Source organism: Castanea sativa, chromosome 4, assembly GCF_040712315.1.
Source record: "Castanea sativa cultivar Marrone di Chiusa Pesio chromosome 4, ASM4071231v1".
Lineage (NCBI taxonomy): Eukaryota > Viridiplantae > Streptophyta > Magnoliopsida > Fagales > Fagaceae > Castanea > Castanea sativa.
This window is the reverse complement of record NC_134016.1, coordinates 37945554-38089732: the sequence shown is the minus strand read 5'-3', so window position 1 is coordinate 38089732 and position 144179 is coordinate 37945554. Positions and strand designations below refer to the sequence as shown.

At 34.8% G+C, this 144179-nt stretch overlaps 11 protein-coding genes and 1 pseudogene across 12 annotated transcripts; 5 read left to right on the top strand and 7 right to left on the bottom strand.

Moving 5' to 3' along the window:
• Positions 1-1525: 1525 nt before the first annotated feature.
• LOC142632230 (ABC transporter A family member 2-like) lies at positions 1526-9287 on the bottom strand. The gene is made up of 16 exons (XM_075806655.1): positions 8824-9287; positions 6735-6966; positions 6469-6638; positions 6184-6369; positions 5975-6070; positions 5695-5895; positions 5380-5539; positions 5061-5290; positions 4231-4348; positions 4047-4123; positions 3811-3900; positions 3495-3638; positions 3098-3421; positions 2935-3015; positions 2073-2249; positions 1526-1964 (listed from the first exon to the last, which is right to left on the bottom strand). Exons 1-16 carry the CDS (start codon positions 9190-9192, stop codon positions 1722-1724), a joined length of 2898 nt encoding a protein of 965 aa, XP_075662770.1. The 5' UTR covers positions 9193-9287; the 3' UTR covers positions 1526-1721.
• Positions 9288-22691: 13404 nt separating this feature from the next.
• LOC142632051 (pentatricopeptide repeat-containing protein At1g08070, chloroplastic-like) lies at positions 22692-25729 on the top strand. Its single transcript, XM_075806474.1, has one exon. It carries the CDS (start codon positions 22908-22910, stop codon positions 24774-24776), a length of 1869 nt encoding a protein of 622 aa, XP_075662589.1. The 5' UTR covers positions 22692-22907; the 3' UTR covers positions 24777-25729.
• Positions 25730-29542: 3813 nt separating this feature from the next.
• LOC142631634 (ABC transporter A family member 7-like) lies at positions 29543-42237 on the top strand. The gene is made up of 18 exons (XM_075805849.1): positions 29543-29843; positions 30523-30904; positions 31009-31088; positions 31228-31372; positions 33830-33949; positions 34040-34164; positions 35838-35996; positions 36898-37060; positions 37149-37274; positions 37377-37460; positions 38696-39054; positions 39504-39704; positions 40082-40191; positions 40300-40384; positions 40798-40926; positions 41032-41137; positions 41406-41494; positions 41718-42237. Exons 1-18 carry the CDS (start codon positions 29766-29768, stop codon positions 42015-42017), a joined length of 2841 nt encoding a protein of 946 aa, XP_075661964.1. The 5' UTR covers positions 29543-29765; the 3' UTR covers positions 42018-42237.
• A 3816-nt stretch (positions 42238-46053) lies between these two features.
• Positions 46054-52262, bottom strand: LOC142630966 (germin-like protein subfamily 1 member 16; annotated as a pseudogene).
• Positions 52263-55057: 2795 nt separating this feature from the next.
• LOC142632835 (ABC transporter A family member 2-like) lies at positions 55058-62120 on the bottom strand. Its single transcript, XM_075807163.1, has 16 exons — positions 61745-62120; positions 60561-60783; positions 60287-60456; positions 59967-60152; positions 59416-59511; positions 59140-59340; positions 58817-58976; positions 58503-58729; positions 57869-57986; positions 57700-57776; positions 57462-57551; positions 57124-57267; positions 56745-57047; positions 56581-56661; positions 55416-55592; positions 55058-55312 (listed from the first exon to the last, which is right to left on the bottom strand). The coding sequence occupies exons 1-16, from the start codon at positions 62096-62098 to the stop codon at positions 55058-55060; spliced, it is 2862 nt and encodes a 953-aa protein (XP_075663278.1). The 5' UTR covers positions 62099-62120.
• A 2074-nt stretch (positions 62121-64194) lies between these two features.
• On the top strand, positions 64195-76223 carry LOC142631679 (ABC transporter A family member 10-like). Its single transcript, XM_075805910.1, has 18 exons — positions 64195-64272; positions 64962-65301; positions 65419-65510; positions 65663-65783; positions 66667-66780; positions 66915-67030; positions 69679-69837; positions 70709-70871; positions 70953-71078; positions 71175-71258; positions 72302-72645; positions 73115-73315; positions 73666-73775; positions 73905-73989; positions 74470-74598; positions 74696-74801; positions 75014-75102; positions 75871-76223. The coding sequence occupies exons 1-18, from the start codon at positions 64195-64197 to the stop codon at positions 76168-76170; spliced, it is 2757 nt and encodes a 918-aa protein (XP_075662025.1). The 3' UTR covers positions 76171-76223.
• Positions 76224-77225: 1002 nt separating this feature from the next.
• LOC142630338 (ABC transporter A family member 2-like) lies at positions 77226-86268 on the bottom strand. The gene is made up of 16 exons (XM_075804329.1): positions 85837-86268; positions 83506-83728; positions 83242-83411; positions 82912-83097; positions 82353-82448; positions 82039-82260; positions 81723-81882; positions 81379-81605; positions 80362-80479; positions 80187-80263; positions 79946-80035; positions 79612-79755; positions 79230-79535; positions 79066-79146; positions 77696-77872; positions 77226-77594 (listed from the first exon to the last, which is right to left on the bottom strand). The coding sequence occupies exons 1-16, from the start codon at positions 86185-86187 to the stop codon at positions 77340-77342; spliced, it is 2883 nt and encodes a 960-aa protein (XP_075660444.1). The 5' UTR covers positions 86188-86268; the 3' UTR covers positions 77226-77339.
• A 2490-nt stretch (positions 86269-88758) lies between these two features.
• LOC142630523 (ABC transporter A family member 10-like) lies at positions 88759-102445 on the top strand. The gene is made up of 18 exons (XM_075804513.1): positions 88759-89052; positions 90735-91053; positions 91270-91367; positions 91490-91601; positions 92737-92853; positions 92987-93096; positions 95318-95479; positions 96381-96543; positions 96638-96763; positions 96859-96942; positions 97734-98077; positions 99122-99322; positions 99712-99821; positions 99968-100052; positions 100588-100716; positions 100814-100919; positions 101177-101265; positions 102014-102445. The coding sequence occupies exons 1-18, from the start codon at positions 88975-88977 to the stop codon at positions 102311-102313; spliced, it is 2733 nt and encodes a 910-aa protein (XP_075660628.1). The 5' UTR covers positions 88759-88974; the 3' UTR covers positions 102314-102445.
• A 3320-nt stretch (positions 102446-105765) lies between these two features.
• On the bottom strand, positions 105766-108321 carry LOC142630230 (serine/threonine-protein kinase ZRK1-like). Of its 2 annotated transcripts, none has more exons than XM_075804209.1 (2): positions 108206-108321; positions 105766-106953 (listed from the first exon to the last, which is right to left on the bottom strand). In XM_075804209.1, exon 2 carries the CDS (start codon positions 106936-106938, stop codon positions 105910-105912), a length of 1029 nt encoding a protein of 342 aa, XP_075660324.1. In that variant the 5' UTR covers positions 106939-106953; positions 108206-108321; the 3' UTR covers positions 105766-105909. The 2 variants fall into 2 exon arrangements, with proteins under 2 accessions (XP_075660324.1, XP_075660322.1); XM_075804207.1 differs by lacking the exon at positions 108206-108321 and adding an exon at positions 108008-108101.
• Positions 108322-130568: 22247 nt separating this feature from the next.
• LOC142632016 (uncharacterized) lies at positions 130569-133006 on the top strand. Its single transcript, XM_075806440.1, has 5 exons — positions 130569-130828; positions 130954-131003; positions 131497-131620; positions 131719-131817; positions 132214-133006. The coding sequence occupies exons 1-5, from the start codon at positions 130663-130665 to the stop codon at positions 132831-132833; spliced, it is 1059 nt and encodes a 352-aa protein (XP_075662555.1). The 5' UTR covers positions 130569-130662; the 3' UTR covers positions 132834-133006.
• A 1611-nt stretch (positions 133007-134617) lies between these two features.
• LOC142632834 (uncharacterized) lies at positions 134618-135286 on the bottom strand. The gene has a single exon (XM_075807162.1). It carries the CDS (start codon positions 135284-135286, stop codon positions 134618-134620), a length of 669 nt encoding a protein of 222 aa, XP_075663277.1.
• Positions 135287-138134: 2848 nt separating this feature from the next.
• LOC142631707 (vacuolar protein sorting-associated protein 29) lies at positions 138135-143011 on the bottom strand. Its single transcript, XM_075805991.1, has 4 exons — positions 142849-143011; positions 142512-142683; positions 139704-139841; positions 138135-138610 (listed from the first exon to the last, which is right to left on the bottom strand). The coding sequence occupies exons 2-4, from the start codon at positions 142641-142643 to the stop codon at positions 138314-138316; spliced, it is 567 nt and encodes a 188-aa protein (XP_075662106.1). The 5' UTR covers positions 142644-142683; positions 142849-143011; the 3' UTR covers positions 138135-138313.
• Between the last annotated feature and the right edge of the window lie 1168 nt (positions 143012-144179).

The following is a 144179-nucleotide window of genomic DNA, read 5'->3' as shown; positions in this document are numbered from 1 at the left end:
TTCAATTTGAGTATTTTCCACATTTCTTTCATGATAGAAGATTAAAATTAAAATATAGTTAACAATTATTGAATATGAAGGTTTTTATTGTACTAAATCAACGCATTAGGATTATTGTAAAAAAAAATTTTGATTAGAGTAAATCAACAATCAAAGAGAACCAAAAATAAACATCTTAAAATATAAAATTTAATCGCATCAACCAAAAGTAGAGTTCTAAATAATACAAAAATTTATCAACTTAAAGTAGAGATGCAAGAAAAATAAAAATAAAAATAAAAAACCAAAAAATTGAGAGAGAGAGAGAGAGAAATAACCTTTTTTATGAGGAAAACTATGCAAAGAAATGAAAGAATGGAAGAAAGTATGACAAATTTATAGTAAAAGATGTGAATAAGAAGATACAAAATAAGGGAAGATGAAGAGAAATATGAAGAGTAAGATTAAAGTAGAGGGTAGTGGGGAGGGAGGGAGAAATGTTGGAAAAAATGTAAATATTTTAAAAAATGAGTAAATGTTAAAAACAATTATAGAAGAATTGGAAACAAATTGGATAATGATGTGGACGCCGACGTGGCTCAACTAGAGCGTAACAACAATAAATGCTATGCTTCAGTTTTTAGATGTATATAAATTCATCCATTTAAATGGCTAGGAAATGGTTAATTTAATCTTCATTCTCCCATATGTTGGTCCAAATTCTCCATGCGTTGGTAGGGTTTTAATTAAGAGGGAAAGTGGAGATTGGATTTAAATTCAAAACAACCTGATTTAAATCTATAATAAATTATCGCTTGTCTATGCACTGTTATACTTGGAGCTATAACGTGGGGAGAATGTTAAGCAACTGGATTTCATGGGTGTATTATGCAAGACTGAAGTGAACTATACAAGATTGGTGGTTTCAGCCTGTAACCACTATCTAATTGGTTATGGGCTATGCAATTTTTATTTTGCTGGTTTGATTGTTCATATTTACCTTGGTTTCAAGCTATCGATTGGGTGGCTCTTGAGTTTAAATCCATCCTTCCAATTAAACAGGTATATCATTCTTCCTGTAAGGAAAATTCTACAAAAATTACATATCTATATCTCTATGAGGTTAAATGTCAGGGAGAGCACTTTAGGGAGACTCCAATTGAGTAGTTAATATAACATAGAGATATCCCTTAACCCAAAAGTTTAAGCTTATAAGTTTATGTCCAGCTATATTATATTAATCATTCACTCTTATCATTATTATTTAATGTGAGATTTTACTCACGTGTATATACCCAACACTAAAGAAACTATGAATTGTACTAATTCTAAGCCTGTAAGAAAAATACAACAACTTGGGAGCACACAGGAAGGAAACTTACAGATGCTGATGCTTCCAAAGCCATACCTCCCACTGTCCCTACACCCTATTTGGAAAATGAACAATGAGGATTGGACCAACAGCAATAAATTATGCGTTGGAATTGGACTGGTTTGATCTCCAAATTTTAACAGAAAGTAACCACTAATAACTCAAGGGAAAAAATGAATAAACAATGTAATAATAATATATGAATTATTTCAACATATAGCAAAATCCTGTAAGGTTTTTCAATATCCTAGTATACATGATACAAATGGCTAAAATGCTTTCGAACTGTGGCGCTCTTAAATGTACAGAATGCACAAAAACATACGTATACAACTCAGGAGTAAATGAACCAATGATAATTCGTATTTTACTAAATTTGATTGGGTTCAATCACAATTCCATGAACCGGTCCTGACCGGCCTAAGAAATTTCTTCCAGAACCTGTTACTGGCATTGTTTGAACATTTGGAGGCACTGGAATTTCGTTCGAGTGGCCAGAAATGCAGAGGGCACCAGAATCATCTTGCTCCCAATACACTTCTACCATAATTCCTCTAGGTCTCTCTAGAGATTCTGTTCCTGGAATCCCCACAAACCTAGCTCCTACAGGTACCTGCAAGATCATTGAAAAAAGGATAAGATGGGAGTGGGCATAGTGGCTCTAAAACTTTTCTTTAGCTTATCTTGCTATACATCTAAGTAAAAAAAAAAATCCACTTGCCTGAACTGAGGCTCCAGATGTTAAAGTCAGAGTTTCCATCCTCCCTTCAGCTGCTGCACTCTCTAGCTCTGCTTGCTTTGCAATATTCAAGAAAACTTCTTCAAGGGTTGTAAGACCAAGTTGAATGTCAGATATACCAAATTCCCCTTGTCTATCTTGAAGCTCCTCAAAAAATTTCTGTTCAGGATTATTAGTAAACCCCAAATTTGATTAGTTTAAATTTTTTTTTCATAATCTTTACATTTTTCTAATAGATAAACCCTATCATATAAGAAGGTAATCCAATGAATCTAATAATATAAGAAATTGTTATTTCTTGAGCTCTACATGTTGCTTTATGGCAGCTCAAAACATTTCATTAGACTCTACTGTAGTGGAAACCAATGAAGTTACCAAATCATGTGAAAATGACAAATCGACAATTACCAGATACAATAAGGAAAAAAAAAAACTATAACAAAAATCATTTATATTTCACCACAATAAAGTACTATTCTATTTGGGCAACAAAATTGGCAATCTGAGCATTTTAGAATTATTTCATGGATCTATGTCATGCCCATTGCAAACACAGCTGATGCAATCTCTCTCCAATTGACTGTGTATCATTTCAAAGAATGCAATATATAGGATTATGCACTTGACTTGATATCATTATTCTATGACGCATTGACATGCATCATTTCAAAGAATGCAATATATGAAGGTTAAAAATTTTGCTGATGCATCAGTGGAAATGCAATTCAGTTCACATATGAATCCATATCCATACTGTTGAGTGTGAGCCAATCTAGGATTTATAAACTTGTAAAGGACAGCTTCAAAAGAAATGAAAACAAAATACAATGTTAAATATCCTTACCTTCAAAAGACGCTCTCTATCATGAGGAATCACAAAAGTCAAAAAAGCTTTATTCTCCTCTTTTGGTTCTACATCCAAATGCTGTCCAAACATTCCCCGAGTCAGAAATCAACCTCTTTGTAAGTTAAAGAAAAAATTTGATAAATTTATTTATTTAACATACATCTTTAAAGAACTGCTTCACAGCCTCATGGTCAGGAGTTGCAGAAACTGCAGCCCCATTGGGAGGAGAACGATTCTGAGGAGTTTGTCCATTGTTCATTCCAGAGAAGCTAACATTAGCAATGAAACCAGTGCCAAACTTTGACTTCAACCTGATTGAGGTTCCAATGCAGCGAAGCCTACCCTTGGCCATGATTCCTATGCGGTCACTTAAAATGTCTGCTTCTTCCATTGAGTGTGTTGTTAGGACAATGGCACGCCCTTTCTTTGCATCCATTATAATGTCCCATACATGCCTCCTTGTTATTGGATCCATACCAGTTGTCTGCCAATTGGAGGGATTAGATAAAACTTCTTTAAGTAAAAAAATTAGAGCAAATATATTCCTAGCTACATACCGGTTCATCTAAAATGACTAACTTTGGATCACCAATAAGGGCTATTGCAACACTGAGGCGACGTTTCATTCCTCCACTGAAACTCCCAGCTCTCATTTTGGCAGCCTCAGTGAGTCTCACTTCTGCCAACGACTTCTCACCAATCTGCATGGAGCATAATCGTTTATCTTAAGAAGAACGAAAATAAAAACCTACATCAAGGTCATTTATTACTGCTGTTGGATGCCATGTCTGGGACCAAAAAGTGTGTTTTGAATCTTCAAACCATGATTAGGAAGAAAGCGGCTGAATCATCCTTCTATGCTTACATACATACCGATTTGATAGAAGCACGGGGTAGGCCTTTAATAGTAGCAAAGAGGTGGAGGTGCTCTTGACCAGACAATGCATCCCAAAGGATATCAAACTTCAAAAAATACAAAATTCAAGAAAAGGTCAGGCACTTCTTTTCTGAGCCATTTCTATTCGAAACTATGTCAATTCATATATTACTGAAAACATGCAGCAAACTTAAAATGCACAGGCACAAAGAGAGAGAGAGAGAGAGGTCACCTGGGGACAGACTCCAATAGTTTTTCGAATGTTTGACATGCCAACTGAGCTTCGGATTGAATGTCCATAAATCAATGCTGTTAACAAGGCAGACTCAAATGTTATATTCTTCTTGACTTAATTTCAATAGGATAAACACAGAGAGAGAGAGAGACACACACAGAGAGAGAGAGAGAGAGTTCACCATCTCCACCAGTCACTGGGGTAATGCCTGTCAAACAATTAATTGCTGTAGTTTTTCCAGCTCCATTAGGTCCAAGAAGACAAAATAACTGATCCTTTTCAAAATTCACCATTAACCCCTGAAGGTAAGTTGCAAATAAGCAAGTTAAAATTTCACCCAAATATAAATACAACCACTGTCAATTAGGCCCAAGAAGACAAAATAACTGATCCTTTTCAAAATTCACCATTAACCCCTGAAGGTAAGTTGCAAATAAGCAAGTTAAAATTTCACCCAAATATAAATACGACCACTGTGAGCATCATTATTGTAATCTTATGCCTTATGGTGATACATTACGACAGTTAAGAAACTGATAAAAAAACAAACTCTGATGATAGTGATGCAAAAAAATCATGAATATGGACAAGAACAAATCCCCCTCAAGGCACCTAATGTATAACTACCATAGTGACAAATAGCTGGACCACCACTAGATTGATTCTGCCAGACAAACAATAGCCCAAAATGAAGCAAATTCAATGATACTAATAACCTAGATATGTAGTTGGTGACTCTATGCTGCTTACCTGTGCCTACCAATCCTTTTCCTAAAAGAACAACTAAAAGCAAAGAAAGAGAGAGGTAATGGGGAAAAAAAATGAAAGAATGTGCATTGAACAAATAAGATATTTGATTAGATTGATTTCATAACAGCATCCTCCTTAAGAACCAAGAAACACTAGGACCCTACAGCAACTCATAACAATTACATAATCAGGTACAAGTGAATAAAAGTTCATTTTACTCCCTGAAACTCTACAGAGCTAAAGTTAGAAAGAGGTCCTTACCCTAAGAGCATGATAAGGTGGAGTCTTCTTGCATCTACAGCAACAATTACAATCCCTAGTTCCAGGATATGTCTTTACAAGACCGCGTATCTGAACTGCAACATTTGAATCAACCATGCCTTCCTTTGTTTGATTTTTTACTATGTTTTCCTCTTCAAGGACATCTTCATCATCTGGGGTTATATGCTCATGATGTGGGACAGAACCTATGCAATTACAAATTCCACCCTCTATGATGAGAGAGGGAAAAAGGCATTAGTCATACTACCAGGCAATGAGGAGAACTTGTGAGCACAAACTGAAGATCAAACTGAATTACCTTTCACCTTGCTTCCACCTTTCCCGGTCCAGTACCCAGGGTGTAGGAAGTAAAATACTGATTTTCTCACACCAGATGCATTTGGGATAATATTATCGAAGTAGATAGCCAATACAAACCACACCAAGAATGTGGCAATGAGCCATATGTATATCTTATTCTGTTGAGAACACAAGAAATACAAAATGGCTATAATGTGAGTGATTCAACTTAGATTGAAGTAAACAAAGGAAAAAGAATAGAGAACAGAAAAAGGATACATAGTGATCTATTTAATGTCAATATTGGGATTTTTAGCTTGAATTGTTCACATACAATGGTCATTACACACTCTGTATCATTTGGTGAACACTGGTTCCGTCTACTCCAGCTAATCCCAGGATCTTGAGGAGTTGAGGTTGCACCGGCAAGCAGAGTAAGAGCTTCAGCAAGAAGATTAGGTGGGAATATGGACCATATAGATCTCAAGGTATTATTGAAGCTCTGACTGTAGGGGAATCCAAATACTGTAACAAGCTGCAAGGACAAAGTGGAAACAGATTATTTCAAGTGAACTGATTAATAGTTTCTAAGAGATTTAGGAAGGGAATCTTGCCTGGGTCAAAAATCCAACAATAAATATGGAGAAACCCACTGTTGTGGATGCAGCTGACTTGCTAATGAAGGCCGACAACATGAATGCAAATCCAATCTAGCATCAAAAGTTAAGACAGGCAGATAAAGGGTTACTATATTTAAAAAGGGCTGGTTTAATTAAGCATAAAGTAAAACAATGACCTATAGGACTTGCAGGAAATATCTTACCATATTGAGTTGGAAAAGAAAGAACACAAGGTACACAACTAGAAAACTGTTGTGCAAGAAAAAATCAAACTGAAACATCATCCCAAAGAGAACTATGAAAAGTGATGAGAGAAGTGTAAGAGTTCCCTCCCAAGTGAGCCATGAGAGCCAGTAAGCAGTATCATAAAGACCCATCATAGACATTGCCTGTGTAGATAAAAACCAAAAATGAAAATTTGAATAATCCTGCAAAAGTACAGCAATGTCAAATTCCTATTTTAGCTTCTGACTGCAGAAAGTCAATACCTGGCGAAGTTTAAGTTCTTTCTCTGTGATCAAAGAACTGATTTGAAACACAAAAGCAAACATGGCTGTTGCAAGGAAAAAAGTTGGTCCTGCTGAACCCACTGCAGAGAAACTTTCAATTGCAGGGTGTGCAAATTCCTTAAATCCAACAATCCAGCTGAAGTTTGGATCTGAACATGCACAGAGTGATTAAATTAGTGGTACATTTACTCAAATGCAGAAATGGGTGTCACAGCATTAAGCCATGTGAGTAGAAAATTGGATACCTCCAATTAGATATCTCGCAATCTCGCGCTCTGCAGCAATTTGAAGTGGTATTTGAAATTTAAAAGTGGGATCTTCATAATTGCCTCGCATTGCGACGGCAGTTGAATTAGTCTGTATGCTGTAGCTAATCACAGTAGAATTTCTTTGAGCAAAATGCAAAGCTCCTGGACACCTCATTGGATCACTCATTAGCCATGCATCTACATCACTTGGTGTTGTAAATGACATAACCTGCATAAACAAAAAGGCACAGTGAGTGAATATAGATTGCCCGTTTGGATCCAGCGTTTTGCTGGCTGCGCTTTCCCTTCTTTTTTTTTTTTTTTCTTCGTTTCTTGCTGCGGGGGGACAAATGGGTCAGTGCGCGTACTGTGCACACTGTTCACGCACTGTGTGCGCATTGTTCACGTACTTTTTCAGCAATTTTTTATTAAAAATGGGTCCTGCAATACTATTCACATATTTAAAAATTATTTTGCTACAGTATTTTCAATTTCCAGCCATAAGTTCTATCCAAACAGACTCAGAATACACCAAAGTCCAAATGCTTAGATACAAGAAATACCAATACAAACAAGAAGTTATAATAAAAGTCAAACTCTCAATAAATTCTAAATTTTCTCTCTATATCCATCCAGCTAGTCAACTGGCTAAGTTTTCTGTTCAATAATTTCCCTAAAAAATGTACTCAAAATTCTTTATTTCCTCATTTAAAAAATAATATGAAATTTTAATTGAATAAAAATAATAGCACTAGAAATTAAGATTCTCACTTTATTTGCATCCAAAAACAGATAAATTATGGATTCTTGAACTGTTAAAAAACAATGAATATAATCATTTAACCATTATTTTAACAATGACTCGAAATTCTTCATTTCCACTTAAAAAATAATATGAAATTCTGAGTAAAAATAACAGCAGTAAAAATTCAAAATTCTCATTTTGCACACCACCTTTGCATCCAAAAACTGATACATTACTAATCTCCATAAATAACAACACTAGATATTCAATTCTCCAAATACAAATTAATTATTTTTACAATTGTCTTTTATTTTCTCAGGAACCAAACAATAAGATTAAAGTACACTTCTGACCCTTAAAAATTTGTAATTATTTTTATTTTGGCCATTTATGTATCAAATTTTCATTTTCATTTCCATAAAGTGTCAAAATGTAAACTTTCAAACACAAAAGACCAATATGAAAACGAAGCCAAACATAAAAGCTAAAACGGAAAACAACTCCGAACTTTAAGGCTCAAAAGTGTAATTTACTTGAACAATAAGCAAATGAAGCTATATCTACCTTTGAGTAAAGATAATAGCACTAGAAATTCAAAATTCTCATATTGCTCATTGTCTTTGCATCCAAAAATTGATATATTACTACTTGTCTTAAATTGTTAGAAAATAGACGAAATTAATCATTAAACCATTATTCTAACGAACATTGCAGTCAAATATAAAAATAAAACCGTCAATTCAATTCTCTAAATACAAATTCATCTTCTGTACGAACTTTATCTATTTTTCTTAGGAACCAAAAAATAAGACTAGAGGGTCAAAATGTAAATTTTGAAACATAAAGACCAATATAAAAATGAAGTCAAATAGAAAAAACAGAAAACAACTCCAAGGGTCAAAAGTGTAATTTACTTCGAACAATAACCAGATTTCATCTATATCTAATATCTAACCAATCTTCGTAATCATTTAACATTATTCAATTAAAGACTCAAAATTCTTCATTTCCATTTCAAAAATAATATGAAATTCTAAATGGGTAAAAATAACAGCACTAGAAATTCCAATTCTCCAAAAATACAAATTCATCTTTTGTACAATCTTCTATTATTTTCTTAACAACCAAACGTTAAGATGATCTTAAAGTACACTTTTAACCCATCTTATAAATCAAATTTTATATTTTTACTTTCATTTTCATAAAGGGTCAAAATGTAAATTTAGAAATCGTAAAAGACAGACATATAAAGGTATATACGAAAACACCTCCGAACTTTAAGGACTAAAAGAGTAATTTACTCTGAACAAAAAAAAAGAAGAAGACAAACGAAGTATCTACCTTTGTCTGAGGAATGGGTCTGCCAGGATTGTTAGCCATGATCTTAGCAGCAATCCCCCGAGCCACGGCGCTGTCATTTCCACTCCACACGAAGTCGTAGCAAGGAAGCTTGACGTAAAACTTGTCCTCGCAAGGCGGGATCGGCGGCGAGACGACGGCGGCGGGGTCGGTGACGCTTTTGAAAGACGTGGAGGAAGCGAAGCGAGCCTGGATGGCTTCCTGGATGCAGAAGATGAGGAAGATGAAGAAGAAGGAGGAGAAGAGCTGGAGGAACGTCGACCGCTTGTTCCGCCATGACAGCAGCAGGTTCTTCTTCAATAGCGCGGTGTATTGCTGCCATAGCAGCGGAAAACCGCGCTGTAAATTCATGGCTTTTTTTTTTGAGTGATATTTGTTGTTGTTGTTGTTGTTGTTGTTTTATACTTGTAAATTCGTTGCTTTGAGTTTGGTTTAGTTTGTTTTTTGTTTTTGAGAGTCTGTTTTTTTTTTTTTTTTTTTTTGGAGGGGAATTAAGTTAGGGAGTGAAAAGTGGGATGTTTGTGAATGGGGAAAGTTTTTAACGTTTAAAAGGAGCGGTTTTGTGCGTTATGTGAGGTTGGCAATTTGGGTTTGGTTTTGAGAAAATTAACAAGTGTGCCATTTTGACTTGCTTGTTTGGACAGTATAATACACTACTTCTTCTTCTTCTTCTTCTTCTTCTTCTTCTTTTTTCTTTTTTTTTTAAAATTATAATAACACACTTGCCAGACCATAGTAATGGTGTATATGTATATTTTAATAATTCTTTTTACTTATTTTGATTTGACTATTAAAAAATAGGAAGATATGATTTGGAATAATAATAAAAAATTGAAAATAATATTATATTTTAAGAAAATGAAATAATATTTTAATAATGGTCGATTACGTCATTTGTTTATCATTCTACTACAAGATTCTCATCTATTTAAAATTGCTGAGTCAGTTTATGATAGAAAAAAAAAAGTTAAACAAAGACTAACAGCAAAATAAAAAAGTAAATTTTTATATTAAAATAGACAAAATTTTTTGCGCGAGGATATTTTAAAAAGTGAGTATACAATATAGAAAAAAAAATTTATCCTAAAATAAACAGAAATTTTTATAGGATATGATGCGAATGCTCTTGTGCTATAATTTTTTTTTTAAAGAAATAAACTAACTGTTAAACATACTCACTTAATTATACTCTCTCACTAAACTCAAACTAAAAGTATGTTTTGTAACTATTTTTTCTCCTTATTTTCTGTTTTAAAAACAATTTTCTAATTTTGAGACTAAAGAACTTATTTGGCAACCTAAAATGGACAAAAAATAAAAACTGTTCTTAAAACTCAATTTGTGATGGAAACTGAAAACATGCAAAAAGTTGTTTTTTGTTTCTAGTTTTCAAAAGTTAATGAAAATACGCATTTGATTTAATGAATCTGTCCTGTGGGGAGTAAAAAGACCCTGATGGGGATGTGGGCCTTTGGGCCATGCTAAGGAAGGCCGACCTGCTCTTGGGTTTAGAACTTGTTAGTACTACGGGTTGGCCCATACGCCGAGGATCCAGCCGAGGGTGAATTTCCCTTCGGACGGACACCGGAGAACTCGGAACTTCATGGTAAAGGTTAGGGAATGACACGGTCAAGACCAATGGTTAAAAGGGGGTGAACCCTTGAATGTCCTAGAAGTACCGATGTTAGAGAAATACCAAAGATAAAGGCTGCCACCTCCACATTAAAGACCCTGCACCTACCACCCTGACCGCATTAATGGGGAAGTGACACCTGAACAGTGGAAGGGAAACTTCTGGTTACTATTCAAAGGCACTGATAAAAGAAATATCTAGGCTAAGGGGGAGTTGGGGCAACACGTGTACAAAGTATCAAAAAGAGGAGTATTTAAGGAGCAACCTAGAACAGGAATGAGGGGCTCCCTTTCTTGTAATCAAAAAGAAAAAAGAGAAAGAGATAATATAAGAACAGCTCTCGGCTTACGTCCGAGCAGGTTGATTTACAATATTCCTTGTTGTTTTCAAGTGATTGCAATCTTTGGCTTGTCATTTAATCCTCAGACATTTCTAACCTGGGTTTTGGCCGCCTCTACAAATTCATATTGTTTAAGGCTCGTAGGCTGGGGTTATTCTTGGGGCCAAAAATTGTGCACTTACATGTCCCATTTAATAAGTTAGTATTAGAATTCAAATCCTAGTAAGAACATATTTTAATATTTTCTTCTTTTTTTTCTTCAAAAAAAATAGTTTTTTTAGTTTCAACTAACCAAACATGTTTTTTATTTTAAAAATATAAGAAAATTGTTTTTTTCTTTATATTTTCAAAAACAAAATTTTCAAAATACAAAACAAAAACGGTTACTAAAAATAACCTAACTCTTGTAGCGGTACTTCAAAAAGAGTCGTGCTATAATACCTAATCAAACAAAAATAAAATACTCAAATTAATACTACATTGTATATACGGAGGCTTCTACGAAGTAGAGGTGGTTGAATTGGGGTATGAAAAGTAATACTATATTGTATATTATACGGAGTGTTCTACGAAGGAGGAGAGGGTTGAATTTGAAATCTGAATTGATGAGAAATCTCTGATTTTTGTCTATAACTTGGATTGCTTGTCAGTCCCACCTCCCTTTCGTTGTCACCTTGAATTTATTTGGGGTATGAAAAGTAATATTATATTGTATATTGTAAGGAGTGTTCTACGAAGGAGGAGAGGGTTGAATCTGAAATCTGAATTGATGGGAAATCTCTGATTTTGTCTAACTTGGATTCCTTGTCAGTCCCACCTCTCTTTCGTTGTCACCTTGAATTTATTTCTCCATTTGCATCGTCATTATTATGTGGAATAGAGAGATTGTGGGTATATCGCCAATGGCCTTGTAGCCAATTGGCACCCGGGTTCCTTTATAACCTCTTACTCGGAGGGTTTTATCCCCCTCACTAACCAAGCAAAAAAAGAAGAAGAGGGATTGTGGGTATATCTAATCATTTAAATCAACCAAGTCTTGAGATTTCATAATTTTAAGATTACACGTGTACTTAATGAATAAGATAAGAAAATTTGTTAAACTTTTGAATACTTTAAAAAAAAATTATTTAATATGTTTCTTATTACTTCTTGTTCTTTGATGATGAAATTTATAGTCTTTTTTCTTTTTATAAAAGGTAAAAACTCAATATATCAAGATGATTAATAAAAATGTGGTTATATTATAACTTATAAATGAGAAAAAATTTAAGAGTTTAACGAGCTCTCAAGTTCATATATATGATATTCTAAAAAGTTTAAAAATACAATTTTTTTATTATATATTTTAAAGTAGTTAATTGTGAGTGATGGAGAAAAAATAATAGGTTTATATAAAAGTGATTATCCACTGCTCACAATCAACCTAACCAATCTTTCATATTGTAGCAAATATTGTGATCATAGAATAGATTATATATATATATATATATATATATATATAAACTAGAGCTAATATAATGGATGAGAATAATTTCTATTGTGAATCCAAACAAGTTTCAATTATCTTGCATTTCGCAAATGATAATGTGGTCATTATCTTACTATTGCTTTGCCGAAACTAGTTATCAAATTTTCACCAATATCATCTTAAGTAGGATCATAGTATATACTAGATTTAGAAGCGCACATGTTGATGTTGTTGTTGGTTTTTATTTTTAGGATCTAATTATCAATCCTTGTCTTCCTAGTAATATTGTTATTGATACGTGAATCAATAAGATTGGATGACTTTTCATGGACAAAGGAGTTAAATTTTTTTTCCCACAGCTATGACGACCACATGATTGGCAGTAGGCCTCTCAAAATGCAAAGTAGTGTTTAGTTGGGTGATCTTAGATCAATACATAGAGGTATGTTTTACCAATTTTAATGGATGTTCCCAAGAGATAGATAAGGTGTGCTGGTTGATTTATAATTTCTGACAAATTTTAAATTGATTGAAAACATTTATGTATGTTAGTAATTATCATTTATTTTAGATTAAATTTGTTTATAAATATGCCAAAGTAGTTTTTAGGTATTTCTGGACTAGGAGAATGGTGTTTTCTCCTCTCATATTCATAATGAGGTCCACTTATTAAATTTATTGTGAGGTCCATCGAATGTGAGAGGAGAGAACATATCATTTTTCCGTACTCCGAAAGTACCTAAAAATTTTCCCTTAATTATATTATTAAGTCTCTATATGGAAAATTTCAAATCAAGTTCCCCACTCTACTTGTAAGGGGAAAAAGAAAGAAAGAAACAAGTCACCATTCTAACAAACTAAAACCGTGTATGATTTCTATGTTAAATTAAACCATCACCTACCGTACACCCTTAGTGCGGTGGTCACTCCACAAGTATAAATGATTGTGGGGTGTGGGGGGTTTGAGCTTGGGTTTAAGTCTCCAGGAGGGATCTTCACACACATATATACTTAGATTAGACTAGAGTATAATTCTATCTTGTATATAAATTAAAAAAAAAAAAAAAAAAACCCATCACCTAACATTACAAGTAACACTCAATGCTTAAGCATTGGAAATTTGGAAGGAGTTTACAGACAAAATAAACTAAGCACTTTTTAATTAATTAATTATTAGTGTCAAAAAACTCAAAATCTTATCTCTAGATTCAAATAATTTTGAATAAAATAAACATAATTCCTATTTTCATTTCTTTTTCATTTTGACTAAAGCTTCTCCATGCAACCATAAAAGAACATTGTGGGGGTCATGCTACTTTCATAAGTGCAAAGGGGTACTTTGGTCAAATAGACTACAAAGGGAAAAGGGCAAATTAGTCATTCAAAATTGCAGTTTTATTTATTTAATTTTTTTTGTAAAAATATTAGCTTAAATTGTATGCAGACAAGGTTGTAATGACACTGAATGATCCACGCGGCCAGTCAAAAACATTTAAAAGAAACAACGTGACACGATCTATAATATTGCTGTAACTTATTCTATCTGATCCTCTTTGTTCAGTCCTCAGCTTAATTTTCTTCATCATTTAAAAAATAAAAATTGGTTAGTCCTACAGGTATTAGACCATTGAAATTCTGAGTTTGTGAGCTATGCTTCCCTGCTGCTGAGGGCAATGAATCTCAATACTCTGTGCTCTGTACAACCCACTTGATTTATTCACCCAAGCATTACCGTTCACTAATTACTACTATGAAAAGTCCGAATTTAGAAAGAATGGGGTGTAACATGTTTTAGATAATTCAATAAGAAATTATCACATCAGTTTTTTGCTTAAAACTCAATATATCTTACCACACTTAATAACACTATACCGGTCTTTTACTTAAAATTTGAAGTCTTTATAGAATTTAATATCTTCTTTGGATTGTATAGTTCTAATCAAAATATGTTACTAATATGTAGTCTAACTATCCAAGTTTTTTGTCGTCAAATAAAAAATTTGAGGTTTGAACTTCAAATCCTATTTATATTAAAAATTAATTAGTATCTTGATCAATAATAAAAAATAATTATAAAGATGTTATATATTGAAATTCGCTAAAAGAAAGGTTGAGGTGAGTCAAGTAAAGTGGCTTTTTGTGGTATTAAAAAGTTTAAAATTTAGCTCCTTTAATGTGAATGCTCTATAAGAAAGAGGGTCGGTGCACTGTGTGATTGCCATTGTATTGGAACAGATAATTTAACAACACAACGCAAAGAATGGTCCAAGATTGTACCAGTACCACTCATTTGTCAACTAGTTCTTCAGCTAGTTGACAAATGAGTATGTGAACAAGATCGAAAAATATTTTTAGCCAGAAAGAATAGTTTTCTTTGACCAAATGCTGGAGTATTCGTTTGGTTCAGGTTCCTACATTTTCGTGGAAATTAGCCGCCTAGGTACTTGTAGTGTGTGCTACTACTATTATACCACACGTTTTCTGCATTATAATATTATATCACGCTACCTCAGGTCCTCAGTCTGAAAACCTTGATTAAATACGTGTCTATTGATCAACTCTATGAATTGCACGCTTGGGATTCTGACGCTCTCTTTTTTTTTTTTGTGATCTGCAAAAGAAAAATGCTAGAATCGCAACAAATGATATAACTTTAGTCATAATTCACTCATATGATAAGTTGTGACTTGTGAGTAATGGAGTTATGAGCACATACATGCATATCACATTTTTTCCGCTATTTATAATTTGACACCCGAACAAGTTACCGCAAAAATTGTATCATTTGGACACAGCATTTTTGTTTGTGGAGATTGGATCATTGGACTCAAAAGTGCAAGTCCCACTAATAAGATGTGAGATTAGGTCCTTATGGTCAAGCTTGGTGCCAAGTGCTAAGTACTTTCCTACGATTCTTTGACACGATCTATTTCAGCAGCATTCAAGTTAAAGACAATATTGCTGTAACTTATTCTATTTGGTATATTCATTGTTCAGTCCTCAGTTTAATTTTCTTCATCATTTAAAAATTGGTTAGTCCTACAGGTATTAGACCATTGAAATTCAGAGTTTGTGGGCTATGCTTCCCTGCTGCTGAGGATTATGAATCTCAATACTCTGTGCTCTGTACAACCCACTTGATTTATTCACCCAAGCATTACCGTTCACTAATCACTACTTTTGAAGAGTCCAAATTATAATAAAAATAATTATAAAGACGTTATATATTGAAATTCATTAGGTAAGAAATTTGCCAAAAGAATGGTTGAGGTGAGCCAGGCAAGGGGAAGAAGGTTGGTGCACTGTATGGACCATGTTTGCAACTGTATTGGAACACATATAATTTAAAAACACAACACAAAGAACGGTCCAGGGTTGTACCAGTACTACTATAAGTCTATAACAGTATAACTATATTGTCTATTTCGGCATTAGATTTAATGACTCAATAAGCGGGTTAAGTCACAGTTGACAAATGAGTATGAAGTATGAACAAGATTGAATAATATTTTTAGCCAAAAAGAATAGTTTTCTTTGACCAAATGCTGGAGCATTCGTTTGGTTCAGGTTCCTACATTTTCGTGGAAATTAGCCGCCTAGGTACTTGTAGTGCGTGGTACTACTATTATACTACTCGTTTTCTGCATTATATCATGCCACCTCAGTGTGAAAATCTTGATTAAACGCGCGTTTATTGGTCAGCTCTATGAATTGCACACTTTGGGGTCCGTTTAGATACAGCTTATTGCTGAAAATTGAAAACTGAAAACTGAAAACACTGTACCAAAATAATTTTTAAATGTGTGAATAGTACCGTGGGTTCCATTTTTAATTTAAAAAAATCTGAAAAGTGAAGTTTGTGGGTTCCGTGAACAGTACACGGAACCCACAAATTTGCTGAAAGTGAACAAAATCGGCTACTGTTCATGCACAGTAGCATGAACAGTAGCCTTGTCCCCTATGAAACGCATGAAAAAAAAAAAAAAAAAAAAAAAAAAGGCTGAACGCAGACACCCCTTTTTTCATCCGTATCCAAACTCAGCCTTGGGATTCTGACGCTATCTTATCTTATTTTTTTTTTTTTTTTTCTTTTTTTCTCTCTCTGCCAAAGAAAAATACTAAAACCATAATAAATGAAATAACTTTTACCACAGTTATAAGTAATGAAATTATGAGCCTATATACCCATCACATTTTCTCCGCTGCTCATAATTTAACACCTAAACGAATTGTGGCAAAAATAGTGTTATTTTGACACACCATTTTTGTTTGCGGAGATTAGACTCAAAGTGCAAGTCCCACAAATAAGATGAAAAAATTATTGAATACTCCTGTATCTAAAAATCACTAAAGATGAGAGATCAGGTCAGGACTGCAGGACTATGGTCAGGCTTGGTGAAGTGCTAAGTGCTTTCCTACGACTCTTTAGACCAAAGTGGTATGTACTTTCGTGTACCAGTTTCCAAACGGCTGAAAACACTAGTGTAACTTCTTTTTTTTTTGGTAAACGAACTTTTTTTTTTTTTGGAGAAAAGTAAACGAACTTATTATCGGTGTAGCTTCACTGTAATATTATTGTAATCTTATTTATCAATTTTAAAATGAAGTTATTATTTTGAACTAGAGTATGGAAGTTGGTGAGTTATTTATTTATTTATTTATTATGAGCTAATTAAAGAAGTTTTTTTTTTTTTTGGTTGTTTTCCTGTATAATGAGATCCAATAATTTCTTAGATGTAGTAACATATGAGTTAATTAAAGAAGTATTTATTTATTTATTTATTTTGTTGTTTTCTTGTATAGTGAGATCTAACAAATTCTTAAATGTAGTAACATATGAGCTAATTAAAGAAGTATTTGTTTTTTTGTTGTTTCCCTATATAGTGAGATCTAACAAATTCTTCTTTAGGGGAAGCGTGATAACACTCATGAAAAATTCTTAAATACTTTCGGAGTATAGTGAAATGATGATCTCTTCTCTCACATTTATGGTGTGGTCTACTCATTAAATATATGGTGGAGCCAACCATGAATATGAAAGAAGAGAGCACAATTTCATCATATTCTAAGAGTACCTAAAAATTACTCAACACTAGTTAACAAAGCCTTTTATTATTAGCATTTGTTGGAATCCATTTTAGGTAGCTTTACAACGAGTCCAAATCTTCTGTCCCACTTTTCCTGCTCCACTCTATACTCCACCAATAAAAACTTGCCACGTGTTCACCTAATTAATTAAATACTACTATTAATTAATAACGGTAGCATTTAATAAGTCAATAATGATAATATTTAATTAATTAGGTGAACACGTGACAAGTTTTTATTGGTGGAGTATAGAGTGGAGCAAGAAAAGTGAGACAGAAGATTTGGACTCCTTTACAACTAGTTGAACTTTGATTGATGAGATCTTGGACATGGGTTTATGAATTCCTTCATTATTGGGTGCTCCGAGAAGGCTACCATTTTTCCATTGTGGCTAAATGTCAATGATGTAGGGAAAAATATATAAAACTCTTATAGCAGATGTTGGTGACAAGTTTAGAAGAATAAAGTGGTTGAAATAATATAGGGAAATTAATAATATAAGAAAAGCAATACTATAGAAAAGCAGTAATATTAGAGAAGTAGTTTGCATAGAGTGACAAGGAGAGGTTTGAGAGTATTAGCATTGGTGTGCTCTGTGTTAATGCTAATAATGCATTGTTTGTGTGGCTTCAAGGTTTGGTGTATGACATCTATCGACTCGTGGTAGGCCATTTAGCTATAGCCAGTCATTTAGCGGTGAAGCAACACATTTATCAACAATAAAAATTGTTCAATAGCAATCATACACCCGCTACGTGACAACTTGGCTGGTCCAAATGTAGAGTATTACTTAAGTAGTGGCTCACCATTATTGGATCTCCAAGCTATAACCAATCATGATTAAAAACACATGCAATGCAAAGCAATAAAGATACAATATTCCATATAAAAGTATAATAGTAAAGAAAAATATGAGTGATATGGAGTGGAGGTGTAGTTAAGTTTGTAGAACAAGTCAAAGTGTTAAACATGGTGTTTTTGGAAAAAAAAATTTAAATAACATTAAATATTAAAAAATTTAGTTAGTTGTCACGTTTCAAAATAATGTTGAAAACTAGCATCTCGACTGTCTAAAACTCGAGTTCCAAGATAAAACTCGAGTTTTTAAGTCTCGATTTGTAAGTGGTGGTAGCTGATGTGGAAGAAAAATCCACGTGGAACCACATTGAAATCGAGTTTTTGAAACTCGATTTGCTTTAGGTTGAAATCGAGTTTCAAAACTCGATTTGTCATCATTTTCGCTTCACCCTCCAAGCTCCAAAACACTTTCACACCTAAACATACAAACCCCAACTTGAGACAAGCGCAGACATCAGAAACCCAATCGGCGGAGACAAGCACAGACATCAGAAAACCAATTGGCGGAGACAAGCTCAGACATCAGAAAACCCATTGGCAAACCCATCGGCAAACCCATCAGCAAACCCATCGGCAAACCCATCGGCAGAGACAACGCATCTCAGATCTGTTCTTTCTCTGTTCTTTGTCGTCTGTCTCCTTTGTTCTTCGTCGTCTGTTCTTCCTCTTCGTCGTCAGATCGTTAGTTCTTCTTAAGCTCTGTTCTTCGTCGTCTTCAGTTCTGTTGTTGCTCAAGTACAAAATCGTTTTGCTTTTTAGAACTCGAGTCTCAGAGACTCGAGATCTATGTGGCATTTTCTGTCCACCTCATCTAGCACAAACTTGCGAAGCGAGTCTTTGAGACTTGAGTTTCAATATAGATCTTGAGTTTCTGAAACTCGAGATGCTAGTTTCCAGTTTCTTTTCCACCATATGTTAACTTATCATATATTTTCCCCTCACACTGCTACTCTGAAAATATCCCGGTGTTTTTGTGTTTCACTGTTTTGGGTGATTTTAATATATTATTTTGGTTCATATTGGTGAGATATTAAAAGGAATAGTACTTAAAATAGTGCTGCTAAATGTAGAATCACAATTTGGACTTCCCTTTTATGTGTGAAAGTTGCCTTTTGAGGTGGAGATCCAATAGTTGAGATCTTCCTCCATATAGTCAATGAGGTGTCAAGCTCTCATTGAATGGATTGTACCACATTTAGCCATGATTTAAGGAGGAGGTGGCGTGTGGTTTGTGAGATATTGAACCCAATGGCTACTGCTGGCAAATGGGTTGAGTTTGTTTGAAGAGAAGAAAAAGACTTTGGCTAAAAAGATGACACCTAGCTCTTGTACTACTCACCTCGTGCATTTATATGTACAACACAATAAGTAGAGCATAAATCTATGGATAGATTAACTTTACAACTTATTAATTTATGCGACAGTAAGTTAGGAAAAATTTTCGTCTAGTATTAACTTGTGCGACCCACTACTTTTTGTCAATCACTTGCTAAGTTAGCAATTTATTAAATTGGATGTAAGAATGGTTCTGTCCATAGTATTGTTGTCAGCGAGTGAATGATAAGTGATCCAAATTTATACACCTTTACTAGAGTTGGTCCCACCAAAATCTGGCATGATATTCATTTGTTAGATCGGTACATCAATGACTTGATATAATTGTTACTATAGTTATTTTTTGGGGTTGAGATTGTTTTCAGTGCATCAATACACTAGACACGTTAAAATGATGACACATCTAATTTTGGATGTGTCCATATTGTGAGGATATTTCCCCAATTAATCGGATTTATCCGCTTTGGGGAGTCAATCCACACATGGTCGCTCCAGAAGCTTATAAACCATGTGTGGGAGGGAACTCTTGCCGATGTGGGACTGCGGTGTAAAGCCCCAAGAGGGTGAAGATCCGTACGCTCCTATGTCGCTTGAGCCGATAAACCGTGAGAGACTGGCTCCCCAAAGCGGATAAATCCGATTAATTGGGGAAGTATTCTCACACATATCCTTTCGTATCCAGTACACTAATACATTGGATACAAGTCGTGTCCATTTTATTGAGGTTAGGAGCTCAATACCTCAAGTGAAACATAATTGTCATTGAGCAATGCAAAGTCCAAGTAAGATTTGTTATTTGGGCTGGTGTAAGATAAATGTTACTGAGGTAATGCTACGAAAGTATAACTTTTTCAAAACTTGTTAAATTGGTAAGTTATGATTGGAATAACGTCATATTTAAATGATCCTATCATTAATTTCACAATTGTTGTAAAAAAAAGTTACGACTAGCATTATTTTCCTAGACTTAATGTTTTCACAATTTATACAATATCATTTTCATGTGTCATTGCACCTTGTGTGACTCGCAACATAATTATGCAAATTTTATATTTACAAACCAGAAAAATTTAAGTATAATTCATTAGGTACAATGCATTAGGCTTTTAATTAAATTCAAACATAAAAATTGCATTGAGTTTAATGGTCTTTGAAAAATATATATTGTTTGTGCTTTATTAACTAACTAGTATGTAACTCCATGCAAACGTATGGATGCATTTAAAATCAAACAAAAATTTTATTATAAAAATATAAATAATTAGTCAATTTTTTTTTTTTTAAAACTTGTAACACATGCATACATATAAATACATTTAAAATTAAACACAATTTTTATAATAAAATATAGATAATTAGTCAAATTATTTTTTTAAAGTAAACGTAATTAGTCACATATTAAAATTCTTACCTAAATTTAATACTACTTGAAGAAGATAAAAAGAAAGTAGACGATCTCGTTTTACAGAACCTGCCATGAGTGACGGAAAGGAAGAAACACGATAGCATGTGTCCAAGGTGGACAGACTATCTATAGCGAACAGACAAAAAGTAGACGGATGCAAAGTGGACGGTGGCAAAGCCATGTGGCATCCACATGGTTTAATTGGTCCTCAAGAAACTTTAAATGGAAATGTCTTGTACTCCACAATTAACCACAATCAACTTAATCTCTATATGGAAAGATCCCGTAAAATACTTGTATTAATGAGGATCTTCCCTACAAAGAAACATCTTCCTTGCCAAGGAACCAAAGTCGGTTGAATACCACTATAAAAACCCAAAAACCCTTAGAAATTAAGGTATGCATAATTTACCCCAGTTTTGACACTCTAGAATTGTGAAAGTTCTTTAACTTAACCTTCGGAAGGTATTTGGCCGGTACTACACCAGTACTCTCTGTAAGGTCTCTTTCTTCTTCTTTGTTGTGTAGGTCTTATCTAGAGCATGCAAGGATCATGTAGCTTACTGACGATTTTCAGCACCGTCACTACTTATGATCATTTTTTTTTCTAATTTTTAATAAGACAGAACGTGTGGTGATTTTTGTTATGTTGTGATTTTTTTTATTATTTATTTTTTGAGAAACATGTGGTGATTTTTATTGAGTATATGTGATTTTTTTAAAATTTTTTTTATAGTTCATTAATATTAGATTTTTAGTATTTTGCACTCATTAGCTCACTTGACACAAAAATTAAAATACTTAAGTAGATACATGGCACAAGTTTAAGTGGATAACTATGGTGTAGTTCCCATGTAAATTTAGACACAGGACACAAAATTGGATTATAATTTTAAATTCTAATTCAATTTTCTCTAAGTTTTACCTATATATATATATATATATATTTTTTTTTTTTTTTTTTTAAAATTTAAACACAATTTTTAGTTATAATCCAATTTTTGACTTATATAGATATTTGACTTATAAATTTAAATTTTTTTAGTTATATGATTATGTTTTTTTATGGTTTATTATATTGGATTTCTCGTTTTTTACACTAAATTAACTAAGTTGACACAAAAATTTAAAAATTTAGATTAAATAGAACACGTGGCGCAAGATTAAACTTTAATTGAAATTCAATTTTTACACTAAATTAACTCATCTGGTTCAAAATTATAAAATTTAGATTAGACGAGATACATGGCACAAAATTAGACTCTAATTGAATATTAATTTGAAATTTAAAGTGCATTTAGATACCGCTTATTTTGTTAAAAAGTAAAAACAATAAAAAAATAATTCTCGGTTACTGTTCACTCACAAAACATTGTTCATTTGCCTTAATGCACTATTCATGTTTCATGAACAGTGCAAGAGGCGTTGGTAAAAAAAAAAACACTGAAACACAAATGCACTGCATTTCAACTGTACCCAAACGGGTACTTAATTAGATTTTCTCTCTACTTTAACTATTTTTATATATATAGATTATATATATAGATAATACAACCAATTTAATAAAATAATTTTTTAAAGTTTTTACCTTTTTAAGTTTTTAACAGCCAAAAAAAGAAGAGTTTTTACCTTTGGGTGAAGTTGGTTTCTACTGTCTACTGCCTCAAGCACGGTTGTCCTGCACGATTGTTTCACAATTTTGTAATACGTGTTTGATTTGAAATTCCCGCCGCCTTTTTAGCCCTCTCTCTCTCTCTCTGAGGTCTCAACGGCTAGTAGTCTAGCCTCTGTAATAGCCCAGACCCGGAAGAGCCATATGTGATTATTATATGATCTATGGCAAACCCACTTCGCTCTTCTATGGTATAGATAAATGCTACACTTTGCTAGTCGATTACATGAAGAGACGCATCAGCTATAACCATTCATTCCAACATATATGGAACGCTATTTGTTAAATGTACTTCACTCGTCTCTGCACATTAAACAATTCAAGCAAATTCACGGCCTCATCGTAACAAATTATCCTGCTCTTACTCCATTTTTTGTGCAGGGGCTTCTTCGTTTATCTATTGTTGTATATGCTCGCCAAGTGTTTGATAGAATTCCTCAACCAAGTAAAATCCTTTATGATTCCCTCATTTCTAAGTATTCTAAGCTTTCTTTGTACAAAGAAGCTTTAGAAGCGTTTGTTTTGATGCATGATAGTGGTACCCGGATGGTATGTTCCACAATTCCGCCTGTTATGAAGTCCTGCACTTCTTTATTGGCTGGTGAATTAGCCAATGAGATTCATTCGTTAATAGTAAAATACGGGTTTAGCTCGGATGTTTTTGTTCAGACTCCTTTGATGGATTTTTATGCCAAAATTGGTAATATAGATTCCGCAAAGAAAGTTTTTGATGAGATTTTCGTGAAGGATCCAATCTGCTATAATTGTTTGATTTCAGGGTATTCCAAGTCCGGCGATGTTGTGGCAGCGCAGCGGCTATTTGATGAGATGAGTGAGAGAACTGTTGTTTCATGGAATTCTATGATTTCTTGCTATGCAAACAATGGGCATTATCGTGAGGGTTTGAGGATGTTTGAGAGGATGCAAGTTGAGAGGTTTCGCCCTAACGAAATTAGTGTAGCCACTGTACTCTCTATATGTGCTAAGCTTAGGGATTTGGAAATGGGGTTGAGAGTTAAGAAGTTTATTGATGAGAACAATTTACATATAAATATGATAGTTTCTACTGCATTGTTGGAAATGTATGTGAAATGTGGGGCTGTTGATGATGCACGTCAGGAGTTTGAACGCATGGACAGAAGAGATGTTGTTGCTTGGAGTGCCATGATTGCTGGTTATGCCCAAAATGGGAGACCTAGTGAGGCCTTAGAACTCTTTGAAAGCCTGAAAAGCAAACAGATTAAGCCTAATGATGTTGCACTTGTTAGTGTTCTATCTGCATGCTCTCAATTGGGCTCATTGGAAGCTGGTGAGCGCATTGGCAACTATGTAGAGAGTCAAGGCTTTCTCTTTAATGTTTATGTGGCCTCAGCACTATTAGATATGTACTCCAAGTGTGGAAATATTAGTAAGGCTCGTCAAATTTTCAATCATATGCCTCAGAAAGATGTTGTTAGTTGGAACTCAATGATTGTAGGTCTAGCAGCTAATGGTTTTGCGAAGGAAGCAATTAATCTTTTTGAGAAAATGAAAGAAATTAGAGTGAAACCAAATGATATAACATTTGTGGGGATATTGACAGCTTGCACCCATGCAGGCCTTCTTGAATTGGGGCTTAGGATTTTCAGAAGCATGAAATCGGATCATGAGATTACTCCAACTATAGAACATTATGCTTGTGTTGTTGACCTATTTTGTAGATCTGGGAAATTGAAAGATGCCCATGAGTTCATATGTAGAATGGAAGTGGAGCCCAATGTTGTGATATGGGGCACCTTATTGAGTGCTTCTAGAATCCATTCGAATCTAGAACTTGCTGAGTTCTCCGTCAAGAAATTACTAGAACTTGAGCCTGAGAATTCTGGGAACTATATCCTTCTTTCTAATATATATGCAAGTGCTGGCAGATGGGAAGAATCCTTGACAGTGCGAAATTTGATGAAAATTAACAGAGTGCAGAAAACCTCTGCATATAGTTGGATAGAAATGGATAATAAAGTGCATAAGTTTTTAGTTGGTGACACATCCCACCCTAGATCTAATGATGTTTATCGCATTGTCGATGGGTTGGCAATGCAGTCGACTTGGGCTAGTTATAATTTTGAATTTGCATTGGAATTTTCATGGTGCTCATAGTAGAAACCAGTAATTGCCCACTACTGCAACTGGAAAAGTATGGTGGAGGTTGTACCACAGACAGTTTAACTTTAATCTCAGCTTGGACTTGGAAATCCTGCTCTCTTGCTTGTTGTCTAACCAAAAGAAAAGATGCCTGGGAAAAGTTTTCAAGGTAAACTGTTTTCATACTCATTTTGTATCTTATTTTAAATGGTAGATTGCATTGAATAGAATGGATTTTTAGGTTACTGGCCTAGCAAGGCATGTTTTTATGTATACTATCCAATCAAATATTGGAAATAAGCTAATGAAAACAAGCAGAATTGCATTTCCTAGATTTTGGCTAATTGGCGTGGTGGCTTCAGATTAGATGGTTTGTAGGAAATCTAAAATGCAAGCCAAGGCAGATGGATTAATCCATGATATATGGGGCAATTATTAATATTTTTTTTTTGTCTGAGTGTCACGACCCAAGAAAAGTGGTATCCACACGCTTGCATAACACACTCTCATCAAATCCCTGGTCAGGTTGCAATTAGGGCTCATTGTGTTTGTTTATATAACTCATCAACCTAATAAACATCCAATGTGGAACTCAGCACACTTGCACAATCTAGTCCAATCCAAATAATCCAGGTTATGACACTGTTTCCCTCAAATGCCAGCTGCAGAACTGATATAGCAGTACAAAATTATTTTCTAGAACTCAGTTCGTTCACATTCAAAATTGAGCTGTCCCTGATTGTTAGCTCTAAGATTATTTTAATGCTTCAAGTTTATTTGGAAACTTTTTATTGCATGTAGCAACAAACTTGATCCATTCCCACTTGAACCATCACATGTTATACAGCATGACATTGGATGTGAAAATATATGATTTGTCAATCCATTGTATTATTTCATGACATCATAGTATGCTTCATAAACAAGCAATGAGTCAGTTACACTAGCATCGAAGATATATGAATGACTGATTTCTTAGGTCATCTTTAATGCTAGAAATTATTAGGTAAAAAAAAAATCATGACATGATCATTGACCATTTCAGATGCTTTAGTAGAAGCTAAGGTTGCACTCATAGACACTTTTATTTAATATTCTCATTGTATGTACTTAGTGCCTTAGGATTTAAGAAACTTGACCGGCATTTGGTTTGAAATTTGGTTAATCATGGTTTGCTATTATTATTAATAATTTAAAAAAAAAAAATTCAATGCTTTGAAATGACTCCTATTATTTGTTTCTTTTCAAGTGTTTCTTGTATCTTTGTGTATATTGTTTTTGTTTTCAATTATTAAAAACATTCTGTTAGATAGTTTTATCAACAAAACTGGAAGTAACAAGGTTGCTTCAAGGTTTTCGACGTGTTAATACTAAAATGGTGGTTTTAACTCTATGGTGGTGTGGGTCAACCTACGATATTGCATCCAAAGGTATCACTTTCAAGCCATGGAAGAATTTCTTGTAGCTCAAGTATTTGAAAGTTCTGATTTAATAATCTGCTATAACTTTCAGGCTCTCACAATATGCTCTTGTTACCGCAAGCGAGCAAATTGTTTTAATTATTTAATTATTTTTTTAATTTTATCAAGCCATTTCAACTTTCAAGGCTACAAAGAAGTGCCCGTTTGAAACTGAGGTACCATGTCATTGTCTTTATTTGGGTGTGAGATATGATCTTTGATTTTCTTACTCCTGGATTTACATTAAAAAGTACACTTGGTCTTCAAACTCTTTCTTATGTTTTATATGTAATTAGGGGCCACTGATTTATATTCTAGTGAAACTGTGCAACCCTGCAATTGATGCATTATTTTTTTTAAATGCTAGGTCAATTTGCTTAATTCATTATGAAGAAACCATGTGCTATTATTATTTTATGGGATTATCTACTAGATGATAATTATATTATATTATGGGATTATCTACAAGATCATCTGAGATGCTTGTTGTCGACCTCCACATGTATAGATTTCTATCAGCAATTTGGTAGACCACGCCAAGTTATATTGAACCTTTCTTAGGGGATATTTCAATTATTTTAAAAAAGAAAAGAAAAGGAAAGGAAAGAACCTTAGGGTATATTTGACTGTTTATCATTTTATAGAGGCAAAAGTAGGCAACATTAAAGTTATAGGGTTCGAAATTCAAATGAACCCCGACTTGGAAAAAAAAAAATGTACATATAGATAATAGTATTAAAATTTTTTGTTTTGACCATTATAAAATAATAATTTGAACACCCTAAAAGAAGCTCAACGACAAAATAATTTAACACCAACCTTTGTCTTGGCCTTTTTAAATGAAAAGAAAAAATATCCAACAACAAACCAGTTTGATCTAAAATTTGAAGAAAAAAAATAGCAAACTCAATGACAAAAACTAGTAATTTGTTGATCTTAAATGTTAGAAAAAAGATAATTAAGTGGGAAGTAAAGTGTAAACACTAAAATACAATTAAATTTAAGATAGTGGAAGTGGGGCGTGAGATAGTGGATAGTGAAAACAACAACAACAACAACAACAACAACAACAATAGTAATAATAATAATAATTGTATTATTGTGGTGAATTCTTAAGAGAGTAAAACAAAAGACAAAAAAAAAAAAAAAAAAATCTTTTTAACAAATTACAAAAACCAATAAGTTGTCAAAGTTGAGTTGGATTGTTAGATAAATAAAATTGAAGAGTAAAAAAAAAAAAAACTAATAAATTAAAGTAATCTAAGCAATAATAATTAAAGTTCACTTAATAAGAGTAATTAACCTTAGTAACAATAAATAATAACTTTACTCTATTAAGAGATAATAGATGATTTTCAAGATATAATATTTTTTTAAACAAATTTTAAGATTTAATCTTAGCAGCAATAATTAATATTTTCATTATATTAAGAAATAATATGTCCAATGAACTTATAGTTTATCCTTTATTCTATTACTAGTACTATAGATAAATTTCTGACAAGGAAATCACATGTACCACAAGATTAATCTTCTACCCATGATTCATCTTCTAAGAAATCTTGTGTTGACTTGAAATTTTTTCCATCGAACCATGGTTTACAAGAAAATATCTCACCTCATCACATACACTTTGCGCGTGCAATTAGACTCTTTTTTATTTTTTATTTTGGATTTAGTAAAATAATGTTTAAAAGTGAGATAGAGATAGTATCCTAATTTTTATAATATACAAAAATTAAAATGTACTATTCTCTCCAACTTTAACCATTTTCTAATTTGATGTGGGAGCATCTTTTAAGCTGTTTTAAGATGCCTTGGTTTGAATTCTAGCCATCAGCCTTAACTGTTGAGAACAGTTAGTTACAACTATCTTTGTCTCCAAACAAGAGCCTTAAGCTAATTAGCTTATATGGTAGCCATTTTTATTTGAATTAGTTAGTCTTGTTAATGAGTTAGTCTTGTTAGATACTAATGGTTGTTAGTTGTAGAACAAATTGTATAAGTGCTCTTGTGCTCTCATTTTGTAACTAATTTTTGGGAATTAGTGATTTTAAGCCTTTGTGTGCTTTTCTTCGGAACTTAGTGTTCTTGTAAAAGTGCCTAACCACCTACTAGCTACTAATTGTTCTAAGCAACTCTCATTGCTAAACAAACCCAAAACAGTTGAGTTTACACGCATTCCCTACATCATAATCACACGCTATTTGTTTTACTATTATTTAATCAGAATCATGTGATTTAGGATTGTTTTGATCGAACTACTTTCGTTAATAGCTCTTGGAATATTAGCATTAGAATTCACTTGACATATAAATTAATAAATATGTAATGTAAACAAAAAATATATATATATATATATATATTTACATTATTATCATTTAAAGATCTTTTATACATAAAATGAAATTATATAACTACACATAATTTTTTTCCCTTCCAATAACGTGTCATTTGCTCAAGAATTTATAAACCAAGTAAATATTATATAAAATGGTTTCTTTAGCAATTTGCTGATAGATTAAATCAATAATAAATGATAGAAACGTGATAAAAAATTTGAAAATTAAATGGTAAAAAACGTTATTAGAGGTGTAATATCGCTTTAAGTTACATAAGATTTAATTCTCTGCCTCTAAACATTTAAAGTTTTGAACAAGTAAAATCTTGTTTAACTTAAAATTTATTTGTAAATATAATTATATTACCATATGAAACTAGTCGTGCATTCTCCTTAGTTTAATTAGTAAAATTTATTATTGTTTAACAAGAAAAAAATATGAATACATAATGAATTTAAAATATAATCTTATTGAATAATCAAACACCACTTGAAGAAAGACATTATTTTAATTTTCTTCAATTATTTTTATGATACATAATGAAGAACTAATAAAGTTTGGACTACTACTACTCTAGTTTAGAAAACATCTGAATGTGAACAAAAACAAAAAAAAAAACAATATTCTGTAATATATTTAAATAATTTCCCACACTTCTTAGCAATTTCCTTGTCAATATTATTATAATAAGTAATAAGTAATAATAATAAAATAAATAAATCTCAAAAAGTCAAAAACCGTGTGCAGGGGCAAAAGAGTCATTTAACTAAGGGCAGTTTCGGTAGAGGAATTTATACCAAAATACCAAACTTCGTACGTTGACAACAATACATTACTATTTCCGAAAATACAACAAAGGACAGGGACAACATAGTCATTTTTTAAGTACAAAAATAGTTGTAGTGTCTGAATCTCAGAGCTACGAAAGGAATATGTACGTATATAAATACCGAGGTTGTTTATTTCTAGTTTTGGGAAATCACAATTCTGTGAAAAACCCAAAATTTCAATTTCAGTAGCAGAGCAGAGCAGAGCAAAGCAAAGAGAGAGAGAGAGAGAGCTGAAAAGATTTGAAATTTAACCAAAAAAGAAAAGAAAAGAAAAGAAAAATTCACAAAAGAGCTTTTTCTTGGCGGGGATTTTGAAATTCCGTTACACGCCGGAGGAGTTTTAACGGTCAAAATTTTCCTTTTGGCTCGTTAATGGCGGACCCATCAGCTGGTTCTTCCAGCTTTTGGACTCAGGCCAACGCTCTCCTCAGAAAGAACCTCACATACCAGGTCTGTTTGTCTCTGTGTGTGTGTGTGTGTGTGTCTGTATGTATAAGAATTTGGAAAGAAATGAAAGATGGATGAGAATTCTGGGTGGTGATTCTATGCATTGTGTTGTTCTTAATTATCTTCTGGTTGTTTTGGATTGCGGGTTTTCTCTAATTTTAGTTGATTGTCTCTCAAATGGATTAAAATCGGTAGCTTTTTGATATAGATTGTTTTTCTGGTCAGTTTCTTTAATATACTTTTTTTTAAATTTTTTTTTAATTTTGAATTTTGATTGTCTTTGTTACTTATTTTGGTTTCTCTTTACTAAAAGAGTTATTAGTTCAGCAACTGAGCAGGTTGAGAAATGGTAGACTTAATTGAATTGTGTATTTAAAGGAAATATGTTAGTTTTTTTTTTTTTTTTTTTTTTTCAGATCAATATAATTGCTCATTTTTATTAGTGGAATTTTTTGTTTACTGGGTTCTAAGTAATGGGGTTTGATTTGTCAAATTTATTTAATTATATTTTTTATTGGAAAGCAACAACATATATACTGTCGATATGTCTGTGTGCTTCTTTGTGGGATTCGGAATAAATAGATTCATCTTCTGAACCTACTCTGAGACTTTGTGAGTTTAGAAAATGTTACACTGTGAATATATCTAATGAAATTATTATTTTGATTTGTTCTTTTCACAGAAACGAAATATAAAGGAGAATATTCGGCTCATCTCTTTCCCATTTTTCCTCTGCTTGTTGCTTGTTCTCCTTCAAGCATTAATCAATCAACAGTTGGATAAGCCTTCAAATAATTGTGGCTGTAAATGTACTAATACAGCAGGGAATGGACAATGTAACGAAGTTTGTGGTTTAGAATACTCAGATATAGATCAAGCAGCAACTTGCGCAATTCCTAACCCTCCAGGATTTCCTCCTCTGTTACAAATACCATCTCCAGAATATCGTGCAGTGAGAACTGATTTTGTTCCATTCACAGACTTGCCAGATGAATCTTGCAGGAGTTCAGGATCCTGTCCTGCAACTTTCCTTTTCACTGGGAATAACCAGTCTCTTGGACAAAGTATCTCTCTCTCTCTCTCTGCATTAACGCTTTGATTTTGATATTTCTTCTAACGGGATGATCAATCTTTTATCTGTATTAAACATAATTTTCATGTTTCCTAGTTTTGGCTGGAAGTATGATCCCGAGTTCTTTGAACTGGAATGATTCCAATGCAGCTGAAAGTTTAGCTATTAATGTTGATGTAAGCTGTTCTTAGTTTCTTTGCTTTCCCTGACTTCTTTTATATCAAGTATTCCCTTTTACTTAGTTATAAGTAATTTTGTCATCTAGTACTATTATGTTGCCTACTTTTCTTTATATGACTTTTCAACATGTTTCAGGGCTCGGATACATATACTCAAACAACCAATTTTCTTGATTCTGCTTTCTTTTCGGGCGATCCCATCCTCAATGTGCGTAGTCAGTGCTTGTCAAACTCTACGATTTCTGTTTCCTTTATGGTTAACTCCGTTCCAGTGCTGGGAGGTATACATTCCTTACATTTAGTACATCTTAATAAATAATTCTCTCTACTAAAATAAAGTTCACATTCTTTATTGCCTGAAAACTGGTATAAAAATCTGATTTGTTAGTTATGTAGACATTGAATTCTTGAGCATATAGCATATGAACACAACTTAAAAACAAGGGAGTGTGCCTACTTTTTTTTTTTAAGGAAAAAGTGTGCCTACTTTTGTGTGCATGTTTGTGCACAAGTTCTATATCTCTAGTTTATACTAGTTAGCAAAGTACATTTATCATGCATTTTGTTGTTGTTTTTATTTATCAAGAAAGAGAGCAATATGTGACGATGATAGATGACTACACACAAGTTGATTGCACTATAGTATAGCAAATATAATGTGAAAAACAATAGAAGGGAGCTACTCTCATTAACCATTTTATTTCATCACTCTTGAAAGAAGAGGTACTAAGCATACTGAAAAAATTCTATTAAAATCATTATTATGATGTTCCCTATAACTATATACAATTTTAACTGAGTATTACTGTTTTAAATGTTCTCTGAGAGATTTATCTCTTAACCTGCTGATTACTTATTGGAATGGGATGGAACAAGCCATATACACATTTTGTTTTGTATTTGAGGTGGCCTTGTTTTCTTCATCCAAATTTGGTGCTACCATTGGTGACTCAAGAAAATGTAGCTTGAAAAGATGTGGGCCAGCTGTTATCAAGCTCACATTTAACACTACTAGCAGCAATGTTGTCAATCACATATTTTACCGGCTGGTATGACTGGTATTTAATGTACCAGTCAGTAAACTGGTATAAAATCCCCCTATGAAACATACTACTTCAAATTCCGTTCAATACCAGACTATATTGGGATATATCAGCCATTTTGGCAGGTAAATTGAAACTGTCCTATACAAGATGGTTGAGCTTGCCGGTGTTGCCTACTTCTTCTTCCACATCACTGGTCACAGGTCACCCATAGCCCCTCCCCCGTGTTGCCGATGTCTACCACCTCTTCTTCTTCTTCTTGGTTTCTCCATTATTCCCTACTCCTCCAACATTAACTCATTGATTTTCTCTTGGTTGCTTATCCACCATGTGCCGAAGTTCCCCCATTTATTCATGGGTTTGTATCATTGACTTAGACTCTTCACCCAAGATCTTTAAGACAAGCATGCATGGAAATCATCGTAGTTTGTTGTGCTCTTCCTCAAATAGATACAAACTCCAGTAAGGATTAAGGAATCAAAATATTTCGTTTAGGAACATGAGTAGGTCTCCACAATGGTCTCAAACCCAATCTTATAACAACCAACATTATAGAGTTAAAGATAATCTCCATTACTAACTAAACCAGGACTCCCAATTGAGGGATTCAGAGTACTTAAATTGCTAGTGATAGACATATATCACAAGTACTACCACCTATAATGACCATATAAAACTAACAAACCCCATATTAAGAACTTGAGTGCCACATACAATCCATCCGAGGAAAGTACTGACTACAACACTTCAAGTGTTACCAGTGGCTTACACACCTAAAATTCCACAACAGAAAAAAGCATGGTTCATAAAGCCAACTGTGTGTAACCTCTAACCCATATAAAAAATCAAGTTCAAACTTGCACTGAAAGCATCACATGCAAATTTGGTTGATGGTCAGATCAACTAATAGCTGATTATTGTACTCTGTATGGCTCTAGCGAGGCATACATCCATATTGTGTAATCAATTTGTGACTTTTCTTTGGTCAAACTTTGCTATTTTAATTATTGTACTGTATGATGCTTGAAAAGCTTATTGAAGATTAACAAACTTCCGGGAAGATCTCAAATTATAATTCATTATCAATGCACAAGAATGGTTTACTTAATATGTTAGAAATCCCTTATATTACTTATCAAAAAAATAAATGTTAGAAATCCCCATTCAGGATTTTTAGTGTCGACTGAACTGCATGTGCACCTTAGTAGCTGTGGTGTAGTTAGTATTACATTGTCAACTTGATTAGTATTTTATTTTTGATTGGTAAGTTCCACACACACCCAATGGGTCTTAGACTCATGACTTCACCCTCCACCTAGAAATTATAAGGGATGGAGGTGCCAGTTGAGATAGAGCTCATTGGCGCCAAGTTGTCAACTTGATTAATCTTCTTAGTCCTTAAATTGTTTGCGTGGTATTTTTAAAATTTGTTTTAGGATTCATGTATAAGGGAAGGAGGTGCCAGTTGAGATAGAGCTCATTGGCGCCAAGTTGTCAACTTGATTAATCTTCTTAGTCCTTAAATTGTTTGCATGGAATATTTTTAAACTTGATCCTTATTTGTATTTTTATTCTTCTGGTATAAATATACTTCCTGTGTACTAGTGATGCATCTCCCTTTATTTTATGGTGCTTTTGATGATTTTCTTATCTAAGAAAAGCTGTATTCTTATTTTTTCTTTGCCTTGAATGTAGAGGTCGATTGTGTCCAAGGTTTACATTTGTGGCGCAATAGTTCTTCTGTGGTTAATGATGAGCTATATAAAGGTTACCGAAAAGGGAATTCAGAGGAGAAGATTAATGAAATAACTGCAGGTTGGTCTACTTAAAATCTTTGACTTAATTTTTTGATGTGGTTAGAGTAGTATCATGTGGATGACAATACTTATGGCTTATTTTTTTCAGCTTATGATTTCTTAAACTCAAATGAGAATATTTTCAATGTGAGTATATGGTACAATTCAACCTATAAGAATGATTCAGGCCAAACATCTATTGCATTGGTGCGGGTTCCTCGCTCGGTGAATCTGGTAAATACATAGAACTTGTTAACTTGTTTGTGTATTCCTGTGTCATGCAGATAATTTATATATTAGTTTTTGACATGTTTGGCCTAACTCAATTTTGTGTGTGATGTTGCACATTTGTATATTGTATGAATATTTGTTGGAGAATGAGCTCTTTGCAAGTACGGAACATTGGCTGTCATGTTCCTTCATGCTAAGACTATTTCTTTATATATTTTTAAGGATATTGAAATAACTTTAGATCTCAGAAAGATTGACTGGTGAGTTAGTGGGAGTCCATTCTTGAGTGGGAAACCCAGCCTCCTACCTTAAATGTAGAAGTTTATGTTGTGACTTTCAAGCACTCTGGTGTAGTTTTTCCACTTCCCAATACACACCTTCACGTGTGCTTTGTCCATTTTATTTAGATTTGTATTCAAGGGGATATTAGATATTTTGATGCATCAAGGTCAAACACTTTCAGCTTGGGTGACTATTGTGAGAAAAACAATTAGTTTAAGGAAGTAGGTTTTGTTTAGCAATTAGAAACATAGGAACATTGAAAAGCCAAAGAATGGGGCTCTTTTTTAAGTTCAATTATGGCTTACAAAGTAGTTGATTGATTGCAAGTTTTTAAATAAAATAATGGAACATGTGTCACCTTGTCTTAAAAAAAATAGAAAAATAAAAAGAGGAGAGGTACTTAACTTTTTCCAGAGATAACTCCCTTAGGGGAGTGTTGTATTTAAAAATATCTCATACTGGGAATCTATCTTTCTTGCAATGGTGCCAATGAGTTCTAGGCTTCTAGCTCAAATGCCATTTCCTTCGTCTGTAATGATGGATGGAGGGTGAGGTTGTGGATTCAAGACTCACTGTGTGTGTGTGTGTGTAATTTACCAATAATTTTTTTTTTTTTCCTTTTGATTCAACTACATTACCCTGCTATGAATTTGTATTGAATGACTATGATAAACATTGAATTTTTAACCCATACATTTACAGGCATACAAGGGTAAAGCCACAAATATTTGAGTGGGGGCAATTGCCCTCGCTTAATAACCTAGGTTTGCTCAAAATTTTAGAAAACATTTGGGTATTTATCTAATTGCATCCACTAAAATAAGGTATCAAGTCACGATGTGTATATATATTTACTTTAAATAAATATCCTATCGTTATAAATTTAAAAGTCTTCTCACTTTTTTCTCAATTAACCAAGCCATATGATCAGTCCATTTGGCTAAGATTTGTACTTCAATGGAATCACTTACTTGGTTTCTATATGCAATAACTGTGGTTTCGTGATTCAGGAATTACATTCCATAACTTTTTAAAGATTAACATTATTCTTTTTGGTATGAAAAGTGAAATTGATTTGTTAAAATATTCATTTTGTGATAATGTAATAATTAAATTGATTGCTTGTATGAAAATAGGCATTAGACCATAACTTTCATATTGAGTTGAATTAACTTTGCAAAAATTCACCTGCAAAAATAAATGCATTTTAGAACATTACTCCATTAGGATTCCAAATAAACTCATAAGGACAATTAGAGAGTAATATCTATATTCTTTCAAAAATGTTACTCAAACAGTTATTATGCTACTAATATTATTCTTGTATTCTTTTTATTAATTGTGAAAATTTATTTATTGCCCCACTCACAAAAATCTTGGCTTTGCCACCACAGGCTTCCAATGCATACCTTCAGTTTTTGCAAGGACCTGGTACAAATATACTATTTGAGTCTGTAAAAGAAATGCCCAAACCTGGAACAAAACTCAGGCTGGATCTGTCCTCTCTTCTTGGCACACTCTTCTTTACCTGGGTCATTCTACAGCTGTTCCCTGTAAGTATTTTAATTGTTCTTCATTTGTCTTAGGATTTATTTGAATAGTACATTAATATTTAAGGGTTTGTGTTGTTGCAAAATTTTAAAATATCATTGCACTTATTACACATTTGTTCATCTTTTTGGCTAATGGAGTAAATATACGTGAATTGCTATGTATCTTTTGATCAGCTGATTTAATCCTTAAGAACTTTTAAGAGATAAGAATGTGCTTTTTGCTAGTGGATTGGAGTGGCTTCCATATCAAATGCAAGTAAAGGGCTAGTCCTTCTATCGCGAACCTACCCACTTTATCTACTGCATCAAGGCAAACATCTTGGATAATTCCGTGATGTCATTTTTGTTGAGTATTGGATCATGATCTGGACTTTATAGTATATCAGGTCAAAGATGCCTTACTATTTTTAGCATTAAATAGCTTAGCAGAAGTGAAATGAAAGAAAATTTTATCATTATTTGCAGAAAGAAAAAAAAATTTGTGTGACAATAAAGAAAATGCTGTACAAATGGGAAATCTCTTCCATTCCTATCTTCAATTGACATGACTCTAGTTTAGTCAATTCATTAGTTTGTCAGGAGCACAAGATTCATGTAAAATCTGATGTCTAAAATATGTTTTAATTTTGCATTTGGCCTTCTATATGAACTTCTTTTGTATTGTAGACCTATGTCTAGTTATTGTACTTCCTTGTAAAGCTAGGATCATATCTGAGTAATGGCTGCAATGATGGAACACCCTTTTTAAAATGGTTACTAGCTAGAATGTTATTATTATTTCTTTGAGAGCCAAGTTCATCGATTACATCTAATATCATATTGTTGCATTACATGAATTTCATACAGTTTTGTTGATTCTTTCAAGATATCTGTTTTCTAATCATTCTGCTTTTTGATCTAGGTCATCTTAACATCGCTGGTTTATGAGAAAGAACAGAGATTGAGAATAATGATGAAAATGCATGGGCTTGGTGATGGACCTTACTGGATGATTTCTTATGCTTATTTTCTTTTCATATCTTTGATCTACATGCTATGTTTTGTGATATTTGGCTCACTCATAGGTAATCTATCTAATACTTCAGTTAACTGTGTGTCTGTATCGTATTTTGACCTTTGTCCAAAGTCTCTAATGAATTTACTTTGGTGCAGGGTTAAATTTCTTCAGAATGAATGACTACAGCATCCAATTTGTATTTTATTTCATTTATGTAAACTTGCAAATTTCACTGGCGTTTCTTGCAGCTGCAATGTTTTCAAAAGTCAAGACTTCTGCAGGTTTAGTGTTAGCATTTTGATTTTATTTGTAAGACTGGATGAAGTTTTTTAAAGGAACAATTAGCTAACTCACACGTAATGATTGAATATTTATGATTACAGTTGTTGGGTACATATTCGTTTTTGGAACTGGGCTTTTAGGAGGCTTTCTTTTCCAATTCTTTGTTCAAGATACATCATTCCCAAGTAAGTGGTAGAACTTTGAAATAGAGTATCTGTCATGTTGTTTATGAGAATTGCAGATATCCCTTGGTTTAATTAATTTCAACAAGAACTATGCTTGGATGGAAACTTATGTTTCAATTGGATGGCATTTCAATGAAGCTAAACTTTATTCTACGCAGAAAAAGCTTGCTATTGTCATTGTTTGAATGGGTTCCTTCTTCATAGACCTCTTCACTTGAAACCCAACAAATTTATATGTTAATTGTTCCCAAAAAAATTCACACTAAAATGACAACTGGTGGAGTGTTGGTTTGGGTGTTTCAAACCTATGCCACTCTAAGATGAGGGCAAGGTTGGGTAGCTTTCATGTTTGACATATTCTATTGGCACATGATAGTTCTTGTCACTTCTTCATCGATTATATTTTTTCGTCACACCCCCTTCCCCCCACCTAAAAAGAAAAAAGTGCAAGTAAACAGAGATAAGCTTGGCATGTGTGGTTGATGTGGGAAGCACAAAGACAATTTTATTTAATTTAAGAAGTCAATTGCATTTTTTAATGGGTCCATTGGATTTTATTTTAGGTTGTTAATTAGGTTATTAGTATTTTATCTAATTTCCTAGAGTCAAAGTTAATTTTTGTAATTCAATAAGTGATGGAAACCATCAGAACTGTTCTAGCCATAGCAGCCCAAATGGAGCTACAAGTTTTCCAGCATTTACCCAAGCTAATTTGGATTATGGTTTAGTCCTGGTAGGCGATATAATCAGGCTATTGTACTGCAATATAGACAAGTTTTGCTTGATTAATGAAATTTCAGTTGGAATTTTCCCAGGATTTGGTGCTAACTCGCAGCCAACCCTAAGTGCTGATTACTAGGATTATTTTATTTACAGTACACGTTGAAATGTGTTTTGGTTTATTCCTACATCAAGGTTTGGTGACAGGGCTAATTTGAGATATTTTTGCTGTCACATTTATTGCTGCAGTAAAATTCCATCTTTCAGATTTATCTAAAAGAGCAGAGGATATAATCATCCCCCCTAGTTATAATTCTGGTTTGATTGGAGTTGATATAATGATAGTAGGTTCCTTTATGTATGCCATGTACCAAAATTGGTCATAATATATCTCTCTCTTAGCTTGTTGGTACCTTAGAAGTCATACTTTGATGTTAGCTTGTGAATGCACTTGTTTTACTCTATTTATTTTTCAATCTAGTCTACTCATTATGAAACTTAATTTTTGGCTGTAGGAGCATGGATCATTGTGATGGAGTTATATCCTGGCTTCTCTCTATATCGTGGGTTATATGAGTTTTCACAGGCTTCCTTCACTGGAAACTCTTTGGGGACTCATGGGATGCGGTGGGGAGATTTGAGTAATAGCGTGAATGGGATGAAAGAGGTGTTGATCATCATGGTTGTTGAATGGTTGGTGGTGATTTTTGTTGCATATTACATAGATCAAGTTGTGTCATCAGGAAGTGGAAAGAGTCCTCTATTTTTCTTACAAAAATTTCGAAAGAAGCCTCCATCTTTGCGAAACCCTAGTTTGCAGAGGCAGGGATCTAAAGTTTTTGTTCAGATGGAGAAACCTGATGTCAGTCAAGAGGTAGGTTTTTTTTCTCTAATTTATATGCTTACTCTTCATTTATTGATATAGATTTGATGGGGATTATGAAGCACTAGTGGGAAGACTGAAGTGCTGGTTAATCTTGTGCATAGCTAGGGGTCATACATAATGTAATACTAGGATTTCCTAGGTGGAAATGCAATGCTTACTCTTCATTTTTTTTTTATCTTTCAAGTTTTCTTTATAAACTTTATCGATTGAATCAGTGTGATAGAAAGGAAGGTTATCATATTAGGCATTTATTGAATGGGAACTTTATCAGTGAGACTTGTAAGTTGGATTATATTTTTGTACGTAATCTTTATGTTGTTATGACATTTATTCATTTTTATGGGAACAATGTCTCCTATTTTGTTATGAGTTTTATGTTATTCAACTTGATGGGCTTACTTACAGAAAATTAATGATTGGCATATTTTTCCCTCTAGACGGAGAAGGTCGAGCAGTTGCTACTCGAATCAAACTCAAGTAGTGCCATCATCGTTGACAACCTCAAAAAAGTGTATCCAGGAAGGGATGGGAACCCTGCAAAATTTGCTGTAAAAGGCTTATCCCTTGCTGTGACTGAAGGGGAGTGCTTTGGTATGCTTGGCCCCAATGGTGCTGGCAAGACTTCTTTTATTAGTATGGTTAGTATAAAATGCTCTTTTGCTCTTCAAAGTATATACAGTACTGAACAAGCTTCTTCATGTGTTTTCATAAGTGGGATCATCAAGGCTCCATATTGGTCCCTGAAATAATGTGGGGGAATATTCCATCCAATCGATTGAATGTGTAATTCTTAGAGGTTTTTTGGTTGCTTCTGTTAATAAAGGAGTGGTGACCTTTAAATTGTTGCCCTTGATTTATGTTTTACTTGTACACAACATCTTTCTGGTCTTCACTACGAAGTTGTATTAAATCGGGTTAATATTTCTCATTTTGGCCTATTTTCTTGCCATATTAGAAACATATTTTCTCTTCTTCTCTCAGCATTATTCAAGAGTTTACATGTATCCATTAACAGATGATTGGTCTTACGAAGCCAACTTCTGGCGCAGCATATGTCCAGGGTATGGACATACGGACCCAAATGGATGGAATATATACCAGTATGGGTGTGTGCCCACAGCATGAGTAAGCTTGTTTCCTCCCCTTCAAGAATGCAATTCTTTTTTTTTTTCCTTTTTTTTTTTCATATAAATATAAAAATTTCTAATATATTTTTTTCTATGAAAATTTTAGCCTACTCTGGGAAACTCTTACGGGAAGGGAACACCTACTGTTTTATGGTAGGCTTAAGAACCTCAAAGGTTCTGCCTTAACACAAGTAAGTCAATCTTATGGTTGGTTTGATTTTGTCACCTGAAGGTTCATTAGCATTTGAGAGCAATCGAAACTTGTGGGAGAAAATTAGCAAGGCCTTGTAGTCTTTTAATTTCCAAAATCTAGAAATAAATATTATCTTTGATTTATTATCACTTAAACTAGTTTAAAAGTTGTAATTTGGAATGTTTTCGCTAACACCGTCCATGGATGTTGAAGCTTGTGAATGAAATGTAAAAGCATTATAAATTGTAGGTCAACCTATTGACTATAGATATATGTATTGCTCTTGTTGGCTCCACTCCACTAGAATTTGTTGTTGTAAAGCTTTAGAATGAGAAACCATCTAGTTTTCTGGCCCTTTTCTGCAGGAGGACTCTTGACTTTGGGTTTTCCACTTGTATATTTTTGTTGCAGGCAGTGGAAGAATCTCTCAAGAGTGTCAATCTTTTTAATGGGGGAGTTGGTGACAAAAAAGCTGGAAAATATAGCGGAGGGATGAAAAGGAGGCTTAGCGTTGCTATTTCATTGATTGGTGATCCCAAAGTAAGTTTTATCTCTGTTCAATCTACTTCGCCACGTGAGACATTTTGTGGATATGAAAATCTCCTTTCGTTCTACTTGAGATCTAATTCTTGGAAATTTTGCAAGGTTGTTTATATGGATGAGCCCAGTACTGGCTTAGATCCAGCTTCAAGAAGCAACTTATGGAATGTTGTGAAGCGTGCAAAACAAAACCGGGCAATCATTCTCACCAGTACTCTCTCTCTCTCTCTCTCTCTATATATATATATATATATATACACAGTACTCTCTCTCTCTCTCTCTCTCTCTCTATATATATATATATAGATACACACACACACACACACATGAGTGTCATAGATAAAATGTCTTTTTTTCCTTCGGGTTGTAGATGGTCCCACCCCACCGGTTTAGTTCTGCACATGTTATAACACTATAACAGCACAATGGCACCTTGAACCTCTTTAATATACTTTTAATTCTTGTTTTTGTATTTTCAGCACATTCCATGGAAGAGGCAGAGGTTTTGTGTGATCGATTAGGAATTTTTGTAGATGGCAGCTTGCAGTGCATAGGGAATCCTAAAGAGGTAATGCCACTTTAATGTTATATCTATTTGTATAGTGTTTTGATTTCAAGTATTCTCCACCTTATTTCTGTAACACCTACCCCCTTGAAAACCATATTTGAACCTTTCTAGATCTTTAGGAGGTTCCACATTGAAAACCATCTTAACACCTCCCCACTTTCCCAGTAAATGTAAATATAGATGACTTTTCAGTAACATTTGCTACTTTAATTGTGTCTGATAGCTTAAAGCTCGATACGGAGGATCTTATGTGTTTACAATGACAACATCCTCGGATCATGAGCAAGACGTGGATAACTTGGTGCGGCATCTCTCCCCAAATGCTAACAAGATATACCACATATCTGGAACCCAGAAGTTTGAGTTGCCTAAACATGATGTCAGAATTGCTGACGTATTCCAAGCAGTTGAGAATGCAAAAAGCAGGTTCACAGTTTTTGCATGGGGTCTAGCTGACACCACATTGGAGGATGTCTTCATCAAGGTTGCCCGTGGCGCCCAAGCATTCAATGTGTTGTCATGAGTATGGCTGTCCAATTTGTTCATTGATACTTTCACTATACATCCTATAATATTAATAGGAGGCTTTGTATGCGGTTTTGCATGCAGCTGACTAGTTTTAAAATAGTTTACATTTGTTGTGTATCTATTTTTCTGTTTACTTTTCAGTTTACATATTTGTATACACATTTTCTTTGTAGAAAGTAATAAAAATTAAATACATATACTTGTTTGTTTTTAAATTCTTTCCTTATGATTACTCAACTCAATTTATGTTGTCAAGATTATTGTTCTTACGTTGCAGGTAGCCCTATGTGCAATGAAAACATAAATTTTAAATGATAAGGCAATTGGGCTAGAAGGCTCATTGTCGAAGTAGGTAACTTTTCTAGAAAAACAAACGTACCCAATGAAAACTATGATACAGGTTTGCTGGGTAAAACTGAGGGTTGGTTTACTCTAAACACGGATGGGTCGGCTCTTGGGAGGAAGGGCAGGAAGTGGAGTTCTGATCAGTAATAGTGATGAAAATTGGGTTAAGGGTTTTGCTAGAAGGTTGGGCGACACTAACAGTTGCCTAGCAGAACTTTGGGCCTTGAGGGATGGGCTTAACCTTACTTCTAATTTAGGAATTTTGCATTTAATTGTTGAAACTTGAAATGGATGCTCTGTATGTTATTCAACTTACGAAGAATTCTTCTCCTAACCTTCATTTGGGACCTTTACTTACTAATTACAGCACCTTCTAATGGGCATTCCTTGGACTTAGATTGATCATGTTTATAGAGAAGCCAACTAGTGTGCTTATGCACTGGCAAACTAGGCACTAATCTAAATTCTACTTTTGTAACTCTTGATTACCCACCGGCTGTAGTGGAGAACTTTCTCGCCTTAGATAAGGTGGCAAACGTATGTTAATAGACTTATTTCTATTTTTGTTTAGTCTAATAAAAGAGGTAGACAACTTTCAAATGCTTCATTCTACATTTTAACCTTTTTTGGGAGACCAAAGATGCCCTCCAAAACAATTTCAAAACAAAATTTTGTTGTGCATTTTAGCAGCCAGCTCCTATAAATCATAGATCATTGTTCATCGTTATGTTTCCCTATCATCTTTGTTACGATGATGGAAAATAATTTAGGGGGCAAACAATTAACATCTGGTCCAGGAGATTGGTTACCAAAACAAAAAACTAGTGGATTACAAATGTTGGAGTCGAGTTTGAGTTGGGAATGTCTGTAAAAGCAGCTTAAGCATCATGGGATTATAAATTACTTGTTGGAGGCCCATCTGGCATTTTGGAACAAGCATTGACACCTTTACCTCTTGAGTTATGCATTAATTAGGAAGCTTAAAGCACTAATGGCTTGTTTGAATTGAGGGGAGGGAGGGGGAGTAGAGTATTCAAACAAGCCCTAAAGAAAGATTTGAGCAAGTGGAATAGATGGGGATTTGGGGATGTAGGCATCAACAAAAGGAGATTGTTGAATAAGATACTTGTGTGAGATGGATTATGTGTGATAGAAGTCACAACCAAGGTTCCAACTAAAGACGAGTTTCTTGTGGGCTGAGAATTGCCAGAACAGTGTACAACAAAGACTTACTTCTCTGAAGACCAACTATTAAGGTTGACTGAAGGTATTTCGATGATCAAGTTAAGACACAAGTTGGTTGAGAGGAAAATTTTATAGAGTTAGGGTATTAGAGATTTTTCATATTGTATTGGCATTTTATGTGATACCCCAAATTAAGTAGATTTTATTGAATTGGATTGTTTAAGTGTATTGTGTGGGCGTGTGTTGAGTCTCACATCAAATGTTTACTATGTAAATCTTGAGTTGATAAGAGATTATGAGAAGTCCCAATTATAACTAGACAAGTTCTTTTGGGTTTTAAACACAGATGTAGCTACTAGCAAGTGAATATATTCACTTATGAAAATCCTTTGAGTAGAATCTTTTGTCGGTCGGAATCTAACTCCTTTGTCCTCTTGTGGACTATATGGGGGAAGAGCAACCACCATATGTTTGAAGATGTGTAACCTCAATCACATACCTAAGTTATTCCTAGTGAGAACATTCTTTGAGTGGTCTAATATCTTGAGTCATAGAGAATTTCAATTTATAATTGGTTCATATTGTAAAGATTATAATTATATTACATCTCCTAATTCTTTAGGGGTATCACATGATTCACATGTTTTAACGAAGTATGCATGAAGTTGTTCCTTTTCTCCAATATAAATTATTACTTACAAAATAATTAATCACATGTAAGAGACCACACCCAAATTATTAGAATGTATTTATTTGAAGGTTGTTGAACTTGGTCACTGATACTAGGACATCCAAAATTGTGAACATTGGTAATAATAACTGCCACAATGCACAAGTATGTCACAATTGCATCTTTGAATGGTAAGTTGCATGAGCATTGTAGTCATATTAGCAGAGTATGCTACATTTCCACCTAAATTAGTTGAGCCAATATAATAAATTTGGAAGTATTTGTGATGATTCACCCTAAATTATAGTTCATTTGCAATGTCTACTATAAACTACAAATTGTTATAATCAACTTTGTAATTCAAGATTATTTTGTAATATCTATTTTATCATACAAAATCAGTACTAAAATGAATAAGTTTGTGGTCTGATTAGGGTGAAATTTCAAACTTAAACTAATTTGTTAGTAGTGGCAAATTAGTTCATCCTTCCACCTAAACAATTTACTCACTTGTTAAATTCAAAACTAAAATCTGGATAGTGGGATTAACATTATAAATTAACATCGAAATAAAATATTAATTAAAAAATTTATAATTTGGGGTGGACATTGCAAATAATGCTATAGTTTAGGATCCATATATTTTACACAGAACAAGAACTTCTTGTGTTTACAAAACACATATAATTGTTCAATTAAGTTGCTTATTTTGAATTGGTGTCAGTTTCTTATTTTCCCTTAGAGTCTATTCGGGATTTGTTTATTTTGCTGAAAATAAATTTTTTTTATTGAAAGTACTGTAGATAAAGGTAAAAATTAGCAAAAATAGTACAGTGGTACTTATGAATAGTACCAAAAAGTTCAGTAAAGCTTATGAATAGTAGAAAAATAAGTTAAATAGTAAAATAAACTGACTTTTTAATTTGGAATCAAACTCAAGTAGCAGCGATTTCATACATTTGTTCGAAGTTTTGGTAAGCAAAACATCTTCCACGCAATCTATATTGCTTCGTGCTTGTTGGTGGCTACTTTTGTTAAAAGCTCTAAAAACCCATACAAAGCAAGGCCCGACTTCTTTTGGGTCCACTATATCTATTTGTAGCATTTTAATTTCATAAATAGCCCAAGCTCATGTATTTATTTGAGGAATTTAAATGTGTGTGGTTTAAGAGGATTGAAAGTGGGCTTATTTAGGCTTACTCATGGACCAAGTTTGGGCTTTACATGGTGAGCTGAGAACACTTGTTAAAGCTAAAGGCCCATCAACAAGTCCATGTGTTGGTCACAAATAATATGTTAGTTGTCTTTGTCTTACTTTGAATTTTTCAGTTTTGAATTTGAAGATTTTTATTTTGTTAATTTCGGTAACTGCGGCTGTCGATCGAAGCTAGAACAGGTTCATGTATCTACAATTTAATTATAATAGTGTTGCTCACAAATTAGGTGAGTTAGCTAGGGATGGCCAAAGCTAGCTTGGGATACAGCATGTGAGCTGAAAATAGATGTATTTAATTTGTGTAACTGTGCCTACTTTTTTGGTGGGCTTTTTTCATTCAACTGTAGTTGAGTCTACCTTCAATAAATTGTAGCTATGCAAATTTTTTTCCTTTTTTAAAAGTTTAGTAAATAGTGGTTTTACTACATAAATTAATAGAGAAATAAAAAAAATGAGGAAGATATACTTAACCCAACATTTTTTTTATATCCTAAATCCTCCAAATTAAAAAAGAGTTACATAAGCAATCGTTTTATTTTATTCTAGTTATGATTGCAAGGAGATAAACATAGCAAAATGACTAGTGCTTCAAGGCACTTACAAACATTTTTTTTTCTAGTTGTCAACTCCAAAGTCTTTCTGAAGCTCTTCAATCACATTTTTGTTGAGTTGGAAGGCCTTAGTGAGAACATTAGGATTAATGGGAGGATTGGATCCAAAGACTGTATTTGCTATTGTGATCATGCTTGCATTTTGGCTGCTTAAACAAAAATGGCAATTGCAGTAGTTTTTCCAATGTTCAATTGGAAGTGAAAGAGACCAACTGGAAAGATAAATGCATCCCTCCTGTTTAGAGTTTTGGTGACGAGGTGATTATCTATGTTAGATGTTACAAAACCAATGAAGAGGGTACCCTCCAAGACCTCTAGAATTTCAGTGTTGTGAGGGTGAATATGGGGATGATTTTCTCCATACTATGCAAAGTTGATTCGAGCTAGGAATATGCCAAGAGTATTGAGGCCCAGTAAATTGTCAACGTTCATGGTAGTGATGTTTGACCCAACTTTATTATCTGTGTTCCCAGGAATGTTCAATCCCTATGAGAAAAATAGAATTGGGAAAATCTGAAAGTGTGTATTGAATAAAAATATCTTGTTCCTTATATATAGTCTCGGGCTCAGCTAGTTACAGAAATAAAACAAACTAAACTAACTAGAGCAAACTAAACTAACTAATATCTAACTAACTGCATTCTCACGTGTAACTAATTAATAGCTCACGTACAATTACAAAAGCTTAATAACAGAAAACTACAAGCTACAAGTCGTATATGAAACACTATATACAGAACTACTAAACTACAAGTGCATCAGATATAACTTCTTGAATTTCAATCACGTCTGTGGAGTCTTGCTTCCTCTGCTCCAAGTCTTGCTTCCTCTGCTCTAAGTCTTTAGCTATTCTGGCCTGATCTTGATACTCCCCCTCAAGGTGGACTTTAGGTTGATAAATGTTGATAAGTCCCATCTTGGACAGAAGGGCAGAAAATTGCTTGTGACTTAATGCTTTAGTGAGCAAATCAGCCAATTGAGACTGAGTTCTGACATGATTAAGCTTGATAATTTTCTCCAACACCTTATCCCTCACAACGTGACAATCTATCTCTATATACTTCGTTCTTTCATGGAAAACAGGGTTGGAACCTATGTGAAGAGCTGCTTGGCTGTCACAAAATAATAATGCTTCCCTATTGTGATCAACTTGAAGATCCTTTAATAAATATAAAATCCAAACGATTTCACAAGTGGAGATAGTCATTGCTCTATATTCTGCCTCAGCTGAGGACCTAGAGACAGTAGATTGTTTCTTTGATTTCCATGAAACTAGCGAATCACCAATGAATATACAATATCCAGTAACAGACCTCCTTGTATCTGGACATGCAGCCCAATCAGAGTCAGTAAATCCTTTCACATGAAGCTCTGAATTTGCTAAGAAGAAAATGCCTTTTCCAGGTTCATTTTTCAGGTATTGAAGAACCTTAAGAGCTGCCTCAAGGTGTGGTTCTCTCGAATTAGCCATGAATTGGCTTAACTTATGCACTGCATAAGTAATATCAGGCCTTGTGATGCTTAGATTTAGTAGTCTTCCCACCAATCTTCTATACTGCCCTGGGTTATCAAGCAATGAACCTTCATGTTTACTAAGCTTCAAGTTTTGATCCATGGGAACTTTGACAGGTTTGCAACCAAGAAGTCCTGCATCCTCCAGAATCTCAAGGGCATATTTTCTTTGACACAAAGAAACACCTTTGTCTGTTCTTGCTACTTCCAAGCCAAGGAAATACCTCAACTCACCTAGATCCTTCAACTTGAATTTCTGATTCAATAACACCTTAAACTGATCTACCTGCTCTTTATCATTACTTGCAATAAGAACATCATCTACATATACCAATAAAACAATGAAAGAAGTCCCTTGCTGCCTTGTAAAGAGAGAGTAGTCTGCTTTAGATTGAGTAAAACCAAGTTGTATCAGTGTGGTAGAAAATTTAGAGAACCACTGTCTGGAAGCCTGCTTAAGTCCATATAGTGACTTATTTAATTTGCATACAAGTTGCTCACCATGCTCCCCCTTGCTGTGAAAACCAGGTGGAAGGGCCATATACACTTCTTCATGTAAGTCACCATGAAGAAATGCATTATTTACATCAAGTTGGCTAAGGAACCAACCTTTCACAGTAGCCACGGCAAGAACACACTTAACAAATACCATTTTTGCAACAGGACTGAAGGTTTCAAGATAATCTAGGCCCTCCTTTTGATTAAATCCTTTGGCAACCAACCTAGTCTTGTACCTCTTAATAGACCCATTTGCCTTGTACTTAATTCTATAAACCCATTTGCATCCTATAGGTTGTTTGGCATGAGGCAAAGATGTGACAGTCCAAGTGTTATTGGCTTCCAATGCAGCAATTTCAGCATCCATGGCTTCTTGCCATTTAGGGTCAGAAACTGCTTGTGAGAAAAATGTAGATTCTGTGGTAGTACTAATAGTACAACAAAATGATTTGTAGGCAGGTGATAAATTGGCATAAGAGAGAAAGGAAGAAAGAGGATAGGAAGTACCTGGTTAGGACTGATTGGAAATGGATGCTAAGGAAACCTGATTACAGTGATAAGCCTTAAGGTAAGAAGGGGGCTTAGAAGTTCTAGTAGACCTTCTAGGACGTACAACTGGATCAGAAGAGATATCATGATCAAGTGTATCAGGGAAAGTTTGATCATCTGAATCAAGATCATGATGAAACTGTAGAATAGAATCAGTAGTGACAGATGGTGAAGAATCAAGAAAAGCAGATGGAATGGAAGGAATTTTAGGCAAAGGAATCAACTCAGAGGAAGGAAGAGAAGAGTGTGAAGCAAAAGGGAAAACCTTTTCATGAAACACTATATCCCTAGAAATGAAAATGGAGTGAGATTGAAGGTCAAATAACTTGTAACCTTTAATATTGAAAGGATATCCTAAGAAGACAGATTTTCTAACTCTAGGAGAAAATTTGTACTTATGTGGGGTAACATTAGTTGCAAAGCAAAGGCAACCAAATGCTCTCAAGTGAGAGTAAGAAGGAACCTTATGAAAAAGGACTTCATAAGGAGACTTATGGTACAGGAAAAGAGTAGGAAGTCTATTAATCAAATAAACAGCTGTGATGACACAATCACCCCAGAAAACAAGAGGGAGATTGGATTGAATTTGTAAGGCTCTAGCAGTAGCCAAAATGTGCTGGTGTTTTCTCTCTACAACTGAGTTTTGTTGTGGAGTATACACAAAGCTTTGTTGATGAATGATACCCTTAGAACTATAGAAATCAACCATATTAAATTCTAGGGCATTATCAGTCCTAATGGACTCAAGAGAAACATTAAACTGGGTTTGTACCATATTGTAAAATGAAACAATTAAAGGCCTAACTTTTGATTTGGCTTTTAAAAGAAAAACCCAAGTAGCCCTTGATGCATCATCTATAATGGTAAGGAAATATCTATGTCCAGCAGTAGTAGGAATAGAAAAAGGACCCCAAACATCCATGTGAACAAGATTAAATGAATGAGAAGCTCTTTTATTTTCAAAAGGAAAAGGCAGCCTCTTTTGCTTTGCCAAAGGACATACATTGCAATCTTTAGTACAACAATTTTGTAAGAAAGGAAAAAGATGACTCAAAGAATGTAATTTCATATCAGATGGATGTCTTAGTCTAGAATGCCATAAGGAATACAAATTGGCATGTGAAACAGAAGAAGGAGAAGAAGCAGTAAAAGAGCTGAACTTATTTTTGAGAAGAAATTCATCAAGAGACTTGGAAGCTGTGGAGACACTTGAATTTTGTAACAGATAGAGTCCATCATGCATTTGGCCCATTCAAATCGTGTTCCAACAGGTAAGGTCCTGTATAAAACAATAATTGGAAAGAAATACAGACAAAGGGGCTGAGAGTGAGTTAATGCACTAACAGATATCAAGTTGAAAGAAAAAGATGGTAGACAAAGAACATTGGTCAAGGTAATATGAGATGAAAGTTTGATTGTACCAACATGTGTCACAAGAGCAGCCTCCCCATTAGGCAATTCAACCACAGTATGTGTAATTGCAGTAAAAGAAGTCAATAAATGTAAAGAACACACTATATGATCTTTAGCACCAGTGTCTACAACCCAAGTTTCAACACCAAAGGCTTTTCTATTCACAACCTTGGCAGAAAATACTGAATGTGAAGAGCAAGAAACAGTACCTGCAACTGCATTAGAAGGCAAAGACACAGCATTGACCATATGAGATTCTTGAGTTGGTGAGGCCTGGTGTGCACCAATTGAAGAAGAACCAATCAAGGAGAGAAGTTGCTGGTACTGATCAGGAGTAAAAGCAGGAGCTTGAGCAACAAAAGAAGTATGATCTGTGTTTGGAGCAAAACAATAGCCTTGGGACTGATCTGCACCCGTGGAGACTTGATGAACCATGATATTCTTGTACTTGAATTTATAACCTGGTGGGAAACCATGGAGTTTGTAACATTTATCCACAGTGTGACCCAATTTTCCACAGTGAGTGCACATGGGTTGCTCTTTGCCTTTAGGATTGTTGCCTGAACTCTTGGTGGCCAAAATAGTAGATTCAACCCTCACAGAATTAGTGACTGACCTTTGCATCTCCTCTTGAATGAACAAAGAATGTGCCTTATTAACAGAAGGCAATGGATCCATGAGTAATATTTGTGTTCTGACTTGAGAGAACACATCATTGACTCCCATGAGGAATTTCATTGTAGATTCATTTTCTTGAAGACCCTTCAATCTTTGATTGATGTTGCACACACACTTCCCACAAGTGCATTGAGGAAACGGACTAAGATTCTGAAGCTGATCCCATAAAACTTTGAGCTGAGTGAAATAATCAGTGAGTGACTGCTCTCCTTGATGAATCTCAGCAATCTGTTTTTGGAGATTGAAAACCTTAGTGGCATTCCCTTGACTGAATGCATCTTGAAGATCAGTCCAGATCTTAAGTGCAGTCTCTCTGTAAATGATACTTGCTTGAAGCCTTGATAAAACTGAATTGATGATCCAAGTGCCAACCATATTATCAGCACGGATCCAAGATTGAACAGCTATTGGTGAATTCACCAATGGTGATGAAATGGTTAAAGAACCATCAATGAATCCAAGTTTATTCTTCGCAATCAATGACTTTCTTACTGACCTTGCCCAAGCAGAATAGTTTTCCCCCCCAATTAATGGTTGAGAAGTAAGAACAACACCTGGATTTTCACCAGGATGTAAAAATAGAGGGTCATTGGGATTGTATGATTCTTGCGAAGAAGATGAAGATTCAGTGGTGGAAGTGTTAGCAGAAGTTGTGGGATTAGCCATTGAAAGAAAGTGAAAGACTTGAAGAAACATAGTAAAGAATTAGGAAAGCTTGAACGAGAGCAACAATGGCGGACAAGAAGAATAAATTCCCAAATTTGACAAACCCTAGAAAAAAAAAAAAAGTTTCTAGAGAGCTCTGATACCATATAAGAAAAATAGAATTGGGAAAATCTGAAAGTGTGTATTGAATAAAAATATCTTGTTCCTTATATACAGTCTCAGGCTCAGCTAGTTACAGAAATAAAACAAACTAAACTAACTAGAGCAAACTAAACTAACTAAAATCTAACTAACTGCATTCTCACGTGTAACTAATTAATAGCTCACGTGCAATTACAAAAGCTTAATAACAGAAAACTACAAGCTACAAGTCGTATATGAAACACTATATACAGAACTACTAAACTACAAGTGCATCAGATATAACTTCTTGAATTTCAATCACATCTGTGGAGTCTTGCTTCCTCTGCTCCAAGTCTTGCTTCCTCTGCTCTAAGTCTTTAGCTATTCTGGCCTGATCTTGATAATCCCTTGAAGAAGAAAACATTGGGTGTGACAGGCTTTGGATCCTTGCAAAACTTTCCATTAATGAAAACTGCTTAAAAGAATTTTTGTTATGGACACTTTAAAAAGAATGCTTAAGATTTCAATGCAGAAAATAGTAAGGCCAGGTAGCTAATGATATTTCTTCCATTAATATTCTGGTTAGTGTAGATTCTTCACATGACAAAAATAATGCAGAAACTTGAAAAAAGAAACAGCAAAGTTTGTATCGGCTGATTCGGAGTAGTCCTTAAGTGCAACACAGAAGTCCTGCTAGGGATCGGGGTCAGAGGCAGAGGTAAGAGAGAATGCCAAAGCGAAGAGGGCAACAGTTTTAACGTAAGCTTTCCTCATATTTCAGGCTTACTCTATTTTCTGTTCTATATATTTTTGCTTCGGGTGAGGGATGCGAAATTTTGCATGGAAAGCATGTCTATTAATTTATAGATAAGACACGTTGAATACGTCTATGGTTTTCTATATGTGAATGATGAATAGACTTGTTCAGTCTTCGATTATTACCAATTTTAGTTTTGATTGCCAAATTATTCTGTTCTATATAGGCTTGTTCAGTCTACCAACATAATTACATAAAGGTTTACAATACAGTTTTTTTTTTTCTTCTTTTTCTGTTTTTTTTTTTTTTTTGTTTTTAAATTTTTTTTATAAAAGAAGATTCATTACTGAAAAATAGAGTCTATAAAGACACCAACATAAAGGTGGAGCCACTCAGACTTTACGTAGACACTATACAATAGTAATTGACCAACAAAAACACTAAACAAGTACTAACAGGCCGAAGACCAGTTCAATTACAATTTACAACAACTAACATTCCCAGGCCAACAAGGATTAGCACTAACATTCTAGTTGTGCTAATCTTCGGCAAAAGATTAGCACAACCATTAGCTTCTCTCCAGAAGTGTCTAAGAGTGCACTACCCATTCCCAGTCCAGCAAGGACTTGCAATTCATAACCAAGTTAGTAAATTCAGAGGAAACTTTTTATCCTCAAATACTATCCAATTTATAGCCAATTCTGAGTCTAATTGGAGGTAATAAAGTTAGATTACATAGAAAACTCACTAAATAAATAAATTAAAAGTAAAACTTTAAAAGTAAACACAACATATTAAGTAAAGAAGAACAAGTAAATATTTAATATGACTTACACCACAATCTACTATACATTAGTAGTAGATTCAACATCGAAAAATCTTCATAGATTAAGTGTAAGCTTAACCATGTGTATATAAGCTCTTGGGAACCCTTCTTTAGTAAGCCGGTTTTCAAGGGTGATCCTATTGTTCTACATGGAGTAAGAGTAAGTTTAACTATATATTTATAAGCCTCTAAACAAGGGTGAGTTCTACTCATAGGTTCCTACACATTTGGTATCAGAGTCAACACCACATCGAGTAATCAGATGCAGCTCATTGAGTGTGAGATCAAATGAGTTGCGGCTTTGTGGTTGGGTCTTGAAGGGGGCGACCTAGAGGCTAGATTAAAATGGCTTACTAGATTAAAATGGTTTTCAAGGGTGAATGATACAAACTCATGAGTAGAACACACCCTTGAAAACCGGCTTACATGGAAAGGGTGCCCAAGAGCTTATATACATATAATTAAGTTTAACCATGTATTTATAAGTCCTTTTTCAAGGGTGAGTTCTACTTATGAGTTCCTAACATTTGGTATCAAGGTCAACCACCACATCGAGTAATTGAGCATAACTCATTAAGTATGAGATCAAATAAGTTGAGGCTTTATGGTCGGGTCTTGGAGGGGGTGACCTAGAGGCTAAATTAAAATGGCCTACTAGATTAAAATGGTTTTCAAGGGTGAATGATACAAACTCATGGGTAGAATTCACCCTTAAAAACCAACTTGCAAGGGAATGGTGTTTAAGAGCTTATATATACATAGTTAAGCTTTCATTATTTAATCCATATGAGACATTAGGATCATAAAATAGCAGTTGCTAAAATTATTGATTGACATGAGTTGTGCACCAAGTTAGTTGTCTACATTTTATTTTAATATATTTTAAAAAAGGTTAGGTCACATGTTAGATGGGTCATAAAAAAAGAGGTAAGTCACGTAAGGAAATAGTGTTTGTGTGTGTGGTGGGACGTGTAGTGTCTACTCTCTCTTTCCTTCATCATCTGCCTCATTCTCCCCACTATGTTTTATAGCATTAAAGGCAATTACTTCTATAATTTGTGCAATACTTTAATAGATATTCCCTTTGTCTTTATCATCAGTGAGTCCTTGCATGTTCTTTGTCTTGCACCACTAGTCTCTATCTCATACCAGAGTGTATTGTTTCTATATATCTTTTTATAAAAAAAAAAAAAAAATACAACTATCTTGAGTTGGGCTTGACTCCCTTTTACTCTGAACTCAGGTTGATAGAACCAATTGATGGCCTTCCAAAAATCTACCTAAACACTCCTTAGCCAACATCTTTATCATATATGCCATGTACCAACATCTTCCTCTAACTTCTTGCACAGGGAAGAGAACTAGAAAGCTTAGAGCTAAGTCAAGGCACATGAGTTTCTCCATTGATTCAAAAGAGGCAACAGTTTTCACCAGACAACTACCTTCTTATTTTCTAAAGTGGTGGATTGAGGACCAAATAACCCCCATTTTTTTATTAGCCACCATTTATCACGGGATGGTATTATATGTAATTGCTGCATGAACATCTCTCTCATATCGGGGTGGGACAAGTAAGAGGGATGTTACATGCAATTGTTACACAAAATAATAAATCGATTATCACCTGGAAGCCCTCCATCAGTCATAGCTTCGTGTCACTTGGTCAAACTAGAAATTTGCTACTACATATTTTGTGGTTGCTGGCTAGCTAGGCTCTAGGTTTGGAGGTGGTATCTCATGTATTAGCTACATTGACATCTCTCAATTCGTGTGGATCCTATAGGTGGAAGGGGCCCTCATAATGTGAGAGAGATGCTACATATAGCTAATATATAAGATACTTTTTCCTAGGTTTGGTAACCCAGCCAGAGACATGTATTAACCAAATCACATGCAACTAAATGGTTGTGATGATTGAAAGTACAATATACAATAATATTCTAAGTATATTTATTATTTATAATTTATATTACTAGTTTGATGGGTTTAATCATGTCTATTTAGGAATGATGGATCAATCACAATTGCTTGATTTGGGCCTGTTTGGCCTGAGTTTGTGTTAGAATTTGATGAAGAGGCCATTGCTTGAGCACCAGGAGGAATTGGCATCTCATCTGAGTGGCCAGAAATGCGGAGGTTACCAGCATCATCTTGGTCCCAGTATACTTCTACCATAAGAACAGTAGGATTTTCTGCGGACTCACTTTCTGGAATCCTCACTAGTTGAGCTCCTATGGGTATCTGCATAATAATAATTATAATTAAAAGATAAAATGAATCAAATATGCAAGCACTAAACAGTAGCTTTCTAAAACAATATAGTAACATAAAATAAATTATGTACCTGAAATGAGGTTCCCGATGTTAAAGTCAAAGTTGTTAACCTCCCCTCAGCAGTGGCACTCTCTAGCTCTGCCTTCTTTGCAATGTTTAAGAAAACTTCATTAAGAGTTGTAAGGCCAATTTGGATGTCAGTTATTCCAAATTCTCGCTTTCTTTCTTCGAGATCCTTGAAAAATTTCTGTTCGAACATCAATGGAAAAAAGAAGAAGAAACATAAATGCTGAAATTGTGACAATATCATTCCCCAAAAATAATAGTCTAACATCACGGAAAGTTATATATAGAATTATAGAATCAATTTTGTTGTAATCAAGGTCCATTTTTTGGCACTGTAAATATAGCATCTAATCTTTCTAGAAGCTTGTCATGAATCGCATTTTGGCTTATATTCTCTTTCTTGTAAAGCATTCATTACCTTTCTTTTTCGGGATAACCCAAAGAATGCTTTATGTGAATTGTGGAAGTGTGCAACTGCATCTGAGCTAATACAATAGGGAAAGGATCATAAATCCTATCCTATATGGTAGTAGGGACAACATCACTCAAGCCAAAAACTTAAGCCTATTGAAATGGACCCAGTTATGTTATATTAATTCTTCAACTTTTTCATTTTTTCTTCATATGGGACTTCTACTCACACATATATACCCAAAAATCTTCTCCTCAAGAGTGAGTGCATTGCCTCTTTGTGGGCTCCAAGACCTCTTTATGGGCCATGAACAAATCCTACTATGGGAACCCCATACGTCCACGTCAACTTGTGTTGGCTCCAAGTACATGCAACCTGTCCTTGCTCTGACTGTGAAAGGGACTTGTACCTGTCCTATCTGCAAAAGGTATAACCTTACCTCCTTGTGCACACCAACATTGGCTATGATACAACATGTTGGGAAGATAAAACCTTAGGGAGACTCTTAAGGACTTAATATAAGATATTAGGACACCACTTAAATCAAAAGCTTAAGCCTTTGGGCCCAAGTATGTTATATTAAAACAATTTATAATTTATATTTTTTCTTCATGTCAGACTTTCACTCATACATGTGCACCCAACACATGTATTAACTAACATGTGATTGGTGTTTCATCCAAGTTCACATTGAAAACCAAGAACAAAAGACAGTTTTCATGTGAAGATAACAAAGTAGAAAGCATAACACGCTTACCCTTAAAAGGCTCTCTCTATCATGAGGAATGACAAAAGTTAGGAAGGCCTCATTCTCCACTTTTGGCTCTATGTTCAAATTCTGTCCAAATTTTCCCAATATAAGAAAAACCAACCATTTGTGAGCCCTAACAAATTTTGGATCATTGTACTTATTCAACTTACATATTTAAAGAACTGCTTTACAGCCTCATGAGTTTCAGTGATTGTATCTTCAACAGGAAGAGCTTGTCCAACATCACTTCTAGAGAAGCTCACATTGGCAATAAAACCTGTCCCAAACCGTGACTTTAACCTGATTGATGTTCCAATGCAACGAAGCCTACCCTTTGCCATGATTCCTATCCGATCACTTAGGACGTCAGCTTCTTCCATTGAGTGTGTTGTTAGTACAATTGCACGCCCTCTCTTTGCATCCTTTATTATATCCCAAACATGCCTTCTTGATATTGGATCCATGCCAGTTGTCTGCAAATCACAAATTACATCACATAAACATATCAAGTAAACCAATGTACAAAAGGAAGATTTCTTATCTGTTTACCGGTTCATCTAAAATGACTAATTTTGGATCACCAATAAGGGCTATTGCAAAGCTGAGGCGACGTTTCATTCCACCACTGTAACTGCCAGCTCTTCCATTGGCTGATTCAGTGAGTCTCACCTCATCCAATAATTTATGAGCAATCTACATTTGAGTCAAAGCTTTTTTCTTTAAGAAGTGGAGAGTTTAAAGAGTCATTTTGTATCAAATGAGCTCATCAAGAATGGAAATAAGCATCTATTTAGAACAACATCTTCAAAGAAAATTGCAAGTAGATGCTTAGTTTGGGATTAAAAAACTTGTTCAGAGTCCTTAATCAATGGTATGAAGGAATCTACCGATTCAATATAATTTGGTGGTAGGCCTTTGATACTTGCAAAGAGGTAGAGGTGCTCTTGACCAGACAATGCATCCCAAAGAATATCAAACTATATGGTGATACAAGATCCAAGCAAGTGTTAGTCTCTAATTTCCTAATAAATATATTATTGCTATTTAGTGAAAGATTTTTGATTATATAGACTTAAACTATGCATGCTATTGACACAAAAGCTTGAGAAACAGAGGGGCTATTACCTGTGGACAAACTCCTATAAGTTTTCGGATGTTTGACATGCCAACAGAATTTCGAACAGAGTGTCCATAAATTGTTGCTATTAACAAGGTATTGTACAATGCAATTACATTCCAAGGAAATTGTAAATGATGAACCCAAAAAAGGGAAAAAAAATGGAAGAGAACCTACCATCTCCTCCAGTCACTGGGGAAATGCCTGTTAAACAATTGATTGTTGTAGTTTTTCCAGCTCCATTTGGTCCAAGAAGACAAAATAGCTGATCTTTTCTAAAATTCACCCATAAGCCCTGGAGTAAATTTGCACAAAGGCAGTGGTTATCATAACAAATGAATAATCATGGTTTGTGTCATGTGCTCAATTTTTGCTACAACATTCATATTGAGATTCCTAAGCTCCAATTATAACCTGCTCAAGTAATAATAGCAGGATCTGCCCTTAACTTGATTCTTCCGAATGACCATCTTTTGACAACTATCAACCAATTTGATAAATTGTATTTATTCATGTTGGACAAGCTATGTCCACTAAGGTAGTGACGCAATATAAAATTTTAAATAATGTAGAAACAGGAAAGTCATAAAATGTGCACTAAACTCATGATATACATTGTTTATGTCAATTTCCCAAACATCTCTAAATATAGAAACTATGAAATGTTAAGTCCTCATAACTATGTGTAAACTAAAATATAATGGAGGGATGAAAACAACAACTTTCTTCTCCTCCAAAGCATGCAACAAAAGTTAGATGTCAAGATATTCTTATATTAACATGGAAAGTTATACTTTCCAACAATTCTTACATTAATAGCATGGTAAGGTGGAGTCTGTTTGCATCGACAACAACCAATTTTTATGGTCTTAGGATATGTTTTTACAAGGCCATGTATCTGAACTGCAGCATTTGGATCATCTATCCCCTCCCTGGCTTGTTGTTTTACAAGGTTTTCCTCTTCAAGGACATCTTCATCATCTGGAGTAATAAGCTCAGGCAATGGCTCTAAACCAATGCACCTGCAAATGTTGCCCTCTGCAAAAAGAAACTGCAAAATAAGTGCCTATCTTTGATATCAGCTAACAAGGAGAAGCAGTGGCCACATATATATCAAGAATTTACCTTTCACCTTGTTTCCACCTTTGCCTGTCCAATACGAAGGATTTAAAAAGTAGAACAATGGTTTCCTCAAACCAGATGCATTTGGGATTATGTTATCAAAGTAGATAGCCAAAATAAACCACAGGAAAAATGTAGATGCAAACCACTTATATATACCATCCTGAAAGAACATGAGAAAAGACATTTGAACTTTTATGAAAATTCAACTTTACTTAGAGAAAGAGATCAAAAATGTAAATAGTGGAAAAAGGATAGGAAATAAAAGGAAAGCTATGTTGATGTAGATTGATATTAAGATATTGAGATTTGAAGTGTGTACTTACAATTGTCATTACGCAGTCACTACCGTCTGGTGGACAGTCAGCCCGCCTACCCCAGCTAATGCCAACACCTTCAGGCTGTGAACTTGCATCTTTAAACATGTTCAGGGCCTGGGCAAGCAGATTTGGTGGAAAAAATGACCACATAATTCTATACTTTATAGCAACGGATTGATCATAGGGGAATCCAAATGCTACTGTTATCTGAGACCAAAAAAAAAAAATTATTACAATCAAATGGAAAACCCATTTTCTTAGGATTTATTATTAGAATCTTGCCTGAGTTATGAAGCCAATGACAAATATAGAGAATCCCATTGTTGTTGTTGAAGATGACTTGCTAATGAAGGTCGACAACATGAATGCATAACTAAGCTAGCATCATAAGTCAGAAAAATTTAGCAAAGTATGTTAGCACTAGACATTTTTAATTAAAAACTGAAAGCATACCAAATAAAGGAATAATATTCAGGAACAACAGAATTTATTTAAAGACTGCTTAACTTCTTATGGATTCAATTGCTTAAGTTTCTTTTACAGAGGGGTGACTTTTCAATTTTTTTTGGGTAGAATTCTTAGAATACGATTTAAGTGCATGTGAAAGCTTGTATATATTGAACATGTGCATAGTAACCACTGCAGTTTACAAATAGATTTTCTCCATTATTGTAGCTCTATTTGGGACAGCATCTGTTATTTTCTATCACTTATTTCTTTTCTTTTGTTCTTTGAATTAAACTTCATAGTAAAATCTACTTAATGAAAATTTGAACAAGATATTTTCTGAAATTTCATCATAGTATAGCTAGTGTTGCAAGATAGAAATTTACCATGTTGATTTGGAAAAGAAAGAACAGAAGGAAGACGACTGCAAAGCTGTTCTTCAAGAAAATATCAAATCGAAACAGCATTCCAAAGAGAACCATTAAAATTGATGAAAGAACTGTAAGAATTCCCTCCCATGTGAGCCATGACAACCAGTAAGCAGAGTCATATAGACCCATCATAGTCATTGCCTGTTGGAAATAATAAGAGTACGCAGAAACCAAGACATAAGACAATAAAGTGGAAGCAGTGCTAATCCTGTAAGGGCCAGAATTCTTAATTAGTTCCATCTTCAAAAGTTCAGAATTTATATAGTCATGAATACCTGGCGAAGTTTGAGCTCTTTCTCAGTGACCAAAGAACCCATTTGAAACACAAAACCAAACATGGCAGCTGCAAGGAAAAATGGAGGTACCATTGCATCCAAAGAAGAGGAGAATTCTATTCTTGGGTGTGCAAATTCCTTAAGCCCAACAACCCAGCTAAAGTTAGGATCTGAAATTCAAGAAGTAGAGTGATAAAAAAAAAAATGACAAAATGCAAGAGGACCTGTTAAGTAGAATCATATGTAAAGTAACAAATAAGACATCGTTTATGACCTCCAATGAGAGACCTAGCAATTTCACGCTCAGCAGCCAATTGAAGTGGAATTTGAAACTTGAATGTGCGATCTTCTCGATTAGTAATTGAAGTGAAGTTAGTTTGAATGCCATAGCTTATCACAGTCTTGTTCCTCACTATAAAATGTAAAGCTCCCGCACAGCGTCTAGGATTGCTTAAGAGCCATGCATCTACCTCTTTCTGTGTTCCAAATGCTTTGACCTGCACAAACAAGGAGCAGAACCAGTTTTTTCATGGTATATGATGTTCTAAATAAGCTCATGCAATATGTTTTTTTTATAAACCTGCCCAAACTTTATGGTAGGGAATATAAAAGCAAAAGATTTTTAACAATATATCAATCAACCATGGTTCTTAGATTGAAAACATCTTGGAAGATTTGATATCATGACATAGTGTATCATGTTATAATTTAAAACAGAACGGGAACTTTACATCTCTTACACACAAATAAAGATGAAGATAAAAGGTAAATTTACCTCCTTATGGTACCATAAACTTAATTACACTTTAGCTTCTAACTGTTAGAAAGTAACACTAAATCTCTTTATAATTTTGATTAAATTAACATGTTTTGATGAAGAGCGATTGATGCTATATCTACTACAAATTTTACTAAATCTTACAAATTGATGTGTTAACTTCTAAATACAAAACAAAATTGTTCAAAATTTTCTTTATTATATTATTGATGTAATACCAATTATATTCTTTGCCAGTTTGCCACATCAATTACCAAATTTTTTATTTTTTTAACAGTAAAATTAATGGTAGTTTTACCATTTTTCTTATGTAAATTACTTGAGTGATACCACATCATCATCACCTGACCCACCACCTAGGAGTGTGGCCTTGTGATTAAGGTTTTTGTGTGGTATAGATCTGGAATTCGAATTTTCACCTAGGTAGCTATGGCTGGTCGCCTACTCCCTTTGTGCTTTTTATTTAGCAAAACAATCACACATAAATGAATATAATATTTCCTATATACAATATTTGATAATTTTCTTTATAAACAAAATTTATCGAGCTGGAATACGAAATATTACTTAAAAAATGTGCATGACACAAACACACACACACACATATATATATAATAACACCCACATAAATATACGTAGTATTGGTACACATGACACAAACATATATACATATGTAGTACCTTCTTGATGGGAATCTGACGACCAGGATTATTGTTCATGATGGCAGTGACAATGGTGTTAATGGTGGAGCTTCCATTCCCACTCCACACAAAGTCGAAGCACGGTTTCCTGATGTGAGCCTTGTGCTCACATGGAGGGATTGGGAACGAGGCCACCACCTTTGGATCAGTGACTTCGCTATAGCTCAGTTTGTTGCCTTTCTCAATGCTAAACAAGAGGAACACGAATATGAAGGACGCAAAGAGTTGGATCAACGTAGACCTTTTGTTTCGCTTTGCAAGGATAATGTTTTTCCTTAGCAGTGCTCCGAACTGTTGGCAAAATAGAGGTAACCCACTTTGCAAAACCACCATGGCTTTTGGGTGCTGCTTTCGAGTTTCCTTTCCACAATTTTGCTTTCTTCCAAACTGGATTTTGGTTTTGGACTCTATTTTGCGTAGGGACGTTACATATATGGGGTGAGTAATTAGTTATATATGGCATTACTCCGTTTCTCCATTGTTATTTTTGAATTATGTTTATGAAAAAAATATAACTAATAGAAAGGAAAATTATTAGATATTCCTGGAGTACCATAAATGCCTACTTATTCTTCTCACATGAATGGTGAGTCATACTATGAATTTAATTAGTGAGACCTATTATTCATGTGAGATGAGGAAGTACGCATTTATGGTACTCCGGAAGTACACAATAATTTCCCCTAATAAAATTGTGGATTATGATTCTTAAAAAAAAAAAAAAAAAAAAAACCAGTCCTAGATACAATAAAAAGTGACATCATTGAAAATGATGCAAACTAATCAAAATGTGCCACGTGAACGAATTATTATTATTATTATTTTTAAAAGAACGTGAACGAGTTATTTCAAAATTATTAAGAGACATTTTTTTTGAGTAAAATTTTACTAAGAGATTTGGTTGGTGAGTGAGGAAGAAAATATATCTCATGAGACATCTCTCTTACAATAGTGAGAGAGCTACATGTATGAGACTTACATTTGTTGTGAAAATGATGTTTTATAAGATTTTTTTTTATATATAAAAAATGGTAAAGATACACGAGTTAAGATAAGATATATTTAATATTCTATTAAATGATAATTTTATACATTACAAAATTAAATTAAATTGGGCACAAATATCAAGAAAACACATAATTTTAGGTAGAGAATTAAATGCTCTTATGTCACCAACCCTATTCATTGTATTCCCTTTTCAAAGAGAATTAATTGCGTTCTATTCTTTTCATTAATAGAAATTTACATTAAAATTTACACAATTACTATTTGTTCTAAATGCCCCTTAACCTACTTAAATCTCTCTCTCTCTCTCTCTCAATGGAGCCAAGTGTGTATTAGATTTAAGAGTCAAGTTCATCTTTGATTTGAGATGATTGTGGAGTTGATTGCATCTTTGATTTGGGATAGTGGTAAATTTAACATGGACTTCTAAGTTAAATAAGAAAAGACTATTACTTTCTATCGTAGATAGAGGGGTATTTTTGGTTTTATATAATGGTTGCCTTTTTTAATAAGTTTGTCTTACATGTACTTTTTTGTTCTAATCTAATTTTCAATAAAGTGTATTGGGTAATGGATCTTTATTGAGATCCATAATTTGAATGAATTTCCATGCGGAACTCAATAAACTATTAACAAATATATTATTTTTACCACAAAATGTGCACTATAACTCATACAATTATTATTTTACTATAATTTCTTTCAAGTGCAAAGTATCTAAAAAGGTTACTTATATAATTGGTAATGTCTTTAATGTCATGTCATAATTACATTTTTCTACTCTGTTTCTTTCTTAGATATTTTTTTTTAAATACAAGATAGAATTTCTACTCTAACCTAATCTAAGTGTATATGTGTGTGAAACTCCCTCCTGGAGACTTGAACCCGGCTCTTACCCCCCACACACTACAAGCATTTATACTTGTAGATTGACCACCGAACCAAGGGGGAACGGTAGTTCTTTCTTAGATACTAAGAAAAAGAAAATGTCCAAAATTTAAATACTACATTTATGTGACATGACTTTTCAATAACTAAGCATTCTAACGTAGTAACTGGCTGTCAAGAAATTTTGTAGCTCAACTCACGCTTTAAATTTTTCCAAGTAATACAATTATATATAAAAGGAAAACGAAAAAGGTGGTGAAGGGTGCGAAACGCAAATATTGGTGCATTAAACCAGCGCAGATACAAAAGACAAAGCAATTGGAAGAGTAAACGGACATAACCCATATATCAAATGAGAGAGACTCACTGTTTCTTTTTCTAAGGAAGAAAAAATTTTATTGAACAGAGAAACTGAGCCTTTCATCTTGGATTGATTGAGGAATAGAGAACAAAAAAGAAAGACACCAAGACAATTCTGCAGCCCAGTAACCAACATAAAGGCTTCAATAAGATTTAAGCTTCTGGGTGCTTTGATAATGGCTGGTCCATCACATGGTCCTGCAAGCTTCTGGACTCAAGCGAATGCTCTGCTCAGAAAGAACTTAACTTTTCAGGTCCTCTCTCTCTCTCTCTCTCTCTCTACATAGTTGAATTTGTGATCCCATATAGAATTGTACGTTGAGTGTCTGCATGCATTGGTACTTTGGTAGAAATAGAATTTAGAACTTATGATCTATTATGTTAAATGACACCATTGAAAATATTTACCTTATCAAATTCTTGGTAACTTGTTATTTTTAATATTATCATGAAAAGCCAACAATTCTGGTGCCTATTACCATGAAACTATCCATGTAAAAATGATAACTTGTAAACAAAATGAGGCAATTCAAATATCATAGATTGTCCAAACGTGCTTTTAAATGTTTTCATTATTTATTTTCTAATTGTTCTTTGTCATTTTGTTAATTTAATGGTTTTTTTCTTTATTTGTTGATCATTGGTTTATTTTGGTGGGATATATTGAATTTTTTTTTTTAATCAGTCTTTTAATTCAGTAATAGCCATTGATACGGATCAATTTTTTATATGGCTGGTTCTCAATTATGGATTCATATGACAAAGTTTTCAATGGTTGATGGGTAGTGTTGTATAAAGCAAATGTGTTTCTAATGAAACAAATAAATTATCAAAGGCAATTATTGATCTATATCTTCAAAACATCAAAGGCAAATTTTTATTTATTTTTGGTTAATTTTGTTGTTGCTCAGCTAATATTATCATTTTTTTTTTTTTTTTGCAGAAACGAAATATGAGGACAAATATTTTGCTCGTTTGCTATCCTGCTTTGCTCTGTATACTAATTGTTGTCTTCCAACATGTTTATGATAATGTCATAAAACATGCCAAAAAATGTGACCCAAAAACCAATCCCGTTTGTCCCACTCCTGAGATTCCAATAACACCTCCACTGTTACAAGTGCCAAGATCTCCCTATCGTGCAGTCAGAACTGATTTTTTCCCATTTAATGACTTGCCAGATGAGTCATGCAGGAGGAATGGTTCTTGTCCTGCAACTATTCTTCTCACAGGGAATAATCATTCTGTTGGAGAAAGTATACCCTTCTGTCTGCCTCTTGTGTGTGTGTGTGTGTACATGTGTTTCAATTAACTTAAAAGCTGATTGTTTCACTTGATTGGATTATGGAAATAGCTTTTTCTAATTGATTTGGTTGAACTTACTCTGAATGTTTTGATAGCTTTGGCTGGGACTATGATTACAAGCTCTTTGAATACCTCTCAAATTATGGCTAGTTACAATGACCTGGCTAGTGTAGCTGCCAATGTTCTGGTAAGTTGTCTTTCCTCCATTTATTTATTTTTCCCTCTTTCTCTTTATTTATACCTTAATTTCATGTCCATCATCACTAGTATATTGTTTATTTTGCTTCTCAATCTCTAAATAGCTTTTTGCTGCTAATGTAACTTTTGTAATTGTCACAGGGATCATCATCAATGCCTCCTCAAGATTTAATTCCTTTAAAATTTCTAGATGATATAATCTATCTTGTCCAACGTCAATGCACAAACAACTTTTTAACTAACGTTGTTGATCTTGAAATGGGTGAGGTTTCTTCTCCTTTTATCCTCATTGCTCAAGAATTTTCATATCTCTGTTGCATGGACGCAAGAATGCTTTTTGTACATATCCTGTGTATATGGTTTGTGAAAACAACTTATCTTTACCTGAAATGTCAAACCACACCTTGTGCACATGTTCTTTGCAAATAGCTTTGCTTATGAATTTGACACAAAAGAACATGCCAGCTTTTCAAGAATAATGACAAGCAAACAAGAATGTGAAATGCATTCATATGAAAGATATATGCAACAATTATTAGTGGTATTGCTCGTGTATATGAGCCCTTCCAATTTTTTTTAAAGGTAAAAAGTTATTAATCAGTTAATCTTCTAAAATTCCATCCACTAACCATACTTTATATTTTAGAAAAAAGTTATTGGCCATGGTTCTCCCTTCAGAATGCTTGATGGATGTAAAGTTAGCAGATTCATTGCTTTGTAGCATGCAGGTTTAATGAGGGAAGCTTCTTTTTTGTGTTTGAGAATGGTCAGGTTCTGCCATAGTTGAACTATCTATGTATTTGATCCTTGACAATTGTTCTTACTAAGGACGAAAAACTGTCAAATTAGACTTGTTGTCTAATGGTGTGTGAGCTTGTTTTGTTAGAAGTGGGACTTACCAGGACTTATCTAAATCTGGGTGAACTTTACTAGGTCCATGTGCACTAAGTTAACAGCTTAATACAATGTTATCAACTTGACTCATACTCTCTCTCTCTCTCTCTCTCTCTCTCTCTCTCTCTATCTCTCTCTCTCTCTCTCTCTCTCTCTCTCTCTCAGGCACACACACACCCCCATGGAGACAGAAAGTTATTTGCATAAAACATACTAATTCTTTGTTAATTTCTTTTTCCGAGATCCAACAGAATGTGTTAAAGGTTTGGTTTTGTGGCGCAATGATTCTACTTTGGTAAATGATGAGTTATATAAGGGTTATTATAAAGGGAATCTACATGGAAAGATTAACGAGATAATTGCAGGTTAGTCCAGTTAATCCTTGTATTAATTGTTTCGTGTGACTTTAGAACTACTGAGGGTGGGCTTAAAGTTCAATTATAAAAAAATAAATAAATGAAAATAAGTAGAAAATACTTAAGGTTTGATATTTTCACAGCCTATGATTTTCTAAACTCGAACAAGAACAATTTTAACATGAGCATCTGGTACAATTCAACGTATGGTCAGACAGGTGACAATGTATTGCTTCGAATTCCACGCTCAGTGAATCTGGTAAGTATATGAAACTTGAAACTTAATTACTTCTTGATTTCTTTTGTCATGCTAGTATTTATTGGTCTTTTGTTTTTTGGGCTCTACCTAGTTCCATTTTAATTTTGAATTCTTGCATATGATTAAGATTGTTATTAGATTTTGAAGAAATATGAACCTGGGTTAAAACCTCCTCTCTCTCTCTCTCAATACCAAGAAAATCTTGGAACCATCCACCCTCTATTTACTCTCCTTCTTCGGTTATTCTTTCTCAATCCTTTCCCCTTCCTCTCCTATAAGCAAAGCTTACTGATTTAACTACCATTTGGTATCATAAACAATAGATTTCCAAAATTATAAACATGTAAGATCAATACTTCCATAGAAGACTAGTTATCAAAAGGTTGGCCCAATAATAGTGTATAGCCATTGTAGAGAGGGAAAATTCCTAGCTTATTACAAGTTGACATATCATTCTATCAAGTCCACAGTGTGGTCAATTATAAAGAGCCACGTACTGCTACCAGGTTTTGCTATCACTATTCAGAAACCAATAGAAAATTTTCAAGTGTCATTGAAATAGAGACATAAAAAGCACGCAAAAGACCAATCACACATCGGCGCATGTAAGCAATGACATAAGCAACCCGGCACGTGTAAGTAATGACATAGACGGTCCAATCGGGTGCTGACATGTGTCACCTTGAAAATCAAAACATTTCGGCCAATCAAAAGATGCCACGTGTCTTGGAGAAAAAGTCTTAAAGCTCCTCCAATCAGACTGTAACACGTCACCAATCAGACTTTGTCATGTGTCGCTTACCACCCCCAAACTCCTTTAAATAGAAGCCTTCCTAAGGCATTTCTACACACCAAGACATCCAAAGTACAAGCGGCATCAAAGAAGATTCAGAAGCACTCAGAACTATAGAAACTCTGCAGGAATCAAGTCTCAAATCCTTCAAGAACTTCAACCTCAAATACGAAGAACATTCAACGCAAAACCATCCAAACTACCTTCCTAGATCTTAAAGTTTGCTGGAATCAAGCTCAAAAGCCTTCAGAAACTTCAAGAAACCTTAAATCAGTGAAGCTCTACGAATTCAAGCCTCAAAAGGCCCGAAGAACTTCCACCACAAAACCTTCGAAGACGAAGAACATGTGAAGAACATGAAGAACATACGAAGAATATGAAGAACAAATAATTTCTAACAAGATCATAGCAAGAGATTCATTGTAATTCTGTGTCAAGGGTCTTTGATTCATCCTTTAGCCAAATTGAAGAATATTTGGTGTTTGAGTCAAAATCACATTATTACAATTCCTATTAACAAGTCTTTCAAGGAGATCGAATAAGAGGATCACTCTTTTGTAATTTCAAAGAATTGTTCCACATATTCATCAATACAAATCCATATTTGTGAAACATTTTTACTGTTGATTTATTTCAAGCTAGAAATTTAGTCATCCACAGCCATTGTTTTAATTCATTTGGTTTCAGATCTGAAAATTCTATATCAGGGCAAGTAAGCTTATTGTTTGTCCCTTTTTGAATCCCAAAAATGAACTCTTTCATGCTACAAAAATGACCTAAAATCCTACTTTTTAGAAATCGTCCCAATGAAAGGAGGGGGTTACTTGATCACTGATCTTGTTTATCACCATTAGGCTTGTATTTGGTTTATTAAGCAAAGATCACATTGGATTCATCAACCCAATCTGAACTACAGAATTTGTGGGTAGCAGTGTTAGATATTTTTTTCTTACATTTGAAGAGTGATAGGAAAAAAGTGCTGGACCAGTACTACCAATTTGAGTTTTGTAGTGGCGTCAATTCCAAAGGCAAAAAAAAAAAAAAAAATCCTCTTGTTGGTTTCATAATTCCAAAATTCCTTCATGAACAGTTCAACTAACATGTAACTAATATTTGATAGAATTGGTTTATAAATTCTACCCTTCTCCAAATCTCACTATAGCCAATTCATGTATTTAGCCTTACACACATGCATGCACGCGCGTGCACACACACACATGTATATGCCAAAATATTAGATTGGGGTATAAGTGAAGCAGGGCAGGCCAGGGGTATCTAAAGCTCATATACTCTACCCTGCTCCAAACCTGACTTGGTCACAAACTCACAATTAACATCATTTCAAACCCATCCAAGCCCATCCTGGCGGGGGTGGCTACCAAGAAATTTACATCACTAAATAATATCTAATTTCTACTTGTCTACATCAAGAGAGGCATGTCCTGTTAATATTTGTTAAAAATGGAAAATTTTTATTTCCATTGAAGCATTTGATTGACTTAATCAGCTTCTTTTAGAGGTTTGCTTGGTCATGTCATATTAGGGACATCACACCCAATGAGTTGACTACAAAATGACATAATATGCTATTATCTTTATTGTTCAATTTATTTGATTTGGAATTCTACTATTCATAATTCACTTTTGGAAACAATTTCACTCCCTATAGAAACAAGGCTTCCTTAAGAAATAAGGTACATTAACATTTGTTTATGTCATTCATATGGTTTATGTTTTTCTTTGAACTGGACTCTTTCCTCAGTGGTTTTTAAGTATTTAATATTTATCTTAATGTTTGCATCAAATGAAAAACTATTGTACATGCTGAACTATTGCAATATTTTTTTTTTGATAGGCATCCAATGCATACCTTCATTTTCTGCAAGGGCCTGGTACACAAATATTATTTGAATTTGTCAAAGACATGCAACAACGAACAGTCTTTCCCAACTTGGATATCGCTTCTCTTGTTGGTCCTCTCTTCTTCACATGGGTTGTTCTACAGTTATTCCCTGTATGTGACCTGTTGTTACTTGCATTAGCACTGTTTGACTTGTCCATATGGTTTGTATGTTCTTACAAACGTTGTTAGAATTTGTGCCACCCTATTACTATTTAGAGACAGGAAAAAAAATGGAAAAGAAAAAGAAAGCCCTGTCATTAGTTTATCATAATTTTTTTTCCTCTATATATGCAGAAGCCATGAATTGCTAGGTTTTTCTTTTTCCTTTTTTTCCTCCTTATTTAGTCATAATTCTCTTCATAAGTTCATGCTTAGGAATTCTATAAAGATCTACTTGGTGATGCTTTTAGACTTTAGTTGACTCCTTATACTGTAATACTCTAGTTTTGGAAATGAGCAACAATACATGATATTGATGTCCACTCTAAGTCTGTAAAGCTCTATGTGCACCAATGAAAAGAAAAAGATGTATGTGTAGAAAGTGCAAACAAATGGATTCATAATTATTCTATTAGTTGGAGGTGTCTGAGGTGATGCTGAAAAATTGATCATTTTCAGTGCACATGAATTTGCACTTGAGTATGACACCTTTATGAAAAGATACTGTACATGGTGAAGTCAAGTAGTGAGAGCTATTATGTTATGTGAGAAGAGATGCATATTTCTTCTATTTTAAATCATTCAAACTCTACATCTATGATTATCAATGTGTTACATTGACATTTGCTTGTAATCCTAGGATCAGGCCTTAAGTGGTATGTATTAACCTTCTCTTGGAGGGCCATGTGACAGTGTCTTATGTTTCTTGAGAGCAGAGGTCAATGATTGAATCTAACATCTGTTTTATTTTTCTTTTTGGCTATAGATTTTTACCTTGACACTATGGTTACAAATATTTTTAACATTTTGCCTAATAATGTAGGTTGCTTTGAAATCATTAGTTTATGAGAAACAACAGAAACTAAGAATCATGATGAAAATGCATGGGCTTGGAGATGGGCCTTATTGGATGATTTCCTACCTTTACTTTCTTTTTGTATCTTCGATCTACATGTTGGTTTTTGTAGCATCTGGTGCACTTCTAGGTAAGAATGCTAGGCAGTTGAAAAAAAATTTTCTTTTTAATTTGCTAGTATGTTGCTAAAATGCAAGTTTTTTCATTTCAGGCTTAAAATTCTTTGGATTGAATGACTTCAGCATTCAGTTTGTGTTTTATTTCATATATATAAACTTGCAAATTTCATGGGCCTTTCTAGGAGCTGCATTCTTTTCAAGTGTTAAGACTGCTACAGGTTTGAGGTTTACTACATTGTTGGGTAAAAGCCCTATATCCAATTAAAAGATTAACTAACTAACACATGGTCATGTTTGAAATTCGATGCTTGCAGTGGTAGCATACATATGCGTCTTTGGAACAGGATTTTTAGCAAGTTTCTTTTTCATGTCTTTTGTTGAAAGTAACTATTTTCCAAGTAAGTGGCAAAAATTGTGAAAAAGGAGTATCTGTTATCTCATTCATAGGGCTTCACAGATATACCTTTGATTTTTTTTTTGGCTTCAACATGATGTTTTATTTAATGATAGCTCATGTTTCAATTGACGGCCTTGCAGAGGAGATAATCAATCTTACACAGCAAAAGCTTGATATCTAGATATTTTCTTGCAGATTTTCACTCTTTTGTTGATATCCAAAAACCACTCCCAATGGTTGAGACTAGAGATACAAAGATGTACATCAGAGGCAGTCTTTGTTGTCACAGACAATAATAATCTCTCAAAAGAATTATTTTGCATCCAGACTGCTTGTGCATTGATTTTTATATAGGTTATACAAGAGCATGGAAAGCGAAAACCCTAGGCTCCTATTTATGTTTGATTGAACTGATGAAAATTTTTACACTAAAAATATTCTGATTTTGCATGGGGTTTCCCAAAAGAAATGCTTTAGTACCTTTTGAACTTGTTCTAGCATATAAGTAATGAAAAATTTTGTAAATAAAATTGTATGAATGGGGTAGATTTCCAATGGATGATCAAAACCATACGCTATGCAAAACTGAATTGGGGCAAGAGCAATGCTACTTTCTTTTCTCATAAATAGGGGTGAAGTGGAGTGGCTTACACATTAAACTAGATTAAGTGCTTCTAAGAAAAAAAAAAGTTTTACTCTTAAGAACTGAATCCTATTGCAAAACCGTAAATATTTGATGCTTTAATTTAGTCATTTATATGGATTTCTTGCCAATGATGGAGGTGAGATGGAACCTTTGCTTGATACTACCATTAGAAGTTGCATTAGTTGTTTGATCATCCATGTTCAGGAGAGTGGAGGAATGTGGACATTTTCTTAGGTTGAATTTGTTGTTTGACTGAATCATGTGTTGGTTCATGTATCACACTCAATCATTGGGTAAATTATATGTTTTCCTTTTTAGTGCATTTCACATTGTTTCAACCCTTCACATTAATATTTTCCACAAATTCTAATCATTCTAAGGCTAATTCTTTGTTGCAGAAATGTGGGTTATGGTAATGGAGCTATATCCAGGATTTTCTTTATACCGTGGGTTATATGAGTTTGCACAATATGCTCAATTGGACGGTGGGATGAGGTGGGAAGATTTGAACGATAGTGAAAATGGGATGAAGGAGGTCTTGATTATTATGTTCGTCGATTGGTTGGTGGTGCTTTTTGTTGCATATGGTACAGATAGAGTTGTGTCACTAGGAAGTGGGGTTAGAAGAAGAAAATCTCAAAATTCTCAAAAGAAGCCTTTGTTATCTTTTTGGAAGCCTAGTTTACAAAGTAAGGACTCCACACTTAATGTTCAGATGGATAAGGCTGATGTTAACCAAGAGGTAACTTTCTCTATATCCTACTTCATATACTAAATTTCTCACCCACCACCACCAGTAGAGAGTTTTGAAGAAACTTTAGTAGCACTCGGTACATATACATAAAGCCCATATAAATAGAATATAGTTTTTTCTAATCCTGTGCTTTATCTGCAAGGTGTTGTATACATTTTTTTAGATATTATGTCGAAATATTAAAAAATTCTAGGTTGTTTGTCAATTCAACCTCATGATTACATTTCTTTTTCTTTTTTTCTATGCCTCAATCAGGTTCTCTTCATTTTTTTTCCTTCCCCTACCCCCATGCCTCCCTAGTTCAAACTGTGTGATACAGATGATTGTTGCAGAATAGAAGTTATGGGAAGTGTATTTTATACAGTCCCTCAAATTGTTGTGAAATCCATCTTACTCAATGAAGTGACATAACTCTTTTATACACATAAATGATAATTCAAAATTTATCTATTTCCAGAGGGAGAAGGTTGACCAATTGCTACATGAATCAAGCACAAGCCATGCCATTGTTTGTGATAACTTGCAAAAGATATACCCAGAAAGTGATGGAAACCCTGAAAAACTCGCGGTGCAAGGACTATATCTTGCTGTGCCTAGAGGAGAATGTTTTGGTATGCTTGGTCCCAATGGTGCAGGCAAAACCTCTTTTATCAATATGGTCAGTATACAGGTTCTTTGTCTCTTCAAATGAAATAAACTTTTGGGAATTTGCATACGTGTTTTGCTGATGGTGGGAGCAAATAGAAAATGCTTTCAATGGTGCTCAATTTGAAGCATTTAACTTTATTGCATCCTAACCTGAAATTATTTAATGTTGTGGATAGATTAAAGATATATAGTTTACCTTGACTAACCAGGAAGTAGCAATAAAATTTAATTAAACTGTGATTGGACACTCTTTGGATTTTAATCACTTCTGTTAGGGAAATTAAATCATCTTTTTTACTTTCTTAAATCATTTTTTGTACTTTATGAAATATTTAGGAGTTAATACATATCTGTTGACAGATGATTGGACTTACAAAGCCAACCACTGGCACTGCATTTGTTCAAGGTCTTGATATACGGACTCATATGAATGAAATATACACCAACATGGGTGTATGCCCACAGCATGAGTAAGCTAGATCATCCTCCTGTTGTGTCAAGGAAACCTTCTTTTTTTTTTTTTCCTTCCATTCTACTTCCTTTTCTTTGAAATTGTAAGCTTGTTTATTTTCTTATAATTTTTTTTCCTCGAATAACAGCTTGCTTTGGGAAACACTAACAGGGAGAGAGCATTTACTATTTTATGGGAGACTTAAGAACCTTAAAGGTTCTGCATTAACACAAGTAAGTCAATGTTGCTTTTACTCTCAGTTTTGTTGAATGAAGGTTCATTTGTATTTGAGAGCCACAGATCCTTGTTGGAGGGCATATTGGAATTTGAGTGCGGCCCCATATATTTTGACCAACTATTATTACTTATAAATTCTCAAGGTAGGAAAAGTGACTTGATATATGATAATTGCACTAGTTAAGCTATAAATTTAGAATGTGAATATTATAATTATTTAAAAGGTGGAAAGGAAAGATGGGGGATACTATTGGTGCTATGCCAAGTATTAATTTGTTAGTGTCTGACAACCATGACATCAAACGAAGGTAATTTTGTACACTGTGTATTTATCCGGGTCCAGTATATGGATAGCTTAGTTTTGTGTCTGTGAGAGAGAATACTGTGATAAAGCTGCTACAATGCTTTAATTTGCTGATCACCTTCCGCATGACATGTTTTGAGTTCAGTTGTCCATTCCTTTGCTCTATCTTCAGGCAGTAGAAGAGTCTCTTAAGAGTCTCAACCTATTTCATGGTGGAGTAGCCAACAAACAAGCTGGAAAATACAGTGGTGGCATGAAGAGGAGGCTAAGTGTAGCCATTTCTTTAATTGGGGATCCCAGAGTATGCTTTAATTTCTGTTTCAATTTACTGTGTTGCTTAATACCTTTTTGGATATTTATCGTATGTTGTTTATGATGTAATCCTGGAATTCTGCAAGGTTGTGTACATGGATGAACCAAGTACTGGATTAGATCCAGCTTCAAGGAATAACTTATGGAATGTTGTGAAGAACGCAAAGCAAGATCGGGCAATTATTTTAACAAGTTCTCTCTCTTTCTCTCTCCCACCAATAATACAAAACAATTATTGCTGGTGTTGGATCATATAGACAATGGAACTGCAGTTTTATAGGCTTGTAGATGATAATTAAAATAAAAATAAAAATCCTATTTTTCTCCTTGCCCTACTATATGGTCCTTTGCTTTGTTATTTTCCCTCATACTTACACCGATGAAGCTTGTATACATGGTTTCAGCTCATTCAATGGAAGAGGCAGAGTTCCTCTGTGATCGGTTAGGATTCTTTGTGGACGGTAGCTTGCAGTGCATAGGAAACCCAAAAGAGGTACCTCAATAATATAACTAATTCATAGAGATTTAAAATTATTGAGTTAGTGGTCCTTAATGGATTTTCCTGTTGTTGATCTTTAGTTATCTAACTTCCATATTAGATAGGAAGATGCATATGATAAGAACGTAAGAATGCATGATAGCTTTAGCAACTGAGAAGCATTGGAAAGCATGCAAGCTAACTGCATATACACTACTGAGTAAAAGTCCTCAATTAATTTGATTTGTATTGAAGTACTCAATACCCATTGTCACCTATATTTATTCTTTCATGAATATGTTGAATATCAGCACCAACAGTCAAATTACTATAAGACACAAAATTCCTGTATCAAGCTTGATGTTTTTACAACACCAACATGTTGCATTTACCTCCCCTTGGGCACTCAGCAGTCAACACTAATCATGGGAGGTGGCCATCTCCCATCTCTTAATCCCTATTTTCTAGGCAGGATTTGATCCTAAGTCTATTCTTAGATAACAAAAATCTTTACTGTTTAGGCTTGTTAACAGCCTCATCATTTCCCCCATTCAAATTGATTCTTGACACTTTTGGAGCTCCGATGCAATTTAGCTTGCTCTTTCCTATATCATCTTGACTTCGAGTATCTTGCTATGGTGTGAACCATCTTTGTCAAAGTTCAAGGGCGCTAACATCGCACCAGCCTACGACTATTTAACTGTCTTCTTTTTTTCTTTTTTAAAAGAATTCTCCTATAAAAATGCAATTGAATAAGTTAATTCTTCATACGGTGTTCGACAGCTGAAGGATAGATATGGAGGGTCTTATGTGTTTACAATTACAACATCTTCGGATCAAGAAGAAGAAGTGGAGAACATGGTGCAACATCTTGCACCAAGTGCCAGCAAGGTATACCAATTATCTGGAACCCAGAAGTTTGAGATACCGAAAAGTGAGATTAGAATTGCGGATGTATTCCAAGTAGTGGAGACTGCAAAGAGAAAGTTCACTGTTTTTGCTTGGGGTTTGGCTGACACCAATATGGAGGATGTTTTCATCAAGGTTTCACGTGAGGCCCGTCAATCCAATGCCCTGACATGACTGTTAGATACATTCAATGATTCCTGCAATTTACTTTGATACCAATCTTATTTTCAAACCATTACTATCCCTAATCGTTTAAATGTAGTTATTATTATGGCAATTAAGCATTTTCTCTGCCGTTCACCTCTTTGTTTTGTTTGTTTGCACTTATATTTCTTGTCCTTTCATTGTAAAGGGTTCTCCCTGCAATCAAAGTGGCATTTCAATGCCGTAAACAGTAAGATTGAAAGTTTGTTTATACCCCTACTATGTGGATTAACCAATATTAAGCCGAGTTGTTAATTAGTCAAATTATAAGTAGTCCTTGGTTATGCAAACAATTCCAAATTAACAAAGGTAACTTAGGTCGGTGACTTTCCGTAAAGTTCAGTTGACCCAACTGTCAGGCCAAGGTCAGATGAACTCCTCCAGAAGTCCATATCGATGATCTTGGTTGACCTAACTGCCTGGCAAACTTCAGGCGAACTTCTTTGCACAGCATACTGAACAACAACTTCTGACATCTTCTATATATTTTACACAGAAACAAGAACTTGTGTTTACATAACACATATAATCATTCCATTAAGTTACATATTTTGAATTGGTGTCATTTTCTTTATTTCTCTTAGTAGAGTAGCAGTGACTCCATACATTTGTGCAAAGTTATGGTAAGCAGAACATCTTCCTCTTGCATGGGAAGAGAACTAACAAAAGAAAAGGATAAGAGCTAAGTCGAGGGACATGAGTTTCTCCATTGACTCAAAAGGGGTTAATAAGCCCCATTTTTTTTTTATTGGTTGCCATTAACACGAGATGGTATTATGTATAACCGTTTCATGCAACATCTCTCCCAAATGGGTGGAGTCCCACAATTGTGGAATCCACCCTCATGTAAGAGAGATATTGCATGCAACCATTACACAAAATAATAAATCATTTATCACACGGGAGCCCTATCATCTTAGCTCTGTGTCACTTGGTCATACTAGCAAGTTGCGACTACATATTTTGTGGCTAGCTAGGCTCTCGGTTTGATAACCTAGTCAAAGACTTATTTTAACCAATCACATGCTACCAAATGGTTGTGAACTTGTGACGATTGAAAGTTAATATACAGGAAAATTATAAGTACATTTATCATTTATAATTTATAATTTATAATTTATATTACTAGTTTTATGGGTTTAATCATGTTTATTTAGGAAGGAAGGGTCAATCACAGTAGCTTGAACTAGTCCTCTCTGGCCTGAGTTTCTGTTAGAATTTGATGAAGAAACTATTGCTTGAGCATCAGGAGGTACTGGCATCTCAGCTGAGTGGCCAGAAATGCGGAGGTTACCAGCATCATCTTGGTCCCAGTATACTTCTACCATAAGACCTGTAGGATGTTCTGTAGACTCACTGTCTGGAATCCTCACTAATTGAGATCCTATAGGTATCTGATAATTATAATGAAAAGATAAAATAAATCAAAACTATATGCAAGCACTAAACAGTAGCTTTCTATAAACAATATAGGAACATAAAATAAATTGTGTACCTGAAATGAGACTCCAGATGTTAAAGTCAAAGTTGTTAACCTTCCCTCAGCAGCAGCACTCTCTAACTCTGCTTTCTTTGCTATGTTTAAGAAAACTTCATTAAGAGTTGTAAGACTGATTTGGATGTCAGCTATTCCAAATTCTTTCTTTCTTTCTTCGAGCTCATTGAAAAAATTCTGTTCAAATGTCAATTAAAAAAAATAAGAAACATAAATGCTGAAATTGTGGCAGTATCATTCCCCAAAACCAATATCAAGGAAAGCCCTAAATGGATTTTAGAATAAAAGTTGTTTTAGCAAAAGTCCTTTTTTTTTGGGTGCTGTAAATATAGCATCTGATCTTTTTAGAAGCATGTTCTGAATTGAATATTGGCTTATATACTCTTTCTTGTAAAACATTTTCTCCCTTTCAATTTCGGGATAACCCAAAGAATGCTTTATGTGAATTGCGGAAGTGTGCAACTGTGTCTAGCTAATACAAGAGGGAAAGGATCATAAAGCCCTAACCTATATGTTTAGGTTGTAGGCAAATGATGGAAGCTACAGAGATTTTCCACTAAGTTTTAAATTGAGACCAGTTGGTGAGAGCATCTTGGGGAGACTCTAAAAAAGGCCTTAAGATATAGGGACTAGGCCCCAATTATGTTATATTAACACCTTTACTTATTTACCTTTTCCTTGTGTTGGATTTCCACTCACACATGTCTACCCAACAATCTTCTCCTCACTTGTGAATTCATTGCCTCCTTGTGGGTTTCAACATCTCTCTATGGGCCGAGAACAAACCCTACTATCTTCTTTCTACCTAAGGTTTTTTTTCCCCATCACCACATGTCATCTATGGGCTCTTATACATAATCCATGGGAACCACATCTCATCCCCGCAAGTTCATCAATGGGAACCCCATATGTCCATGTCCATGTCCACTTGTGTGGGCTCCAAGTACACATGCCATGTCCCCACTCCAATGGTGAAAGTGATCCATAACTGCTCTATTTGCTAAAGGGACCCATACTTGCTCTATCTACAAAAAAAATAACCTTGCCACCTTGCGCACATCACCATTAGCTCTAATACCACTTTTTAGGGAGACTACACCTTAGAGACTTTAATTGAGGACTTAATATAAGATATTAGGACACCATTTCACCCAAAATCTTAAGCCTATGGGTTAGACCCAATTATCTTATATTAATTCCTCAACTTTATTTTTTCTCCATGTGAGACTTCTACTTGCACGTGTATACCCAACACTTGTATTAACTCACATATACAGTAATTGGTGTTTCATCTAAGTTCAAATTGAAAACCAAGAAGACAAGAAAGTTTTGATGCGAAGATAACAAAGTAGAAAGCATAATATGCTTACCCTTAAAAGGCTCTCTCTATCATGAGGAATGACAAAAGTTAGGAAGGCCTCATTCTCCACTTTTGGCTCTATGTTCAAATGCTGTCCAAATTTTCCCAATATAAGAAAATCCAACCATTTGTGAGTCAAATTTTTTTTTTGATCATTGTACTTATTCAACTTACATATTTAAAAAACTGCTTTACAGCCCCATGATGAGTTTCAGTGACTGTATCTTCATCGGGAGGAGCTTGTCTATCATTGCTTCTGGAGAAGCTCACATTGGCAACAAAACCACTCCCAAACCGTGACTTTAACCTGATTGAGGTTCCAATGCACCGGAGCCTACCCTTTGCCATGATTCCTATCCGGTCACTTAGGATGTCAGCTTCTTCCATTGAGTGTGTTGTTAGTACAATTGCACGCCCTTTCTTTGCATCCTCTATTATGTCCCATACATGTCTTCTAGATATTGGATCCATGCCAGTTGTCTGCAGATCACAAATTACATCACATAAACATATAAAGTAAACCAATGTCTAAAGGGAGGATTTCTTATCTGTTTACCGGTTCATCTAAAATGACTAATTTTGGATCACCAATAAGGGCTATTGCAAAGCTGAGGCGACGTTTCATTCCACCACTGTAACTACTAGCTCTTCCATTGGCTGATTCAGTGAGCCTCATCTTATCCAGCAAATTTTGAGCAATCTGTATTTTAGCAGAAGCTTTTGTCTTTAAGAAATAGAGAGTTTAAAGAGTGATTCTCTATAAAATGAGCTCATCAATAATGGGAATAAGCATCTATTTAGAACATCTTCAAAGAAAAATGCAAATAGATGCTTATTCTTGGATTGAAAAGCTATTCAGAGTCCTAAATCAATGGTAAGGAGGAATCTACCAATTCAATGGAATTAGGTGGTAGGCCTTTGATATTTGCAAAGAGGTGGAGGTGCTCTTGACCAGACAATGCGTCCCAAAGAATATCAAACTAAGTGATGGTTCAAGATCCAAGCAAGTGTTAGCCTCTAATTCTCAAATGAATATATCATTGCTATATGGTGGAAAAATCTTTGCTTATATAGACTAGAATTCTGCAAGCTACTTGCACAAAAATTGAGAGACAAGAGGGACTATATCACCTGTGGACAAACTCCTATGAATTTTCGGATGTTTGACATGCCAATAGAGTTTCGAACAGAATTTCCATAAATGGTTGCTGTTAATAAGGCAGTGTATAATTTGATTACATTCCACTTGAATTCATTCCAAAGAAATTGTAAATCATGAGACCAAAAAGAGAGGAAGAGAACCTACCATCTCCCCTATTCACTGTTGAAATGCCAGTTAAACAATTGATTATGGTAGTTTTTCCAGCTCCATTTGGTCCAAGAAGACAAAATAGTTGATCCTTTGTAAAGTTTACCCACAAATCCTGAAGTTAAATTGCACAAAGGCAGTGGTTATCATAACAGAAAATCCATTTATGAATAAGTATATACTCAGCTTGTTCTACCACAATTATAGTTGTTGGAAATTGTCTCAACTTTCTAATTTGACTTAGTTTGTATTTTCTTGGCGTGGAAAGAAAGTCTGTTCCTGGTCTGCCAAGGAAGAGATATTGTAGTCATATAAATAGACAATACCACAAAATGTTTGGTGACATTGTCTAGGGGTCCTCCCACATGGGCGGGGACTTTGAATTAGTTTGTGAGAGAGCCCTTTTGTAAGGTTTGAAGAGATTTGTATTTGACTTTAGATTTTTGGTTTGAGTTAAAGAGAAATCTCTTAGAGGGTGCTATGCAGTAAATAAAAATTTCTCTTTGTTTTAGGTGCAGTCCCCAAGGTTTAACCACATAAAACTTGGTTTTCTTGTTGTGTGTATGTGTCTATTTTTCTTTTGGGTTTCTTTGTTCCTATTTGTTATGGAGATCTTTCTAAATCCGTAATAGTTTTAACAATCAATCTTGTTATTTGAGCTTCTCGTTTTTTACTACAATACCAGAACCTCCACTTAATTTGATTCTTCCAAATGACTAGCATTTGCCAACTATCAACCAATTTGATCTAATCATCCATGTTGGATTAGCTACGTCCAACAAGGTAATAATGCAATATAGTAATTTAAAATAATGAAGAAACAGGAAAGTCATAAAATGTGCACTAAACTAATTACATTGTTTTGGTAAATTTCCCAAACATCTTTAAATATAGGAACTATGAAATAATGAGTCCTCATAACCATGTGTAAACAATAATATAGTGGAGGGATGAAGTTAACATCCTTCTTCTCCTCCTAAGCATGCTACAAAGTAAATGTCATAAGATTCTTACCTTAATAGCATGGTACGGTGGAGTCACTCTGCATCGACAGCAACCAATTTTTATGGCCTTAGGATATGTCTTTACAAGGCCATGTATCTGAACTGCAGCCGTTGGATCATCTATTCCCTCATTGGCTTGTTGTTTTACATGGCTCTCCTCTTCAAGGACATCTTCATCATCTGGAGTAACAGACTCAAGCAATGGATCTGAACAAATGCAATTGAAAATGTTTCCCTCTGCAAAAAGAAACAGGAACAATAAGTGCTTGTCATTGATACTAGCTAACAAGGAGAAGAGATGGCGACACACACACACACACACACATATACATATATCAAGATTTAAGAATTTACCTTTTGCCTTGTTTCCACCTTTTCCCATCCAATACAGAGGATTTAAAAAGTAGAACAATGGTTTCCTCAAACCAGATGCATTTGGGATTATGTTATCGAAGTAGACAGCCAAAATAAACCACATAAAAAATGTAGATGCAAGCCACTTATAAACACCATCCTAAAAGAACATGAGAAAAGACATTGCAACTGTTATGAAACTTCAGCTTCTACTTTGAGAATGAGAACAAAAATGTAAATAGTGAAAAGAAAATAAAGAAAAACTAGGCTGATGTGAATCAATATTAAGAGTTTCAGCTATGAAGTGTGTACTTACAATTGTCATTACACAGTCAATATTGTCTGGTGGATAATTGTCTGGTGATTGTGGACAGTCTGCCCGCTTACTCCAGCTAATGGCAACACCTTTAGGGTTTGAAGTTGCAGTTAAAAGCAAGTGAAGAGCCTGGGCAAATAGATTTGGGGGAAAAAATGACCACATAATTCTAGCTTTCATAGCAGTGCCTTGACTATAGGGGAATCCAAATTGTGTTACCATCTGAGACAAAACCAAAAAAAAAAAAAAAAAAAAACTATTATTAGAGTCAAAAGAAAGACCCATCTTCTTAATATTGAGAATCAAAATCTTGCCTGTGTTATGAAGCCGACGACAAATATAGCGAATCCCACTGTTGTTGATGAAGATGACTTGCGAATGAAAGTCGACAACATGAATGCAAAACTAAGCTATCATCATAAGTCAGAAAAAAAATAAAAAAAATTAGGCATAATATATTAAAAAAATACATTTTCAATTACAAATTGAATGCATACCAATTACCAAATAAAGGAATAATAATCAGGAAAAATATAATTACTTTCAAGACTGCTTAACTTCTTATTGATTCAATTGCTTAAGTTTCTTTTGCAGAGGAGTGAACTTTTTCAATTTTTCTTTTTTAGTAGAAGTCTTAGAATAAGATTTAAGTGCATATGAAAGCTTATATACATTGAACATGTGCATTTTAACTACTGTAGCTTACATATAGATTTTTTCCTTTATTGTAGCTCTATTTGGAACAACATATGTCTCTGTTGCTTATTTCTTTGAAATAAATTTCTAAGTCAAATCCCCTTAACGAAAAATTGAAAACAAAATTTTTCTGAAATTTCATCATAGTATAGCTAGTGTTGCAAGAAAGAAATTTACCATATTGATTTGGAAAAGAAAGAACAAAAGGAAGACAACTGCAAAGCTGTTCTTCAAGAAAATATCAAATCGAAACAGCATTCCAAAGAGAACCGTTAAAAGTGATGAAAGAGTTGTAAGAATTCCCTCCCATGTGAGCCATGACAACCAATAAGCAGAGTCATAGAGACCCATCATAGTCATTGCCTGTTGGAAATAATTAAGTACAGAGAAACCAAAAAATAAGACAAGAAAGTGGAATGAGACACATCACAGTACTAATCCTGCAAGGGCCAGCATGCATGCCAGCTAGTTCCATCTTTATAAGTTCAAACATTAGATAGTGAGTACCTGCCGAAGTTTGAGCTCTTTCTCTGTGACCAATGAACCCATTTGAAACACAAAACCAAACATGGCAGCTGCAAGGAAAAATGGAGGTATCATTGCATCCAAAGAAGAGGAGAATTCCATTCTTGGGTGTGCAAATTCTTTAAGCCCAACAATCCAGCTAAAGTTCGGATCTGAAATTCAAGAAGTGGAGAGAGAAAGATAATCATATAAAATAAAGGACCTATTAACTATTGAGCAGAAACATATGAAGGCAATGTTTATGACCTCCAATGAGAGACCTAGCAATTTCACGCTCTGCAGCCAACTGAAGTGGAATTTGAAACTTAAATGTGCGATCTTCTCGATTAGTAATTGAAGTTAAATTAGTTTGAACGCCATAGCTTATCACAGTCTTGTTCCTCACTAAAAAATGCAAAGCTCCTGGACACCGCCTAGGATTGCTTAAAAGCCATGCATCTACGTCATCCTGTGTTCTAAATGCCTTAACCTGCATAAACAAGTTACAGAACCAGTGGTTTCATGGTACATGATGTTCTAAATATACGCGTGCAGTATGTATCTTTATAGTCCTGCCATATTTTGGTTGAAAATAAAAGGCAAAAGATTTTTAATTGTGGAATTGAACAATCAACCTTGGTTCTTTTTGAATGAAAACATCTTGGGAAGGTATTTTTTGAGAGAAATCTTAGTTTAATTTGATATTATGGTATGATGACTCTGTTATAAGTTGTAGAAGAAAAAGACATTGCACCGTTTAGAGGCCTCATTTGGTCCAAGTCCGTAAGAGCTTATTAGCTTACTTTTTGGCCTAAATTTCGAAGGCTTTTATTATCTAAATTGCTTATTTTGTTTTCTAACTAACTAAGAAAACACACAAATTTCCCATGTCCCACTCTAAAAAATTTAGCCATAGATCTGTTTCGAGCGTAGAGTTACATATGTGTGCTACGGATCCACATGCATTCCTTCAGAGGCTGGCCATTAGTTTGCAAAGGAGGTACCTATTATTGATGTTTCTCATTGCAGAAGTTTTGTCAGTATAAATTAACACTCAGGAAGAAAATATCTTATGAAGTACTTTGTAAGAAATCTCACCACACTCAAGCATTATACAAAAAAGGAGTTCTCAATTAAAAGAGAAATTTTATTAATACTTAGGACATTACACACATTGCTACATACCACACACTCATCACAAATTTCATTCTCTGCTTTTCTATTTCCTTATACTTGCATTTCCCTTTTAGCTTATGCACTTATTGGATACACTGTCATGCAAAGAACACGTACACAATGTTTTAAGACAAATCACTGTCCAATTGTAAAAGTCGGTGATGAATCTTATGAAACTTGGTCTTTGTTTACAAGAGATGGTTGCTTTACATGAGATGGCAAAGCCCCTATTAGTAATTGGGACCCATGTCATGAGAATCATTTTCATGCCAAAGATATTTTCAATCTTTTCATAAAAGGGCAAGAGGGCTTAGATTCTCTTGAAGCATTTTCTAGGATCTCATTAGAAATGACGGTATTAGATATGTAAAAACTTGAAATCTTAAATAATGCTCCCTTACAAAATTTGATCTTCTAAACATGACCAACAATATGAGACTAAGGTGGTATCCTTTACCATATTTTCCACCAAAAGAAAAAGGAAATGCTAAATGTACTACAAGTTTTACTAGTTTAGCTGCAAAAATAGTTGTAACCTAAAGCTACAACTTTACCTAAAAAAATAAATATTACTACATATTTTGAAAATCTAATCGTAGAATTACAAGTTTTTTACGCTCTTAATACACATGTCAAATTTTGTATTAATCTGATATTATTTACTATGTGATTTATAAACTTATATTTTATACATAATTTTAAACTACAAAAATTTGCAATTTAAACAATTTATTGATGATATAGTTATTGATCTTTAATTTTCTAGGAATTTTGCAAGTATAGAGAATATAAGAAGGATATATAATTTAATGGTGGATTTGTCAAAATTCACTTCCAATAAAAAAAATATTAAGGTTGTAACTTTAGGTTACAACTAATTTTGTAGCTAAACTAAGGACAAAGTTTGACTCCAAACATATTTGACGCCTTAATTAAACTTCAACCCCTAATAGGAAGATGAAATATGTCATCGTCATGTGCAATGCACATGAACCACATAATCAAACTTAATTCAACAAACCAAATGAGTCATGTGCATTGCACACAACAGAATATATGTCATCTCTCTGTTAAAGGTTGAAGATAAGGTTCCAAACATGTTTGCAACCAAATTTTTTCCAAAACAAACGCGGCAACAAATGTAATCGGTGGACTTCAACTATCTTATGAATGTTTGATTTTATTATTATTATTATTATTATTATTATTATTATTCTTACTTTTATTATTATTATTTTTTGTATTTTGTAACATGATCAATTGTAAGCTCAATCTATTAATATTGTAATAGCCCTACCATCACTCAAAAAAAAAAAAAAAAATGCAGTATAACATATTGACAAGTAAAGAAACACCCACATAATCCAAGGACAAGTAGGATTAGTACACAACAAAACTGAATCATTGATATTGTATAAATACCTTGTTTAAGGGAATCTGGCGGCCAGGATTATTGTTCATGATGGCAGTGACAATTGTGTTAATGGTGGCGCTTCCATTTCCACTCCACACAAAGTCGAAACAGGGTTTCCTGATGTGAGCCTTACGTTCACATGGTGGGATTGGGAACGACACAGCCGCCTTTGGATCAGTGACTTCGGCATAGCTACGCTTGCTGCCTTTTTGAATGCAGAACAGGAGGAACACGAATATGAAGGACGCAAAGAGTTGGACCAACGTAGACTTTTTGTTTCGCTTTGCCAGGAGAAAGTTTTTCTTGAACAGTGCCTTGTATTGTTGGGAAAGTAGAGGTAAGCCCCTCTGCAAATCCATGGATGACTTTTAGCTTTTTTAGTTTTGGACTTTGCATAGGAACATTATGTATGTGGGTGAGTAATTATTTATGGCTCTTGGCGGTGCTTTCAAGTTTCAAGAATCCGAATAGGTTTGCATAGGACATTTGTTAACCAAAAATGACAGTTATACAGACTCTTTACGTGGCAAGCAGTTGGTAAGTAAAAAAAGTAACGTGAGAAGCCCAAATGAAAATTAGTAAGAATTAGTCCTGAGAATTGTTTGTAAGAAAATTATAAAATACTAGTATGTAGTAAGCGAATTACTCTCTCTATCTCAAATTGTTTGACCTCTATTTCATATTATGATAATCCTCCAATGCACACGCACTTGAATTTTTTCACACTCTCTTACACACAACCTTTACATAATTTTCACATAAATACATGATATCTAAATGCTAAAATACAAGCAAATTTAACACGGAATAAAGCCAATACATGATTAAATAAAATCAACTTTACAATAATTGTTCATGATTGTACTAATTCAGTAATTAGCTTGGTTAGAGTATCTACATGTATGGTTGTGACATGCCCAATAGTGTATCGAATCTTTGCTTACGCTAAAGTATTGATCTAACTCTCTCTTTACCTAAGAAGTTAAATAATTTCTGTAAAATGAAGTGATTCAATTTTGTAGTTAGATCAAAGAGTTTGAAGGAGTTATTACTCGATTTGTATGATTATGATAGTTAATTTTGAAGATAAGTAAAGACACGGGTGACATTAAAGTATTAAGCCATTTTCAAAAGTTTAGATATGAAATTGAATTTTCAGAATTGAAATAATAGTTTGGCCTAATAATGAAAGTGGAAATTCATTCATGTTTACTAGCTCGGCGTTGCTGATCCTGAAAATGGAAATGTTATCTATAATTATTAGGAGAGATAGAAATCGGATTTGGAATAAGACTTTTTTAACTTTTAAGTAGAAAATGTTTTCTAAAGTCTCTATCAGGTTTAATAAATAAATAAAAAATTAGGTTTGATTTTTCCACCAAAATAATTCATATAGAAGCGACATGTATGTTTGGAACAATTGACAATTACATCGATGCCATCTTATATTTGAATTATGTAATTGATATTTTTGTTATAACTCTAAATTTACTTTTCCAATATAGATAAAGATAAAGAATTCATGTAAGATGAAATATCAATTTACGTAAATTGATATTTCACCAAAAATAAATTTAGTTGTCCAATATTAGAAGTTCAAAGGGAAAAAAAAAGATAAAGAATTTATTTATAGCGAAATTCCTTGGTGGAAAATTATTTAGGATTTTGTCTTACTAATAAGAGGATATTCAAACTTTTTGGGAATCTTTTTACTAGATTTTGATTTTCCGACCCAAACCTTACGCTAACCGCGTTGCGTTTGTATTTCATTCAGTCTTTAGCATGATTTGGATTGTTGGAAAGTGTTTTCCTCTTTGTGGGGCCAACTAGCAATTTCTATATTGATTCTTGAATCAAATAATAAGCAACCAAACATTGATTGATGTTCTCAACTCTCAAGAGGGAAATGGATAAGAATCATGCATCCTCACAAACGCCAGCCAAGTACTTGATATATATATATATATATATATATATATATATAACAAAGACTCTCTAGCTGAGTAATTTGGACCCCAAAAAGAAAAAGAAAGAGAAAAAGAAAGCTCCAAGTTTGTAGAAAAGTGAGTCTACACGTTTTTACTACATAGAGTGTTGACTCATTCAGCCGTAACCAAAGGTCTGTCTAGATCAACATGTTAATTGATTTCAAGTATGCCTAGCCCCCTTTGTAACGTCAAAGTGACTTTTTTATCGTTTGTTCACACTTAGGACAAAAGCTTTTAATTGTAAACATCTGATAGTTTTAACTTAAGGGATTGGCTACGTGTTTCCTAAGGCCTCATAAAATCTATGAAATCTTGAGTTTGAAACCTTTTGCTTCCCGTCTTGAGACCATCTGGTGTGTGAGATGGGGGATTGCATACATTCAAAAGAATAATTAGATATCCGAGAAAGTCTGGATACCCTCGTTTGTTAAAATAAAAAAAATAAAAAAACTGATTAGAAAAACACATATGGGTAATTTTAAGAATTTATTTTGATCAAACCTCTATCAAAGAAAATATTTCTTTTTAATCACTATCATGTTTTATAAGTACATCACTATCATGTTTAATGAATACATCAACGGTGACTATACTTTAGCGTAAGCAAAGATTCGATACACTATTGGGCATGTCACAACCAATATTGAGCCTACCAAAGAGAGAATATCCTAATCCTAGGTAACTTCCTACCACAAGGGAGCAATAAAGGGTTTTTGTATTTTGGTTATTTTAATTGAAAGAAAGAAACGAATAAACTTAATCTTATATGGTATAACTATGAAGTTTAATTGATATTATTTGAGGCAGCATACTTGAGTGATAAGAGAAAGAAAAATTTGTAGTATCCCATAAAATATTTGTCCTCACATTGGTTTTTAAACTCTATTTACTAAAAGTTGTAGTATCACTCAACGCAAACATAGGTGCATTAGATACGTAAGACAAAACAATATTAAGCACTAAAAAGTCTATCCATATATCAAGTGAGAGAGATAACCCATATAGCCATATAGGAAGAGCAAACAGACATAACCCATATAAGTATAAACCAGAACTCATGGAAGGAAGAAGCTGAGCTTTTTTGTTTTGGATTGATAGAAGAATAGAGAAAAGCTTCAAAAGGATTTGACGCTCATATTGACTTTTGGGTGCTTTGAAATGGCTGGTCCATCACATGGTCCTGCAAACTTCTGGACTCAGGCCAATGCTTTGCTCAGAAAGAACTTAACCTTCCAGGTCCTCTCTCTCTCTCTCTCAATATACAGATACACACATCTTATTTGGGTTGGGATTGATTAAGGTTGAATTTGTGCTCCCATATTCATTTGAACATTAATAGGGAGTTTGGTATTGTTGTTTAAACAACAATTTTCAATATTTAAATAATATTACATGTATCACATTTCTACAAAACAACAATAATGTTACTAGAAATCTTTTACCAAACGGGCTATAAGTATGCATGCATTGGTTTTTTTATTTTTATTTTTTATGATAATAGTATGCATGAATTGGTAGTAAAGAATTTAGAAGCTATGACTATGATCCATTATGTTAAACGAAACCTTTGAAAAAGTGTAACTTATCAAATATATTTCTTGGTAACATGTACTTAAATATATCATGAAAAGTCAACAATTGAGGTTTTTTTTACCAGGCTGCTATCCATGTAAAAATGATAAAATTGTATTATAAAAATGAGGCAATTCAAATTTCATTGATTGTCCAAATGCGCTCTTAAATTTTTATTATTTTTTATTATTTTTTTCTCCCCTTGATTTGTTGATCATTGGTTTATTTTGGTAAAATTTATTGGGTTTCTTTTAGCGACAGTCTTGCTAATTGAGACAACGGAAGCTTTCACACTATTTTGTTAGACCAAATTATCATATGTGTGTGAATTATGAACCCTAAGCAACAGAGAAAAAAAAATGCACGTAAGCACAGAGAAAATCAACTGCATAAGAGCACACCAAATTTATGTGGAAAACCTTGTAGTATAGAGGAAAACAACCACAGGAAAAATCCGACAAATCCACTATAATCAAATAGATATTATAATACTTAACTTTATATTCAAGAGTCTTGTAACTCAATTAGTTGACACTTTTGCCCTCTGTTATGTCCGTGACATCTAGGATTCAAAATCCCAAAACTTGCGTTGGAAAAATGCAATATAGAACCTCTCTAAGAAAAAATACAAACTCACCACACACACAAATACAAAAAACTAGAACCTATTGAAACCAAGAACACAGTAAGATTTGCACTCTGAAGACTTCAATTCTCTGTGATTACTCAAAGAACTCACCTAGCTAGAGAAAACCCCAATTAATTTGTGTATGTCTTGAACAAAAGAAGAATCACGGTTTGCAAACTTTGCACTACCTTCTTTTTCTTAAGACATGACTCTTCACTTTTAGTCTCCCAATGTAAGCAAAAATAGGAGTACTAAAACCCGTAGGCCACTATTATGTTATATGATATGCTCATGTAGTAGTTATTACACACACCTTACACACATGCTTGTTTTTAACTGAAATTGTGAGCGATTTCAGTTAAAAACAAGTTTAAGAGTTACTTCCCTTTATTTTATAACTAGTTCTCAATTATGTATTTCATAGACATATTTTTCAATAGTTGATGGGTAGTGTTGTATAAAGCTAATATGTTACTAATGAAACATATAAATTATCATATGTTTCTAGGCTTTGCATTGTACAGTAATATCTACCTGTTGTTGTTGGAACTGATCAATTTTTTTTTGGCATTGGGTCCTTTAGAAGTTAGAAACCCATGTTCCAATTCGTTTGCACCTTTTCTTTTATCAATCTATATCTTCAAAACTTCAAAAACTTTTTTTTTTTGGTTAATTTTGTTGGTGCTCAGCTAATATATTCATCTTTTGTGTTTTGCAGAAACGAAATATGAAGACAAATATTTTTCTCATTTGCTATCCTGCTTTGCTCTGCATACTAATAGCTGTCCTCCAACATTATTATAATAAAATGGTCCATAATGAAACGGCCAAACAATGTAACCCAAAAACCAATTCCAGTTGTCCCATTCCTCAGATTCCAGCAATTCCTCCACTGTTACAACTACCCTATTATGCCTATAGTGCAGTCAGAACTGATTTTTTGCCATTTAACGACTTGCCTGATGAGTCGTGCAGGAGTAATCGTTCTTGTCCTGCAACTATTCTTCTCACAGGGAATAATCAATCTCTTGGAGAAAGTATACCCTTCTCTCTACCTCAGTGTGTATACGTGTGCACACATGTTTTAATTAACATAAATAACTGATTACTCGTGTGAGTGTGTGCACTCGCGCTCATGTGTTTTAATTAACTTAAATAGCTTATTGCTTCACCTGATCGGATTATGTAATTTTTCTTTTTTTAATAAATGATTTGATCGAACTTACTTTAACTTACTCTGAATGTTTTGATAGTTTTGGCTGGGACTATGATCACAAACTCTCTTAATACCTCTCAAGTTACGGCTAGTTTCAAGAAACATGACTTGGCTAGTCTAGCTAGCAATGTTCTGGTAAGTTGTCTTTCCTCTTCTTTGTTGTCCCTCTTTCTGTTTCTTTTTACCTTCATTTCATGTCCGTCATCACTAGCACATTGTTTATTTTGCTGCTATTGTGACTTTTGTAATCCTTACAGGGATCGCCATGGAGACCGCCTCATGATTTAATTTCTGACGGTTACGGATATTATGAAATCTCTAATGTCCAACGTCAATGCACAGACAACGGGTCTTTATCTGAAAATGAAAGTATGTTGAAAGTATGAATGCTTTTTGTACATGGTTTGTATTGGGCAGACAGTTTATCTTTACTTTCCATGTCAAACCACACCTGTGCACATGTGCTTTGCAAATGACTTTATTTATGAATTTGACACAAAATAACAGGCAAAATTTGCCAAACAGTATAATTCTGAAAAAATATTAGGCGGATGGCATGCATTCAAAGTTTATTAGTTAGTTGGACTCTTTTTTGGAAATCGAGTACAGCAAAATCGACTTCCAGCCAAAATTGAGTTTAATATACTCGACTTCCTACCGAAAATCAGCTCTGAGGTGGATAAAAAAGAAAGTCGAGTATAGTAAACTCGATTTTGGCTAGAAGTCGATTTTTCTGTACTCACATAAAAGAGTCCAACTAACTAATAAACTTTGAACGCATGCCATCCGCCTAAAATTTTCCCAGTATTATACTGTTTGGCAAATTTTTCCCAAAAGAACATGCTTGCATTTTCAAGAATGCTGAGAAGCAAGCAAGAACTTGAATGCACTTGTATGAAAGTTCCATGCAACAATTATTAGTCGAGGTGTTTCTCATGCATAGCCCTTCCAATTTCTTTTTTGGAAAAAAAAGAAAAAGAAAAAAGTAAAGTCATTTAAAAGCAATTAATATTCTAAAATTCCATCCACTAACCATACATTAAAATTCCATCATTTAAAAGTAAATTATGTTTTAGAAAAGAAAATCATGGCCACTGCTCTCCCTGCAGAGTGCAGGATGGATGAAAAAATAGAAGATTAATTGATCGATATTATGCAGGTCTAATGAGGGAATCTTCTTTTTGGTGTTTTGAGACTTTAATGGTTAGACTCTGATATAATTGAACCATCTTTGTATTTTATCCTTGATGTTTTTTTTTTTTAACTAAAGTTAAAAACTCTCAAATTAGACTAATTGTCTTATGGTGTGTGAGAATTGCTTGTTTGTTTTGTTAGAAGTGGGTCTTATCTAAATCTGGGTGAACTATGCTAGGCCTAAGTTAACAACTTAGTACAATGTTGTCAGATTCACTCTCTCTCTCTCTCACGCACAAATCACGGAGACAGAAAGTTGTTTGCACAAAACATACTAATTCTTTGTTAATTTTCCTCGTCTTGAATCCAGCGCAATGTGTTAAAGGTTTGGTTTTATGGCGCAATGATTATACTGTGGTAAATGATGAATTATATAAGGGTTATTACGAAGGGAATCCAGATGGAAAGATTAATGAGATAAGTGCAGGTTAGACTTGTTGATCTTTCTTGGAATAATCGTTTCTCTTGACTTTACAACTACCTCGGGTGGGCTTACAGTTCAATTATCAAAAATCAAATGAAAATAAGTAGGAAATACTTAAGGTTTGATATTTTCACAGCCTATGATTTTCTAAACTCAAATGAGGAAAATTTTGATGTGAGCATCTGGTACAATTCAACGCTCAATGATGGTGATTTATTGCTTCGTATTCCACGCTCAGTGAATCTGGTAAGTATATGTAACTTGATTATTTGTTGATTTCTGCTGTCATTCCAGTATTTGTTGGTGTCCATTTACTGGCTATGATTTAAAGTGGAGTAAATGTAGGGTCTAGATTGTGCCAACTCATTCCATTTCACTTGGAAATGGAGAGGATCCAAATCCTTTTGTGTTTTGGGCTCTGCCTAGTTCCATTTTGTATTAAATGTTTGCATGTGATTAAGATTGTTATTAGATTATGAAGAAATATGAAACATGGTGAAAACCTCTCTCTCTCTCTCTCTCCATACCAAGCAAATTTTGTAACCATCCATCCTCTATTATCTCCTTCTTCCCTTCTCAATCCTCTCCCTTTCCTCTCCTATAAGCAAAGCTTAATAATCCTACTACCATTTTAGTATCATGCATACTAGATTTCAAAACATGTAAAATCAATACTTCCATAGAAGACTAGTTATCAAAAGGCTTGGACTAGTACTAGTGTGTAGCCATTGCTGTAATTCATTTGGTTTCCTAAAATTCTAAATAAGGGAAAGCAATGCTCATTGCTTGTCCCTTTTTGAATTCCAAAAAATGAACTCTACTAATTTTTAGACATTGTCCCAATCTGGTTTATCAAGCAAACATCACACTAGATTCATTAAACCAATCTGGTTTATCAAGCAACATCACACTGCCACCCTCAGAATTTGTGGTGTGAGATTCTTCTATATTTGAAGAATGATAGGGGGGGGAAAAAAGCAGGACCAGTACTGCTAAGTTGAACTATGTAGTGGCATTGATTCCAAAGGCAAAAAAATAACAATCCCTTTGTTGGTTTCATAATTCCAAAATTCCTTCAAGTACAGTTCAACTAACATGTGACTAACATTTGATAGAATTGGTTTATAAACCCTACCTTGCTCCAAATCTAACTGTTACCACCTCATGTATTTGGCACATTCCAGTGGGGGTGGCTACCAAAAAAATTACATCACAAAATAGTATCTACTATCTACTTGTTTACATCAAGGAGAGGCATGTCCTATACATATTGTGAAAAATGCACAATTACAATTTTCACTGAACCATTTAATTGACTTATGAGCTTCTTTCAGTGTTTTACTTGGTCATGATTTGGCTACAATATGATATAAAATGCTATTATCATGATTCTCATGATTGTTCTGTTTCTTAGTTTTGGAATTCTACTTTTCCTGACTAATATGGCACTCCCATCAGAAACAAGGTTTCCTTGAGAATTAAGATTGTGTATTGCACTAATCCAATTCAAACAATTTAGACCCAAATTTTATGGCTTAGTCAAATTTAAGCTAACTATTGCAATTAAGCCCAGATGTTTAATTGATTAGCCAACTAACATAAGCATGCATGGAAAAACATAAAAACAAACCCAAACACAGAAAATCAATCACCCACAAGACCATTGAAGTGTTTACGAAGAGGAAAGCCAGAGAATCGAGCAGAAAAACCTCTCTGGAGCGTCACAGCACCAAACAGTCCATTAATGAGAACAGTGCAGTACATATTACTTACAAAACCCTCCAAGCTGAGTTGTAACTATGTACTCGAGCCTCCAACTCCTGCTAGCAACCCATTCCTTGAATCCTTTCTTCTCACTAGACTTTGGATTCACAGTTGAGCCTCCAATTGCAATCTCCAAGTCTTCTTGGCAAATCTGGGCTTGCTCCAATGATTCCCAATCTCTAATCAACACCAAAACTCAAAAGGTTGTAATGGGTGTGATGGTTTTAGTCTCCTCTCATGAAATTGGACAATTAGAGATGGGAATTGGGTGTAGAAATTCATAGGAAATGCTATCTTAAATAGTGAGGGTAAGGATTAGAATAGCAGAGAAAAAATAACAAAATTGTCTTAGGTTCGTAAAACTCTGCACTTCAAGAGAGAGGCAAACTCTCGGGTTCAAGTTGAACTGATTTCAAATTCTGTTTTTGTATCTCTTTTTGCCTGACACTACCAACTTCATACAAGTGAAATTTTGCAGCACTTCACCTCATAAACCCAATACAAATAAAACCCCACAGGGTTACATGAATACACAGAGTTAAGAATAAAAATTTACATTGCAATTTGTCATGGAATAAGCCAATAACTAAGAGTCCTAACAAAGGTACATGAACATTTTTTTGTGTCATTAATATATATTTTAATGTTTGCATCAAATGACAAACTATCCTTGTTGCTGAAATGTCGTAATGCTTGTTGACAGGCATCCAATACCTACCTTCGTTCTCAGCGAGGGCCTGGAACACAAATGTTATTTGAGTTTGTCAAAGGCATGCACCCAGAAAAAAACCAGGATCCCAACTTGGATTTTGCTTCTTATTTAGGTCCTCTCTTCTTCACATGGGTTGTTCTACAGTTATTCCCTGTAAGTTTGTGACCTTTTGTTACTTGCATTATAACTATTTAACTTGTCCATAAGGTTTTTTTATTTAACTATTTAACTTGTCAATAGAGTTTGCACCTATTAAACCCCATTACCAATTATAGTCGGGGAAGAGGCCCTGTCTGCCCGATCATTAGTTGATCATAATTTGATTTCTTCCCCCCCTGTATGTGCAGATGGCATAAACAGCTAGATCTTTTTTTTTTTTTTTTTTATTAGCCATAATTCTCTTGACAAGTTCCATGCTTAGGAATTCTAAAAAGATGGACTTGGTGCTGCACTTTTAGACTTTAGTTGACTACTTATACTGTAATATTCTAGTTTTGGAAATGACCAACAATACATGATATTGGTGTTGATGCCACTTCAAGTCTGGAAAGCTGACCGATAAAAAGAAAGATGTATGTGTGGAAGGTTCAAAGTGCAAAAAAATAGATTCAGAATTGTTCTACAAGTTGGATATATCTGAGGTCATGTTGACAAATTGATCATTTTCAGTGCACCTAACTTTGCACATGAGGACACCTTTATACAAAGCTACTGTACACGGTGAAGTCAAGTAGTGAAAACAATAACGTTATGTGAGAGGAGAAGAAAAGCATAATTTCCAAGATAATTCTTCTATTCTAAATCAGTTAAACTCTAGATCTATGATTGTCAATATGTTACAGTGACATTTCCTTGCAATCCTAGGATCAGGCATTGAGTGGTATGTATTAACCTTTTCTTGGAGAGCCTTGTTACAATATCTTATGTTTCTTGAGAGGTGTGGTTAATGATTGAATCTAACATCTGTTTTCTTTTTCATTTTTTTTCCCTTTTTGGCTATCGATTTTACCCTCTATGATTACAGATATTTTTAACATTTTTCTTAATAATGTAGGTTGCTTTGAAATCATTGGTTTATGAGAAAAAACGGAAACTAAGAATCATGATGAAAATGCACGGGCTTGGCGATTGGCCTTATTGGATGATTTCCTACCTTTACTTTCTTTTTGTATCTTCAATTTACATGTTGATTTTTGTAGCATCTGGTGCACTTCTAGGTAAGAGTGCAAGCCAATTAAATACTTGCTTCCCCCCCCCCCCCCCCTTTAATTTGTTATAATGTTGCTAAAATGTAGGTTATATCTATTGCAGGGTTACAATTTTTTGGATTGAACGACTTCGGCATTCAGTTTGTCTTTTATTTCATATATATAAACTTACAAATTTCATTCGCCTTTCTAGGAGCTACATTGTTTTCAAATGTTAAGACTGCTACAGGTTTGAGGTTTACTATATTGGTGGGTAAAATCTCTATATCCAATTAAAAATTAACTAACTAACACAGGGTTGTGTTTGAAATTTGATGCTTGCAGTGGTAGCATACATATGTGTCTTTGGAACAGGGTTCTTAGCAAGATTTCTTTTCCAGTCTTTTGTTGAAAGTAACTCATTTCCAAGTAAGTGGCAGAAATTGTGAGAAAGAAGACCTATTATCTCATTCATAGGGTTTCATAAATATATCTTTGATTTTTGTGGCTTCAACACGATGTTTTCTTTGGTGAGAGCTTATGTTTCAATTGATGGTCCTTTAGAGCAAAAGCTTGATAGATAGGAATTTTCCTGCAGATTGTCACTCTTTTGTACATTAGAGGCAGCCTTTGTTGTCACAGACAATAAAAATGTCTTAAAAGAATTATTTTTCTTTCAAGACAATACTTAATTGGGGCAGAGTTCCAATGGATGATCAAATCCCTATGCTAGGCAATACTTAATTGGGGCAAGAACAACGCTACTTTATTTTTCTTGAAAATAGAATTGAAGTGGAGTGGCTTACACATTAAATTAGTTTAGTACTTCTAAGAGAAAAAGTTATTTTACTTTGAAGAATTGAAACAATAGCAAAGATGTAAATATTTGACACTCTAATTTAGTCATCTATGTGGATTTCCTGCCAATAGTGGAGGCAAGGTGGAATCTTTGCATAATACTAGCATTAGCTGTAAATGTTTGAACATCCATGTTCAGGAGAGTGGAGGAATGTGGACATCTGCTCAGGTTGAATTTGTTCGTTTGACACGAGTAATATACTAGGTTTAGTTTCTTTATAGAACATGTTGTGTGTTGGTTTTGAATCATACTGAATTGTTTGGTAGCTTAGATATTTTTCTTTTAGTGTTGTCCACATTGTTTAAACCCTTTGCAAGAATCTTTTCCACCAACTCTAATCATTTTGAGGCTTCGGTTGCAGAAATGTGGGTTATGGTAATGGAGTTATATCCTGGATTTTCTCTATATCGTGGGATATATGAGTTCGCACAATATATTATCTTGGAAGGTGGGATGCAGTGGGAAGATTTAAATGATAGTGAAAATGGGATGAAAGAGGTCTTGATTATCATGTTTGTGGAGTGGTTGGTGGTGCTTTTTGCAGCGTATGGTATAGATATAGTTGTGTCACTAGGAAGTGGGTTTGGAAGAAGGCAATCTCAAAATTCTCGAAAGAATCCTCTCTCATTTTTTCGGAAGCCTAATTTACAAAATATGGACTCTAGACTTCATGTTCAGATGGATAATGCTGATGTTAAGCAAGAGGTAACTTTCTCTTTTTCCTAATTTATATACTAAATTTCTCACCACCGACAGTACAGAGTTTTGAAGAAGCTTTGTTAGCACTCAGTAAATAGTCATAAAACCTGTATATATAAAATATAATCATTTTGTGATCCTGTGTTTTATCTGCAAGGTGTGGTAGACATTGCCTTAGATCTCATGGAGATAGGTTTCTTGAGATTTGTTGCTATATAAGTTTTGTCAGATAATAAATTTAACACTCAAAAAGAAAGTATCAAATACTTCGCAATAAATCTCACCACACTCAAAGTAAAATACACAGAAGCGTTATCAATAAAAAGAAGTTTTATTTATACTTATAATATTACACACACACCACTATTCACTATTTCGCTCATTGCTTTCTATTCCCTACACTTTCATTTGCTTTCTTGTCACACTTGTGGGATTGCTTGATATATTATGTGGGAATGACTATGTATAGAATACATTCAAGACTACCTATACTTCACTTCATAGACAACAAAGGAGACAAGGAATTTATATCCTATCACCTAGGAAGGAAAATAAAGCTATGCTAAAGTTGCGAATTTTGAATTCAAAGCAAGAAGAGTCAACTTTTCTTCCTTTGGAACTCCATCTCCGTGTGCTAGTTTTCTTTCACAATTTGAATGTGAAAGACAACACACCAAATGCAAAGAACATATGCAAAATGTTTTAAGGTAAACTACTACCCAATGTTGGTGATGAATCTTACAAGGTTGAAAAATTAAAAAGCTCCAGATTGTTTGTCAATTCAATCTCATGATGACATTTTTTTAATATATTTTTATATGCCTTAGTCAGAAATTTGTTCTCTTGATTTTTTTTCCATCCTCACCCCTTCCCTAGGTTCATACCATGTGATAGAGATGATTGTTGCAATAAATTTTGTTAATTGAATAGAAATTATGGGAAGAGTATCTTATACAGTCCCTGAAATTGTTATGCAATCTGTCTTACTCAATGAAGTGACATACTCAGTTATACACATAAATGATAAATTTCAAATTTATCCATTTCCAGAGGGAGAAGGTGGACCAGTTGCTCCTTGAATCAAGCACAAGCCATGCCATTGTTTGTGACAACCTCCAAAAGATATACCCAGGAAGAGATGGAAACCCTGAAAAACTTGCGGTGCAAGGACTATATCTTGCTGTGCCTCGAGGGGAATGCTTTGGTATTCTTGGTCCTAATGGTGCAGGCAAAACCTCTTTTATCAGTATGGTTAGTATACAAAATTCTGTCACACAATTTTTTGGAATTTGCATACATGTTTTCCTGTTGGTGGAAGCAAACAGAAAATACTTTCAAAGGAGCTTCTTTTGAAGCATTTACCTTTCTTGAATCCTAACCAGGAACTATTTAATGCCAACGATAGATTAAAGATACAAAGTTTACCTTGAAAAACCAGGAAGTAGCAATAAATTTATTTAATTGTAATTGGACACTCTTTGGCATTTACTTTATACTTGCTTCTACTTGATAGTCTGTTGGATTTGATTCCAAGATGTCTTGCTTCATGGGATAATATTCTGGGTTTTAGTCACTTTTGTTAGGGAAGTTAAATCATTATTTGTAGCAATATTTAGGAGTTAACACATATCTGTTGACAGATGATTGGACTTACAAAGCCAACCTCTGGCACTGCATTTGTTCAAGGCCTTGATATACTGACTCATATGAATCAAATATACACCAGCATGGGTGTATGCCCACAGGATGAGTAAGCTAGATCATTCTCCTGTTGTGTCAAGGAAACCTTTTGTTTTCTATTTTTAGTTTAAACTTCCATTTTGGTTCCTTTGCTTTGAATTTATAAGTCCATAAATTTTCTTATATATATATTTTTTTTGCTCCTTGGATAAACAGCCTTCTTTGGGAAACACTAACAGGGAGGGAGCATTTACTATTTTATGGAAGACTTAAGAACCTTAGAGGTTCTGCATTAACACAAGTAAGTCAACGTTACTTTCACTCTTAGTTTGTTAAATGAAGGTTCATTTGTATTTGAGAGCCATAGATCTGTTAGGGAGGGCATTCCGGCATTGTGACTGGAATTTGAGTGAGGGCCAATATGTTTTGACTGACGGTTATTACCTACAAATGCTCAAGGTAGGAAAAGTGACTTGATATATGATAATTGCACTAGTTAAGCTATACTTTGAAATGTGAATTTTACAATTTTCTGAAAAATGGAAAGGAAGGGGGGGGGGGAGGACGGGGGGATGTCTGGGTGCTATGCTAAGTATCAATTTGTTGGTGTCTTGATAACTATGACATAAAATGAAGGTAATTTTGTGGACTGTGTATATGGCTATGTCCAGTATATGGATAGCTAAGTTTTTGTGTGTGTGTGAGTGTGTGTGAAAGAGGGAGAGAAAGCAAGAATAGAGTATTATGATAAAGCTACTACAATGCATTATTTTGCTGGTCATCTTCAACATGACATGTTTTGAGTTCTGTTGTCCATTCCTTTGCTCTGTCTTCAGGCAGTAGAAGAATCTCTTAAGAGTCTCAACCTATTTCATGGAGGAGTTTCTGACAAGCAAGCTGGAAAATATAGTGGTGGTATGAAAAGGAGGCTAAGTGTAGCTATTTCATTAATTGGGGATCCCAAAGTATGTCTTAATTTTTATTTCACTTTACTTTGCTGCTTATTCCATTTTGGTATTTATCTTTTGCTGTTTATGATGTAATTCTTGGGAACTCTGCAAGGTTGTCTACATGGATGAACCAAGTACTGGATTAGATCCAGCTTCAAGGAACAACTTATGGAGTGTTGTGAAGAAAGCAAAGCAAGATCGAGCTATTATTCTAACAAGTTCTCTCTCTCTCTCTCTCCCTCTCACCCAAAAAAAAAAAAAGAAACAAATTATTGCTGATGTTGTATCATTTAGACACTTGGAACTGCAGTTTTATAGGCTTGTAAATGATTAATAAAAAAAAAAAAAACTGTTGGCCTCCTTGCCCTACTATATGGTTCCATCACATCTAAACTTGTCTTGCTAGACAACAGCATAAAGGGTTTATTATTTTCCTTCATGCTGTCGCTAATGAAACTATTATACATGGTTTCAGCTCATTCAATGGAAGAGGCAGAGTTCCTATGTGACCGATTAGGATTTTTTGTTGATGGCAGCTTGCGGTGCATAGGAAACCCAAAAGAGGTACCACAATAACATAACTTCTATTCATAGAGTTTTTTTTTTGGGTGAAGTTATGCACAAACAGAGCTAGTGGTCCTCAATGGATTTTCCGGTTGTTGATCTTTACTTATCTACTTCTCTCTAGATGGAAAGATGCATATGATAAAAACTTAATAATGCATGATAGTTTTAGCATTTGAGAAACATTGAAAGGCAAGCAAGCTAACTGGATGTGCACTGCTGACTAAAAATCTTGAATTAATTTGATTTGTATAGAAGTACTCAATAACAATTGTCACAATCAGCACCAACACTCAAATTAGTATAAGCTACAAAATTCCTGTTTCAAAGCTTGATGGTTTTTTATAACACCAACATTTTGTATTTACCTCCAAATGGGCGCTCAGCAGTCAGCACTATCCATGGGAGGTAGCCATCTCTTATCTCTTAAACCCCTCTTTTCTGGGCTCCTAATCTATTCTTAAATGGCAAAAGACTTTTTACTTGTTAGGCTAGCTGACAGCCTCATCATTTTCCCCATTCAGATTCATTTTTGAGACTTTTTGGACCACCAATGCAATGCTCTTCCGTGTCATCTTGACTTTGAGTATCTTGCTATGGTTTGAACCATCTTTGTCCAAGTTCAAGGGCTCTGACATCCCACAAACCTACAACTGTTTAACAGTTTTTCTTTTTATTTTTTACCTTATAAAATTGCAAATGAATAAGTAGATTCTTCATAACGCTTTATAATTACTGTGTTTGACAGCTAAAGGCTAGATATGGAGGGTCTTATGTGTTTACAATTACAACATCTTCGGATCATGAAGAAGAAGTGGAGAACATGGTGCAACATCTTTCACCAAGTGCCAACAAGGTATACCAATTATCCGGAACCCAGAAGTTTGAGATACCAAAAAGTGAGGTCAGAATTGCAGATGTATTCCAAGCAGTTGAGACTGTAAAGAGCAAGTTCACTGTTTTTGCTTGGGGTTTGGCTGATACAAATATGGAGGATGTTTTTATCAAGGTTTCACGTGAGGCCCATCAATCCAACTCTTTGACATGATTGTTCAATATGTTCAATGATTCCTGCAATTTACTTTGATACCAATCTTATTTTCAAACAATTACTATCCCTTGTGCTTTAAATGTAGTCATTGTATGGTAATTAAGCATTTTCTCCACAGTTCACCCTTCTTCTTTTTTCTTTTTGATATAATTATAGTTGTTGTCCCTTCATTGCTAAGGGTTCTCTATGCAATCAAGGTGGCATTTCAAAGCCATGAATAGAAAAATCAAGATTAGCATTCAGCAGTTCAAAATGCCTGCAAAACAAAAGCTTTGGTTCTGTGGTCTGTGGGACATCAAATATGGCCAGTATGAGTTTTCAGTACACCAGGATATAATGCAACAGTGTACAGAAAATATAATTTAACATAATTTCATTTCTCATCCATCAATCTCTCAAGTAATCAATGATTTTAACATTGTCAATGCAGTAGAAGTTCTTCACTGAATTCTTCAAGATCTATTGGACAAAGAAAACAAAGAAATTGATCTGTGGAAGAAGAGTTAGAACTTGCCACAAAGATAGAGGATAGAGAGAAAACAAGAGGGAAAGGTGTGAATTGAGTAAAACAGCATGCATGAAACTTTGTTTGAGTTCAAAGCAAGGGAAGATATTAAGTGAGGTCTCAATATGTTATGTTGGGACGCCACTTCACGTGCGAATCATTGCATCCACTTATTGGGAGGTCTCACTAAATTCTAAATTTTAGGTTTATAAATTTGGATTTAATTATAGGACAAAATTTAGTTACGAAATTAGTTGTAGCATTATGCTACAATCATACTCAATAAAATAAATATTACTAAATATTTTAAAAATCTAATCGTTGAATTACATGTTCTTTATGCTTTTAATATATATGTCAAATTTTGTGTCAATCAGTATTATTTACTATATAATTTATAAGTTTATATTCTATGCATAAGTTTAAACTACAAAAACTTGCAATGTAAACAATTTAATGATGATATAACTATTGAACTTTAAATTTCTAGAAATTTTGTAAGCATGGAGGATATATTATCTTAATTAATTTCTCAAATTCCTCCACATGAAACTTCTACTCACACTTGTATACTCAACATTGGAAGAGATATTTGAATCTTGGATGTTTGAGAGATATCAAGAGGTGCCAACCAATTGAGCTATAAGGCTCTTGACCTGTTATTTTAATATGCAATTTTTTTACTATTTCTACTAATGTTTTGCTCTTTCTCTACATTTTTTTTTCTTGTTCCATGAACTTGAATCAACTCACTCTTTCTCACTTTTGCATTAATCATTTTCCTCTAAACATTAGCAAACCATATAAAGTGACTCTCATTCATCTTTTCATCAATAAGGGTATGTTGTAAACATTGGGAAATGATCTATTTATGCAAGGCTAAAGAATAAAGAAGAGAAAATATGATACAGGGAAATTTACGTAGATTGGCAACAAGCATATGTCCACGAGAGGCGACAAAATAAAGTTTAACTATAGTTTTGGAGATTACAACAATAGCTTGAAGACATTTTCACACAAATCCAAACCTCAAGTACATCTTTGGTTCTCTCACAAATATATAGAAAAAACCCTATTGTATTTAGACAAGAGTCGTAGGACACACTAGCTTCCTATTTATGGTACACACATAGAGAAGAAGCTATTTCTCTTTGCTATCTCACATAGGAGCTCTTGTCTCTACTCCACCTCTATTTATAGCTAAAGGTCTAAGCCAAATTTTTAATAGTTCCAGGACATGAAAATAATGGCAAGACTTCTATTGACAAGGAAGTCAACAACTTCGGCCAAGAATCCAGGCAACAAATCTACAACTTTTAATGCAAGCGCATGCTATTTGTTGGATTGCCAATATTTGGATTTAGTGTCCAGTTGCACTGGATCCGTTGAAATTATAACAGGTATTTACTTTTAAACACATGTCACCATCTTTACTGGTCCAGTACACTACATGCACTGTACCTAAACCTCACCCGCCAATATTTAGGTTGGCTGAATATCAAGCCACACTTTTTGACTTGGGTGTTCAAATATTTAATGGCTTCTTGACTAATGTCAAGTTATCAACTTTTTGACAATTCAAGTTATTGTTGCTAGGTTTTTATTGAGCAACATCAGTTTCTATACTATCCATCTATTATAATTCCTCCAAGTATAATTCCTCCAACATTTTCCCCCACTTTTATCTTTTTATCTCTCTATATCTTAACCTTACAGTTCCCTCATCCCTTCATTTCCTATCTTCTTTTTTATTTAACTTTTCTCCTCCTCATTTCATTTACTATAAAAAATTGTTATTCTTTATTCCATTCAATCCGTATTTTTCCCACCTAAAAAGATGAATACTCTCTCTCTCTCTCTCTCTCTCTCTCTCTCTCTCTCTCTATATATATATATATATATGTATATATATATTCTTTATTCTGGTGGATTTTTAATTTTTTATTGCACATCTAATTTAGGTTCATGAATTTTTGTGCTAAACTCCACTTTGGGTTGTTGCAATTTGGTTGTATTTTAATTTGTTGTCTTTTTATTTTATTTTCCTTTACTGTTAGATGTTATCATATGACATTATATAGTAATATAATATTATTCTATTACGTAACATGATTTAGATAATTTGGTGTTTTTCTTTTACATTTTCTCCAAAAAAATGTGATTATTCTCTCTTTTGGCTATTTATTCTTTCTTACAACTCTACTTTAGATTGATAAATTTTTGTTTTTTTTTTCATGCATCCCAAATTTTGGGTTAATACATTTTGGTGGTGTGTTTTTTGAGTTCCCGATCACATGTTTCTTCTCTCCCTCTTATAATTTTGATTTAAGTTAATTCTTATATATTTTCGAAGTGGAAATTTGAGTTTATATAGAAATAAAATCAACATGACTATGTATTTGAATGTGCTTATCAATTATTTAAGTGACATCAATTGTAAATTTGTGATGAGGTTTGATTATCATGATATTCGATCCTTAAGATAATGAGAAATTTAAATAATTAATTTGAAACTTAAAAAAGTTTAGTTGTAGGGAAAAAAAAATAAAAAATAACACACTATAACAAAAATTAAAGAATATAGATCACTTGAAAAAAAGAATAATATCAATTAAACACATCCAATTTTTGTAAAGGTAGAGAGATGGAAAATACTTTTAGAAATAGTTTAATTTTTAAGGAGAACAAATTATTTTTAATAAATTTTAATGAATAAATCATATATTATACCACATTACAAAATAATTATATATTCTAACATACCGTGTAGGTCTACGACTCGTTAATGTAATTTAGAGACATGAAAAATGTTAATTTGAATATGAAATCAACCGAAAAAAGTATAAACATTCCGCTATTTGTTAGCAGGTAGATCACAAAAAGCTGCTTGAATTTATAAAGATAAAATTAGAAAAAACACAATCGGAATGTTAGAAATTCATTGGGTCGATAACATATATTGATTAAAAATTGTGACATGGAATTTTAATCAGTGACTCTACCTTTGATGGCAAGTTTGTGCTTTCAAATGCTATATAGAGCATAGAATTTCTTGAATGTTAATCAATCAGCTTAGAGCTAAAATAATTTAAGGAGGTGAGATAGACTCATAAATTTTCCTGAGTTGTTTTGCGGCATCAATCATTGTTGGCCTATCTTCTGCTGTATCAGAGATGCAACTCAAGGCAATCTGTGCAAAAGCTAGAAATTGTTCCTGATTAATTCCTTGTTTTAGTAACATCGGATCTACGATTTCAATCAACCGATTTTGGTCACGATATGACTTCACAAACATTGGTAAACTGGACTCCGTATATATGCATTCTGGAGTGTTCAATATCCATCCAGCCAAAAGCCCAAGTAGAAGCACACCATAAGTATACACATCAACCTTCTCAGTTATATAGCCTGTAAGTGCATATTCAGGTGCAAGATTCTGTCTGCCTCGTACTGCATCTTCTACATATTGTTCACCTTTAGGAATAGATATTGAGAGTGAGAAATCAATCAGTTTGGCAACATTATTTTCATCTAATATAATGATGGCTGACCTAACATCTCTATGGACAACAGGCCTGGAAAATGCAGTATGGAGATATGCAATTGCATTAGCTATGCCCATTGCGATCTTTAACCTGCATTTCCATGTTAAGGGCTCAAAGTGGACTATCCCAGTTGGAATGATAAAATTGGAAAGAACTTTATCCCCCACAAATTCATACACTGGAGTTGGATATTTGGTCTCTAAGCAGCATCCTAAGAGTTTTAGAACATTTTGGTGAACACTCATTTGCGATCCCACCACAATGTCTTTAATAATGCCAAGTGTAACGTCTTCCATAACAGAATATCCTTTTTCTTCTGTGTAGTACTTTTTAACTGAAAATAAGCAGTCTGCCAGAGAACCCTTGTATAACTTGAAATCACAATCCCACATAATGCATTGATGCTGGTTATAGTTGTTTGTTGCTTTTCTGAGCTCTTCAGCAGAGAAGACACGGATAGGATTGCTTTTTCCATTGCAAAAGGCAATTAGCTCCTCTAATAATAGTCTTCCATTCTTCATAAATGGTGTCTCCTCTTTTGCTTTCCTTTTCTTTTTCAAACATGAAATCATCTTGTCCACCAAACCCTTAGATAAAAGATAGAATATTAATACACATATATAATAAGTTTAGACATGAAGAGGCTATAATCTGGCATTAAATGAAGATACTTGGGAGGCCATTGATCAATATTTGCTTAGAGATCAAAATGGTCATGCTCATGCACAATATAGAGTATCAAACCAATAGTACTCACTACTCTGCTAACACGTTAATCATGATTTGCACGATTTTGAAACATATTACCTACCTAAGCACACGCCAAGAAATCAAAAAGTTATCATTGCTATGATTTTTTTTTTTTTTTTTTTGATAACCCGATATTAGACAAGATTTGTACCCTGATTCTCCTAATAAAGGGAGAGCATGCTATGCCACTGTCCTAGTAGGTTTTTGGCCAAAATAGTTATTATTATGATTTTTTTTTTAATTTATAATTCGATAGTAAAATGAAGTAGAGGAGATTTGTACCTTGATTCTCCTAACAAAGGGGGAGTAGGCTATGCCATTTTTTTTTATTAAAAAAAATGAAAATCGCATACTTGAGTTCAGATCAATTTAGCTCATTATGGGTAATTGTTCTGGCAGGAAATATTCTATAAAACCATAACAAATTTTCGATGGATACAGAGAACACTTGTCCATCAAATTTCTTAGTCTTTTGAACCCATATAAATTTGAGGGCTTGGTTCCGATAAACTAAAAAAATGAAACCATATCAAGAGCCAAACATCCTAGAGTGGTTATTTTTCCTAGAGTAAAATTTTACTGAAAATACTATATAAAAAAAAAATTAAAAAAAAATCCCTCAGGATTAACAGAGGTTATAAATATGAACATAGATCCAATTAAGACAATTTTTAATTAAGCAGAAGCAAATCAATAAGGACAGAAATCTTAAAATAGAATGATCTTAATCCTGCTTTATACACATTCATAGTTATATTACAAATAATCCATAAAGGAAATTGATCCTCTAATTAATACTACTTATCGTTAAGGATATTTTGGACTGGCCAAGAGTTTGTACTTGCAGACACATATAGTAACTCAAAATTGAGGGTGGTAAAGAGAATGTACCTGTAAAGAACCCAAAGAGACAGCGAGTTGCAGCTTTAAAAATTAAAATGTGAAGCATAACAAACTTGCATCAGATTTTGCTAGTTTGTGAATGTGGAAGTCTTGCTCACAATATTCATACAAAATTATATTCAAAGAGTGAAGGAAAAAAACTTCTTAGTCAACTTAAGAAAGGTCAGAAACTAAGAAATTTCATACCAATGACTAGGCAGTTTCCTTGGAGTTTCTCTTCAACACCTTCACCTAAAACACCAGTGTGTTGCACCTGGTTGTCGGTTGAGAGTCAAACAAAAGAAATATATATAAAAGATGTTAAGAGATCAAATTTGTGTACCAGGTTTTTTTTTTTTTTTTTTTTAAATTTGGGGGGTGAGGTTTTCCATTTTGGTCCTGTTTCTTTCTATTGCACCATGGCTCCAACAAATAGAAAGCTCATATCAGTGTAACGACTAGACGGGCTTTTTTTAATTGCATTCATGAGTCATTGAACAAATCAGACCGCTAAGCTTGTTTCATTTAGGGTAAATTTGTCCACAAAATATAAAATCTGTTCATTTAGAATTGGATGAAACCCTGAAAGTTTCGTATTAGTCCAAACCTTGTAGTATAAATGTAACATATGAAATTTTGTGGACTAAATTGTGACATGATCAAACCCAAGAAACTATTCTTGATTTTTGTGAAAGCATGGAGTCTGAGTTGGATTTTAGTTAGTGCCTCTATCTCATTTTAAAGATTAAAGACCTACTGGACCTCCTATTGTTTAATTTGTTCACAATCGCCGTGTGTGTTTTGTTTTGCAATAACAATTGTGCTTCAAGTTCAAGTCTATTTGGTTGACTATTAATTTTCACCATATTCTTCTTTTGAGCTTGGGCTGGACTGACAGGTCATTAGCAAACCTCAATGACAGTAGGTTGAAGGGGGTCAAACAAGCATATAGTAGGCTGAAGATAACATTTTTTATTTCTTGTGTACAATTATGTGGTCTAGAAAACAACACAGTGTGGCTGAAGTTTAGTGATTTTATAGGTTGGAAGGTAAACAAAGCAAGCACAACCAAATAATCTTGAAGTGAATGTAGTTAAGAGGTGTGACAAAGAAGCGTTCATGAGGTGTGTGACCATGCAACAAAGGTGAGGGTGAGGGGCATATATTAGTATTATGAACCGCTAAGAGGGTGGCTTTGCCATAGAAAGAGGCTGGAGTGGAGGAATAGATGTGTTGTGAAATTTATAAATGCTCGCAAATGCAGGAACCAAGTATAGTCGGGTAAGCACAAGGTCGAACCCACGAAGACTTGTATGAACATAGGAAAATTAATGAAACTTTAACTAAATTAATTTTAATCTAGTTCAATAAAATTTAATTACTTTGAAATTAAATAAACTAGACAAGAAATTAATCAAAGCAAAAATATAATATAAAGCTATAAAGATATTAAACATTCAAGAAAGAGGAATTAAGGCTTTGAAATCCTCCTTGTAAATCATATTAGAAAATATTTATAATCATTAATTTTTCCAACTATTGCATGATAATGGAAAATATGCTCATCAAAATCCCTATTTCAAAAATCTAAAGCATGCTCTTATTCGCTTCCAAAATATAAAATCAAATTATCTTTTGACAAACAAATCACAAGAGATATTCAATTTAAAAATCAAATCATCAATTGTATAAGCTAACAAACAAATCACAAGAGATATCCAATTTAAAAATCAAATCATCAATTGTATAAGTTGACAAATAAATCAAAAGAGGTTTCCAACTTAAAATTAAAGAAATAATAAACCAAACATTCAATCAATTAAGATAAATCCAAAATCATGAGAAAAATATGATTCAACTCATATTAAGAAACTTATCTTAGTCATTTGAAGCAAGAACAATTTAAATCATTAAAGAACAACTACTGTGTGAAAAATTAAATCTCATAAATAATACCGGTAATCCTTAACAAGATTTTATCCTCAAACTTAATTGAAAATTTAGCAATTCATGGAAATTGAAAGAAATATAAAAATAATATACTAAACATTAAACTAAACAAATAAAACTGTAATGGAGTAAAGCCACAAAGGTAGCTGCCATCAGCGGCTTCTTTACCTTATGCCTCTATGTATTTCATGTTACCACCCTAGCAATTCCCCCCTTTCTCAAACTGATCTAAGCATTTATATAAGCATTCACACTCCTAATACAAGTTGGACACGGAGTAAGCCCTAAAAGAATAATGAAATTTGGATTGGGAAATTCATTAGATTTTCAGGCCCATGTTGCAGAGTGATTTTGTCCTAGTGTAAGTGAGAATTTGGGTTTGCTACAAAGTTTTTGCTCTTTGAGTTAGCTTTCCAGTCCAACTTGAATCATTTCAATCCAATATCATAGTTGAGAGTTATGCCCAAAATACTGAGACGTACGCAAAAAAATCCTAATTCCGAATTTTTAACCTTTTTTTATTCTTTTTCTCCAATTGGCTTCCTTCCTTATGTTAAATATTCTCTCAAATTCTTAATTAGTTTTGGTTTGGGTTTCCTTGGCTTAGAAGAAATTGTTTTCCTTGGTGTGGAAGACAAGGATTCTCATTGTTATAAAAGAAAAACTATTCCTTATTGAAGAAGTAATGGATATTCCTTGTTCATTAAGAAATATGTTTGAAGCCTTATAAATAGGCATTGTTGCAAAGGATTTGGAGGCTTTTGCCTAAAGTTCCTCGCATGTAGAGAGAGGTGAAAAACTCCTAGATGAACATGGTGAGTTTCTTCGAAGAGGAGTTGATAGATTAGTTGGGGTTGAAATATTACCAAAGGTTGGATGTTAATAGTTTGTTTGTTTTGTGAGTATGAGAGAGTTATTGGGTGTATTGGACTTTGATTTTGTGAATTTATGTTGGTGAGGTTTGTTGAGTGTTGATTAATGTCATTATAATCCATATTATTGATAGTGGATATTTTGGTTGGGGGGTCGTAGACGTGGAGTTGGCCAAACCATATTAAATATTGTTGTCTTGTGTGGATGTTTTGTTTTATTAATCATGTGAATGCACTTCTACTGGCCTCAAATCACAATAAAAATTGATGTTAGAACTTTCATTGTTGCACAACAATTGGTATTATAGCTTCCGTTATGGACGTTCTTCTAGGGGAGGAATTATGAAAGGTACTAAAGGTGCTCTGGTGGTGTTAAAGGTGTAGACTCTTAATTTTGCACCTATGATTTAACCTTGGAAGATGACTAAGATAATCATTCTAAGTACCCAAAAATCATAATTGCATTTCATGCATTAAATCATTCATCACATATCATAAAAATGATCTTGAGATTTTAACGATCACGAAAATATGTCCAGTTTCTAAATCAGACCATTGAATTGAAAGATATCACGAGATCACATTTTCACGGTCTGCATGCATTCATTTGGGTGGAACTGATCACATGTGATTAATTGACATTAATTCTGATTGGTTGACAATTAAAATTAATTAAATATATTTCTATGATTGATTGTTGATTTTGATTAAAATAATTTTGGTTGCAGGGGAATAAAATGGATAGTCTAATAATGTTGAAACTGGATTGATAATTAAGTTTCAAAGGTAATTATCTCTGAGATAATTATTGTTAAGGATTTAATTATCAAGTTAAAATAGATTTTTATTAGGAATACAAGTTCAACATATGTCCAAGTACGATTCCCAGCCTAGAAAAATGCCCAAAAATGAATCCAAAACATACAAGAAGACGAAACTGGACGAAGCACATAGGAGTGCCAATTGGCACTTCCATAATGCCGATTGGCACAGAATAAAAATTGGGCCCAAATACGTTTGGTTCAAGTCAAGACCCATTAGATTCGATTTTTTAGGGATAAAACCTGACCCAATTCATGTCCACTGATTTTTTTTAAGCAACCCTATCTTATTTTTTAAGCAGATAAACCTCTATAAATAGTGGAGGAAACCCAAAATTCAACACCCCTCTCTCCTCTTACGTTAAAGAAATTCTGGAAGCTCCACTTAGGAATTTCTTTTCTGTTAAGTGACCCCATTTTAGATCTCAAAGAGATTCATTCTCTTTGATTTCTAAAATAATCCCCTCTTGTAGAACACATTCAAGTAGGTATGTTTTTATCTTGGCTCTCATAAACATGCTATTTTTTTTTGCTCTATCTTTCATTAACATGTGTTTATTTCTTTCATTGTTTACATAATTGTTTTCTTAATATGTTTATTGCATGCTTTTCCCTTCAAAAAAATTCACATGATCAGTTTAGATTTTAATGTGTCGATTGATTAACATGCATAGATCTAGGGTTAAATTTCTCTCAAGATCTTAGATTTGCAAGAAAATCTATCGCAAAAATTTCATTATTTTCTACATCATAAAAACTAGATTTGTATTTTTCATAAAAATCTTATTTGTATTTTCAAAACAAAACTAGATCTATATTTTTCATAAAAACCTGATTTGTATTTTCAAAACAAAACCAGATTTGTATTTTTAATAAACATCTAATCTATATTTTCAAAACAAAACCAGATCTGTATTTTTCAACAAAAACCTACATTTTCATAAAAAATCTGTTTTCTCTTATTTTTATAAAAATAAAACCAGATCTAAATTTTTATTAAAAACTCATTCTTTCTCACCATGGAAACTCAAATCTAAAATTTTAATTAAGCAATCTCATCAAACCTTTTTCATACAAAATAGGAATGCAGATCTAGGATTCTTAAATTGTATATTAACCCTAGATCTAGAATTTGACATGGTATTTGTCGCATCTCATTAACGTTTTGCATATGGGTACTTGATGATCATTTAAAATTTAGAAGATCAGACTCTGTCCAGGAACACCTTCCCATTTTATAACCTAGCCCTCGAACCATAGATTTTGGTTTGTAGAATAGTGCTTTATCTTTTCTTTTGATAGATTGTAACTAAGAAACAAAGCTTTGTAATTTTTTAGGCGAAAAACTCATTTTCGTCCCTACATTTTCACTCAATTCCCACTTTGGTCCATAACTTTTTTTTCCATCGCTTTTAGTCCCTATCCTAGAAAACACGTCTCATTTTTGTCCCTGCTGTTATATCAGAAACGGAAATGGCACATGTGGCAAACGAAAATATTAAAATAATAATAATAATTTTTATTTTGCATTAAAAAAATGCCATTTCAGCATATAAATTTTTTTAAAATTATTAATTTTAATTAAATAAAAAAAATGAAGAACAGAAAGAAAAACAAAAAATCACATGAATTGAGATCTAAATGTGTCTTGAACAATAATAACAAGAACACAAATTCAGATCTAAGAACACAAAATTAAAATCCAAAAATCATGAATAACTCAAAAAATAAGATCACAAAATTAAAGGACCCACATCAGAATAAACATGAACACCCACCCACCACCACCACCACCACCTCTAACACACAAAAACCCATGGACACCGATCAACTCAAAGCATACTCAGCCGCCGATCAATACAAAGCAAGGTCAGACCTCCACCATGCCGATCCACCACGCCGACCTACACCCTCCACTACGCCGATCCTAAACCCAGACTTTCACCACACCGATCCACAAACCCACGCCCTCCTTACCCCCACAACCACAGCAACAATCCACCTCACCACCAAGCAACACCCCACCACCACGGCAACACCATATGCACAAAAATCCACAGAAAAAAAAAAATCAAAGAAAATCCACACAAAACCCACAAGCACCGAGCAAGCAAAGAGTTGAGAAAGGAGAGTTTCAAAGAGTTGAGAGGTTCAGAGAAAAAGTAAGTGAGAGAGAGAAATCGTGTTTGGTCAGCCAGAGAGTTGAGAGGTTCAGAGAAAAAGTGAGTGAGTGAGAGTTTCAGATCTCGTTGCTGTATCACTTTGAGTGGTGAGGGTTTTGAGGAATTTGTTTGTTTTTTGCTTTTGTTTGAATCTGTTTGGTTGCCTAGAAAGCTGAGCAGAAAGATGCAAAAGAAAAAGAAAAGTTTAAATATTGCTTTAATTTTTTTTCTTTTGAACAACGAGGAATTCACATAAAGAAATTTAGGAATTTTGAAGCTCTTAGTATTGGTCTTGTTGTTGTTGTGTATGTTTTCAGTTTTGGATTTTAATTTTGTGTTCTTAGATCTAGGTTTGTATTCTTGTTGTTCTTATTCAAGACACACTTAGATCTAAATTCATGTGATTTTTTGTTTTTCTTTCTGTTTTTAATTTTTTAATTTAGTTAAAATTAATAAATTAATTTTTTTAAATTTATATGCTGACGTGGCATTTTTTAAAGCAAAATAAAAAAATTTATTATTATTTTAATATTTCTGTTTGCCACATCTGTCTCTGATGTAACGGCAAGGACAAAAATGAAACGCGTTTTTCAAAATAGGGACTAAAAGCGGTAGAAAAAAAATTAAGGACCAAAGTGGGAATTGCTTGAAAATGTAAGGACGAAAATGGGTTTTTCACCATTTTTTTATTAGATTGTACGCTAAGAAACAAAGCTATGTATAGTTCTTGTGGGGAGTAAAAAGACCCTGATGGGTATATGGGCCTCTGGGCCATGCTAAGGAAGGCCGACCTGCTCCTGGGTTTAGAACTTGGTAGTACTACGAGTCGGCCCATACGCCGAGGATCCGAGAGTATAGCCGAGGATGATTTTTCCCCTCGGACGGACATCGGAGATTCTGGGACTTCATTGTAAAGGTTAGGGAATGACACGGTGAAGACCAATGGTAAAAGGGGGTGAACCCTTGAATGTCCTAGAAGCATCGATGCTAGAGAAATACCAAGGATAAAGGCTGCCACATCCGCATTAAAGACCCTGCACCTACCACCCTGGCCGCATTAATGGGGAAGTGACACCTGAACAGTGGAAGGGAAACTTCTGGTTACTATTCAAAGGCACTGAGAAAAGAAATATCTAGGCTAAGGGGGAGATGGGACAACACGTGTACAAAGTATCAAAAAGAGGAGTATTTAAGGGGCAACCTAGAACAGGAAAAAGGGGATGGACTTCTTTGTAATCAAAAAGGAAAAGGAAAAAGGGGAAAAGATAATATAATAACAACTCTTGGCTTACGTCCGAGGAGGTTGATTTACAATATTCTCCATTATTTTTCGAGTGTTTGCAATCTTTGGCTTGTCATTTAATCCTCACATACTTCTAACCTGGGTTTCAAGCCCACACTCTACAAATTCATATTGTTTAAGGCTCATTGGCCTCAGCCCGTAATCGTTCTGTCAGGTGCAATTGTGCACTTACAATTGGCGCCGTCTGTGGGAAATCTAGTCTAGAAGAGGTAGGGATATTATGGCAGGCCTAGGCTCTCACCATGCAGAGTCACAGGGATCACAACCGGAAGATCATTTCGAACGTCTTGAACGTCGAAGGGATCGTGAAGGGAGTGTCCATACAGAATACCCAGGCGCTAGCCATACTCATGGCGGGGGTAGCACCACCCAGGAGGAGGATTCTAAATCCATGCAGAAGGAAATCAACCGCTTGAAGAGGAAGTTACGCCGTGCTAAACGTAAGTTTTCACCGTCCTCGTCTAATTCTTCCTCGGAGAAGGGTAGGGGAAGTGGCTACAGTTGCCAGCCCAAGGTCGCGCTCCCCCCACCGGTAACGTCCCTCCGTGAGAAGGACGACCAGCCAACCCGTAGACGTAAGAAGCTTTGTTCTAGGGGCTTAGGCAACGATACTATGAGTAGTGGCGTTGCACCAACTCTTCTAAATCTCCGTTTTCACGAGGATTGAGAGGAGGCTTCTCAAGAGGCTCACTCCAAACCACCTTCACCATCTATAATGGCCTCTGACCGATCCGGTGGAGCACGTGAGTCACTTTAACCAGCAGGATGGCAGTGCCTCACAATGAGACTCCGATGTGTAAAGTTTTCCTCCAGGTTTGGGACCCGTGGCTATGAGATGGTTTAACGTGGGCTCAATCGGGGTCTGTAGGCTCATTCGGGGAGCTGACTAGGGCATTCGCTTCGCGGTTCATTACGTGTAGCAGAGTCCCTCGGCCATTGGACTCGCTGCTATCCATGGCCATGAAGGAAGGGGAGACGCTGAAAGCATACTCCGACCGATACTGAGAAATGTTTAACGAAATAGATGGTGATTTTGATGAGGTGGCGCTTAATACCTTTAAGGTAGGTCTTCCTATTGACCACGACCTAAGAAAGTCTTTGACGAAAAAGCCCGTCCGCAGCGTACGTCGCCTTATGGATCGTATTGATGAGTACAAAAGGGTAGAGGAAGACCAGCAGCAGGGCAAGGGAAAGGAGAAGGTTATCCCGCAGGAGAGAAGGGATTTCAGGTCGGACAGATATCATAACAACAAGCCGAGGAGGGACTACTTCGGGCAATCCAGCTCGGCAGCACCTCAAGACTCGCTGTAAATATCGTGTTCCGAGAACCAGTGCATCAATTACTAGAGAAAGTTCGTAAAGAGCCCTTCTTCGCTGGCCCAAAGAAGATGGCAAAGGACCCCGCGAAAAGAAATCAAAATTCTTTTGTCGTACCATCAGATGTGGGCCACACTACCGAGAATTGTCGGACCCTCCGGAACCACTTGAGCAACTTGTCGGCCGAGGGAAAACTCTAAGCAGCACACGTGCCACCCTAGCGGGCGTGGCGCTCAACCCGTTTCAAACAACCAGAGGAACAATTCATCTCGGCATGCATTAGGAACAATTAATGTTATCTTCGCTGCACCTGGTAGAACCGGCTCAGGTCCCACTAGAGTGATGGCGGTTTCCCATCCTCAGGTCGAGGATGTGGGTAGCAGGCCGAAGAGGTTGAAGGGCACCTTGCCCGTCCTAGGTTTCTCCAAGGAGGATAAGGTAGGGACTATCCAGCCCCATGACGATGCTCTTGTGGTTACCCTCAGGATAGGGAACTATGATGTGAGAAGGGTGATGATAGACCAGGGCAGCGGTGCAGACATCATGTACCCTGATCTATTCAAGGGGTTAAGGTTGAAGTTGGAAGATCTTACTCCTTATGATTCGCCGCTCATAAGTTTTGAGGGGAGAGCCGTTGTGCCGAAGGGACATATTCGTTTGCCCGTTCAATCCGGCTCAGAAACGGTTGAGGTGGACTTTATTGTGGTTGACGCGTACTCTTCATATACAGCCATCCTTGTCAGACCATGGCTGCACGCTCTTGGAGCTGTCTCCTCTACCTTGCATGTCAAAGTTAAATTTCCCTCAGGGGAATGTGTTGAAGAGGTCCTAGGCAGCCAATCGGTGGCCAGGCAATGCATATCGGCTGCTGTCTTGCATCAGACGGAGGCCGAATCTTCGGCTCTGATCACCAAAGGTTTATAGCAATTAACTGCTCCCGGTTCATCTGGGATGGCGACAGGGGAGGAGACATATTGTGAGGAGTTGGAGAAGTTTCTAGTAGCCGATGACCCAGAGAGGTTCTTCCAAGTCGGTGTACTTTTGCCACACCAAGAGAAGATGGAATTGTTAGAATTTTTGAAGGACAATGTTGATGTTTTTGCATGGGATCCTTATGAAGCTCCAGGCGTTGATCCGAGCTTCATTTGTCATCACTTAAATGTCAATCCAACTATCGTTCCGAGAAGGCAGCCACCTCGGCGGTCCTCCATGGAACATTCTGAGGCTGTGAAGGAAGAGGTTCTTAAGCTTAAGAGGGCTGGTGCTATCAAAGAGGTTTTCTACCCCGAGTGGTTGGCCCATACGGTTGTTGTGAAAAAGAAGAATGGAACATGGAGGGTATTTGTGGACTTCACTGATCTGAACAAGGCCTGTCCTAAAGATTCGTTCCAATGCCACGTATTGATCAACTGGTGGATACCACTGTCGGACATCCTCGGATGAGTTTTTTGGACGCCTTCCAGGGTTACCACCAGATTCCCTTAGCATTAGAGGACCAGGAGAAAACTGCCTTCATTACACCGACGGGGAATTATCACTATAAGGTCATGCCATTCGGCTTAAAGAATGCTGGGGCTACCTATCAAAGAATGATGACCAGAATGTTCGAACAGCAAATGGGGAAAACCATTGAGGTATATGTTGACGATATGGTGGTGAAAAGCAAAGCAATACCCTCACACGTGAAAGATTTGGCCGACACTTTTCGCATAATCGAGAAAGTACAAGTTGCGCCTCAATGCCTCAAAGTGCTCTTTCGGCGTGGGGTCCGGAAAGTTCTTCGGGATATATGATTACTCATAGAGGCATAGAGGTAAATCCAAGTGCAGTGTCAAGGCTATTCAGACTTGCATTTCCTCTGAACCCAAAAGAAATCCAAGTTAACTGAATGATTGCTGCCTTGAATAGATTCATATCTCGTCACGTTCGACCGGTGTCGCCCTTTCTTCCAACCGTTGAATAAGTGGAAAGGGTTTCAATGGACCGAGGACTAGCGAGTTAGCTTTTCAACGGCTCAAGCAATATCTTTCTCGCCACCCATTCTCGTCTCGTCCGGAGGCACATGCGATTTTGTTTGCTTATGTCCGGCAGGCGGTCCACGCGGTCGGCCGGTCCTCGATAAGAGATGACGACGGGGTGCAAAGACCGGTATATTATGTTAGTAAGTCTTTAGGTGATGCCGAAGTGCGTTATCAACCTTAGAGAAAGCGCTCCCGGCCGTGGTTCATGCCACGCGAAAGCTTCCCATTATTTTCGCCCACACGGTGGTTGTTCGACTCGCCTGCCCTCGCAAGGCGTGCCGCGTAGCGCCGACTACTCAGGAAGGATAGCAAAGTGGGGGACCATCCCGGGGCTTTTGATGTTAAATACAAGCCTCGCACCTCGATGAAGTGGCCAGGTCCCGCCGACCTGGTGGCGGAATTTACCGAGCCATTGGCCGGAAGAAACTCGAAAGAGGCCCACGTGGGTGAAAAATCGGGCCGGGGCACCACACCTGCGTGTCTCCGATTTGGGAAGTGTACGTGGACGGGGCCGCTAATCGCAGGTTCCGGTATTGGACTTGTTCTAATGTCCCCTGAAGGAATTGTCTTTGAAAAATCTTTAAGATTGGCTTTCTCGGCTACTAACAATGAGGCCGAATATGAAGCAGTCTTGGTAGGCATGCAGATGGTACTTAAGATGGGTGGTAAGGAAGTCCATGTCTTCTCGGACTCTCAACTGGTGGTCGGCCAGGTCATGGGGACCATGGAGGCTAGAGACCCCAGAATATTTGGCCCGGTCAAACGCCGCAAACCGAGTTTGGTTCCTTCGCCTTAACCATATCTCTCGGGCGGTTTTTAAACACCCACGTGCACTTTAGCCACGCTGGCAACTACCTCGGCTCAAGGTTTACCTAGGGTTATCCTCATTGAGGATTTACTAAAACCCTCTGTTATCATTGCCGACGCACCTCGCATCCATCTAATAAGGCCTGGACCTAGCTGGATGGACTCGATCGTATCCTTTCTTAAGAATGACATCCTTCCCGATGACAGCCGGCAGTAAAAGATACGTCGAAAGTGCGCCGCGTTTCTGGTTTTCCGAGGACCGTAAGCTATACAAACGATCCTTTTCGTGACCGTACTTGTTGTGTGTGCACTCCCCGAATCAACAGACGCATTACCGGAGGAACCTGCATGAGGGAATTTGTGGGAGCCACACTGGGGAAGGTCCTTAGCCCATGCAGCCCCCGACTCGTGGGTTATTGGTGGCCCAATATGAGGAGGAGGCTCGTGACTATGCGTAAAATGTGATCAATGTCGAGGTTCGCCCCTAATATTCACCAACCTGAGGGTTCTCAACCCTCTCTCCAGCTTGGCCTTTCGCACAATGGGGCTTGGACATTGTAGGCCATTTCCGAGAGCCGCCGGAAACAAAAGATGGCTGCTCGTAGGACCGACTACTTCACTAAATGGGTTGAAGCCGAGCCCTTAGCCAATATCCGAGATGTTGATTCCAAGAAATTTATATGGAAAAATATTGTCACTAGATTCGGTATACCACATACACTTTGTCTCGACAATGGCGTTCAATTTGACAAAGCAACGCCTTTAGGCAATATTGTGGTGACATGGGTATCACAAATAGATACTCTACCCCAGCTTATCCTCGGGGGAAATGGGCAAGCCGAGGCCGTTAACAAGGTCATAGTCAACGGGCTCAAGAAGAGGTTGGACGATGCGAAAGGCAGATGGGTAGAAGAGCTCCCTCATGTCCTGTGGACGTATCGGACCACACCGCGCAGGTCCACTGGAGAAACGCCATTCTCTATGACTTATGGTGCCGAGGCGGTGATACCACTGGAATCTGGTTTTCCTACTTTAAAGACGAGTTCTTTTAGCCCAGAGAATAACAAGGGACTCCTAGAAAAAGATCTTGATTTACTTGAGGAACGGCGTGAGGCAGCTATGGTTCAAATGGCTTATTATCAACAGAAGCTAAAACGAGGATATGATGCCCACGTGAAACTAAGACCACTTGCGCCAGGTGATCTTGTACTAAGGAAAGTTGTAGGCACTTCTAAGAACCTAGCTTGGGGTAAGTTAGGACCCAACTGGGAGGGCCCCTATCGTATTGTTTCAGTAGCAGGCATAAGGTCGTATAGGTTAGTTGACCTAGACGAAAGAATTGTACCACGTCCATGGAATGTAAATAATCTTAGAAGGTATTATTATTAATGAAATGTGCTTTTGTCAGTTGATATTCCAAAGTCATGAGTAGCTCTGTTATTTGAAATTATCATTTTTAAGAATCAAACAGAAACTTGGTTAAGTGCAGTCCTCGGACCACAAACCTTGTGGAAATTGATGTCTTGTCATTTGTTAAACAAAACCTTAGTTATGCCGGGCTTGCACCTCCCCGCTTTGGGAAAATTAACATTTGAAATTATCATTTTTAAGAATCAAACAGAAACTTGGTTAAGTGCAGTCCTCGGACCACAAACCTTGTGGAAATTGATGTCTTGTCATTTGTTAAATGACCTTAGTTATGCCTCGGTCTTCGACCTCCTGCTTTGGGAAAATTAACATTTGAAATTATCATTTTTAAGAATCAAATAGAAACTTGGTTAAGTGCAGTCCTCGGACCACAAACCTTATGGAAATTGATGTCTTGTCATTTGTTAAAATGTAACCTTAGTTATGCTGTCTTCGGACCTCCTGCTTTGGGAAAATTAACATTTGAAATTATCATTTTTAAGAATCAAACAGAAACTTGGTTAAGTGCAGTCCTCGGACCACAAACCTTGTGGAAATTGATGTCTTGTCATTTATTAAACAGAACCTTAGTTATGCCGGGTCTTCGGACCTCCTGCTTTGAGAAAATTAACATTTGAAATTATCATTTTTAAGAATCAAACAGAAACTTGGTTAAGTGCAGTCCTCGGACCACAAACCTTGTGGAAATTGATGTCTTGTCATTTGTTGAACAGAACCTTAGTTATGCCGGGTCTTTGGACCTCCTGCTTTGGGAAAATTAACATTTGAAATTATCATTTTTAAGAATCAAACAGAAACTTGGTTAAGTGCAGCCCTCGGACCACAAACCTTGTGGAAATTGATGTCTTGTCATTTGTTAAACAGAACCTTAGTTATGCCGGGTCTTCGGACCTACTGCTTTGGGAAAATTAACCTTTAAAGTTACAATTTTTAAGAATCAAACGAAAAATTGGTTAAGTCTTATCTTCGGACCACGACTTTGATCAAAGTTAACTTCTTATTATGTCTGGGTGTTAATGCGTTGCTGTTTACTAACTTGGATCTTAAGTTTTATATTTTTAATTGTTAAGCAAATTTGTGTAAGGAATGGTCCTCGGACCTTACATCCTACTAGAAAAGACGCTGTACATTACAAGGGTCTAATCGTTATACGAGATCTTCTCTTCTTTTTTAATCAAAGGCATTGTTTAAATATCTCAACCATATCACCTTCTGTTAAATCTTTAATAATGTGCGTATGATTATGGGGAAGTTATGATTGTGCAATCCTGGGAGTTAGATTTGTTTACTCTGAGAGACTTTTGTTATGTATTAATGGGAAACTTTTGCGATAAATATAAAAAGAATAAAGTAAAAACAGACGCAACACGAGTAAAAATTAAATAAAGTTGTTCTTCATTAATCATTTGGGTATGCATTACATATAAAGGCTGAACATGGAGAAAGAGAAGCCCTAAGCTAAGTCCTAAGCTTTTGGAGGAGGATCTTGCTGAGAAGTGCTGGTTCCCTCTGTCTCTTTCAACTCCAACTCAAAAGGAGACAGAACCTTTTTTTCTTTGTCTGCTACTTTCGTTGGAGGGACATTGGACTCCATGGCTTGGCTAAGTCCCTTCTCGGCATCTCCGCCTCCTTCCTTGTCTTTATTGGAACCCGAAGGTTCTGTAGGATCTGGAATTGGCTTTGGGACCATGGGAGGAAGAGCAGGTAGAGTTGTCTCAGGGGTAGGAGTAGCAGCAGGAGCCTCTTCAATCTCGTGTATTTCCAGGGGAAGCCAAACGTTCTCGGACTTCCTCAGATCCGAAGATAGAGGAACTCCTGCTACGTTTAAAGCTTCCCGTACTTTTTGACGCATTCCTGCACAAAGCCGCGAACTCCTCCGTCGCCTGCTCCTCGCTGGTTGCTACCCCTTCCTCGAAACTCGCCCTCGCCAGCTTTGTAGAGAGAGTTGGAATGAGCCGGCTTCTTCCTTCATCGTGGCCAGCCCTTTTTCAGATCCGAGCACTCCCTTCGGGGCTTGGGAGAGCTCTTCATCTCTTTCGCGAAGGAGCTTGCGCTGCCCTTCTATCCGGGTCTTCATAGTCTTCAAGTTTGACTCGACCCCATTTTTCTCTCTCCCCGCCCTAGACCACCTCCGAGGTAAGCTTTTCATTCTCGGCAAGTGGCCGTGCCTGTGGGTCTTCTCTGTCTCCAAATTTAATCTCCATCTCAGTCCCTGGCCTTCTTCCGAGTATCTTCTATAAATTTCTCACTACAAAGACCTCCTGAATGGCCTGTAACAAAGTGTGATGGAATCGTGAATAGTAAACAAACTTATGAATATTGTTAAATGTGGAATCTTCCTAAAAAGGGGTAAACTTACCAGCAGCTAAATCCTTTAAAGAGAGGAATAGTCAGTGGCTGGCTCATTTTTTCCAAGGTCTCCATGTCCTTAGGCAACAGAGGAGAGGCGCTCCAACACTTTGGCCAAGTGGTGGGCATGACCTTGTCAACCGCCCTTATACCGGATTGGCAGAGATGGGTGCGCTGTCCAGTCTTAATTCGGGGGACCAGGTGGTCGGTGCTCGGCGCACTTCGGCCTCGTCCCTAATTTCCCCGCTTTCAACTGAGCGGGCCCTACCCTTGCCTTTGTCCAGCTTCTACTGCTGAACCGGTGGGAGTTGTTGTCTTGGTTTCTTGGGGTCCTTACTGATCATCCCCTCAGTATCCCCCTTTCTCTTCTTCTTGGGATCCTCGGCTGGAAGTTTTGGCTCAGTTGGAGGAGGGAGAGGTGGTAAAGATGGGGGAACTTGGGACGTCCCCGTCTTTTTCTCCACAACCTTCGCAGCTCTATTGGTAAGGAGACCCTGCATCCTACCCATATCTTCCTCAGATTCGTCCTCGGGTAGGGCAACCACAAACCCTGCAATTCTAGAGGCCTCGGTGGCTTCTTCCTCCTCATCGGAAAGTACAACAAACTGGTTCCCGCGAGGTCTCTCGGTGTCTTCAAAATGGAATTGATCTATCTCGTCGTCTAGTGTATGCAAAGAAGACACCTGTTCTTCTGGAACGACAGTTGTCTGTGAGTGCACGGCGAGGGGAATTGCTGTTATAGGCTGGTTGTGCAAAACGGTGTGAGGGGCGTCCGGGAGGTCGCGGTCGTCCAGAAAGTGGGGCCGGGCTACGTTTATCCTCCTTCGTCTTCGGTCACCCGCAACTATGGCGTTTTCTATCTCCTAGAAGTCCGAGGAAATGGGAGTGTACCCCAGAATGAGATGAGCAGCCCGGAGTTGTAAGTCTTTGCTAACGAACACCTCGAAGCGAAGTACTCGGTTTAGGTCTGCGACGTTACAGTGACTCAAACGAGGACGCACGTGTTGCTTATCTGCAAAAAAGACATCAAAACAAACAAACCTTGTCAGATTCACACAGATATTTAATAAGTTTAAGTAAGTATGAATACGCATTTCTGTGTGTGTTATAGGAAGTTGTGTTGTGGGGAGATTAATCCTACGGCATCGCACCTGGATCCCCCCACTCAACCTGGCAAGGAAGCTGCCGTGCCGTTCCAGAGACGATCAGGTGGTCGTCCTTCATGCCTTTGTTGGATTTGGGCAGACAGGAGATTAACCTAACGACACTAGAACGGGACTTAATGTAGTAACCTACGTTGGAAAGTTTATGGGACTCATACAGAAAGACGACATCGTGCCAGGTGAGGTTCAGACCCATTTGCTCATTTAGAGCATCGACACTACCCAAAACTCTAAAAACGTTTGGGAGGCACTGGTCGGGGCACAACCGGTGGTTGCGAAGGTACTCCCTAGTTACAGGTTTCATTGGGAGGGTCATCCCACCCTCTATAAAGGCTATCATTGGGATGATAACCATTCCCTCTTTCCTAGAATCGGCCACTGCTTCCGCCGGACAATACTTTAGACCTACGTCGCTGGGAATACGATACTTGGCCCTAAAGCCTTCCATCCCAGCGGCGGTATCAACTAGACACTTGAATCTTCCCATTACAGAGGAACGAGAGATTAAACTCTAAGAGGGAGAATGTTTGTAGTGACAGCCGAAGACAAAGACCGAGGAGAAAAGATTAAGAATAGAAAGAGCAAGAACTTACAAGGTTGAAGGTGTGCAAATTTCCACGGTTTTCTGCAGGTAAGGTATGATGGCTGATGTTTTGATGGGATTAGCCCCTGAGGAATTAAATGAAGGCGCAGGTTCCCGAAGCGTCACGACGTGCGAAAAGGCGGCCTCGAAATTATATTTGTCCCGCCTAAAGTTTCGTGGAGTAACGAGGACCGTTCGATGCCCATCTCACCGTTGAATGTGGGAGACAAAGTGTAACTTACAGTAATAAATGCGCGCGTTTTTGAAAATAAAACCACCAAGTGGCATCTTCTGGGACGCGAAACGATTTCCACACGTGCCGTAACTCACAAAGTGTGTGGAGTAAGTTCTCGTCAGATCAAAACCCTATTTTTCTCCTCGGACGTCGAAAATTAGAGTTTTGAGGGGATATTGTGGGGAGTAAAAAGACCCTGATGGGTATATGGGCCTCTGGGCCATGCTAAGGAAGGCCGACCTGCTCCTGGGTTTAGAACTTGGTAGTACTACGGGTCGGCCCATATGCCGAGGATCCGAGAGTATAGCCGAGGATGATTTTTCCCCTCGGACGGACATCGGAGATTCCGGGACTTCATTGTAAAGGTTAGGGAATGACACGGTGAAGACCAATGGTAAAAGGGGGTGAACCCTTGAATGTCCTAGAAGCATCGATGCTAGAGAAATACCAAGGATAAAGGCTGCCACATCCGCATTAAAGACCCTGCACTTACCACCCTGACTGCATTAATGGGGAAGTGACACCTGAACAGTGGAAGGGAAACTTCTGGTTACTATTCAAAGGCACTGAGAAAAGAAATATCTAGGCTAAGGGGGAGATGGGACAACACGTGTACAAAGTATCAAAAAGAGGAGTATTTAAGGGGCAACCTAGAACAGGAAAAAGGGGATGGACTTCTTTGTAATCAAAAAGGAAAAGGAAAAAGGGGAAAAGATAATATAATAACAACTCTTGGCTTACGTCCGAGGAGGTTGATTTACAATATTCTCCATTATTTTTCGAGTGTTTGCAATCTTTGGCTTGTCATTTAATCCTCACATACTTCTAACCTGGGTTTCAAGCCCACACTCTACAAATTCATATTGTTTAAGGCTCATTGGGCCTAAGCCCGTAACTGTTCTTGGGTCTAGGTGCAATTGTGCACTTACAGTTCTTTTTTTCAAATTTTATTTATTATAATTAATGAGAATTTGTATTATTCATATATTTTGTACTCTTTTGAATAGTTTTCCTATTTTTCTTACAAAATAAGTGGCAACTCCACATAATACCAAAAGAGGGACGTCAATGCCTATCTCTTTTGGTTGAGAGCACCCAAAATTCCCGATCTCTCACAGAAGGGATGGAAAACTTTCAAGAATTTGTACAAGTTGATTGGTGAGTCTAACAAAGGTGGAATGCCTAGTTTATATAAATTATCAATTCAATCCATATTTTTCCCACACAAGAAGGTGATTACTCTCTCTCTCTCTCTGTTCTTCATTTTTGGTGGATTTATAATTCTTTTTTACATCTCTACTTTAGTTTAATGAATTTTTGTTTTCTTTTTTTCTTTTTCTTTTTTGACAAAAAAAAAATTATCTTTTTTTTCTTTCATAGCTAGATTTAATCCTATTTTCTTATAAATATATAGTATATAATGATATAATGTTTACATAACATGGCTTGGATACTTTGGTGTTTACAACTATACATTTTATTTTTATTATTCTTATCATCATCTTTTATTCTATAAATTTGTTATTCTCTCTCAGTTTCTCTTAAATGTGATTATGCTCTCTCTCTCTCTCTCTCTCTCTCTCTCTCTCTCTCTCTCTCTCTCTCTCTCTCATTATTTATTGCAACTCTACTTTTGGTTTAAATTAATTAATTTTTATGTCTTTTAATATATGTACTTAGGATTGATACATTTTGGTGTTGTGTTTTTTGAGTTCCTTATCACAAGTCTTCACTCTCCCTCTTAGAGCTTTGCTTTGGTTTTTGTTTGAGTTAATCCATAGTTTAGAAGTGAGAATTTAAATTTATATCAAAACACAATCTACGTGGCTATATATTGGAATGTGCCTATCAATTATTTAACAAAACACTATTATCCATTACATCTATTAAATATTTACCAAATTAATAGCATACTCATTATCTCTCTCCTTTTTAAAAGCTCCTAGACTTTTTTCTCTTTCCTTATACATTTCTACTCTCTCAACTTTCTACTATTTCCTTACTTTAGTTAATTTTTTTCTTCCCTAAATAGAACCTCATCCCTTTTTTACAAAATGTTCAAGCACGATCGAATGAAAAGGCATCAGAATTTTTTTTTAGAATCAAGAAATCAAAAATTAGCCCAGCTCTCTCTCTATGTGTGGAAATTAGTCGTATCTAATTGACTAAGTGCCGTTGCAATGAAATCTAAGAATAACTAAAAGTTAAACAAAACATGCGATCTTCAGGATAAATCTATAGGGTAAAAATAAAGTTTAGAGAATTAATGAATCCGCCCTCTAAACCCACCCACACACACACAAGCTGCACACACACACACACACAAAAACCCGATACATACAAATCCAATAGCTCCACCAACCATTTCCATGGTTTTGATAATTAAGAAATACCAAATTGCATTGTTTTGATCTTATGGAATAACAACTCAACTCTTCAAAGAAAAGTTTCAAAATCAAAAACATTATTGTCCATGCTACGATTTCTTGAGTTCATCAAACTAGTTTGAGTTCAAATACAAGAGATAGAGGTAAGAACATATCCGGAAACCACACCAAATAAAAGTCCTAAATCTGTAGAAGTGTATCCTTTGTGATAAGAAAATCAGGCTGTATCTTAGGTGATGAGGTTGTTTGCAAATCAAGGAACACTTAATAAAGATTAAAAAAAATTGAGTAAGTAAAATTGGAACACGAGATACAAAGTACCTAAACTAAAAATAATTAGAAGTTCTTTTCAAGAAATTTGTGGTCTTGTTGTAGTTGTCTAATTCTATTTGTAGCTATTGCTGTAAATATTTTTGCTTGAACATTATGTTAAAAAGGATGAGGAAAGTGATAATTTTTATTAAGGGGAGAAAAAAAGTGACTAAAATAAGAAAAGCATAGAAGCTAGAAAAATGGAGATAGCAGAAACATACTAGGAATTGCATAGAAAAAAGAATTACAATGAAAATTGAAAACTTAATAAGGAGAGAAAAAAGAGACACAAGAAGCATTTAATAAAGAGAGAGATAATGTGTATGCTATTAATTTGGTAAATATTAAATGATATAACTAGCCTCATCACATGCGCTTTGTGTGTGCCATTAGGCTTTTTTTTAGTGGTCCTATTTTGTAGAAAAAAAAAACTGTATTTTTTTATTTATATAAATTTTTTATTTTAAAAATCTAATTTATAAGTGAATAAATCAATTTGAAAATTAATAAGAGAGTGTTCTTATTTTTTAGGCAATATTTTAGTGGGAGTTAGAGTTGCATTTTATCGGATTGTCCTTTAGTTTTGTCTCTACTTAAACATAGGGCTGTAGGGGCATTTTTGAACTAAAAAATAAGAAATCTAAATAGGGAAAACTCCTTAAATAATAGTATAGATAAATAACTGTGTTTTCTTTTTAACCGTTCGATCTTTTAGAAATCTACGGCTTAAAAATGGTGTAATTCCATAGGTGTAACTTGAACCTCTCTCTCTCTCTCTCTCTCTCTCTCTCTCTCTCTCTATATATATATATATATATATATATATATATATATATATATATATATGTATCAAAACACCAAAAACAATAAAATTATATATTTGTAAAAATAAAGAGATAGAAATTACTTTTAGAAATTGTTTAATTTTTAAAGAGAACTAATTGTCCTACAAAAATTAAGTAAATAAATTATACATTATACCATATCTCAAAATAATTATTTATTTCCATGCATCGCGTAAATCTGCAACTAATGTAATATAATAGTTTTTTTTTTTTTTTTGAGAAACAGTGTAATATAATAGTTGTCTTATATATGTGATGATATTATCTAGGCTAAAATGGAAAGTGTACTCTCAAAATTTGACTGAAACTTATCTCAATTCTCTAACTTGACTTTTGTTCAATTAAGTTTTCTGAGTTTCAAAGTTATCAGTTTAGGCATTTTGTCTAATTTCGTTAGAAAAATTGCCATTAAATATGAACTTAACTAATGAAAATAGGTTTTTTGAAAAAACTTTTCACATAAAAATCTATAATATATTTTTATTAATTTTATAGATTTTTTCATGTGAAGATAATTTTTTTAAGGAAAAATTTTTAACAAAATTGGATAGAAGGCTTAAATTGAATAAATTTGAAATTTAGAGGACTCAATTGAAAGAAAGTAAAGTTAGAAAACTAAAATAAATTTCCTCTAAATTTAGATGGTGCAATTTGTATTTTAGTCTATTATCTAATATAAAGTTATGTGTGTGTGTGTGATGTCAATAATAATATTAAACAAAAAGCAAGGGTAACAAAATAAAAATAATGTTGTATAAGCCATAAGGTTATCAACAAAAAAAAAAATTTAATAGGAAGGTCATCAACAAATGTTATGTAGTGACTGTGGCATTTAAAGTAAAAAAATTAAAATAACGTGGTTTTTGCTGTGTTAAATTAATTGAAGACAATGAAGAGGTTAACAAGGGAATGAATGATTTCCTTTATTCACAATGGCTGTAATTTATGAAGATTATAGAGTCCCTATATATAGCGGATTCCTTCTCTGACCAAATCAAACTTCGAAGTAGGAACAACCTACTTTAACCAAATTGATAAAGTCAAACTATCACGCGACACCTCAACTTAACGTCACTTTTGTAACCAAAATATACTTCTTACTTTTTTTTTTTTAAGCCAAAATATACGGGTACTACTTAATTTGGTATTTAATTATGAGAAATGTTAATGGATGAGACATTTCTCTCACAACTAGGTGGATCTCACAAGTGTGGGGTCCACCTGGCTGTGAGAGGGTTGTTGTATGCGCCTAGCGCATACAAGATTTTTTCGTTCTTAATACATTAGTTAACAATCTATTTAAAGAAAGTTTTTATATAAAAAAAAACAATTAATGTTTAGACAACTTTTTATATTTTCCATAAAAGTAGCATCAAAATTTTTCTAAAATGAATGATTAACCATTATTTTAAGAGCACTCGTCAGCATAACCCTTTTAATTATTTATATCAATAAAAATATCTGAGATTCAAATCTCGCTCTTACACCAAAATCTAAAAAGTGTTATGATATGGATTAAAATACAATAAATACGCCACAAAAATGTGTGGGTGACTTTCTACACATGCTTGCATTAAAAACCGAACAATGTAATGATATCCTTTTTTAAAAAAATAGTGTCATGATGTATATTAAATTAAAATAGTATATATATTAAGAAAAAGACTATCATTAATGATGAATAATAATTCCACGTGCCACCACAAAATTTGTTCATGAACTTCACAATTTCCAACTCTCACGGATAAACATAGGTTTTATAGGTTGTGATCATTTTAATTTCTCTCTATTTTTCTACTACAGCCTTGCAAGTTTACTCTTTCCTAATCCATCAACATTATCTTGTAAAAATAGGAAATGAAGAAAAAAGAAAAAAAATAGTCAATGAGTAGTGCTAGGCTGCTAGTATCCTAGAATTCTGCTAACTAATTAACTCTCTTAGGATAAATCCTTATCTGGAGGCTTATTATTATAACTATTTGTAGTTTTGTACCAGAATTCAATATCTTCTTCCTATTCTCTTTGCTATATAAATCCTCACTTCTCAGCTTGTGTTGTCAAAAATTGTTATACCAATTGTTTTAACAATTTTTTTTTTATTTACCAACAATGGGTAGGATAACTTTTTCCTGTGTCTTTGTTGTGTTGGCCTTTTTGTTGGCTAATGCTAATGGTGTTGAAGTTGGATTTTATGAATTGAAGAGGGGAGATTTCTCTGTGAAGCTTACCAACTATGGTGCAGTTATTAACTCTGTTATTCTCCCTGATAGAAATGGTGTGTAATTATGTTCTTTCCTCTCTCTTTTTTGGCTTCATAACCTTTATGATTTTGTTTTGTTATGTAATTTTTTTTTTTTACTCGGTTATCTAAATCAATGTTATTTTGATTTCTTTTATCAGGGAAACTAGATGATGTTGTTCTTGGATTCGATTCAGTTGATGGCTACAAGGTGGGACTTGTCCAACTTCCTTTCTTTCTTCCTTTATTTCCCTCTGCCATCAATGTATTAGTTGAAAACAGCAATGGAATGAAACTTTTGCTTGCGATGATAGATTTTATTATTTTAATACCAAAAGTATTTAAATATATATAGGTATTTAGTTAAAAAGAGAGTGAAAAACATCATACTTTATGTGAAACTAGTAAACTAACATCATAGGAAGATTCATTATTTAATCTGTTTGAATTTCGTAATATTGGGAGATGGGGCCCCTAGAGAGGATCATACAATCTAAAATAATGATAATCTAAACTTTTTGTGGCTAAGAATTATCAAAAATTAAAATGCTAGTCCTGTCAAGAGTCTTGTAATTCAATTAACACTATCCAAATGTTTTCAACGGACACATCTCCTTCCCCAAATATTGAACTATCCACCCAAAAAAAAAAAAAAAAAAAACTGCAAGCCTCTAATGATAAAAAGTTTCTAATGATATCTGCAGAACGATACAACCTACTTTGGAGCCGTTGTTGGACGAGTTGCTAACAGAATTGGAGGAGCTAAATTTACTTTGAATGGCACCACTTATAATTTAGTTGCCAATGAAGGAAATAACATACTCCATGGTATATTCATCATATCCTTGTAGTTAATCTCAAGTCTATAAATCCTATCTGGGATGTAATAAGTTTCTGATATTTGAAATACTTATGTTTGATATCAGGTGGCCCTAAAGGATATGGTGATGTTATATGGTCTGTATTGACTTACAAACCGGATAGTCACATTACATTCACCTATGAAAGTTCTGATGGTGAAGAGGGTAATATATCTATATATCTTCTCTCCTTTTCTTATTCTTTACTATTTTTATTTTTATCCTCTATATTTTTGATATTTACTAAAGCTTTATGGATTAAATTGTTACTTTCAAAACTATATTGGATAAACTTTTTTTTCAAACTGCTCTCTAACTTATCACTTATAAGAACATCAACCTGTATCAAATGAGTACAATTTATTAAAACATATAGATACGCCACATGACTTTATAGTGACTAAAAATACACATGAATAGTCTTCTGAGTTGTCATGTAATGGGTTTGAGGAAAATTCCTCTGAAAATTCTGTCCAAACTGTAAAATGAAGCATGAAAAAGGCCTTACTGTTACATTCATCATAACTCACCATTGCTGGGATTTGTGTTGAATTTATGCAGGCTTTCCTGGTGCCCTTTCTGTCGCAGTGACATACATGCTAATTGAAACAAACAAATTAGGTGTGAAATTTGAAGCCAAGGCTCACAACAAGGCCACACCAGTGAATTTAGCCCAGCATGCTTACTGGAATCTCGGCGGCCACAATAGTGGTGATATCCTCTCACACGGACTCCAGATTTTCGGATCCCATATTACACCAGTTGATGCTGAACTCATCCCCACCGGTGAATTGACCCCGGTCAAAGGAACACCATTTGATTTCCTCGAACTCCATAAGATTGGTGACAGGATAAATGAGCTACCTAAAGGATATGACATTAACTATGCCTTAGATGGTAACAGTACTACGCACTTTAGGAGGGCTGCAGAGGTGTATGATAGTGTATCTGGAAGAAGACTGCAGCTGTGGACTACTGCACCCGGAGTGCAGCTTTACACTGGTAACTTGGTGCATGATGTGAAGGGTAAAGGTGGTTACATTTATAAGGAGCATGCTGCACTTTGCTTGGAGACACAAGGGTTCCCTGACTCTGTGAATCACCCTAACTTCCCTTCACAGATTGTCAACCCCGGAGAGACCTATAAGCATATTATGGTCTATCGGTTCACGGCTCACTAGAACTTCTATACATTCAAGGGAAATTTTTTTGAATGTTTTACTCTGGTTCTTCATTTTTTGTGATGTTTGCCATAGCAAAAATTGTGCAGATGTTTTGACATATATTCTTATTGTGGATGTCCTTAAGAACTAGTCTTGTTTAATTTATTAATGAACTCTGCATAATCGTGCAACATGCACTATTGAAACCGAGTCTAATTTTGATCAATTCTCATACCATTTATTTTTATTTTTATTTTAAATCATGTGAATTTGAGGTTCTTGCTTACTTAAGAAGCCATCTGAACATGGCTCTGTTTTGTTCTCTTCGGTTAGGTTGAGCTATCAAACAACTCTGTATAATCATTAATTATTTAGAATGCTCTAGTGGCTGGTGACTAAAAAACAACCAAAGATCACGAGGATCCACAGGTTCTGTGGATGTTAGTGTTGGGTCACAATCTAGTATTACATGATTTGAGAAATCCAACAAAAAAATTTAATACAATACCATAACCTTTTGACTAATATTATCATGCCAATATCTCAACCCAATCAGAAAGTAAATCAATGATTCAATCATGCCAATATCTTGTTATGCACTTCTATTACTTCAATTTCTATTCTTTGGTGGACAATAAATACATTACTTCTTTAACAAGGAGTACAAATTATTTCTTTACAAGGATAGATTTTCACTCTATACTCTCCCACACTAAAGACTAGGCTTCCTTCTTCGCCAAGAGGAATTTGGGAGTCTTAATGAAAGAAAATTTTCCCTGAACAAGATAATCATAATTTCCATAGCTAAAGCCATTCTGGCGGGCTTGTATCAAAATAATGGTAAACTTGTACCAAACATAACTTTCTCTCAAACAAACTCCACAAGGACTCACCAATTTAATCACGTGTCTTATGTGAATTATGAAATTCAACAAAAATTTTAATCAAATCCCAATAAATATTTTGACTAATAATGTCAAATATTTCAAGCCAATAAGAAGATAAAGAACAAATTCATCATTGATTTGTACACCAAAAAATATAAAATAAAATAAAATTTGTCATCTTTCTTTTTGCACCAACTCTCCAACGAGAATCTTTTCTCTCTCTTGGTTTCACACTCAATTGTCTCTCTCTTCCCAGAGAAGACCCTTGAGCCAAAGCCATAGGAAATACATTACTTTTATCAAAATGAATACAAATTATTTCTTTAACAATTTCTCAACAGTTAGATTAGTTGAATCAATGATTGTTCCCTTGATTAGCAATATTTTTAGGTTAGGAACTTGATGACAAATAAGGTACAATAATTAAAATAGAAACGAATTGTGACTTTTTTTTTTTTTTTTTGCATCAACCTGTTACCCACATTGATTCTATCACCACTCACCAGTCTACTTGTGACACCAAATTAACTGGTTCAACTAATTCTGTACCAAGTATTTTATATGATTATATCATATAATAAGTGGTGGTGAGTAGTGATGTGAATGCCCTGGCACCTAACGAATGCTAAAGTTGCTTGTGAACCAATTTAAGGCCTACATTATTAGCTTTTCAAACAGAAACACCAAAACCATGGAATAATAATTTTACTCCAAAACAGTAAGGGAGAAAGGTAAAAGATAAAGAATTAATAGAAAACTTATTAATTATAACCAAAAAAAAAACCTTGGCAACTACATTTTAGCTTGGACTGGTAGAAAAATTTTCAACTTTTTACAGATTCAAACTCTCTTTTCTTGAAAAGTATAAGGATTTTACATTCAAAAGGATGGAAAAATAAACAAATTTCTTGCTAATTAGACACATTCAACTGGCATCTGAAACCGACATAATGGACAGAGATTACTCTGCTTAAGCCAATTCACAATACAACCTACATGGTAGACATGAGAGCAAGGCAAACGAGTAGCTTCAAACCCCATCAAAATCTCTTCCATACATATAACGCATTGTGTTTCAAAATCTTCAACTTTAACCTTCTCCAATGCCTCAACCAATGATTTACTTCCACAAACCGAGCTTGTATACACCCAGGTATCCATGGATTCCCTTAAAGCCTCAGAAAGTTCAAGTTCTTGATCAAAACCTTGTATAATAACAGTAAGAACCACCATCATTGGAATAGTCTTGCGGTGCATGTTGTCAGCCTCACAAGCAAGTTCACGAGCAACAGTTGAAATCTTTTGTATCATTGATGGCTGAACATTGAAGGGCACGTCCATCTGAGAAAGCTTATTGGATAAGATGAACCATGAATTTTGGTTCATTATCAATAGGTCACGTTGCATAGTGAATGATTTGTGTTTGGTGGGGCTTGCGGCAATCTGGCCTTGTACATCAATTGATTCAAAATTGGCATACAATTCAATTAAGAACTCAGGGTATGGTGAACAACTTTCGGGTTCAATGTAGTTTTCGGGTTGCCATGCCTCGCATCTATGGTGGAAAATTGTGGTGCTAGACATCTTGAAGAAAGGAGAAGAAAAAAGCAGAGAGCAAGAGAGTGCAAGAGATATTAAAGATGACCAGAGGCTAATAGAGGCTCTTAAAGTCTGAGAGAGAGTTTTTTGTGTGTGTAGGAGTAGAAATAGGAGTAGTTTTGAAGATAAAGAATTTCAGTTCTATTAGGAGTAGGAGTAGCTTTGAAGATAAAGACTTTGAGTCCGTTTGTGACCGTTATATGACTGCTAATAGATTTTGATGTCCTTGCGGAACTACTCTTTCTTTTTAATCAGATCTTTGATTCTAACCAGGATTAGGAGTTCCTTTCTTGGGTTTTTGTTTCCTATTTCTTGATTTTTGTTAGTTGACTATGTTAAGATGCTAAATCATTAAAAATATTCAAGAAAACATTTTTATCATAATTTGTATAATGTACATGTTAGTTTTTACTAAAAATATATAAATAAATAAATCTTCTTTGTAATGTTCTCATTGAATATATACATACATACATATATACATACATACATATATAAAACTTGGCTCAAATTACACTTAGTGTAACTTAAATTTAAGTAATGTTATACTATTTAATAACTTATTATATTAATATTTTAAAAATCACGTTGTTGGATTATGCACACCAAGTTTTGTGTCAAGTAGATGTCATTTACTATTTGATCTTGAAGCTCATCTTTTATGCACAATTTTAAATAAAAAAACTTAAGATTTAAAGACATGATCGATGATGTTATCTATCTCTATCATCGTGAAATTTTGCAAGCATACAGAGTATAAGAAGAGAATCTAATCCAACGGTGGATTTATTTAAATTCGCATCCAATAAAGAATTACTGAGTGATGTAGCATTGCTTAAATCCAATGTGATGAACCGGATGGATTGAAATGGACCAAAATGGACTAAAATGGACCAAATGAACCAAACTGGACTAAATAGACCGAAATGGACCGAACCAGACTAAAGTGGGTCAAAATAGACCGAATAGACCAAAATGTCACACTAATATGGCTCAAATATAAATATTATGCTTCAGTTTTTAGATATTATATAGAAATATAGAAGAAATTATAAGAATAATCTGACAAAATACGAGTGTTAAATGTCTCTGTCTTGAAATTTGAATCTAATTTATTTTTGAGGCTCGATGTTATTAACAGTTGTGGTGGGTCATGTGTCACGTTCGCCTCAATTTCTTGAAACACAAACACCTTTCCAATGTTGTTCATTTCCTCTTTGGTCCTTGTGTTTTAACTCCTTATTTAAACCCATATCTCATTGTAAGTGTTGCGCTAACCACTTTTTATTGGTCAATATAACTAGATTTTGAATTAATTGTAAAACCTAATATACAGCTTCTAAGATATTGTACTTAAATTTTACCCAAATTTTTGAAAAGAGGAAGCATGAATTTTGCAAATATGGATTATTTCTAGTGACCATGTCTCAAAGTATATCAACATAAAACATACTAGCCTCATCACACGCACTCCGCACATGCAATGAAGCTCTTGTTTTTACTTTGAGTTTAATGTATTTTTTCAATTTGAATTTATATATTGTTAGTGAGGTTACACAAGAGGAGATTTTTAAGAAACTAAAATTTAGGATTTGAAATAGAGTAAATTGCTGGGTTTAGTGTGTGCTAGTTTTTAGAAAAAAAAAATTTGTATTATGTGTGCGTGAGATATATTTACTTAGAGAGTGCGCTAATTTTTAAGAAAAAAAATTTCTCTAACAGTTTTTTTTTTTTTTTGAATTTGTTAAATTACAATTTTAACCCTATTTTTATTTTTTAAGAATAAAAATTATTTTATTAGATTACGGGTTTTTTTGACATTTTTTGAAGTCATAACTAACTTTTCGAATCCTCTTAATATATAAAGATAGAGATGATAGGTTGATTATAAAATATTTACTTTTGAAAGGAGGAATCACAATAAACCTTTCATGATTTTAAAGATGTGAGCATGTATCTTCCTACTGGAAATGTCACAAGGACAACTGAAGCCTTCATTAAAATTCAGATATTGTAGACCATTCTTATTTACTGTATTAGCTATGATACGAGATTACTATAAAGCAATGAAGAGCTCTTGGATTGTTCAGAGTTGAAACAATTGTGTGTGTTGTTTAACTTGTCTACTCTTCTATACGCTTCACACCTCTATCACTGTGGAACTGCAGCCAGGATCCAGCTTAATGACGCCCCTAACTTTTGTCTTCTTACATATATCCTTCACATTTTGTCACCCTTAGCCATTCTGAGCCACTATTGGGTGTTACATTAATATAACAGTTCTTAGTTCTCGCAATAGGAACTATTTCATCCGAATGATTTATAATATAATATTACAGTAGGCTTCCAAGACCTAGGGCAAAGTCCACCCCCCCCCCCCCCCTCCCCTTTTTTTTTTATTGTTTATAATTTGATATTTAGGAGAGAGAAAGGGGGGGTTGAATCTGGATATCCCTATTAAAAACATGACGCCAAATTGGTAGTAGACCTGCTTGGGCAGACCCTTGACCCTTCAGTGCAAATGACTCCATCTTGGCAGATTGTAAGGAAAGTTTGAAGCATATTCCTCAGGTGAAGTTCAGCACTGCTACAAGGAAGCCAACAAATGCGCCGATGCCCTTGCTAGAGGGGGAGCCATCCCTGCTGAGGATTTTGTTTTATTTTTACAGCCACCTTCTGATGTTTTACTTTTACTCAGTTTAGACTGTTCTGGAGTGACTTTTGATCACTCTGTAACTGCTGGTCTTGTTCCTTGTTAGTTTTTTTTATTTTTTTATTTATAAAATCTCCAGTTTACCCAAAATAAAATCAGCTTCTGCAAAATGGGCAATACTAATAAAAAGATAAACCTTTCCACTATCATATAGAAACAAATAATGTGATCACCATATATCACAAACAGATTGGATTTTCGGAAATCCCAAGAAAGTTTTTTGGAAAGAAAAAAAAAACAAAAAAAAAGGAAGAGGAAGACAAAAGAAAAGGTCTAAATCACTAAAACATAAATTGTTTTCAATGACTTGCAGTGGTTGTCTTCTTAAAATCAATCTTGTCAACCTTAACCTCTCCATCAATGAGTTCATAAACGTAGACCACAACTCGTAGGCCATCAATGTCCATGAGGACAAAGCTAGGGTTAACATCATAGGTGATGCTGCTGTAGGCACCAGTTGCAGACCCTGGGTTTATGACAACACCTCCTTCATGCTTATAAGCTGTAAACTGATGAGTGTGACCCGTTACAAGGATGTCTACATCCAACTGCCTCTGGAGCATGGCCAGTGAGTCTAGGTCACCCCAAGGAATAACCTTCAGATAAATCAAATCAAATCATGAAGTGATCACTACCAGCTGAAATTTCAGGACATTTCCAAATGCATTCAACTAATTCTCAACTTATCCTCAATAACAGATTTTAAATTTCAGCCTTTGGAACATATGCTGGTCAACTTAATACAAAAAGAGAGATACATACACAGAATCAAGTTAAACTTGTTGTAACTCTCTGTCAATATTACACCACTTAATTACTTTTTATTGGATTAATATTTTAAAGATCCCCCAATTCGACCATATGCTTTCTTTGATCTTAACAGGCATTCTAATTTTGTGTTAATCAGATGGTATTGTTATCCAATCCATTATCTGTAAATGGTATTATTATGAAGTACACAAAAATATAAACATTTTATAGATGGGATAGTTTTTTATCTTTGACCATCTCAATAATTTGCAAGCAAGAAGGGTGACAATGTAATCCAATGATGGATTTGTAATTTGAAACCATCCCTAATAACATATATATATATATATATATATATATATATATAGAGAGAGAGAGAGAGAGAGAGAGAGAGAGTAGTCTGAATTTCACTACAGGATTTGCAACTGAATACTGGGTTGGGCCACCTCGAATGGTGTGAGTCATACGCAGGGAGTGCACGTATGGTCTTTAGGGAGATCTGGTAGATATATGTTAGGAATCTAAACATCATGGAAGGGCATTTAATTTCTTCATTCTAGAAATCAGCATATTTAATCAAGCCATCACAACCAAGATCAGAAAGATATAGAAACAATTATTGTGGTGCTGCAAAGGGGTCACTGATGAAAGATCTATTCCCCAAAAATCCTTTTCTTTTCTTTTTTTCCTTTTCTCCCCATAAGAAAGTGGGTGCTAGTCACTAAACTTCTGCCAATTATACCCCCCTTCAGTGTAAACATTCTTGTGATTTGGTTTCAATTTAACAACATGCTCATTAAACAGAAATCAATAATGCTTGAAGGTCAAGAATGATTACAGTCAATAAATGAATTATATCAATTAACTAAACATTCTTTGAGAAAATTAAGAAATACAAATAAAAATTTTAAAACACTGAAGAGACAAGGGGAATCAAACCTGATGACCATGACATAGTCCCAGCTTAAACTGCCCAATAGTCAGTGTCTTGGTCTCTGGATAGCGCATCTCTTCATCATATTCACCTCTAGTAATATGCAAGTCAGGACAAAGAGTCTTCAAGTAGTCATGAACCTCCTGGAAATATCATAGGAAAATTATGAGCAACTGCCTAATTATAGATAACAAAGTTATAAAAAAAGCACAGGCAAAATGGCTTTTAATTCACATGGCCTATAGGTAGGTGATTTGAATAAATAAAGTGCGACAGCAGTTGCAGAAATATATATATTAATACTTAAGTGGGATGAAGAGTAAGGTCATGGGATCAAAATCCCAATGGATGCATGTGTAACTTACCAATAAAAATAAATAAATAAAAAATTACAAGCAACAGATGTTTGAGAAAATCTACAAATCAGGTAAAACAATTTAAGTTTTAGCCAACCATGACTAGAAAGGATGAAGAGAAATTACATATGCTACAAAAATACAAGTCAAGTGAGCATAAGTCAGAATTCACAAAGTACCCAAAAATAGATAGAACTAAGAGTACTCTAACTATAATAACTTATTAATAATTCAAGGGTCCAGTTAACGGATGCCCTTAGGGTATTTATTGATAATACCAATTTTATAGGAAATATAAAAAGTTGTAAAAAAAAACATCAATTACTTTTTTCTTTTCCCATAAAATACTTATAAAAATATTTCCTAAACCAATTCCCTTAAGACATCCATTAATTTTTCCCATAATTCAATAATTACAATGGTGGACGGGTGATTTGAACCCTAGACATCTCCATTAGAAACCCAAGAGGCTAGGAAGCACGGACATTGGACACGAGAGAATCTGAATCCACTACAAAGAAAATGAAGCAACAAGTTAAAATTCAAAACTAGACTTTCAGATATTTGAACCCCATAGCCAACTAGATGCTACAGTGACACTTTCCAGAATATTTCAATCAGTTCAACTAGAGTGTTATGCTATAAGAGGCACAAGAACACCTCTTCCCTGAAATGAATGCCACTTGATAAACCAGAAAGTGCATAAAACTTAATTGCAAACTCTTTTGAATCCCAAAAAAAGTTGTATATAAAATTAATACTTTAAATTTCAAATTTGTCTTTGGATATTTTAAACCTTAGAAGAAGTGTCAAAGAATCTTAGAAGCAAAAAAAAGTAGAGGCCGAGACTGCAAGCTAAAAGAGTAGGAAAGTTGTCAACAAAAGGATATTATTTTTTTATTTGTAATTTCCACACGCACCACATGGGTCTTAAACCTACAACCTCAGCCTTCATCTTGTTCTAACAATAAGAGGAGATGTCATTTGAGCTAGAGTCTATTGGCTAACAAATGGATAATAGACTTCAATATTAAAAAAGAGGCTGAATATTTGGAATAAAATATTAACCCATCCGAAGAAAATTGCCATCAACTAGTAGGAGGAAATTCTAGAGATTGGCAAAAGTGAACCCCAGGTTACAATATAAACTGGGCAGCTCTAAAAAGACTGTTGTTTAATTTGCAAGGTCAAATACATAACCTACATGCTAATGCTTAATATGTCTTGCAAAAGAGATCTACAGGTGAATTGATTGAAAACGAAAAAACATTTTTAGGGTAAGTGATTGAAAGTAAGAGGACAATCAATTGCTAAGGAGAGAAAAAGTTGTATAACCCACAATTAATGTTGATATAGACTTATCCAAAAAAAAAAAAACAAATAAGGTTGATATGACTTTATTGGAAAACATGAGGTGCACAAACATCAGCTAAAGCATAGCAAGAGATTAAAGCAGGCGGAAAGAAGAATTTCCAAAATTCATGTTTCCGACAGCCATAAGTGATTCATAGACAGAGTTTCAGGCTATCTCACAAAAGCTTGAGTTAGACACTATCTTATGTAGCTTTTGAACACACGAGCCAGTGCCGCAAAGTAAGGCATCCCCCCCCCCCCCCCAATCCCTCATCATTTAAGGCAAATAACAGCAATTCTAACACTGCCCTAAATTAAATAACTGTTGGAAAAACATATACAGATACATCTACATACGAACAAGAAGCACAAAGCACCCACTAAAGTTCCAAATAGCAACTCTACTACTTCCACAGGACATCAAAACACCCTCAACTATACCCATCAAGCATACCTTTACAAGTTAACAAAATGCTGGAAAGGACTCTGTAGCTTATAACTCTTACCAAAAATCATACCATCCATCTAGCACCCTTAGATTATAGAACATAAGAAAAGAACATAACTTTGAGCCTAACTATCAAAAAAAAACTAAGTCAACTAGTTACATTAGCCTCAATTTAGCAAACCTACATGTTTTCAAAGCTTCCATTAAACAAAAGTCTTTCCTTTTATTCCCCCCCCCCCCCCCCAACATTTTCTGAGCAAATAAACAGAAAGAACCAACCCAGACCAAAAGAAAAACCTTACTCAGCAACCCATAACAGCAAATTATAAGACAAACCCAGAAAGGAAATAGCATGATCAAAGAAATTAAACATACTTTGATGCAAAGATTTCCAGGGCAACATAACTTTGAGCCTAACAATTCAAAAAAAAAAAAAACTAAGCCAACTAGTTACATTAGCCTCAATTGAGCAAATCCTTTTTTTTTCCAAGACCCCATTTAAAAAATGTCTTTCCTTTTATTCCCTCCAACATTTTCTCAGTAAACAAACAGAAAAACCCAACCAAGGAAAAAAAAATCTTACTAAACAACCCATATCAGCAAATTATAAGACAAACCCAGATAGGAAATAGCATGATCAAAGGAATTAAACATACTTTGATGCAAAGATTTCCAGGGCAAATGATGTGCTGGATCTTGCCAGGTACAAGCATGGACTTGAACTTTGCAGGCAAATCAGGTGCCCTATGGGGTACATGCAAATCCCCCAAAGCCAACACCAAAACCATCCTCTAATCTCCAAAAATTCAAAAAACCCACCTGGGAAATCTGCCAAAGAGTCCAAGAATTTCACTCATTCTTCAACATTTATAATTCAAATGCAATGTTACCCAAAAACAAAAATTTACACAAAAACAGTGCTTGAATAGATAAAGAAACTAAGATGGATCCAAAAAATAGTTATGGGTCAGAGGAGGAGCTAGAGATCATTACCAGAGAGATTGACCAATTTGCATAAGCCTCCTCCTATTTTGCTTTTGTTTGACGCATTGAAAATTTTCGTTATGTTAAATTTCTTGGGGGTGAGAAAAACGAAGTCGTTTTGACGAATGGTTATTGTTAATTAGTTATAGCGTTTGCAGCCGAGTCTGAAAACAGAGCAAGATGCCACGTTTAATCTAAATAAATAGTGTGCTTTTCTATCAAATAATAAACAACAAAAATAAATAAATAAATAAACAAACAAAAATAAAACGGGTCGGTAATTTTCAATCCAAAATGATTTGTATTTTTTCACATTAAAAAAAAAAAACTTTAACATACTTTTTAACTCTTTTTTTTTTAGATAACTCTTTTTTCTTTATATTTCTTTCGATACAATAAAAGTTATAAATTTAAAAAAAAAAAAAACACAGGAAAAAAAAACTCAAAAAAAAAGGTTAAGGGTCTGTTTGGATATTGCTTATTACTGAAAACTGAAAATACTGTAGCAAAATTGTAAGTGCACAATCGCACCTGGACCCAAAGACAATCACGGGCTTAGGCCCAATGAGCCTTAAACAATGAAATTTGTAGAGTGTGGGCTTGAAATCTAGATTAGAAGTACTGGGAACTTGATAACAGACTAAAAAGTTACAAACACTTGTAAATAATAAACAATAATGGCAAATAGACCTCCTCGGACATGAGCCGAGGACTACTTCTGTATTATTTCTCTTTCTTTCTTAAAGGTTACAATTCTTCTTTTTTCCTTTTTGTTTCTCGATCCCCCCTCCCTTTGGCCTTCACCCCCTTTAAATACTTCCTTCGTTGATGCCTTTTGGCTAGTGACTAGAAGTTTCAGCCTTACTGTTCAGGAGTCACTTCCCCATTAATGCGGCCAGGAAGGTAGATACAGAGTCTTTAATGCGGAGGTGGCAGCCTTTGCTCTTGATATTTTCTTTAACACTGGTGCATCGAGAAGGTTCAGGGTTTCCCCCTTTAACCATTAGTCTTTCTAGAGTTGTGCTTTGACCTTCATAATGAAGCTTTGAATTCTCTTGGGCTTGCCCGAGGAGAAGCACGTCCTCGGCTGCACCCTCGGACCCTCGGCGTATGGGTCAATTCGTAGAGTTCAATTCTGGAACAGGTCGGCCCTCCATGCTACAGTCCAAAGGCCCATATGCCCACTTGGGCCAGTTTACTCCTCACAAAAATAATTTTTAAATGTGTGAATAGTGACGTGAGACCCAATTTTAAAATTATTTTTTTCTAAAAAAGTACTTATGAGTCCCGTGAACAATGCACGAGACCCACACAAAAAGGCCAAACGCCAGCCGTGAGCT

Coding starts and splice junctions, on each gene's coding strand:
- LOC142631634 (XM_075805849.1), top strand. CDS start 29,766: ATGGCGGACCCATCAGCTGGTTCTTCCAGCTTTTGGACTCAGGCCAAC. Junction 37,461..38,695: donor TCAAGATACATCATTCCCAA/GTAAGTGGTAGA, acceptor TTTTGGCTGTAG/GAGCATGGATCATTGTGATG. Junction 40,927..41,031: donor CATTGATTGGTGATCCCAAA/GTAAGTTTTATC, acceptor AAATTTTGCAAG/GTTGTTTATATGGATGAGCC.
- LOC142632016 (XM_075806440.1), top strand. CDS start 130,663: ATGGGTAGGATAACTTTTTCCTGTGTCTTTGTTGTGTTGGCCTTTTTG. Junction 131,004..131,496: donor ATTCAGTTGATGGCTACAAG/GTGGGACTTGTC, acceptor TGATATCTGCAG/AACGATACAACCTACTTTGG. Junction 131,621..131,718: donor AGGAAATAACATACTCCATG/GTATATTCATCA, acceptor GTTTGATATCAG/GTGGCCCTAAAGGATATGGT.
- LOC142631679 (XM_075805910.1), top strand. CDS start 64,195: ATGGCTGGTCCATCACATGGTCCTGCAAGCTTCTGGACTCAAGCGAAT. Junction 65,784..66,666: donor CGTTGTTGATCTTGAAATGG/GTGAGGTTTCTT, acceptor GAGATCCAACAG/AATGTGTTAAAGGTTTGGTT. Junction 70,872..70,952: donor AGCATCTGGTGCACTTCTAG/GTAAGAATGCTA, acceptor TTTTCATTTCAG/GCTTAAAATTCTTTGGATTG.
- LOC142632835 (XM_075807163.1), bottom strand. CDS start 62,098: ATGGTGGTTTTGCAAAGTGGGTTACCTCTATTTTGCCAACAGTTCGGA. Junction 57,987..58,502: donor CACCTTACCATGCTATTAAT/GTAAGAATTGTT, acceptor AATTTACTCCAG/GGCTTATGGGTGAATTTTAG. Junction 56,662..56,744: donor TAAAGCAGTTCTTTAAATAT/GTAAGTTGAATA, acceptor AAATTTGGACAG/AATTTGAACATAGAGCCAAA.
- LOC142630230 (XM_075804209.1), bottom strand. CDS start 106,938: ATGATTTCATGTTTGAAAAAGAAAAGGAAAGCAAAAGAGGAGACACCA.
- LOC142630338 (XM_075804329.1), bottom strand. CDS start 86,187: ATGGATTTGCAGAGGGGCTTACCTCTACTTTCCCAACAATACAAGGCA. Junction 82,449..82,911: donor TTCTTTTCCAAATCAATATG/GTAAATTTCTTT, acceptor TTATGATGATAG/CTTAGTTTTGCATTCATGTT. Junction 81,606..81,722: donor AGGTGGAAACAAGGCAAAAG/GTAAATTCTTAA, acceptor TTCTTTTTGCAG/AGGGAAACATTTTCAATTGC.
- LOC142632051 (XM_075806474.1), top strand. CDS start 22,908: ATGGAACGCTATTTGTTAAATGTACTTCACTCGTCTCTGCACATTAAA.
- LOC142632834 (XM_075807162.1), bottom strand. CDS start 135,286: ATGTCTAGCACCACAATTTTCCACCATAGATGCGAGGCATGGCAACCC.
- LOC142630523 (XM_075804513.1), top strand. CDS start 88,975: ATGGCTGGTCCATCACATGGTCCTGCAAACTTCTGGACTCAGGCCAAT. Junction 99,323..99,711: donor AAACCTCTTTTATCAGTATG/GTTAGTATACAA, acceptor ATCTGTTGACAG/ATGATTGGACTTACAAAGCC. Junction 99,822..99,967: donor GGTGTATGCCCACAGGATGA/GTAAGCTAGATC, acceptor TTGGATAAACAG/CCTTCTTTGGGAAACACTAA.
- LOC142631707 (XM_075805991.1), bottom strand. CDS start 142,643: ATGGTTTTGGTGTTGGCTTTGGGGGATTTGCATGTACCCCATAGGGCA. Junction 139,842..142,511: donor CTGGAAATCTTTGCATCAAA/GTATGTTTAATT, acceptor TGATATTTCCAG/GAGGTTCATGACTACTTGAA. Junction 138,611..139,703: donor GACTATGTCATGGTCATCAG/GTTTGATTCCCC, acceptor ATTTATCTGAAG/GTTATTCCTTGGGGTGACCT.
- LOC142632230 (XM_075806655.1), bottom strand. CDS start 9,192: ATGAATTTACAGCGCGGTTTTCCGCTGCTATGGCAGCAATACACCGCG. Junction 3,422..3,494: donor TAGTCATTTTAGATGAACCG/GTATGTAGCTAG, acceptor TCCAATTGGCAG/ACAACTGGTATGGATCCAAT. Junction 1,965..2,072: donor CATCTGGAGCCTCAGTTCAG/GCAAGTGGATTT, acceptor ATGATCTTGCAG/GTACCTGTAGGAGCTAGGTT.